Genomic DNA, 144179 nt, shown 5'->3' on the forward strand with positions numbered 1-144179 from the left:
TCTTGTTGGAAGACAAATCTCCGTCCCAGTCTCAGGTCTTTTGCAGACTCCATCAGGTTTTCTTCCAGAATGGTCCTGTATTTGGCTCCATCCATCTTCCCATCAATTTTAACCATCTTCCCTGTCCCTGCTGAAGAAAAGCAGGCCCAAACCATGATGCTGCCACCACCATGTTTGACAGTGGGTAGGGTGTGTTCAGGGTGATGAGCTGTTTTGCTTTTACGCTAAACATAACGTTTTGCATTGTTGCCAAAAAGTTCAATTTTGGTTTCATCTGACCAGAGCACCTTCTTCCACATGTTTGGTGTGTCTCCCAGGTGGCTTGTGGCAAACTTTAAACAACACTTTTTATGGATATCTTTAAGAAATGGCTTTCTTCTTGCCACTCTTCCATAAAGGCCAGATTTGTGCAATATACAACTGATTGTTGTCCTATGGACAGAGTCTCCCACCTCAGCTGTAGATCTCTGCAGTTCATCCAGAGTGATCATGGGCCTCTTGGCTGCATCTCTGATCAGTCTTCTCCTTGTATGAGCTGAAAGTTGAGGGACGGCCAGGTCTTGGTAGATTTGCAGTGGTCTGATACTCCTTCCATTTCAATATTATCGCTTGCACAGTGCACCTTGGGATGTTTAAAGCTTGGGAAATCTTTTTGTATCCAAATCCGGCTTTAAACTTCTTCACAACAGTATCTCGGACCTGCCTGGTGTGTTCCTTGTTCTTCATGATGCTCTCTGCGCTTTTAACGGACCTCTGAGACTATCACAGTGCAGGTGCATTTATACGGAGACTTGATTACACACAGGTGCATTGTATTTATCATCATTAGTCATTTAAGTCAACATTGGATCATTCAGAGATCCTCACTGAACTTCTGGAGAGAGTTTGCTGCACTGAAAGTAAAGGGGCTGAATAATTTTGCACGCCCAATTTTTCAGTTTTTGATTTGTTAAAAAAGTTTGAAATATCCAATAAATGTCGTTCCACTTCATGATTGTGTCCCACTTGTTGTTGATTCTTCACAAAAAAATACAGTTTTATATCTTTTTGTTTGAAGCCTGAAATGTGGCAAAAGGTCGCAAAGTTCAAGGGGGCCGAATACTTTCGCAAGGCACTGTAAATGTGTCGACAAGTGCGGTGATAATGAATGATCAAAGACATATTCTATCAATGTAAAGACCTTTACACTGTCTGTCTTATCTGTTTTATTATCTGCAGAGGAACATTGAGTCTTTTCAATCTACCATAATAATGTAATTGATAATAGCTATCTGTTCAAGGACTTATAGAGATGGCCTTGAGCCTTGTGATCATCAGTAGGTTTTACCAATCAGAGCAATTCCACGTTTTTGGCCTTAATCCGGACAGGGTCAACAATATTATCTCTGTGTTGCTGCGAGGTAATAGTTATTGTGATAATGGTGATAGTCACTGAAATAATCGATAACGGAGGACTCTAAAGGATATTACCACTGGGTTCTTTATCTTTGCTTACCAAGAACAACCTCACTTGCATTACAATACCAAAGCCATTCTTATGCAGTGATTTTGTTCTTAGATATTGTACGTGATTCCCGGTAGATCCTGTACAGTGATATAAAAGCTCATATTGACTGCTGTAATGGGGTAGAAAGGTATCCTCTCAAGCATTACTTACACAACCACTGCAAGAGCACCAAAACTACATAGTCAAATCATTATTATCATCATCATCGGCGATCACTCGAGTCGAGTATGACTGTCCTCAATGAGGTCTTCTATTTGTGGGTCTTCAGGTGGCTGTAGAGGCCGATCCGGCAGCCACATATGTTGGTGCAGTGTGGGTAGTGGTGAGTGGTGGTTGGGCCTTTTTGGTGTTGTCTCTCCTTGCGTAGCTGCCCCTTGTCCTTTGTGGCACGTTGGAGATCTGTTTTGTGTTGACCAGCTCCCTCTTGAATGTTTTTTCTCTAGTTGTATCTGTTTAGTGCAGTGTCCTTCACTTTACTTTTTGAATCACTATACAATAAGCACTGTACACCAAAAGTAATGGGGCGGAAGCAGCAGCAGAGGACTCTTATATTGTAAGAGTACTAGACCAATGGGCATGGGGCCACTCACTGTAGCACTGGCTACTTTATTGGGGGCAATTATCCTGCAGGGAGGTTTAAGACGTAGCAAGGGGCTGCAGATCACACCACTGGAGGAGGAACCTGTCAAGGTAACACAGCTTCTTTACATCAACCTATGTGTATAACATGTTCTATTACTGTTAGTTCTGTGCTGAATACTAATATCAGGATTTACTGTATTGTGCATCTGCTTCATGGAACATAAAACAATCAATGCCATTTCAAATGTTGGATTTGTTTACTAAGCTGGAGAGGCAGTTTTTTTGTGATATCAGAAGCCAATTCTCTTTAGTAAATAATAGGCAAGACCTACAAATGAGCATCTTAATGTATTCAGTCCATCAGCAATATACTGAAGTATATTCAATGAAGTGTTTGAAATACTGTAGATGGGGGAACGCATGGATATTTATATGGAAATGCCAGCAACAAGGAACACTGAGCATTTTCCAGATTGAAGGTGGTAAATGTTAAAAAAGCACAGGGTAGCACTCTGCTAATGTCATCTGAGATAGGTAAACTGATGTGACTGTGGTGTGTGTGTGTGTGTGTGTGTGTGTGTGTGTGTGTGTGTGTGTGTGTGTGTGTGTGTGTGTGTGTGTGTGTGTGTGTGTGTGTGTGTGTGTGTGTGTGTGTGTGTGTGTGTGTGTGTGTGTGTGTGTGTACACTTGTTGCTAGATGAGGCTGACTTTCCTGGTCATCCTGGCAGTGCTGCAGCTCTGCAGCCCAGTCTTCCTCTCTGACCCCCTGCTCTACACCTCTCAGCTGGAGGAGGGGCAGGATGCACCAAGCAGTGAGTCTGATTATATTACACCAGAGGCGGCTGGGGGGAGGAGCTATAAGAGGACAGGCTCAGTTTAATGGCTGGAATGGAATAAGTGGAACCGTATCAAACATTTGGAAACTACACATGTTAGACTCTGTTCCATTAATTCCATTCCAGCCATTACAATGAGCTCATCCTACCAGAGCTCCTCCCACCACTCTCCCCTGTATTACAGCTTATTACACAAACACGTTGATCAAAAACCTTCAATTGGGTCTCAGAGTGTAAACATTTTGTCTGAATATTCTCTACCAATGTCACGTTCTGACCTTTATTCCCGTTGTTTTGTCATTATTTAATATGGTCAGGGCGTGAGTTGGGGTGGGCAGTCTATGTTTATTTTTCTATGATTTTGGGATTTGTATGTTTCGGCCTAGTATGGTTCTCAATCAGAGGCAGGTGTCATTAGTTGTCTCTGATTGAGAATCATACTTAGGTAGCCTGGGTTTCACTGTTTGTTTGTGGGTGATTGTCTATGTTGATTGCTTGTGTCAGCACAGTTCTCATTAACTTCACGGTCGTTATTTTGTTTACTGTTTTTGTATAGTGTGTTTCAGTGTTCAGTGTTTTCTTTATTAAATATCAAGATGAACACAAACCACGCCGCATTTTGGTCCTCCGATCCTTCTCGCCTCTTCTCTTCAGATGAAGAGGAGGAAGACCGTGACAACCAATCTAAAGAATTGTATTTATTTGATTTATTTCACCTTTATTTTATTAGGGAGTCATACTGAGACCAAGGTCTATTTTACAGATGAGCTCTGAATTACAGAAATTACAGAAAATTCACACATCAATATAAATACAAAATGCATCAATATAAATACAAAATATAAATACAAAAGAGGCACCAAAACATCAAATTTAAGAACATGTTGAAGATTGTACCACAAATTAGCTGCAAGAAAACTTGTAGCTGATTTATCTAACTCAGTGGAGACCAAAGACATTTCCAGAGTTAACCATCCCGGCTGTGGTAACTCGTATGTCTAAAGTTTAGTAAAGATGTTCTGTAGAGTGGGACTTTTTGTAAAAGGGCTTTATAAATGAAAACATAGCAATGTATCAACCTACGTGACATCAAAGAGGACCAACCAACTTTCTGGTAGAGAATACAGTAATGACTACTAAAATTGCCACTCGTAATAAAGCTCAGTGGTCTATGCTAAACTGCATCTAATGGCTTTAATGAAGTGGCAGTTGCGCTCAAAAAGATAATGTTGCCATAGTCTAGGACCGATTGGAATGTTGACTGAATAATCTGCTTTCTACTATTCAGCGAGAGGCAGGACCTTTTTCTCTAGAAGCCCCATTTTTATTCTCAGCTTCTTAACTAACTCATCAATAATGAGTGAATGAATCCAAATACGTTAGATTTTAACTACACAAAAGATACTCCATTGCAACCTATGACCTTTGCTTTCTGTACCTCATCACAGAGCCCTGGCTCAACCCTCTGCTGGAAGATGTGGTCCCTGATCTGGACATCCACAGTCCATCCACACTGACAGAGACCTCAGATCTAGAGCCCCAGTTCCCCGATTCCCTGTTTATGTATGGGGAGAACGCCAACCTTAAATGGGTTAACTGGGAAGGGTCCCTCCCTAATGGTGCTGTGGGCATCTACAACGGTTACACCGAACGACATGACTACATCTGCAAAGTCAACTGCGAAGCAGGCTTCTATACCGCAAGCAAAGGCAGTTTCTGCCAGTACCCCTACGCTGACAAGGAGCATTCATCCTCCAAATTCGAAGTCCTGGTCAATGTGGACAACTTTGAGTTTGTGGAGTGGATCGAAGAGGAATACGGTGCTGTCCCCCAACATGCTGTCAAGACCTGCCAAGGTGTTGAGATATACGTCGGCAAGAACAAATACGGTCTGGGAAAGGTTGTAACCCAACATAATGCCTTCTTCCTGCCTTGGGAGGGCGATGAGTACTGGTACAAGAGATACCAGGTCCTGGCCATCAACAGGGACACCTACAGCCAGCACATCTCTCACGTGGAGTACGCCATCGACCAGATCGAGTTGTTCAACCACCCTCCTGAGGCCATGCAGTTTGTCAGAGTCACCAACCTGGAGTGCAGCAGTGTGGAGAAGAAGGTCTTGCTGGAGAAGACCAGCAGTGTGGAGAAGACCTGGGACATCGGCAGGGAGAGCCGCAACAGCTCCACCACCATGACGGCCAAGGTGCCCATTATCAGCCCAGGCACCGTGGACTTCACCAAGGAGCAGACGGTGAGCTTCTCAGAGGGAACCACCATGGTGGAGTCTATCAGCCACTCCATCTCTGTGGTGCTGCTGGTCCCTCCCAACCACTCCTGTGCCGTGCAGATGGAGGGCAGAAAGATGACCGCCGACATCCCCTTCACGGGTAGGCTGAGCCGCACCTACCATAACGGAGACACCCACTGGACCACCATCACAGGGACTTATGATGGTGTGAAGGTGGGGGAGATCAATGCTGTGGTGGAGAGATGCCAGCCTGTCCCTGATGCCATACCCTGCTACCCCACTGAGACAGACCCCTGAGACAGAAGAACTCTAGATGTGAGAACTCCAATGTGCACGTGGTCTATCCCTCCAGACACAACCTGAACAAATTATAACCCTTGTGTCACAATACATTGTCATCAATAAACTGATGTAACTTCAAATTCAGATAAAAGAGCCAGTCAATTTAGTTTTGTGATCAAGAAAAGCATTTTCCAGACAAAAAATATGATTTTGGTGCAACATTTTGTTGAACTTTTTTTGATTTACCTCATGTAGGCATCATCATCATCATCATCATTTGTTTCAATGGCCTATAAGTGAAATATAATTCCAGTACATAAAATTACACAAGGCTGAAATGTAAAAAAATCACTATTACACTGTGCATTTTCTATGAGCGTGTAGGCGTGTATACGTGCATGTATAAACCTCCTAGCTAGGTGGCGGTACGCTTAAAAAGACCAGACGTTGGTCACAATGAACCCTCTCACTTTTCTGGCCACCAGTCTCTTTGACTAATGTCGAAGTTGCATGGCAGGTCTAGTTCAGTAAAAGATTTACTCTTTTCCAACGTTTCTTATTTTGTTTTCACAATTGTATTGATAAATCCAAAGCTATACACATTTCAAATAGGTTTGTTTATAACTGAAGTGAAATGTCAGGAGTACATAATTTAATCTGAGATGTTGATGGTCACAGACAGTAGGCTATTAACACAACAATGAAGTTATGAAGATTCAAGTGTTTATGACGTTCCCTTTTTTGCACTCATGAGACACGTCACTGTTGCTGGTAAACTTTGGTATTGTGTGTCACAGTTTTTCAAGACGCTGTTGAACTTTGTTACAATGAGACGACTTTTATCGAAACTGATAAACCGAGCGTTGCTGACTGAACCTTTTGCACCAATAGTGGACATTGGAGCAGGAGTCCACACAAATGCTCGTCGGAGGCTGGTAAGTGAAATATTCTGGAAAGACATTGCTGCACAAATGTCTTCTGGTCTAGTGCACTGCAACCACTTCTCTTGCTCACAGAGTTTGATATGTAATAATCGTAGGCCTACTACTAGTTACAATGTTGCTGTTGGCATAGCAGCCCATCACTACAATATAATAATGTGACAATGTAGTACCACAGCGGACAGTGTGTCAGTAGGGCGCATCAGATGCTGTACATTATATTGTTCACATTAGCCTACAGTTTGCAAACATCGCATTATTAACTGTTTATAAATATTTGCTAAAATTATTATTACAATTTATCTAAATGGAAATTAAATGTAGTGGCTTACCTAGTCAAAATATGTACTATTATTTCTTAATCTGATGCAGCACTTCATCACTCTCCTTCTTGGTCAAATAGCCCTTACACAGCCTGGAGGTGGGTTTTGGGTCATTGTCCTGTTGAAAAACAAATGATCGTCCCACTAAGCGCAAACCAGATGGGATGGCATATCACTGCAGAATGCTGTGGTAACCATGCTGGATAAGTGTGCCTTGAAGAGTGGGGGGGGGGGACTGAGTATGGGAAACCCTGCCTTAGCCCACTAGCTATCACCACCTTTATAGTTAACTAGGCAAGTCAGTTAAGAACAAATTCTTATTTACAATGATGGCCTAGGAACAGTGGGTTAACTGCCTTGTTCAGGGGCAGAACGACAGATTTTTACCTTGTCAGCTCGGGGATTCAATCTAGTAACCTTTCGGTTACTGACCCAACACTCTAACCACTAGGCTACCTGTCGCCCCTGTGTGAAAAAGTAATTGCCCCCTTACACTCAATAACTGGTTGTGCCACCTTCAGCTGCAGGTCAGGGCTCTGTGCAGACCAGTCAAGTTCTTCCACACAGATCTCAACAAACCATTTCTGTATGGACCTCGCTTTGTGCACGGGGGCATTGTCATGCTGAAACAGGAAAGGGCCTTCCCCAAACTGTTGCCACAAAGTTGGAGCACAGACTTGTCTAGAATGTCATTCATTGTATGCTGTAGCATTAAGATTTCCCTTCACTGGAACTAAGGGGCCTAGCCCGAACCATGAAAAACAGCCCCAGACCATTATTCCTCCTCCACCAAACTTTACAGTTGGCACTATGCATTGGGGCAGTTAGCATTCTCCTGGCATCCGCCAAACCCAGATTGTTCCGTCAAACTGCTAGATGGTGAAGCGTGATTCATTACTCCAGAGAACGTGTTTTCACTGCTCCAGAGTCCAATGGCTGTGAGCTTTACACCACTCCAGCCGACGCTTGGCATTGCACATTGTGATCTTAGGCTTGTGTGCGGCTGCTTGGCCATGGAAACCCATTTCATGAAGCTCCCGACTAACAGTTCTTATGCTGATGTTGCTTCGAGAGGCAGTTTGGAACTCGGTAGTGAGTGTTGCAACTGAGGACAGACGATTTTTACACACTACATGCTTTAGCACTCGGCAGTCCTGTTCTGTGAGCTTGTGTGGCTACTACTTCACGGCTGAACAGCTGTAGCTCCTACACATTTCCACTTCACAATAACAGCACTTACAGTTGACCGGAGCAGCTCTAGCAGGGCAGAAATTTGTTGAACTGACTAGTTGGAAAGGTGGCATCCTATGACTGTGCCACAATGAGTCACTGAGCTCTTCAGTAAGGCCATTCTATTGCCAATGTTAGTCTATGGTGATTGCATGGCTGTGTGCTCGATTTTATACACCTGTCCACATACCTTTGTATATATAGTGTATTTGACAGCCTCCACTCTTCTGGGAAGGCTTTCCACTAGATGTTGGAACATTGCTGCAGGGACTTGCTTCCATTCAGCCACAAGAGCATTAGCACTGATGTTGGGCAATTAGGCCTGGCTCGCAGTCGGCGTTCAGATCTTGCTACCGCACAGCAATCGGTACTGGAGTACCAAGTCTAGGTCCAAGAGGCTTCTAAACAGCTTCTACCCCCTAGCCATAAGACTCCTGAACAGCTAATCAAATGGTTATTTGCATGCCCCCCCCCCCCACCCCACGCTGCTGCTACTCTATTACTATCTATGCATAGCCACTTTAATAACTCTACCTACATGTACATAATTACCTCGACACCGGTGCCCCCGCACATTGGCACATTGACTCTGTACCGGTATCCCCTGTATATAGCCCCGCTATTGTTATTTGCTGCTGCTCCTTAGTTATTTGTTTTTCTTATCTCTTACTTTAAAAAATATATATTTTCTTAGAACTGCATTGTTGGTTAAGGGCTTGTAAGTAAGCATTTCACTGTAAGGTTCACTTAGACCTGTTGTATTCGGGGGATGTGACAGGATTTTTTATTATTGTTAGTTAATACCCTCATATCAGGTCAAATGTGTGGCTAAATGTACACAAATCAGTCCATTCTTGTGGGAGGAGATCACTGTACTCTCCAGTGGCGTTTAGAGAAATATAATATGCAAAGATGGAAAATAAGTATTTCTTGTCCTTGTGCAGATTGTGGGACTGGGCAACCCTGGAATGAACGGTTCGCGCCACAGTGTGGGCATGGCTGTGCTGGAAGCACTTGCTGCCCGGCTGAGGTTAGCTGAAAGCTGGCATGGCGATAGGCACGTTTCCGGTGAGGTCATCGTATCTGACATCCAGGACACCCAAATTGTGCTTCTCCGACCACGACTACTGATGAACATAAACGGTGTATCTGTGGCCAAAGCAGGTGAGGATTCTTGTGTCTTCTTGATTTCTTTTGACATTTTATGAATTTTCAGTTTTGACTGTCAGAGGAATTATGACAAAAGTGAGCTATTCCAATTGTAAATGAATTGTTCATGATATTGTTTTGTTTTCATGACCTTGGATCAAGCGGTTAAATACAGCATCAAGCCTGAGCACATCCTCCTGGTCCATGACGACTTGGACAAGGCCCTTGGGAAGCTTGCTATGAAACGAGGAGGGAGCGCCAGGTGAGTTGATTCCCTGCCAGTTATCGGCATTACTAATGATGCTATCTGACAACGTGATCCTCCCAACTTTGTGCTCCTTCTATATGTTGTTGATTGACAGGGGTCACAATGGTGTGCGGTCCTGTGTTGAGTGTCTGCAGACAGATGTAAGTAGCTTTCCACACAGACAAATACTCTCCCTTCCCACATTAGGAGGAATTGAGTGATGAGAGATGACGTTTCCCTTTGACAAATTTGGGGAAAGTGTTATACAGTCCAGAGCAATGTCATGTTTGTCAAAGGGAACTGGTGGGGGGGGGGGGTGAGAGCAGGGTAAAAATGCAAATGTATTTCTCAGGGTAAAAATACACATTTATTCCTCAAGATAGAATAGTACTTTTCTATCCTGTGCCCTCCAGGTGATGCCCAGACTCCGTGTTGGGATTGGCAGACCATCGGGTGAAACATTAGTGAACCGGCATGTTCTGGGGCGCTTCTCTCAGGAGGAGCAGAAGATTCTCAGCGGGGTTCTAGAGCAGAGTGTGGACATTCTCCTCTCCCAGCTCACTGACGAGGATGTGCAGTCTCCACTGTTGCCACCAGGAGGCAGACCGGCATTACAGACTGGGAAACGGAGGGTTTGCTCAATTTCTCCAGCAAAGGACACAACCTGCCAGACATGAGACTGACCAGAGACTTTGACAGAGCCAGTGAAGCTATGACGACACTCTGATAGTAGCTTTGCTGCTGCTGCTAAAACAAAGCTGCCTCTTACAGAAACATGAAAGTGTGAACATGTTTTTATCTATTGGGACTTTATTTATTATCTGGTTTGGGATGTATGTGAAATGAATACAAAGTAAGCACACTGCATTTCAAAGACCAAAAGTGTAGATATGCATAAGATAATCATTGCATCTCCTAGAATAGTATGCATTCTTTGTTTTTTTGGCCTAATCTACAATTATGTAAAAGGTCCAAGGAGTGACCAAGACATGATATTAGAATGATTAAACAATAAAACCATCATACCAATAGCATTGAGAAAAAATGTAACTAGTGGTGAATGAACTGAGGTATTACCAGTGGGTTTCCTGATAACAGAACCTGCTCCACTCGTGTTGTAGCCACTCTTGAAAGCTTCCAAGTGCCTCACATCTTTAAAGCTCATTCTCTTTGCTGTATTTACTGGTTCAACATATTGATTCCATCCTTTAATTCTCAGCCTATAACCATGCTTCATCAACGAGTGTTTTTAATGAGAAGTAGCAATTGGTCAAGAAGTGTAGCATTCTCACCACAGTGAATATCGGAGCTCACAAAAACTGAGAGCATACAAAAAGTAGGTAAAGAGACAGTGAGAGAAAGGAAAACCCATAAGTATATGGGCCTAATATATAACGATGCAGGGCGAAAGAAAGGGAGGGAGAGAAAATAATGGGGGACAAACATTGTAGGATAGTGCTGTTTGAAGCTTTCTGTTTGGACTGAGCTCAGAGTCACAACAAAGCATCAGGGCCACACTTGTAGATGTGGGGAATAGGACTCGAAGGGAATCTCTCCACTCATGACAGACCCCCACCTCTCTACCCCGTTCGCTTTCTCTTGTGTGACCCCCCCTTCAGCCAGCCCCTCCCCCACCAGGGCACTTTCCCAGCCCCTCTGAGTGGTCAGCCTGGGAGAGTGCAGTGGTGTCCTCAATAACTTTTCTCTGAAAGGTCAGAGGTCACTCATAAGGCTGGACAGTAGGCAAATTTATTCAGGAATGGTTTCCCCTCCTCAGCAGCTAAAGGTTACGCTTCAATAGCCCAAAGCGCAGTGGGAGGTCTTCCCCTAAGCACACAGATGTGCTAAGACCAGGGATACACAAAAAGGCAGAGAGGGGGGATGGACACACACACACACACAAACTGCATTCTCAACACCAATTGTGGACCCTCAAATATTTCTTTAGGTTGAGGTGAGTTTAAAGTGGATTCGTTATTCACCATGATCCCCAATAGACAGTGATGGGGAGAAGTGAACAACATGTAGTTCATCTAGTAATTGAATTACATGTTGCAGTAGCTTAGTGGTAGTTTAACTCTAGGCAGTGTTTTCTGTAGTTAATAACTTTTTTTTGCCATGTAGTGGTGTAGCTATAAGTACCGGAACTACACACTCATGTTCGTTGAAAAAATAAAATATGGGTGAAGTAGGCAAGAATGTATATTATTTTTTGACATCAGACCAGCATAATTGTCACTTAAAACATTGTTTTTGTTTTTAATAGACTAAATTATACATTCTGTTAAAGCTGAAATCCTTAGTTGTTAGATCCATTTTTGGACTTATAAATTACAAGTTATTATGTATAAATGCCTCATGAGCTTAGTTCAACTGTCAGAACCCCAAATATAAGCTTGTTTTACACCAATGTTTGTAAGCAATGGAAATATAAACAAACACTGTATAGCCACAAAACATGGTTAAAACTATAATTTTGATATCATGGAAGGTCAGTCCTTGCATTCATAGCTCTGTTTATGAATTTGGGAGTCATTACATTTCTCCAGGCCTATCCCTCAGCTTTTGACTATAACAAAGGCGTGGTCAACAGTTTTCTAGCTTCAACGCAAAAGTGATCTGTTCCTGCAATTTGTAGTCTATGACATTTCATATTTACATATGATAGTTCTTCACAGAGTATTTTTTCTTAAGGGTAGCTTTAGTGTAGCTTAACGTCTTCCAGTGTGAAGTAATTGGTAGCTTGGCAAACTATATTTTCAGAGTAGCTTCCCAACACTGACCTGGGAACAATAAGAACCTAATATGGACATAATCAGTACAGGAATCTGGATTAAAGTGACTGCTTGTAAAAGTAAAGAAGAACTTTCTCAACAATGTCCTTTGTAATTATCAAGAAGGATACTGTCTGTCTTCCCACTCCTTGGGATAGGACTGTGAAGCTAAGCCTAATGGTATAGTGCAGGGCATTATATTGAGGATCCTGTTTTGGGATGCCATATGTCACAGCCAGCCAACCTCACCTAGCTTATACCCTCGTCACCTAGCAACTGTGCAGCATTGGCATGCTGTTTTAAGTCCAGAGAGAGGCGAATATGACAAGAGAAGTGAAAACAAGACGATTCCCTAGTTTTACTGACTCACAGAGACACTTGGAGACTAAATGTGTTAACACATTCAACTAATGCCTGAAGGTTTCTCCCTATATCAACAAATTAACACAGTCGGTCACAGAAAATACACTGTAGATGTGATAACTTGATGAGTTAGGCTACACTGAGATGAACAGATCATGGGCCAGGTTTGTACATTATTACAGCATCTGTTGTAGGCCTACAAAACAGGATGAACTTCAGTGAAGGTAAGGGAGCGTAAAGAGAATATATTTCCAATAAAAGGGATGAACGTTTGGGCCTATCCTAAACTTTGAAGGTTTACGAAAATGCTTCCTACAGCCTAAATATTACATTCAGACCTTGAAAAATGGGCTAGGCCTATTCAAATCTGCACTGCACTGGGGAAAGAGTTCCCTTATGTGTGTTCCATGTAGTGGGGACTGGTGGTGACAAACTTGGAAGCATCAGCTATCATTGAAACTTTTGAAATGTCAATGTTGACTACAGGACATTAACAAAAAAAGGTGTGAAAGGAGAGTCAATCTCTTAAACTGGAAATTAATGAAATGAAATTTACCTGCATATTACCATAGGATTCTGTTAATACAGGATAGGTTTTTTGCTGTCACAAATCCCAAGGAGACCAATTTATCAGCTCAAAGAAACGTAGATTTCCATGATGTGCTAAACTACAGCAGAAAACTTGCATGCTTATCTGAGAAATAAAATTATATTTCTTCCCAATGCAGATATTTTTAGTCTATGACTTCCATAAGTGGGTTCATAATGTATTTTCTTTCTCTCCAATGAACTGAATGGGTTGAGTGAATCACAGTGAAGTCCTCACTCGCTTTAACGCGTCCTTTCCCTCTCTTCAGCCATAATCTCCAGTGATCTGCGGCCTCCTGCACTAAATTATTCTGACATGGCGGTGAAAAGGAAGCAGCGGGCAGGCCTTTTAAGAAGCAAATGAGCTTCGAAAGTGAGAAGATGTTCCCAGCAAAGGAAATGTTAACTGATTAAACCAACTGAGGTGCCTTTAAAGGGGAAAGGGGAGCCCAACCCCGAAGGCGGTCACTGTTTAATAATTTATCAGAGGGGTAGCCTATAAACACAAACTATAGGCCTAAAGCATCAGTGTGAAGCGCAAGTAGCATGCCTTTTGGCTTGGTTTACCTACCTCGACAGCATGCGATGGATATTCGAAGGGAAGTGATAAAGAAATCGAACGTATCAAATCATTCTACCCATTCGATCGAATTGCCAGTTGAAAAATATGTTTTATTCGGGAAACTAGAAGAATAGTAGTAGTGAGAATAGTTGCAGATCTTCTGAGCGCCTGGACAGTTTCTGGTAAATTTGTATCATCAGAATGTCACAATTTTAGAACCATAAGCATCTCATCACCCTTGCGATTTGTGGTCTACCTGTCAATCACCTTTGCCATGGAGAAAATTCTAGTCTATGTCTTAAAGATTTTCCCAAGAACTACTTGAGAAATTTGAGAAATTAGGCATAGGCCTAAACTACACAAGCTTTTATTCCCCCGTAGCCTAATTATAGTATTTATCGTATGGTCTGATAAAGGCTCTACTAATTATTATGTAATTATTATTAACAACCAAAACAATTGCCAAAATGCCATTCATTAATAATTTTAAATAAACCAATGAACAAACAAGGTGACTTGTTAGTACCTGGTCAGGCCTCCTAGGCTAAATTGTATGATGAATACCTCTGGTTAGATTTTCTGAAACAAGTGAGGGAGAGGACACGTCATTTCGTCTATTAACAATATACGTTTTGCAAGGATAACAGTGTTTTGATTGTAATTGCCCTGGATAGGCAAAATAGGACTGTTGTATCTTTAAAAGGTTGCTGGTCCTTCATTCGCAGCTGCTGGCTTGTGTGTGCTAGGAGAATCATTACTTATTCAGCACAATGGACATTAATCAACCCGTGGTGTTATTCAAATTCAGTACCAAGCGAAGACCATCCCCACTCCCTCCGCCGTCCATCTCCGTAACACCGTTATTGTTAGTGGAGCACAGGAAAAGCTTTTGGATAACAGAATAGGGAGCGCGCAGTGCCATTCCCATGCAGTCGTCCTATCAAGTAATGGCCAGTTGAAGGAGCGCCACGAGTTAACTCATATAACCTTCTTTTTTTCGCGTCCTATGATTTTTCCAGAAGCTGGAGTATACAAGAAATTATGATTGGGACCGCAGAGGAGCAGGTGCACTCGGGTTTTAACCATTTTCCTTTGGACTTTCTCGCATCAGTAATGTTCTGCGTTGTCACCTTATAACGTTTGCAAAATAATAATATAACCACCATATTTGTATGATTGGAAGATTTTGAATTCTAGTTCAATTGCCTGTGTTCTGCTCTATAACGATATGGAAACTATATGTGTAAGAAGATGCGTCTTACAGGTACAGATATGGCGAAACGCAGGCGGAATGGAGTTTAAAGAACGCCTCGTTCCAAAGTGTGCGTTTCTTCTGATGCTGATGCTTAGAACAAACACCAAATAATCAACCATCTTTTCATGTCGGCTTATTATGACATTGAATTAAGAAAAGTTATTTCAGTGTTGTGGATGCTTTTGAATGGGAAATTGAATCATCTTTTGAGGGCCTTCGTCGACTTAACATCTTCGGGTAATTGGTAGCCAGCAATTGGTAGCTATCAAATATCAGAGTATAGAAAATAACATATATTTTTTTTATATGAAATGTGCATGTTACTAGACCTGCTGGGTTATAATAACATGTTTTAAGTAGAATAACACAAGTTTTGCTACATAAGTAAATAGGCCTACTAATTGTTCAACTTTATTAGTTTAATTTACAAATATCGAGATTAACTTAATTAATGAAGTTCCTGTAGCCTGCAACTGATTATATTTTACCCCCCCAAAAGATGATCCTTGGTGAGTCAGGTGCATGATTGGAATGACAGTCAATGGTAGTGTCTCCATGTTTTCTATAGGCCTATATGTTTTACAGATTCAAAGACAATTTATATAATCAATGCAAATGGTTGAATTAAGAACTGTTTTGAACAATGAGAGCTATGAGTTTGGAGAGACATACTTTGAGCCCTCGCGGTTGATTGTCCAAACGCAATTCTTGTGAAATTTTAAACTACCCGAGAATTGTATCTGGACATCTGTTGCTGGAGGTTCCTTTCACATCAGTGTCGTAAATAAAAGTTCTTAGTCTTGTCACAATAGTCATATTTCTTTTTGGGAAATCTGCATTAAAGTATTGATTATTATATGTATTCATTATCCCACCAATTAGGCTATCCAAAACGACTAACGATTATGTTAAATTGAACGTAATTTTATAGGCTGCAGTAGCCTACAAATGTGTAGCCTACATGAATTAACATTTAATCAATAATGCTTTAATTAGCCCTAAGCCTACATAACCTTTGGAGGAGCAAGCTGTTTGCCATATAGTAGCCTAAAAACGTTCAGAATTTGTTTCAGAAGAATTTGTTCAAATGACACAACTAGGCCTACAGTTTATTTTCAATAATCCCAATCCCACGAAGAGAAGATTTCAACGTTGTCGATGTTTTTCTTCTTTTTCTTCTTCCTGCTTTCGATTGCCCTTAAGCAACGATTGGTTTATTGTCGCTCCACTGGTGTGCTTTTTTTTGCGGCTCTTAGTGCTGCTTTATGATATAATTTGCATAATTCTTAAGGAATGTATCATTTACATTTAGTTTAACAACGAACCGTGGCCTTTTAAACATTATGCTTTGAAAACACCTTTACAAGCCAATAAAGAGGGAATTTGTTTGTCATTTTTATTTCAAGGTATATAGGTTTAGATAATTAATAATACAATTACTATCAGGTTTATAATATTTTGTTTGTGTTTTTGTTTATCTTTTTGGAAATATCATTGTTTATTTTTTATATTTTTTATACTGCATGTATCTACTTGAGTTGCACATTTGTGATTTTGAAATATGATTTTTAAAGAACAAATAAATTAATGACAAATTCAACCAACAAAATTAGCTATGTATTTTTTCCCATTTATGTTTATGTATGATCAAAATTGATAGTGATATTACAAGGCTTTATTTTTATTTTCAGATATTTTATTTCAAGGCTCTATTGAATCTGTATTACTGAAGCGTGCAATATAAATGTAAAGGTACTTTCTGATTGAGCCGACATATGCAGCGTTTATGCAGTCTCTGCTAACGCGGGAACATTGCCTTTAAATTTCAATCACGCTGTAATGCTGAACTTCCGCAAACTGATTGAATAGAGCCCTAAATTGCAATTTTATCTTTGCTTAGACCAGTCGTTGGTTTTGACCTTTTAAATGTTTTTGTCACAGGAGCCCTTCAAATAACTTCTGATCGAAATCATTCCAATATGTCTTTATGAATAGAATAGGCCTATTTATACTCATTTGTTTTCGTCATTTCAACTCATCAACTCATATCCTCCCATCATTGATATTCAAGTTTCTAAAGGTGTAGATTGGTCAGGGGCAGAGTGGTCAGTGCTTTGTAAAACATTATTTACATTTTTTTTCCCATTCTTCTTTGGACATTCCATCTCAACCATTCAGCTTTATAACATCTTCAAACTTTCACGATGAGACCTAGGAAGTTACTGCATAACTGCATTATTAGTATGAACAGAAATATAATGCTTCAAACTAAAACCAAGAAAGAATTTATATAGTTGCTCTAATCAGAGATGTCAGTATGGAATTGCTTCCAAGTCTCCAGTGTGGGATAACCAACCATGGTTTTTACTCCCTAGCAGCAGCTTGGGGATCTATTCGGGTTCTTTTTACATCACATGATCATCTCAGTTCTGATAGGCACTGCTCTCAGTAATTCCTTCACCAGACTCTTCTCTAATTCCTCTTGGTTAGCATGGAGAGCAAATGTGAGGATATATTTATTAATCTGTGTCACTGGTAAATGGGTGTGATTCAGCAAATATATTTCTTTATTCCATTTACACATGACATAATAGAAAAGTAAAGACCAACTTGTGGTCCTCTCACTCCCACCGAACAAGCAGCTCTAAAAAGCTCCCACCAACAGCCTCAAGTCTGAATCTTTCAGATTTAAATCTTTCACAGTAGAGAGGATAAAATAAACATAAAAGGGCATATTTTGACACATTTAATTCTATTGAACAAGCATTCTTAGTGATCAGTGTGTATTGATAAGAAATTGGGTAAAAATTATATATTGAAGAGGCCATCTAATGACTGGGATTATGATCTGATATCCATCCATTACTGTATATTGCCTCCTGTCTATTGATGTAATTTATTTGATCTACAGATCAACAGCAGTGTGTTTGTGAGGTCTGAACCCAGCCTTGTAACTCCTCCGTTAAACCCGCCATTGTAATGAGATAGACACAGTCCAACATAAAATAGCCGCCAACTGCTTTGGTTAAACTAGGTATTTATCAATATCCAACTAGGTAGGAGTTACTACTGTATGGCAGAGAGAAGCAGTGATTTGACTTTTTATTCCAGTAGCTGGTAGTATGTTTATAGGATGATGTATGGACAGGGAGTGCATGATTGACTGATTGTGGAGGAAAATAAGATAAAAGATGTGTTAGATGTATTGTTTATCTAATCACTGTTCTACTGCTTTAAACAGTGACCTCCATTGCTGGATCATCAGGTTCCATATACATTCAATACACACAGCTGATACTATAGCAGCCTTCGTTCTGATCCGGGTCAGTCGTTTCCTTCCTTATGTCCCTTTGACAGCCCAGTCACGTGACAAGGCTTCTGTAACATTGCTATGGGTGACAACACCACTGTGTAAGAGCAGGGTATGGCGGAGAGGCGTGAGAGCATCACAGGGCTTCTGAGCTGACATTACATTATCCACTGTCTGGTCACATGGACTCTGCTAGGCATGGTACGCCACGAACAACCTGAAACCCCAAGGCTTTTCTTAGAATCCTCACTTATACAACACATAGATTGTGACACAATAACGTATCTCGAGAAATAGCGAGCGAGGGAGAGAGACCACCAGGTAATAACACTGTGTGTGTACAAGCCTGTTGTCTTCATATTACCCCTTGCGTTCTTACGTAGTCTTGAGATGCATACCACCACAGCAGCATAGTGATGACAGAGCTGAAGGAGGCAGGGACTGCAGATATCCATATGATGATATACCCCGCCTCTGCCACCATCCGGAAATGTCATCACTATCTGATATGCTGGATCGAGCCAGTTTGCTCTGTGGTGGTACGCTCTGACGAGATGGACAAACACAAAAAAAATAAGAGAACAGCCTTTAGTAAGCTTGTCCTGTATGAGGTGTTTAATATGCAGCTATTCTATACGTGTGCCTGTGTCCATCCGCATACATGTCATAGCAGCACGGCTGCACCGCACAATCAGGCTAGCACCACTAGCCCTCTCCTAGTTCTGTCAGTGGCAGCGGGCAGGCGTGTGACCGGTGACTGAGTGAGAGATGTCTGAGATGTCCGGAGCCATCGCTGAAGCACGCTGACCACTCACAGAGCCGGAGCATCCACAGCGCCCCCTCCATCCCCACCACCATCACAACCTTCTGGTACCAGAGGAACCCTGCTCTGTTGTCTCTGAGAACAGTGACTATCTACTATTCCTCTCCACACTGCATCATTGTTCCACCTCTCCATGGAGTCACAGTTACAGACATACACTGTTTATAGCCCAGCTCTGACTGAGGGATGACATAGTTGATTGGCTCTAATGACAGCCATTATGCTCTTTGTTTTTTTGAGCGACACCAATTCAGGGAGAGATTTTATATTGAGGGATAGAAAGAGAAGCAATCTATTTTTATTACCTGTGTTATTAACATCCAATGTTCAGAATTGTTAATAATACACAATTAATACACCGTAATGTATCACAGGAGGTTGGTGGCACCTTAATTGGGGAGAACGGGCCCGTGGTAATGACGAACAGAATAAATAGAATAGTATCAAATACATCAAACATGGTTTCCAGGTGTTTGATGCCATTCCATTTGCGCCGTTCAGGTCATTATTATGTTCCGTCCTCCCCTCAGCGGCCTCCTGTGATGTCGATGTCCTTTAATCAACATGTCTAGAAACTAACAAGCAGAAACAGAAAGGATTTAAAACCTAAAGTGGGATGCAGCTGTTTCTACTTTGAGCAGCATTAGTCCACAAACATGGCAGTTCAAAAGTTTCACGTTCCTTTGCATAATCATCAGCATTACCATAACGCGTAGGTGGGAATAGTCATTCATCAATCAACATTGTTGGGAAAGTGACCATGTCAAAGTGTTTGAGCAGCAGTAGGCCTATAGAGGTCAGATGGAGTTGTGTGTACACACAGTGGGGTTTGGGAAGGGGGATGTGTATGGAGAGAGAGAGAGAGGGGTTAGTGTTGTCATTAATCATTCTATTTGGAAGAGAATGAGAGGTGTCATGATATTATTCCTCCTCTTCCCTAAACCCACCAGGCCAGTGGCTCTCGCACTCCATCTGACCACATAAAGGCCAAGGTCACCTCACCCCCCTTCCTACCTCTAACCGTCACCCCACCACTCCCCCCTTTGTCCACCTGTCGTCGTGGAGACTAATGCCACAGAGACAACCTTTTTGTGTGCAAAGGTTTTTGTTGAGGTCAGACTGGAAGCTAAAATAACAGAATCCCACACTACACCGACCAAGCCATGACACCATGGTGGCTGTTCCACCTCCCTCCTTACCTGCACTCACCTGCAACATGCACCCACACAGGGAGAATCTGCCAGACACGTTCTATCACTCACCCTCTAACAATTTGAGCAGGTTATTTCAACACTAAGTATCACACTCAAATTATATGTATAAATAGAAAAATAACTGTAGCTATATCATGATTGAATAGCAAATTTAGTAATTGATAGGAAACGACAATAGTAGATTCACAATGATTTCAAATAAGACCAATGAGATCACGCTACACTCATACTCCATCGGTCGTAATGCTAGTGACATAGCAAGTGTCCATGACAACCAAAGTCTTGTCCTGTGGCTTCTCTCTGCTGCCTCTGCAATGTCTTGCAGCAAGAGTTTGGTTAGCCAACAGTCCCAAATGATTGCACACAAAAAAAGGATTTAACTCTTTGTTGCAATTGTCCCTCCACTCTAGCCCACCCTACTCCCCCCATCCTCTCCAACCCCTACCTCTCCTCTGACCCCAGCCATGTGGATAAAAGACCCATCAGCAGTATCGCTGGCCACATTTACAAGTGAAAGAAAGCCAATAATGGAGCGGTTAGAGAAAGAATAAGGAAACAGAGGGGCACTCACAGATGTGGAGGGGGGAGGAGAGGGGTTGGGGTGGCCCATTGTTTCCCAAGGAATGGGGGAGTGAGGGAGGTGGTGCAGTGCCTTTTTAAACCCGATTTGTGACGGAGGAGCGAGGGGGGGAGAGATGGCCATACAGAGGGTCTGGCTGGAGGCCGGGGCCCAGGCTGGTCCAGCTGTCCTAGGGGAGCGTGTGAAAGCAGGCCCCAACAGGCCCAGGTCAGGCCAGGAGTGTTGGAGGGGGACGGGACGGTCAGGAATGGCGATACAGAAAACCCTGTCCTTTACTTCAGCTTGGGTGAAGAGGCCACTCAGAACAGTGACCCTTTAGGCCTCTAATCTTCCTCACTGACAGAGAGTGGAGAGGGGGGTGGGGGGTAATGAAGTCATCACAGTAGGCCTGGATGGAGAGAAGTGGCATATATGTGAGGAAGTCTGAAAAGTCTTAAGACAAGGGTCTCGAAATGTTGCGAGTACACAAGTTGTTGGTCTTAGTGGAGAAGAGTTGTGCTCGACAAGACAAACTATAGGTAAGTCTAGTGGCAGTGCTTATATCTCTTCTATGGCATCTCTCACACAGCCATGAACGCACACACAACACAAACACCAACAGAACCTCTGACACCTGTTCATCTCCTGTGGAGAAACTATTAAGAAACAGATGCCTCAAGTCCTCAACTGGCAGCTTCATTAAATAGTACCCACAAAACACCAGTCTCAACATCAACAGTGAAGAGGCGACTCCAAGATGCTGGCCTTCTAGGCAGTTGCAAAGAAAAAGACTGGTAAAAGAATACAGAGACTGGATGGACAAAAGAACACAGACACTGGACAGAGGAACTCTGCTTAGAAAGCCAGCATCCCGGAGTCGCCTCTTCACTGTTGACTTTGAGGCTGGTGTTTTGTGGGCACTATTTAATGAAGCTGCTAGTTGAGGACTTGTAAGGTGTCTGTTTCTCAAACGAGACACTCTAATGTACTTGTCCTCTTGCTCAGTTGTGCACCGGGGCATCCCACTCTTTCTATTCTGGTTAGAGCCAGTTTGCGCTATTCTGTGAAGGGAGTAGTAAAACATTGAAGGTACTCCACAATACTAACCCAAATGACAGTGTGAAAAGGAAGACTAAAGAATAAAAAATGTTTCCAAAACATGCATCCTGTTTGCAGTAAATTAGTTCTCTAATGCATAGGTGCTCTTTTATTTATGAAAAAGCAGACACGTTTTGACCACAAATCGGTCTTTGTCAACGCTTGCCTTCTGGTCTGCCTTTTCACACTTCTGGACGTGTTTAGTTTCAGTCAGGAGCACATTGTCCACTGTAGGATTAGACAAACAGCATCTTTATCAAAAACATGTTTGACACAAATATCCAGATACGGACAAACGTGGGTTAGTCACCACCTAACTACTTAAATCTGTTGGTGGTGAAAAAAAAACTTTCTCTGGAGGCATTAAGAAGGGACAACACTATATAGATTTCTATAAAACTTGATGAAAGTTTCAATTGCCTTAAAGCAAAATGGTAAAATAACTGAAAGAAACCAAGCCTATTAACTTTGATAACTGATTTTGGTGGAACCTTAAAACAAACGAAAACATTTTTTTTAAACAATTACATTTCCTAATAAATATACAGACAAGCGAAGGTAATAAGATATTTTCTGTTCTGTTCTTAATAGTGCAAATTATATAAACATTAGTTCAAGTATAAAGTAGGCAACCCTTTGATTATCCCACTTCCACCAGCAAACAATTATTGACAACCTACACAGCCTGCTGTTCAGAGATTACTATGAAAGAACAGGCTCCCTCTGTCCAAAACTAGTCTGTAAAGTAAGTAACACATATTTAGATTTACAGTTTGTCATCATGTATCAGTAAAATTAAAAGCATATGCATTTTTCAACAGCATATGAAGCATATCAAAATGCATCAAACAAAAATGTAAAAAGTAAACATTGTTTTTCTGTATGTCCAAATTCAAAGAATGCCTAAGTATTCTAAATATTATTCAGGCTATTTCATCGTAAATTGAACTTCTAGGGCATCATCCATACAATATATATATTATAATTTCAAACCAACATCTCAATTATTCTTTGTTTCTCTTTTCATCAACAAATAATTTGACAAAGATTCTTAAAAACAGTGATTAAAAGAATAATCTTCAATGAAAAACTCTTGAGATGGTTCAAGTCGGTCTCGTTGGCTATCAAAAGAGCCTTTACTGCCACTTAGTGGCAAGAGGAGCACACTTGCTCTGCTCCGAGTTGCCTGGTCATCCCACCATGATAACGCTTGATCATTCAACTTTCAAGTAATGACAGATTGTTTCAATTTAACAAAACCAGGTATACAAGGATATATGACACAATGCAATGCTAACATATCCACAAATTCATCTGACTGTAGATAATGGGCCTGATTACCAAAATCCCAAACTACCCCTTAACATTACCTCTTACTTTCCCCTTAGAATATGGCCTGCCGTTTGGTCAGCGTTATACTTCCCTGGAAGAGTCTATTCCTATTGGAGGAAGAACACATCCCTGAATGAAGTCACAGATCACTGGTTCATTTCGACAACATTTAGTGACCCGTCTCCTTTCAACCAGGGTTAGCTAGTAGCAATAATGAACATTGAAACCATGATGCATTCCCCTACGGCCACACTACACTCAGAACTTCAATGATGCATATTTCTGTTTAAAGGAAAGGTTGTTGGATTGGAGGTAGAGCCTGGCTCTGGGTTCCAGACACTGCAGAATATCTCTCCTACGGTGTCTGAACTGAATCCGGGCAGGGGGATACATCACTAGAGATTCACAGTAAAAATGTGATCAATGCTACTGTTTCTGCCTTTGCAGCTCTGACCTTGTGTGTGCAGACCACCTCAAACGTCTACATGCCTCTTTGAATACAATCAATCTTCTCCTGTTTGTAGTGTGGATTTATAGATGATCTTCATTGAGAAACAGTTCAGTTCACCGTCTGATAAAATCCACCCTAATCAGTTTGAGGCTCTGGGAACAATTCTAACAATTAAAAATGGCTTTCACCTTAACTCATAGGAAGAGGTTGACTTTGGCCGGCACAGATTTACAGCCCTTGCTGGAGAAGTGTTGTCCCTGCTCGGGCATGTAGACAACAGCTCCCCCTACTGCCTCCACCACATCAGTGCGCTGGCACTCACCCCGTTGGCAGAGCTCTCTGCGGGCACAGCGCTCCACATGGCGTCTGCCCAGGGGCAGGAAGGGCACAAAGCTGGTCAACAGCTTCTCCTGGATGATGCTGGAATGGAAGAATCCACCTGGGGGGAGAAAGACAGGGCTGTTCAGAACTGTTAGAACATAATAACAAACTTTAGGACAGTTGTATTCTAAATGAATGGGGATGTTGATTGATAAGTCAATTAGGCTCTTACTTCTGCTGTTATTGAACACTGCCTGTGAGATTGCGTCCTCCAGATCCACCAGCCTGATCTCCTCTCTCTCCTTGCCAGCCTGCCGGGTCTCCAGGGCCATTCGGTTAATCACCTCCTCCCCAATGGTGCTTCAGCCACAAAATACAGCCAGTCAGTCAAACTTTCATCACAATACAAACAGACAAATTGCTTAGCGGTATCCACCGGCAAATAGCAAGCAAGTCCTGATGGATGGGGCAAGTGACCCGGATGAGGTGAGACACACACACATTGAAGTCCAGCTTATAAGCACTTCCATTTCAGAAACAAATGACAATGAACGCTAACTCATAACAGTGGCTTTGTGATACAAATTATTTCTACAACCTACATGATATGCTCCTGTTGTTAGAGCAATAACCAGACCTCTCACAGAATCAGGGCACTAAATGAACACTTCTAGACTGAACTGCAGTAGTATTGTCAAATTCCCTGGACAATGGCTAGGAATACAGGAACTCTACAGGGGATCGATCTACTAAAAAGCACAATGATAGTTCAACATCCAAACCTTCAAATGTAGGATATTTACAGTAACCGTGAGATAGACATTCAGTCAACTACCACAAGGCCATCTACATCAGCCTACTTCTACCTGATGAAGATGTAGATGGCCTTGCGGTAGTTGGTGCCGAACACCGTGTGTGAGGGCCCGAGGAAGGGCTTCAGGACGTCGATGACCCCCGGGGGCATGTTCTCCATCTCATCAAAGATGAATATAGAGCGGGCACAGGCCGTCAAATTCCCCTGCACCCAGTCCTTCAGCTCCAGCTAAGGGACAATAGGGACGAAAGAGTGGGGGTCAGAACCACTTAGCAATGCATGAAAATAATGTTGTTTCACAAGGTAATGAATGGCTCAGACATACAAAATGCAGGAAAGGTTGTGGTTACAACATAAAGCTGTGACTTGACAAGTGCACATCAAGCTGATTGTAGGGGAATAGTACTGTCTCAAACGGTAGGCATTGCAAAGGTGTGTATGTGTGAGCACTAAGCAGTACATGATACTCTGTGGTCCAAGTTGGGAGAGATGCGCTACCCTGTACTGTTGGACGCGGTCAGGCGAGGGGAAGTGTAGTGTTGGCACAAACTGATGGATGTACGGGCTGCCCATAGCCGTGCCATACAGGTGTCTCCCCAACATGGAGCTGACCAGAGTCTTGCCCGTCCCTGACCCCCCATGGAAGGACAGGACGAGGGGTCGGTCTGGACTCTCCTTCTGAAGGAAGTTTGCCACCTCCTCTGACACCGTGTCCTGGGCCAGATGCTGTCCGTAGAGATTCTTATACAGATCCCATTCCAAGCCTGGGAAGATAGATTTGCAGAGATCAAGGTGTTGGACGAACAAAATGTAGTTAGATCAAGACCAACAAACTTGCCATGATTTCAGTATGGGCTACAAAACAAAACACTTGGCATGCACAGATATGTGAGGGAACAGTCAACCGAAGATAATAACCCCTTTGAAAGGTTTCCTTCCCCTTTCATCTGTGAGTGTAGTCTGTTTGTAAGCTAGCTAGCTAACAAGAAACATCTAAGACAGCTGGCAAGCTAGCTTGCTCTGATCCATCGCACAACAATAACGGGTTGCCTCTGCGCTCTCACTTGCCAAGTAATCTTTCATAGCTAGAGGATTTGTTTCCCCAATTTTGTTTAGTGGCTGGCATCAATATAGTTTCGGAACTTACCAAAAATGTTTTATTTTACCTTTATTTAACTAGGCAAGTCAGTTAAGAACAAATTCTTATTTTCAATGACGGCCTAGGAACAGTGGGTTAACTGCCTGTCCAGGGGCAGAACTACAGATTTGTACCTTGTCAGCTCGGAGATTTGAACTTGCAACCTTTTGGTTACTTGTCCAACGCTCAAACCACTAGGCTACCCTGTCGCCCCAAAAATTATACACTTAAAGTGACACAGCGCAGAAGAAACTTGTTGTTGTCGCGCGATGAACCAACGCTAACTAGCCTATGCTGATCAGACCAGACACGTCACGTGCTTTGCAAAATACATTTATAAATCCATGTTATTCAATTATTGCGCCAATGAGTGTCTGCGTTGCCAAGGGCTAAAATAGAAGTCCTTTCTATTTCTGACGCAGATTGCACTGCAAGTCCTGCCTCTCCCATCTCCTCATTAGTTTATAGAAGCAGATACCCACGTGCCATCTCCTCATTGGTTATACCCACGTGGGTGATTGAAAGACAAACTGTTTTGCCAGTCGTCGTGGTAATACTATGAAAGTTTAGATGCCAATCACCATATAAGTTCAAAGATGAAAAAGCCTGGAAGGAGGAGATGACTAGAAATTATTCGGTTGACCGTCTTCTGTGTGGATTAGTTGTCGGAGTAGAGGACCTTGTGCATTTCAGGTAAAATAACAACTCAATGTTCATATCCCAGGACAAATTAGATAGCAACAGCAAGCTAGTTAAATAGGCCAAATTTGCTAGCATGTGCAAGCTAGCTAGCTAAACTGCCATACATGTTTAATTCCTTTCGACCTGTCCCCAAATTAATGTAATTGGTTCAGAGTTTGTTTTGATATTTTAACCTGCGTGTCGTGATCATGTTAGATGTGGGGGGACAAAATACATTTCTGCACGATGGCGCACTCGGTTTGGGTTCCGTGTAACAGTCTAATATAATTAGCGAGTTAGCTAATGTTATTATAAAGATTCAAAACTTGTTAACTATACTGAACAAAAATATAAATGCAACATATAAAGTGTTGGTCCCATTTTTCATGAGCTGAAATTAAATATCCCAGTCATTTTCCATATGCACAAAAAACTCATCGCAGGCGGCGTGTATGGCGTCATGTGGGCGAGTGTTTTTTTCTGATGTCAACACTGTGAACAGAGTGCCCCACGGTGGTGGTGGGGTTATGGTATGGGCAGGCATAAACTGCAGACAATGAACATAATTGCATTATGAGATACTGTGACGAGATCCTGAGGCCAATTGTCGTGCCATTCATCCGCCACCATCATCTCATAATGTACAGCTCATGTCACAAGGATCTGTACACAATTCCTGGAAGCTTAAAAATGTCCCAGTTCCTCCATGGCCTGCATACTCACCAGACATGTTACCCATTGATCATGTTTGGGATGCTCTGGATTGTCATGTTCCAGTTCCTGCAAATATCCAGCAACTTTGCACAGCCATTGAAAAGGAGTGGGACAACATTCCACAGGTCCCAATCAACCCTACGCAAAGATGTATTACGCTGCATAAGGCAAAATGCATATCTGTATTCCCAGTCATGTGAAATCCATAGATCAGGGCCTAAATCATGTATTTCAATTGACTGATTTCCTTATATGAACGTTAACTCTGTAAAATCATTGAAATTGTTGCATGTTGGGTTTACAATTTTGCTCAGTGAAGCTAATCATTTGCAGAACATTTAATATCACTACGTTCGTTCGCTAGTTAACTCTAGCCATGGGGTCTTCTTACGAACAATAAACTGGAGCAGCTCACCAGCTGGTTAGCTATCTAGTCATAGCTTCCGTTTTCTTACCTCGTATATTTGGTTTAAAATCACAATTGCAGTCAGAAGATATGGTACAGGTGATGCGTTCAAAAAAACATTGGACACCGGGGGAAAAATAAAGTAAAACCATCAGAACCAGCTGTATAGCAGCCCTTCTGACAGCCATCTTGCTGGTTATGTGTCTGACCGCCGAGAATCTGTTGCCACGCAATCAAAATGTTCAAGTGTCACCGCTAGGGGTCGTTGTTTGTAGTTTTATTTTCTTCCAAATTAATTTAAACAAACCACCGCTATGCTTAACATGAACAGCAACTCCCACAATACATCTGAATAAACGAAGTCCGGAGTGGTGAGTTCTGTCAAGGCGAGGGATTTCCGACTGTTTTGAAAGCGATCAGTCGTTGATAAAATATCAAACTTTACTCGGTATTGCGGCGGTTCGGCACGTCTGTGCTGTGATTGGGTTAGAGATGGTAGGAGACAGTGATAGAGAAGAAAGTGGGGCAGGTATGGAGCATAGTGCTACAAATAAAGGAGGAAGTAAGAAAGGGAGTATGGTTAGAAAGGAAGCAAGAGGCAGAGAGGAGCCAGAAAAATACGAGAGCAACATAGTTTCCAACGCAGCGGCATTTCGGAGGTAGAAAGTGCGGAGGGAGGGCAAGAAAGACGCTAGGGGAGCATGTGGTTGAGGAGGAGCATAAAGTGATTCTGAAGTTTAGGGAGGAAGGGGACGATGAGTCCGATAAGGTTGACGGCTGTGATAAAAGAGTTAAGAGATGGGAACGTGTTGGTGTTCTGTACGGACATGGCGCAGAGAGCTCTCAGAGTGAAGCAAATAGGGAAGTGTAAGGTGGTGTTGAGCAGCTGGAATGATAAAGGGGCACTAAAGATGCAAGGGAAAATTTGAGAGGAGGCGTTCTAGTGGATGATCAAAGATTGCAAGCAACAAGGGGTGGGGGTTAGGTTAGATAGCCCATCTTCTGTTACACTTCAAGGACCAGGTACTGCCAAATATAGGAACCATAGGATATATGAGTTATTATGTGAGGGCTTATGTACCAAAGCCTTTAAAATGTTATAACTGCCAGAGGTTTGGGCGTGTGGCAACAGCCTGTAAAGAGAGACATTGGTGTGCCAGGTGTGGAGGGGAGCATGAGTATGGGAAGTGTGGGGATGGTGTACAACTGAAGTGCTGCACCTGTGGGGGTGCTCATAGTGTGGCATATAGTGGGTGTGAGGCTATGAAGCAGGCAGTGGAGGTGCAACAAGTGAGAGAGGAGTGTCATATGCTGAGGTAGTGAGTGTGGTCCAGGGAGATACAGGTTCAAGGGAGAGATGTGTAGGAGCATCTAGACCAGGGATTACGGGGCAGGTGGGAGGCGATATGGTATACATAGAAAAGAGAAAGCTGGTGACGTTCACAGCAGGAGGTATCAATAGCACTGCTGAAGTAGAGTCTAAAACAGAGAGGATTCAGCTAATAGTTAAAGCTGCTGGGAGACATCTGAGTATGACAGGGTTGACATGGGAAGAGGTTTGAGACGACCTCAATCAGCCGAGGCTGGAGTCATGTATTACTGGATCTTAGTTATGGTGGTAGTACTACAAAGGAATGCTCGAAGCCTGTTGGCTTATGGGCAGGAGTACAAGCAGTTCATTGTAGATATGCCAGCTAAGCCTGATGTGATTTATTTGTGTGCAGGGAACATGGCTCAAACCGAATGTGGAGTTTATCATACAGGGATATGTAGTGGTTTGTAGGGACAGAGATCTAGGGGGAGGGGGATGTGTCACCTTCATAAAGAAAGTACTTTCCAACAGGATGCTAGGCAGAGGTATTGAACAGGAATATGTGGTTGAGAGGAGAGGTGATAGTGGTAGTGAACTACTATAAAGTCAGATATTGGACCTGGAAGTGCTGGAGAGGGTTGAGGGCCAGGATAGAAGTAAGGTAATGTGGTATGGGGATTTTAATGCCCATGACACGCTCTGGGTGGGAAATGGATGGATGGAAATGGCCAAGTGATGAAAGATCTGGTGTGCCTGAATGATGGCAGAGAGACCAGGATTGATTTAGCCACAGGGAAGTAGTCTGCCTTGGACCTCACTCTGGTATCTAGTGCGATGGCAGGAATCTGTAAATGGAAGGAGTCAACAGTAGGGAGTGATCATTATCCCATAGCATGCACAGTAGCCCGGGGGGAGGAGATGTCAGTGGATGGAGTAGGCAGGTGGGTGTTTGGAAGGGCAAAGTGGGATCAGTTTCAGGAGCTGAGTGAGCAGGTGATGTCTTAGGTGGATATGCGAGTGGATGTGGATAGTATGAATAACTGGCTGAGAACAGCATTAGTTGGGGCAGCTACTGAGTCTATACCTAAGAGTTCAGGGAGGAGGAGGAAAGCAGTCCTATGGTGGACGGAGAAGTGACGGGCAATGTTTAGTAGTAGGAACAGGGCATTTAGAATACTGAAATGGACGCATAACTAATTTTTATTTTATTTAACTAGGCAAGTCACTTAAGAACGACAGATTTTGTACCTTGTCAGCTCGGGGGTTTGAACTCTCAACCTTCCGGTTACTAGTCCAGCGCTCTAACCACTAGGCTACAATGATGGCCTACCAGAAGGCAAAAGTCCTCCTGCAGGGACAGGGGCTGTGATTTTAAAAAATGTAATAAAATAAATATAGGAGAAACCACATATCACGACAAGAGAGACACCACAACACTACATGAAGAGAGACCTAAGACAACAACATAGCATGGTAGCAACACAACATGGCAGCGGCACAAAACATGGTACAAACATTATTGGGCACAAACAACAGCACAAAGGGCAAGAAGGTAGCGACAACAATACATCACGTGAAGAAGCAACAACTGTCCGTAAGAGTGTCCATGATTGAGTCTTTAACTAAAGAGATAAAAATGGTCCAGCTTGAGTGTTTTTTGCAGCTCGTTCCAGTCGCTAGGTGCAGAGAACTGAAAAGACCCAGGGATGTGTGTGCTTTGGGGACCTTTAACAGATTGTGACTGTCAGAACGGGTGTTGTATGTGGAGGATGAGGTCTGCAGTAGGTATCTCCGATAGGGGGGAGTGCGGCCTAAGAGGCATTTATAAATAAGCATCAACCAGTGGGTCTTGCGATGGGTATACAGAGATGACCAGTTTACAGAGGAGTATAGAGTGCAGTGATGTGTCCTATAAGGAGCATTGGTGGCATTTCTGATGGCCAAATAGTAAACATCAAGCTGCTTGAGAGTACCCTTACCTGCCGATCTATAAATTACGTCTCCATAATCTAGCATGGGTAGGATGGTCATCTGAATCAGGGTTAGTTTGGCAGCTGTGGTGAAAGAGGAGAGATTGCAATAGAGGAAACCAAGTCTAGATTTAACCTTAGTCTGCAGCTTTGATATGTGCTGAGAGAAGGACAGTGTACCATCTAGCCATACTCCCAAGTATTTGTATGAGGTGACTATCTCAAGCTCTAGACCCTAAGAGGTAGTAATAACACCGGTGGGGAGAGGGCACTCTTACCAAACCACATGACCTTTTGTTTTGGAGGTGTTCAGAACAAGGTTAAGGGCAGAGAAAGCTTGTTGGACGCTAAGAAAGCTTTATTTGTAGAGCGTTTAACACAAAATCCGGGGAGGGGCCAGCTGAGTATAAGACTATTATCTGCATATAAATGGATGAGAGCGCTTCCTACTGCTTGAGCTATGTTGTTGATGTAAATTGAGAAGAGCGTGGAGCTTAGGATTGAGCCTTGGGGTACTCCCTTGGTGACAGGCAGTGGCTGAGACAGCCTGCACTCTTTGAGAGAGGTAGTTAGCAAACCAGGCCAAAGACCCCTCAGAGACACCAATAATCCTTAGCCAGCCCACAAGAATGGAAATGTCTACCGTATCAAAAGCTTCTGCCAAGTCAATAAAAATAGCAGCACTACATTGCTTAGAATCAAGGGCAATGTTGACATCATTTAGTAGCTTTAAAGTTTCAGTGACACATCCATAACCTGAGCGGAACCACATTGCATACCCAAGAAAATACTATAGACATCAAGAAAGCCAGTCAGTTGATTATTGGCAAGTTTTTCCAACACTTTTGATTAACAGAGCAAAATAGAAATGGATCTATAACAGTTAGGATCAGCTTGATCTCCCCTTTAAATAAAGGACGCCCCATGGCTGCCTTCCAAGCAATGGGAACCTCCCCAGTGAGGAGAGAGGTAAAAAATGTCAGAGAGAGGCTTGGCAATGATAGGGGCAGCAACCTTAAAGAAGAAAGGCTCTAAACCATCTGAACCAGATGTTTTTTGTGGGTCAAGTTTAAGGAGCTCCTTTAGCACCTCGGACTGAGTGATCGCCTGCAGGGATACACTTTGAAGCAGGGTAGGGGAAAAAGAGGGAGGAGCATCGGGGATAGTCACATTAGAAGGGGTGGGAGATGAAATGTTGGATGGGCAAGGAGGCATGGCAGAGTCAAATAAGAATGCTGACCTAATGAAGTGGTGATTAAAGAGCTCAGCCATGTGCTCCTTGTCAGTAATAAACACATCATCAAAATTAAGGGATATGGGCAGCTGTGAGGAGGAGGGTTTATTCTCCAGGTCTTTAACGTTTCCAGAACTAATCGGGGTTAGACCCACAGAGAGAGAGTTGCTCCATAAAGTAACTAACTTTGGCCTTCCGGATAGCCTGAGTGGACTTATTTCTAATTTGCCTGAACAAGAGCCAGAAAGCCTGGAATTTTTGAGGTGGAGTAACTGCCAGATCACAGTCGAACCAAGGGCTGAACCTGTTTTTAATTCTCATTTTCTTTATGGACGCGTATTTGTTAACAATACCACTGAAAATATAAAAAAAGAAGGTCCAAGCATCTTCGACAGGGATCAAGCTGATTCTATACCAATTTACAGAGGCCAGATCATGAAGGCTCATTAAAGTTTTTTAGCAAGTGTCTATGACAAGTCAGGGCAGGTCGTTTCACTAAGCAGCCATTACGAACACAGGCTGTAAAACATTGATCACTAAGGTCATTACAGAAAACACCAGACTGATACCTATCAGGATTATTTGTAAAGATAACATCAAGGAGGGTAGCCTTTTCTGGATGTTTGTATGTCCCATTTGGAACAATGACAAGTAAAGAGCATAAAAATGGGTGTGATCACAAGCATTGTAACCTAACCACAGCAGCTTCACCCAGAAGATTCATCATTTTCTTGCCACCACATTTTGAACCGCAGAAGATTGAAGCTTCTGAATGGTTTAGCAGGGTCTGGGACCAAGACGATTGGATGCACGTTTTGTAAAAACACAAAAAAAACTATTACAATGGAGCAGGCAGCCACGGCAGACTAGAAAGGCAAGTTCAGATTTTTTCACCGGAAAAACCATGGTCGACAAACTCAACTCCCTTCCCAAAATGGCTGACCCTTTATACTGTTTTAAGTAGGTTCATCTTCATTCTAGTATTCTAATTCCTAATTCTTTGGGCAGACCATAAAGAATGATAGAGGTCTATAATGGCCAAAAGACAATTTTAGCATGGACTGTGCCATTGCCGGGCTTCAAACATTTTATTGTAGTCAACTGGGTGGGACTTCCAACTTCATTGGCTGTTCCTTCCTGGTGACCATTGGAGTCATGCCCAACCGGGTCATAAGGAGAGATCAGCCAATCATGAAGAAGAAAATTGACTACTTCAAATTGGAGATTGCTTCAATGGCGTTGCCCATGCTGTCACAGAGGCTGTAATGGCACAGATACAAAGATGAGTCCTCTGTCTATCTCTATAGGGCAGACTGACAATTTATTTTTAACTTTCAAATTGTACAAAAATATACGGAAGTTGAATTATACATTCAAAACGCATATTTAGCAAAGTACATAACCAAGCACACAGGTTTAAGAATTTTTAAAATACTTTATGTAAAATAAATTACAAACGTCAGAGGCTTCATACTGTACATTCAATTATATATCAGCTTGTATGTAAATCATGTAACTCCACCCAGAAAGTGGTAGCATGATCACAGCAAAGAAAATATGTTCAGTTTCAATGTCATTCCCACAAAATGTACAGTCATTACTGTGGCGGATGAATCAGAATTAGTTGGGTAACATAGATAATTAAGACGTCTTATCTGTCCTGTTACCAGGGTAGACGAGAAGCCCCTGACTGCAGTGCGCATTTCGGGGCCGGGCTCAATGTGGGCGGAGTCAAGCGCGTTTAACCTGAACCCTTCCCATCTCCAAGGTCACCCAAGTTGAGGTTCACGTCAAAAGTATTAACGTCAACGAAAGCGAATCTTAATCGAGCCTAACCTACATGGATAAAAATATAAACCATGGAAGTGAGACTGTCATTATGCATAATGTACTTTTGTAATATTAATGTTATACCAGTGCAGTGGTATATTTTTATATAACCAACTACCGCACCGATGTTAGCATAGCGTTTAATTAGCACCCATTTGCACTTGAGCTAGCTCAGTAGCAATTAGCACCCTTTTGCATGTGAGCTAGCTAATTGCTTACAATGAGGGAATCTTATTTGGACAAATTTGCCTACTTGAGCAGTAAGCCTAGGTTTACATGTACAGTTATGTAATCGATTTGATTGTTGATTTTCTGCGTTTCAATGTATGCCTTGTTGTGTTTGGCTGGCTCTAAATGTGTATCTTTGATGCCGACGGCCATTCCCTTAGTTACACCTAGAGAGTCTACACAGCCTACACATAGTATATACAATAATGAAATCACCTGGTCCCAACATGCATGGCAAGTCAAGAAAAGTAATTGTAACTTGTCCACACTGCAAACTGAAGTTAAATAAGAAAAACTTAAAAACACATTTACGAAGAAAGCATACACATTGCTTTGAAACAGTATCCAATGAAATATTTTTGTCATGTGAGTGCATTGATGTGAGAAATGGTGTGTTTGCAGTCAAAAATACATTTTCTGGTCCAGCAACACACATAAATGTTGTTTAAAATAGTTTGGCTAATTCAGTTCCAACTGTGTTGAAAACTGTTATGCATGCTGGAGTATTAAAAAGCTGTTGAATTGTACTTTTTCTTTACTTTCACTGTGTTCACGGAAACATTGCTCTGATCTTGTCCCCTGGACCCTGGAGGACTTTTGGTGTGGATGATGTTCAGGTTGGATATTCCTTTAAATGATTCCACTGAACTGTACCATTTGATTGTCATTCCTGTATTGAAAATGGTACCTTGTTCACACCACAGGATCTACCAAAGCAAGGTTTCTCAAACAACTGTGGGGTGTTTGTTGTGATGGTAAGATGCTATTCAGTATATTATATTAGTCCTATTTTCTGTTATAACATATGAAAAGTTATTAATATTTCTGTGCTTTCAGCAAGCAAAGCACACTATTGTTATTGCTCATACTTTTTCTTGTTTATTATTCCTGACACTTTTTGGGACCTATTTCCTACACTTTTTACACTACATACACAATTCATACATCAAACTCCTGCAGAGCTGGATGCTGATGTGATATGCTGTGACTTCTTGGGGGGGATGTCTTCTACATCCTGAAATATATTTAGGGGGGGGGGGGTTATCATTATTGTTGTTATCAAACTTAACAACCTACTTAACTTACAGTACACTCTGTACATTGCAATGGAAGCACAGTGTGATTTCACTGAGGTATGTATAAATTATGAAATTCTCATCACTAGTGGATATAATGTTTTTTTGGTAAACCCATTCAATTGTGTGATTTTCTTTTTCGAAGGAAAATACGCAGCAAATTAGGCGATGGTGGTGCCTAGTTCTGCAGAATGTTCCCATGCCGTAAGTCTTGAACATTAAAAAAACGGTTCATTTGCATCCTTAAAATCACTTGTTTCACTGTAGCCAGACTGACCTGAATATATTGAATGTATGTAATGTATGTCATTCACTCACCAAGGTCTGAAGAAGAGAGGTTAAAAGATCAAAAAAGGGGGCAAAAACAAAACGCTCTACAGGTAGGAGGTGTCATGATGAGTGGTATAGTCTTAAACCAATGTTTAAAGAATTCAACCCCCTCTCAAATGATGAGTGGTATAGTCTTAAACCAATGTTTAAAGACTTCAACCCCGACCCTCTCCAATATATTTCAGGATGATGTAGAAGATGTCCCCCCCCCCAAGAAGTCACAGCATGTCACATCAGTATACAGCTCTGCAGGATCAGGTACTAGGTAATAAGGCTATTAGCTAAATTAAGGTGCATTCTTGTACACACATCCCAAGAGGTTCCCTTACATTTGGCCGCCTTTCGTTCCAGTACTCTGCTGCCTGTGACTGGAACGAATTGCAAAAATCCCTGAAGTTGGAGACTTTTATCTCCCTCACCAACTTCAAACATGTGCTATCTGAGCAGCTAACCGATCGCTGCAGCTGTACATAGTCTATTGGTAAATAGCCCACCCATTTTCACCTACCTCATCCCCACACTGTTTTTATTTATTTACTTTTCTGCTCTTTTGCACACCAGTATCTCTACCTGTACATGACCATCTGATCATTTATCACTCCAGTGCTAATCTGCAAAATTGTAATTATTCGCCTACCTCCTCATGCCTTTTGCACACAATGTATATAGACTCCCCTTTTTTTCCTACTGTGTTATTGACTTGTTAATTGTTTACTCCATTTATATAATAATAATAATATAATTTACATTTCAACTCTGTGTTGTCTGTTCACACTGCTATGCTTTATCTTGGCCAACTCTGTGTTGTCTGTTCACACTGCTATGCTTTATCTTGCAAATGAGAACTTGTTCTCAACTAGCCTACCTGGTTAAATAAAGGTGAAATAAAAAAAATAAAAAAATTACTTAATGACCACAATCTGTTTTCTTTCTAGACGATACTGAAAACAAAATGCACGGCGAACTGGGAGCTGTAAACTGGGTATGTAGTCTACTGTGTTTAAGGCTGAAGGCATGATGCATGGCAAGATATAATAGTTGTGATAACTTGTTGAGTAGTTATAGATAAAACCCCTTTAGTAATAGGGGCTTTTGTTTGCATGGTGGTATTGTGAAAGTGGGGTGTAATTTGACTTGACCACCCAATGAGGCTCTACTCATATTTATTCTTCCTTTTTCTTCAAGGAAGCAGATGTTCTTCAAATTGACACCCTAGAGGCAGCAAGGTGGTGCGAACGACAAAACATTTAAAGCCACCGTTTACCTCCCAGGTGTAATTGGGATGGACGGGGAAGACCGCATTACAACCCTTAAAGAACTACGGTTGTATGATGGTCTGGATGAAGAGGAACGTATTATCCTCTAGGAACCATTCATGTTCCAGCTACAGAGAGATGATGAGATGTTATATGTGGAGGCAGTTGATGTTCTATGTGGAGGCAGTTGACAACAAGAAAATGACTGTCTGCCTCTTTTGAGGAGCAGGAGTGAAGCCATTTTTGAGGAGTGGTCAAACCGGGTTTTTGTCTGCTGTGTTAATTGTTTCAATTGTTAATTGTGTTGTTTAGTAAAGATGACGTAGAAGTCACCCAAGTCTCTGATCTCTGTACTGGAGCTGGTATAACTTCATGTACAAAGCACATTCAGGTTGTCAGTATGGTATATTCTGTCACCATTCTCATGTGGAGTAAATAGCAATATAAAGTAAATAGCAATATAAATCAGGATGGGTAGTAACTGTGTGTATATATATACTCAATTAAATAATATAATTACAAAGTTATGACATTTATCAGCACAATTTCAACAGTACATGACAAGTCTGTTGTTCCCTGCAACAATATCAGTAGCTGGCCTCAAATATAGGATGAAGCAAAAAGCGTTACAACACATATGTTGGTACCACTTTATATAATATTTCTTATGATCTTCAAAAATTAAATACGTTTGTATTCAGTGTGGGACTGTCAAAACTCAGACCGACCAACAAAAAAGTGGGCGGGGTCAAACGTCGAGCCCGGCCCCGAACTGCACGCTGCAGTCAGGGATACTTGGCGCAGACAAACATTCCAATTCAACGGGTCAGCACCTGACGTCATTCTCTTGGTAACAACGTGTGTTGTGGTTGCCGAGTTGTCATTTCATTTCATTGCAAATATGCCAAAAAAGAATGGAAAGAAAAGCGGAGATAAATCAACCAAAAAAGAGATCATTGGATTTGGAGACAAAACGTGTTTTGACGACGCATTGTCTGAAGGTGGAAAAGATTTCTACCGGTCGCAGATACGAGACTTGGAGGAACAATTGGAAAAGTGAGAGTTTTCATTGGGTGGTCCGCACAGATAATTTCTATTCATATTTAGGCTAATCTCTGATCCTCTGAATAAGAAATAATGTTGCGAGTCAACACGCACTGACACCATCAGATTATTGTTGGAACAATATAACCACATAATGACAAAATAGAACCCATTGCCGTTATGAAAACTGCGGTGCATGTGCGTAAAATTGGCAATCAAACACGAATCAGTTAGGACTAATGCAAATCATAAAAATATGTGTTATTTATAAAATACTGCACATTAACGGTTAAAACAAAATACACCATAATAATATGAAACTAAAGCACGAATATGAAACTAAACATTCCAATCAAGTTTCCATGACTGAATCCCACCATCATCCTATTTTCTCACCTCATATTTGCAGATATCAGCACAAATGTGATGAGTTGGAGGTGCAACAGAAGGACTTCTCCTCTCAGTATTTCACCGTTGAGAAGGAGAAGAAAGACATTGTGCTCTACCTGAAGCGCTCGCTGGCCCAGAAGGAGGATGAACTCACAGACTTGTTGGAGAGACTGGTGGGACTGCAGCAGGCCAAGGATGCTGAGAAGGACTCCTTTGAGCTGCAGCTCAGTCAACTTCGCCAAGAGTTCCAGGAGAACAAGGACAAGCTCACCTCGGAGAACATGGTCCTTGGTAAGATACTAAGAACCTCGACACCATAACATTCCATCCACATGATCCACCACCAGACTTTTATTTAAAACCAGCTCTAAAATATCTGATCAAACTTTGATCATTTACAGTTGAAGTTGGACGTTTACATACACCTTAGCCAAATACATTTAAACTCAGTTTTTCACAATTCCTGACATTTAATCCTAGTAAAAAATCCCTGTCCTAGGTAAATTAGGATCACCAATTTATTTTAAGAATGTGAAATGTCAGAATAATAGTAGAGAGAATGATTTATTTAATCTTTTATTTCTTTCATCACATTCCCACATTCCCACATTCCAAGTTTACATACACTCAATTAGTATTTGGTAGCATTGCCTTTAAATTGTTTAACTTGGGTCAAACGTTTCGGGTAGCTTCCCACAATAAGTTGGGTGAATTTTGGCCCATTCCTCCTGACAGAGCTGGTGTAACAGAATCAGGTTTGTAGGCCTCCTTGCTCACACACACTTTTTCAGTTCTGCCCACACATTTTCTATAGGATTGAGGTCAGGGCTTTGTGATGGCCACTCCAATACCTTGACTTTGTTGTCCTTAAGCCATTTTTCCACAACTTTGGAAGTATGCTTGGGGTCATTGTCCATTTGGAAGACCCATTTGCGACCAAGCTTTAACTTCCTGACTGATGTCTTGAGATGTTGCTACAATATATCCACATCATTTTCCATCCCTCATGATGCCATCTATTTTGTGAAGTGCACCAGTCTCTCCTGCAGCAAAGCACCCCCACAACATGATGCTGCCACCCCCGTGCTTCACGGTTGGGATGTTGTTCTTCGGCTTGCAAGCATCCCCCTTTTCCCTCCAAACATAACGATGGTCATTATGGCCAAACAGTTCTATTTTTGTTTCATTAGACCAGAGGACATTTCTCCAAAAAGTACAATCTTTGTCCCCATGTCCAGTTACAAACTGTAGTCTGGCTTTTTTATGGCGGTTTTGGAGCAGTGGCTTCTTCCTTGCTGAGTGGTCTTTCAGGCTATGTCGATATAGGACTCATTTTATTGTGGATATAGATACTTTTGTACCTGTTTCCTCCATCATCTTCACATGGTCCTTTGCTGTTGTTCTGGGATGGATTTGCACTTTTCGCACCAAAGTACGTTCATCTCTAGGAGACAGAAACCGTCTTCTTCCTGAGCGGTATGATGGCTGCGTGGTCCCATGGTGTTTATACTTGCGTACTATTGTTTGTACAGATGAACGTGGTACCTTCAGGTGTTTGGAAATTGCTCCCAAGGATGAACCAGACTTGTGGAGGTCTACCATTTTCTTTTTTTTGATTTTCCCATGATGTCAAGCAAAGAGGCAATGAGTTTGAAGGTAGGCCTTAAAATACATCCACAGGTACACCTCCAATTGACTCAAATTATGTCAATTAGCCTATCATACGTTTCTAAAGCCGTGACATCATTTTCTGGAATTTTCCAAGCTATTCAAAGACACAGTCAACTTAGTGGATGTAAACTTCTGACCCACTGGAATTGTGATACAGTTAATTATAAGTGAAATAATCTGTCCGTAAACAATTGTTGGAACAATTACTTGTATCATGCACAAAGTAGATGTCCTAACCGACTTGCCAAAACTGTAGTTTGTTAACAAGCAAATTTGTGGAGTGGATTGAAAAACAAGTTTTAATGACTCCAACCTAAGTGTATGTAAACTTCCGACTTCAACTGTAATTGTATTACTCCTATCTCCATCCCCATGCAGCGGGTAAGCTAGCAGCTCTCGAGGAGTTCCGTGTGCAAAAGGAGGAGCTGATGGCCCACTTGGAAGGCCTGGAGGAGCAGCTTGGGAAGCAGAGACAGGAGCACCACACAGTCATCTACAGCCTGGAGAGGAAGGCTGTGCTGGACAATGACAGGTCAATGCCATTATGTTAAGAAGCCATTTGTACACTGTATGATCTGGTCATGAGCTCCTGCTCATGCTGTCCTCCCTCCCTGCCCCCTCTAGACTAAAGAAGGAGATGCAGCAGCATGTGGCGGCGGTGGCAGCCGAGTTTCGGCGCGTGTCGGACAGGAAGATGCCAGAGACAACCATGAGGGCCATCCACGAGAATGTGTCTGTGACGGCCCAGCTTAGTCAGCTGTCAGACAAGAGCAAGCAGCTGCTGGAGGAGAACGAGGATCTGAGGGATAAAGAGAAGCATATCCGCAGAGAGATGGAGGTCCTGGAGCCCTTGTTCAACAAGATGACCCGTAAGAGCCTCAGCAACCAGAAGGTACTGTGGAGGGATAAGGGGTGAGAGCGATGATTGTCATGATTGTCAGCTTGTATGATTTTGGTGTATCAACACCTCCACATGTTAATGACAGGACCTGTCTGAAGCCTGATTTGATTGCTGACAGGTTATCCTGCTCTTCCTCTCTGCTCCTCTTCTCTTTTCATCAGGTGATCCATCAGCTCACAGAGAAGTGTAAGCAGATGCAGGCTGAGCTGGAGGAGTATGCTAGGGCTCAAGAGGAGCATCAACAACTGCAGAAGGATCATGTTGTACTGCTGGCAGAGATGCATGCCCTAAGGTCTGATGTTTCCATTCAGAATTCAAAACTACTCCAGAGTTCCTGTTTTGTACATCAGGGGTCCACAATTCTGGTCCTGGTAAACCGCAGTGTCTGCTGGTTTTGTTCCTTGTCATTCAGTAACTGTTCTCTGAGCAGTCCGTGTAATTTACTGATTATTGCCTTGGAGAAACCAAAACCAGCAGGACTGCGGCCCTGTACATGATTTAATTAGTATTTTGCCTGGCTAACTGACATTAATGTGTAACAATGATACAGTATATCTTATTCATGTCAGACAAAGAAATAATAATTCATTCAGCCTGTGACTGTGACATTTAAATGTCAGGTGCTCCCCTAGTCAGTTTATTGTTACACGAAGGCCTCAAATGCCAGCGACGAGTGAGAGATATGTTCAATTAACAGTCAAACTAATTTTCACAAAATCTATTGAATTTCAATGGAACTGCATGCATGGAACTTCCTGAAAAGTATGATTCCTGTCTTTTGTTTTTAACCCAATTGATATTGAAGAACTGAATTAGTAATTAACTCCAACCTTCTGGTTTGTTCCTACAGGCAGGTGCAGGCCTCTCTGTTGGAGGAGACAGGGAGGAACTGTGCTGAGGCAAACAGGCTGGGGAGAGCGCTGGAGGAGGAGAGGGACGTGAGAGGACAACTGGAGGCCATCCTACAGGCGGCTGCATTCGCCCTGAAACAGGCCCTCATGGTAAAGAAGTGCTAGGAATCAAAATCATAGCAGTGTAAACCAAAGGCGGTCGGTGCCATTTAACACGAGCCTCCTATGTTTTGTATTGAAGTCAATGTACCCAGAGGAGGACTGAAACTAGGTGTTCTCCGGCTTCACCATGGTGCTGTCCTACAGAGTGCTGCTGAGGCTACTATAGACCTTCATTACAAAACAGTGTGTTTTAATCAATTATTTGGTGTCATGTGTGACAAGATGGCGGCAGAGAACAAGGCTGACGTTTTACGTATTCCTAACCAGTTGTGTTTTTTTGTTTGTTTCTTAGCGTTGTTTGTAACTTATTTTGTACATAATGTTGCTGCTACCATCTCTTATGACCGAAAATAACTTCTGGACATCAGAACTGTGATTACTCACCACGGACTGGCAGAATCCTTTAATTAATTTAACAAGTCCGAGGAGCCCGACGTGAATGATATACTGCTTTCCCGGGAACAGGCCCAGATCCCTGTCATTTGCGTGAAGAGAAGGCGGAGAAAAAGGGGCCAGAGGCCAGGCTGCCTTCTGAGAAGTGGTAGGCGATCGAATAAACCCCCACTTCCTTCCATTCTGCTAGCAAATGTGCAATCTTTGGAAAATAAAATTTGATGACCTACGCAGAAGATTAAACTATCAATGGGACATTCAAAACTGTGATATCTTATGCTTCACGGAGTCGTGGCTGAACAACGACATTATCAACATACAGCTGGCTAGTTATGCGCTGTATCGGCAGGACAGAACAGCGGCGTCTGGTAAGACAAGGGGCATCGGACTATGTCTTTTTGTAAATAACAGCTGGTGTACGATATCTAAGGAAGTGTTGAAGTAGAGTATCTCATGATAAGCTGTAGACCACACTATCTAACTAGAGAGTTTTCATTTGTATTTTTTGTAGCTGTCTACATACCACCACAGACTGATGCTAGCACTAAGACTGCACCGAATGAGCTGTATTCCGCCAAGCAAACAGGAAAACACTCACCCAGAGGCGGCACACCTAGTAGCCGGGGGCTTTAATGCAGGGAAACTTAAATCTGTCTTACCAAATTTCTATCAGCATGTTAAATGGGCAACCAGAGGGAAAACAACTCTGGACCACTTTTACTCCACACACAGAGATGCATACAAAGCTCTCCCTCACCCTCCATTTGGTTTATCTGACCATATTCTATCCTCCTGATTCTTGCTTACAAGCAAAAATTAAAGCAGGAAGCACCAGTGACTCAATCAATAAAAAAGTGGTCAGATGAAGCAGATTAAAGCTACAGGACTGTTTTGCTAGGATAGACTGGAATATGTTCTGGGATTCCTCCAATGGCATTGAGGAGTACACCACATCAGTCATTTGCTTCATCAATAAGTGCATCGATGACGTCGTCCCCACAGTGACCGTACCCCCAACCAGAAGCCATGGATTACAGGCAACATCCGCACTGAGCTTAAGGCTAGAGCTGCCGCTTTCAAGGAGCGGGACTCTAACCCGGAAGCTGATAAGAAATCCCGCTATCCCTTCCAACGAACCATCAAACAAGCAAAGTGTCAATACAGGACTAAGATCAAACCTTACTACACTGGCTCTGACGCTTGTTGGATGTGTCAGGGCTTGCAAACTATTACAGACTACAAAGGGAAGCACAGCCGAGAGCTGCCCAGTGACACCAGCCTACCAGATGAGCTAAACTACTTCTATGCTCGATTCGAGGCAAATAACACTGAAACGTGCATGAGAGCACCAGCTGTTCCAGAAGACTGTGTGATCACGCCCCCCTGCCCCAGCCGATGTAAACCTTTAAACAGGTCAACATTCACAAGGCCGCAGGGCTAGACGGATTACCAGGACGTGTACTGTGCGAGCATGCGCTGTCCAACTGGCAAGTGTCTTCACTGACAATTTCAACCTCTCCCTGTCCGGGTCTGTAATACCAACATGTTTTAAGCAGACCAGCATAGTCCCTGTGCCCAAGAACACTATGGTAACCTGCTAAATGACTACCGATCCGTAGCACTCAAGTCTGTAGCCATGAAGTGCTTTGAAAGGCTGGTCATTGCTCACATCAACACCATTATCTCAGAAACTCTAGACCCACTCTAATTTGCATACCATCCTGACAGGTCCACAGATTATGCAATCTCTATTTCACTCCACACTGCCCTTTCCCATTTGGACAAAAGGAACATCTATGATCAAGACAAAGGAGATGATTGTGGACTACAGGAAAAAGAAGACCGAGCACAGCCCCATTCTCATCGACGGGGCTGTAGTGGAGCAGGTTGAGAGCTTGAAGGTCCTTGGTGTCCACATCACCAACAAACTAACATGGTCCAAGCACACCAAGACAGTCATGAGGAGGGCATGACAAAACCTATTCCCCCTCAGGAGACTGAAATGATTTGGCATGGGTCCTCAGATCCTCAAAAGGTTTTACAGCTGCACCATCAAGAGCATCCTGACTAGCTGCATCACTGCCTGGCATAGAAACTGCTCGGCCTCCGACCGCAATGCACGACAGAGGATAGTGCGTACGGCCCAGTACATCACTGGGGCCAAGCTTCCTGCCATCCAGGACCTCTATACCAGGCGGTGTCAGAGGAAGGCCCTAAAAATTGTCAGACTCCAGCCACCCTAGTCATAGACTGTTCTCTCTGCTACTGCATAGCAAGCGGTACCGGAGCGCCAAGTCTAGGTCCAAGAGGCTTCTAAACAGCTTCATCTGATCATCTGGTCATCTGTTCATCTGATCAAATGGCTACCCAGACTATTTGCATTGCCCCTCCCCCTTTTACACCGCTGATACTCTCTGTTGTTATCATCTATGCATAATCCATTTAATAACTCTACCTACATGTACATATTACCTCAACTAACCGGTGCCCCCGCACATTGACTCTGTACCGGTACCCCCCTCTGTATATAGTCTCGCTATTGTTATTTTACTGCTGCTCTTTAATTACTTGTTACTTTTATTTCTTATTCTTATTCATATTTTTTTAAACTGTATTGTTGGTTAGGGGCTCGTAAGTAAGCATTTCCCTGTAAGGTCTACACCTGTTGTATTTGGCGCATGGGACTAATACGATTTGATCTAAAAAGGACTTAACTTATTTTTTCAATTGAGATTTTTTTTAAATTCACTGAGGATGGTTCTCTCCTTCCTCCACTGGTGTAAACATTGCATGCGTGTAGATAGTCTTCTATGTATTATAAACTGTTTCCTGAAGCAATTATTACATTGTAGTTATGAGTCAGAATTTTGTTACTTTAGTTATAAACACGTGTGTAAAATGTTTCCACATTGAGATGAGTAATTAACACTTGTGGTTAGATTTACCTCGCATTTGCTCAACAGTTGGAAATGTCACATTGCGATTAGTAGCACTAACGTAACTCCTTCGCCTATCCTAACAGGAGGTGCCTAAAGAGGAGGACTCTGAGGTGAAGACTCTGGTCCGGAGGAACCAAATGATGCAGAAGCTGTTGGCTGTGTTGGACAGTGCTGCTCGGTTGGGGAAAGGGCCTGCCATGAAGGACTTTATCCCAGAGGGAGACTCCCTCCACGAGCCCAAGACCGGCCCTGGCCCAGGAAGGTACTGGAGGCTGCCTACATACTGCCTTCCTCTCATCTAATGCTAGTGTAGCAGATGTGAGCTAGTGCACTAGTAACCATTGTGCAGGTTTACTCTGTACATTAGCACAGTCTTGGAGAAAGCTGTCAATACAGAACTACGGCAACATAATTATTCCATAACAATTACTGTTTATTTTTTATGTTGCAAGAGTTAGTACATTGTTGCCATATGGTATGATTATCAAGAAGCTCAAGATTCACTACATGGTCAACATCATCCAACATCTCATTCCAAAATAATGGCCATTAATATGGAGTTGGTCCCCACTTTGCTACTACAACAGCCTCCACTCTTCTGGGAAGGCTTTCCACTAGATGTTGGAACATTGCTGCGGGGACTTGCTTCCATTCAGCCACAAGAACATTAGTGAGGTTGGGCACAGATGTTAGGCTCGCAGTCGGAACTCCAATTCATCCCTAAGGTGTTCGATTCGATGGGGTTTAGGTCAGGACTCTGTGCAGGCCAGTCAAGTTTTTGCACACCGATCTCGACAAACCATTTCTGTATGGAGCCCGCTTGTCCACTGGGGCATTGTCATGATGAAATAGGAAAGGGCCTTCCTCAAACTATTGCCACAAAGCACAGAATAGTCTAGAATGTCATTGTATGATGGCGTTAAGATTTCCCTTCAATGGAACTAAAGGTCCCAAACCATGAAAATCAACCCATTATTCCTCCTCCCCCAATCTTTACATTTGGCATTATGCATTCGGGTAGGTAGTGTTCTCCTGGCATCTGCCAAACCCAGATTTGTCCATCGGTCTGCCAGATGGTGAAGCGCGATTCATCACTCCAGAGAATGCGTTTCCACTGCTCCAGAATCCATTGTCGGCATGCTTTACACCACTCCAGCCGATGTTTGTCATTGCACATGGTGATCGTAGGCTTGTGTCCAGCTGCTCGGCTATGGAAACCCATTTCATGAAGCTCCCGACGAACAGTTCTTGTGCTGGTGTTGCTTCCAGAGGCAGTTTGGAACTCGGTAGTGAGTGTTGCAACCGAGTACAGACAATTTTAAGCGGTCCGCGCTTCAGCAGTCCTGTTCTGTGAGCTTATGTGGCCTACCACTTCGCGACTGAGCTATTGTTGTGCCTAGACATTTCCACTTCACAGTAACAGCAGTTAGTGTTGACCAGGGCAGCTCTAGCAGGGCAGAAATTTGTTGAACTGACTTGTTGGAAAGATGGCATCCTATGACGGTACCACATTGAAAGTCACTGAGCTCTTCAGTAAGGCCATGCAACTGCCAATTTTTGTCTATGGAGATTGCATGGCATGTGCTTGATTTTATACACCTGTCAGCAACGGTTGTGGCTAAAATAGCCAAATCCACCAATTTTGAAAAAGTGTCCACATACTTTTGTATATATAGTGTATTTCTCTAGCTCACTATGTTTCTTAAATGACATGCATACTTGTCTCCTACACCCTCCTCCAGATCATCAGGGCTTCTTGGTCCTCTTCTCAAGGACACCACCCAGCTGTCTCACTTCAAGACAGGAGACCTGGGCCTCGTACCGCGACGGACACACAACTACAACAACATCCTGTCCAAGATGGGACCCCTCTCCAAGAGCACCCGCCTTCAACTGCACAGGTGATTGAGCTGCATTTTATGCTTGCCAAAAATACTCTTAGATTAGGAAATGCAATGTCATCAGTGTATATATTAATATATATTGTAACTTAGTTACAGTAGATAATGTTTTTATTGTGGGGAATGTTTTTATTTAATTCAATGATCAGAGGGATGTTTTATGTTAAGTGGATTTTTATTTGTGTCAATGTATTGGTGACCGTAGCGCCTCTGTTTGTCAGGAAAGTCTCACCACCCCAGAAGAGGACCAGCCCATCCAAACCCTCTGGTCCAGAGAGCTTGGCTCCTCCACTCAGGGACCCTCCCAGAGGGAGCCTGCTTTCCCCCCACAGGCCCTCTCCAACCAGGGGCAGCGCCGCTGAACCCATCCTCAGATAGGCAGGACTGGGACTGGGATTTAAACCCCTTTCAATGGGACATTTCAACAAAAAATAAATGTTGCTACATGGTTATGCTCACTTTTTGGAATGACATGACTAATTCTGTTTCTTTTCCAGCCACTAGGTGGCAGGAGCAACTCTTAGAATATGTTGTACTGAAGCAGACAAAGACCAGACACTATAATTTTATCTCTAGAAATCTAATAAAGGCTCTGTTATTTTGTGTTATGATTTAGGTCAAATTTATTTGGAGACTAAAATCAAACAATAAACATTAGACATGTATACTCAAAATAATAAATGTGATACTGTAACAAAGCCAATTGTCCATCTACTAAATCCAGTATGTAGTTCATGAAGTAATAAACAGAGGAAAATACTTGTAAAATGCTGATCTTTATAAGGCTGATTTTACAAGGTTCATTGGTTGTTATGAGGACAGAATGTGGGCTGTTGTACTGTACATCTTTTACATGAAGTGAAGTCTGGTGTTTGACATTGTCAAAGTCTCTATAATGCAAATCAACACAAAGTCTATGAGGACATCTGGTTTATCAAATTAAAATGGGCCCATCACTGCATTACCATCTGCCTTGTGAGATGTAAGCTTGTTAATTTATTAGGGTTACATTTTCACTTGTTCAGACGAATAAAAGCTGTCATTGCACACCATGTACACTATACCTATCAAATCATTTTTAGACCTTCACAAGTTCCAAGGGTGTTAGAAACATGTGATCATAGAGAGGATATTCCCCATGGAATATATATTTTAATAATGAGACAATGGCAATCTCACAGACCTTTATTGTAGAGCTGACATGACGTCTTGATTTTATGCATTGACGTATTGATTAAATCCTGATGTTCTTGTTCTCTAAACTCTTTGTCTTTGTATCCCTTTCTGATGGAGGCAACATTTTTTTAAGTGACTCTATGGGACCCCAGGCACAATGGTGCTTGTGTTTCAACAGCAGCAATGTTTACATCTTTGTCATATGAAAGCTCTGTGACTAGATGCATGTGAATAAGGGAATGTGGATGAGGACATTTCTTAGATATCTTTTTGTGAGCTCATTGCAAACATTTTGGGACTACTACCCTGTAAATGTTCAGCTGTATCGTATCTATTTTTCATAATTCAACGTGCTTTCATGATGTCTTTACCTGTCAAAGCTAGTTAAAAATATCTCTCCCTAAATGAATCAGTGTCTCATTTGTAGGGACATATAATTTGATGGGTCATGAGAAGACATCACAGGCAGTAGCTCTTTTTAATTGGTGTGATTTATCACCTTCCTCTGCAGTAATTCCCAGGTGAACATACCTGTCTTCTCAGCCCTGATAAAATGATTTATTTCTTGGGCCAGTGAGGTTTTGAGAATGTAGATCTTTCCTTGCTAGATCCACACAATGTTTTGTCCCAGGCCGGGCTATTAAAATGGTTCCTGTCTCATTTTGCTGCTTGGAACCACCTCGGTGCAGCTAGAGCTTAAAGGAAAACAAAAGGTTTGTATGAGTTGACCAATGTCCTCTTTTATTTCCCTTCAACAGCAGACAGATGGACCTCTCAGTTCCTTTTCAAAGGCAGTCCGGCTGCATCTGAAATGGCATCCTATTCCCTATGTAGTGCACCACTTTTGTGCACATAGGGAATAGGTTGTGGGCCTTGGTCAAATGTAGTGCATTAAAAAAGGTAACAGGGTTCCATTTCAGACTCAGAGCTATCAGAAGCTGTTATCACATCACGTTTTGAAGTGTTGCTGCCTTATTTTTAAAACAGATTGGTAAGCTACACCAAACTACACCAAACCAAGCTCAAAACACCAAACTACACCAAACTACACCAAGCTACACCAAACTACACCAAACCAAGCTCAAAACACCAAACTACACCAAGCTACACCAAACTACACCAAACTACACCAAGCTACACCAAACTACACCAAACTACACCAAGCTACACCAAACTACACCAAACTACACCAAACTACACCAAGCTACACCAAGCTACACCAAGCTACACCAAACTACACCAAGCTACACCAAGCTACACCAAACTACACCAAACTACACCAAGCTACACCAAGCTACACCAAGCTACACCAAACTCGAAGTCTTCCTGATTACAGTCTGGAAAGGCTCCTTTATGCTGTAGGCACAATGCATTGATAATGAAGGGAGCTGTGTTTTTTCTGATTGAGCGAGAAAGACAGGAGAACCAAACACCCACATGGACAGCCACACAGCCCCTGAGTGCCGCCCCCTTCCAAAACAACTGTTGAATTTTCAAATCTAAACAATGAGATGTCTCAACCCCAGGAAAAAAAAAACGTTGAGAGAACCAATCAAAGCTCAAGACAATTTCTGTGTGAATATTGCACCAACAATGCTCTCCTGTCCATACCAGTGTGTAACAGCACTCCCTTGCTGTGTACCATGTGAGTCGCATCAGCCAGGCTAACCCAGTGTAGGATGCACTCAGAAAAAGGCTTACAAACGGGTTCTTCGACTGTTCCCAATAGGAGGACGATTTGGGTTTCATGTAGAACCCTCTGTAGAAAGGGTTCTTCAAAGGGTTATCCCATGGGGACAGCCGAAGAACCTTTTTAGGTTCTAGATAGCACCTTTTTTTCTTAGTGTGGGCATCTATACTAGTTGCATGAGTGGCAACTGAACTGCAGTCTACTGAGACTGAGGCATTGGCATAGCAATCAAGTGCATGGTTATTTTTATACAGTGCTCTCCTGCCATGCTTCAATTATGTATGTGTTCAGTATCGATGATACTTCAATTATGTATGTGTTCAGTATCGATGATACTTCAATGATGCATGAGTTCAGTACAGGTTTTGATTGAATGGATCAGGGATCTCTCATAGTCTTCACTCCTCATTCATACATTTTTCAATGGCTAGTGCGTTAGGTCAGTGCAAGGTGTTTGTAGCATCAGGGTTGTGAGTTCAAAGCTCTCATTGGCCACTTATGCTGAATATATGTGTCACTGTCAGTGTTGACAGTACTGTAATTTGCTTTGGATAAAAGTGTCCATAATGATATTATTATCATATTATTGTCAGCTGAACAGCAGTGAGGTGTGTTAGCCATCCATCCTCTTTCTCTCCCTATAGCTGCAGTCATTTCCTCTTGACCTTGAATGCCCATGAATCAGCAGAGTAGTTGTGAACATGCAGCAGCCCATCAATTATTTATACCCAGATCTAATTCAGGACTTCATGTGGTTTTCCTTTGCTTTGGGGCCAGGATCCATCTCTCTTGGGGTTGAGTAAAGTAAAAAGAAACAAATCTGTATGACTGCTCCAGCTTGCTTCAGAGTAAACATGGAGGAAAAAGGGATTTTTTTGGAGGAATGTATTTTATTAGATTTGTTTTTTATCTCCAATTCACATACAAATCTGTTTTAAATACTCAAGTTAATTCGAAACACTGAGATGACCTCAATATACTGGGAACCGCGATATCATTCCCATCCCCTCCCTTCCACATCAACATGCTTCCTCCTTCTGTATCACATATTACAGCTCTTAATGTTACATGTAATGTGCTCACTGGCCTGGTAGCAGCCCCCCCCCCTCTCCCAATGCAGTTGATGCCCTGTCACCACTCCAGTAGCAATCCCCTGTTGATTTAGCAGACTGATCTGCTTTGTTCCCTCTCTCTGTCCTGATCCCCTGATAGGAACTCACAGCAGAGGTGAAAGGTCAAGCTGCTGTGCAGGTATCTGGGAAGGAAAGACCAGGAGAAATTCTACAGTGGGTTGGATTGAAAAATAATTAAATAGGATGACAGTGAAGATGACACTGATAAAGAGAGAATGAGCGAAATGTTTGTGTCAGAGAGAAAAAACAGAATGGGGGTAGAGAGAGGGAGAGATGGAGAGGAAGAGAGCGAGGCAGCAAGAAAGAGAGGCAGCGAGAGAGAGAGGAAGAGAGAGAGAGAGAGAGAGGGAGAGAGGCAGAGGGAGGAATAAAGCTAGGCTAATCTCTAACATCTGGATGGGCTGTTCAGTGTTGTTGTTATTAGATGTGTCACAGAGTTTCTAAACCCAGAGGCGCAACATTGCGAGACATCCGGGATCGCTTGCGAAGCAGACCAAACAGCAGGCCGGGGTTTGGGGTTTGAGAAGTCAATGAGAGAAGTGACGTCTAGTTCAACGTCTAGTTTTGATTTACATTTGGTTGAGTTGTCAACTAATGTGAATTCAATGTTAAATCAACAAAACATTTCAGCATGTCATTGGATTTAGGTTTATGGATGACGTTTTTAAAATCCAATCACTTTTCCACGTAGATTCAATGAAATGAAGTGGAAACAATGTTGATTCATCCAGTTTTTGCAGTCATTTTTCTCAAAATCTAAAAGCACAACCAAGATTCAAATCAATGTATTAAGTACAGAGTAAAAATAACTTGATGCTGGATAATGAACAATGCCGAAATAGCCAAAACAAACTTCCAGAAGTAGTCACTCTCATGTACTGAATATTCTTCTTTCTTCAGTTTTAAAGCTAATTTTCTTGCAATTCTATACATTTTGCAATGTCTAATGTGTATTCATGTGATATTTGAGTGACTCAAACATGGGTCTATGGGCTAAAAAACCTACCTAAAAAATGCTAGCTGACGAGCTAGTTGATCTGGACATTTCTGACAAGTTATGAATAGCTCTCTAAGGTGTGGAACGACTGACATGAAAAGACAAAAACTGATGATGCACTACCCAATTTCGAAATTGCACTTTGTGCATTCTACTCTTACAACTTTCAAGAGTAAGTTGAAAGCCGTTATGAGTTCCCTCCTGCCGACCCAAACACCCCCTAGCCCCTAGTGCAGGCGACTGCCGACTGACTGTTCTACAAATCACCTTGCATCATAAATAGCTCCTCAATAATATTTGTAAATCAGTCAATTTACCCATGATACATCACCCTTTTGATGATCTCGAACACGGCCAATGACATCACATGATTAGTTGGACTAGACACACGTTTCATACCTGTTTATACCTGAGTTTTCATTTATCTTTTGATAGAGGAATATGTCATGTAAATGAACTACATACAGACAATAATTTTAAGAGCTTGGAGATACTGCTGCTATTGACTTCAACAGAAATCTTGACAGCTACGATAAAGCCACACAGTATCAGCCAGGTATGTCTGCAGAAACACTCGGTGCTGGTGTGTGAAATCACACACTACAGGATAAGATGAAACACATTGCACTTCTATATACTTTCTTTTTCAACTCATTTTGTAAGTGTTGAAAATAGCTGTTCCTTGTCTACTATCCTACAGAACACTCAGATGGTCGTATACGGTTCCTATAATTGCAGTGTTTAGCATTGAAAGATTCAATCATAGGAGTTATTATTTTTCGGACATCGTTGTATACACGCCACATTCCATAACCTGTAGATATGAAGGTGTAATGTTACTTGATTAATACCAGAGAAACAACTACCTGTGTATCTAAGCACTGCAGTGTGTCCTGTCTATACGCATTGTCAAACCCCTGCATGTTTGCTGATCTTGTTCTGCAGTGCAATGGCTGTCTCACCTTGAGGTACACCTGCTGCTGTCTGACGCAGGTTGAGAACACGTCATACTGCCTCCAGCCGAGCCTTCTGCTGATGGAGCTGTACCACAAGCAATCTCACAGCACTGAAACGAGACCGTTCTATAGCACAGTACAGTACTATCATATGAAACAAGATACTATTGTAATATGACAATTGAAAACCATAACGTCAAGCACAGTGAATCAAACAGTCATGGGCATTCAGTGTATGAATGATCCGACACGGGAGATCAAGCAAAGAGCAAACTATTGATCTTGATGATATTGCAGGCTAATAGTCAACATCACCAATGTGTGTGTGTGTGTGTGTGTGTGTGTGTGTGTGTGTGTGTGTGTGTGTGTGTGTGTGTGTGTGTGTCTGTGTGTTTGGAGGTGATGCACACAGGGCTTAAATTATCAGCTGTCAGAGTGAGGCCAATAACTCATTCTCATAATCAGAGTGTATGTGAAAGGAGTGTGCAAGAGACTCTCAGCTGAAACTATATACTAATGGATGTTATTTAACAAACTGTGTAATTATGCATGTAACATGTCTATTATATCCACCCCTGACATTTTCCTACCATTGAGGTTTGACATTATGTCCTGGTCTTTTTGTGCAGGGGTGGATGTAATTATTGTGCTGATTGACTTTGTTTTTAAGTAACACTGGTTAATTCCATGCCGTTTCTGTAGGCCTAGCCTATGTTTTATTGGCTTGTTCGAGGTTGTGAATAATTCCCACTGTGAAATGTTGGGACAAAAAGCAAGCACCCACTACTTATTTTCAGTCATATTCATTCTCACACAATCATATAGGCCTAGTCCAATTCTCCAAGGCATAATTTGCTTACCAAATGCAGTCATATGTCTTGCGTTTTAGCGCTGAACAACCATAACGCGCGTGCGCAACTATTCCGCTCTTCGTTGCTGCCACGGTCAGTGAGTGCGCTTGACACGGTTGTGACCAAGAAACAAGCGTGTGCTGTCGGGTGCTGAATCCACGCTGTCCCAAACCGAGATGAAAACGGAGTTGGTTGCGCAAACACGAAGTCCTAGCAGTAAAAAGCTACCATTGAAATATTTGGGATGTGTTGCCTTGGTTTGGTTCAAGAACTGTAACTATGTAAGTATTTACTCAATGCCAAATTTTGCTTGAAATAGCGCCGGCAAGGATGCATATCCTGCTGCACTGTTGGTCAGCGGTGCTGCTAGCAATTTAACAAGGCAGCATGCAAATTCCGAACGTTTTCTGAACATGATAGGTGGCTTCTTGTTATTTCCCCCTTTATATGACATGCACTCTTCTGGATGTTTTTATTTTCCAGTGACTTTCAGTGATCTAATCATTGATGTCTGTCAAGGTAGGAAGCCATGCCATTTGGCTAGCTAGTTAACGTAATATCACAATTCAAAAGGATTGTCAGAAACAAATTGAAAAGAGGACGAAATTAACTTTTATGTTGGTTCGAGTTTTGTATATTTATATTTTCACTTGCGGTTGTTTGATGTATAAGTACACCTGTCATATCATGCAACTTATCTCAATTTACTCCAGAAAGTTGTAATAGTAGAATGCACAAGGTACACTTTCGAAATTGGGTAGTGCATCATAAGTTTCCTTGTCATTGCAGACCTTAGAGAGCTATTTATAACTTGTCATTAATGTACAGATCAACTTGCCCATGTCTGCAAAATAAACGTTGCTCTGTTTTTTGTCGTCCATAGATGTTGCTGTAATGTTTGTCCCTCAAATAACACATGAACACACATAAGACATGGCAAAACTGCAACATTTTATCTGCACCCCATGACAAAATGTGTAGAATTGCATGAATTGAGCTTTAAACCTGCAAAATGTTCTCTCTGCCAACAAGATGAGTGTGAACCGTTTTTGTCATGAACAGTGCTTGTGCCCATTGAAATAGTGGTGTGTGTGTGTGTGTGTGTGTGTGTGTGTGTGTGTGTGTGTGTGTGTGTGTGTGCGCGCGCAAAAGGGAGGGGGTGCGGAGCGGAATGTTCCCCAATGCTGGAAGGGGGCCCTGAGTGAAAAAGTTTGGGAACCCCTGCTGTACAAGACTGTAGACTTGGGCGATATGGATTCATTTTTATTTTTAAATGACCCTTTTAAACCACTGCTACTACAAGTTTGATTGTAGCCATTAACAATCACCATTATTAGTAAACCTAAGGAACGATATCAGCAAAATGCTTGCGATAAGTGTTCGTTATGGTCGGTGTCGATAATGTTTGTTTTATCATAGAGTGCACAGACTTTACTGGTCCTTGCCTATAGAAGAGTAACTGGAGCCTAATTTCCTCAGGCTCCCTGGCCCAGTCAAGTAAACGGGCATAGAGTGCACAGACTGTAGCAGGTACTGGTCCTTGCCTATAGAAGAATGGGCCTAAAGGCTCCCTGGCCCAGTAACGGGCATAGAGTGCACAGACTAAGGTTTCCTGCCAGGCTCCCTGGCCCAGTCAAGCTAAACTAAACGGGCATAGAGTGCACAGACTGTAGCAGGTACTGGTCCTTGCCCGGTAACTGGAACCTAATTTCCTCAGGCTCCCTGGCCCAGTCAAGCTAAACTAAACGGGCATAGAGTGCACAGACTGTAAAGGCTCCCTGGCCCAGTCAAGCTAAACTAAACGGGCGGGCTATAGAATGGAAACGGTGGAGTAAACGGGCATAGAGTGCACAGACTGTAGCAGGTACTGGTCCTTGCCTATAGAATGGAAACGGTAACTGGAGCCTAATTTCCTCAGGCTCCCTGGCCCAGTCAAGCTAAACTAAACGGGCATAGAGTGCACAGACTGTAGCAGGTACTGGTCCTTGCCTATAGAATGGAAACGGTAACGGAACCTAAAGGCTCCCTGGCCCAGTCAAGCTAAACTAAACGGGCATAGAGTGCACAGACTGTAGCAGGTTTGGAAACGGTAACTGGAGCCTAATTTCCTCAGGCTCCCTGGCCCAGTCAAGCTAAACTAAACGGGCATAGAGTGCACAGACTGTAGCAGGTACTGGTCCTTGCCTATAGAATGGAAACGGTAACTGGAGCCTAATTTCCTCAGGCTCCCTGGCCCAGTCAAGCTAAACTAAACGGGCATAGAGTGCACAGACTGTAGCAGGTACTGGTCCTTGCCTATAGAATGGAAACGGTAACTGGAGCCTAATTTCCTCAGGCTCCCTGGCCCAGTCAAGCTAAACTAAACGGGCATAGAGTGCACAGACTGTAGCAGGTACTGGTCCTTGCCTATAGAATGGAAACGGTAACTGGAGCCTAATTTCCTCAGGCTCCCTGGCCCAGTCAAGCTAAACTAAACGGGCATAGAGTGTACAGACTGTAGCAGGGACTGGTCCTTGGTAACTGGGAATTTCCTCAGGCTCCCTGGCCCAGTCAAGCTAAACTAAACGGGCATAGAGTGCACAGACTGTAGCAGGTACTGGTCCTTGCCTATAGAATGGAAACGGTAACCGGAACCTAATTTCCTCAGGCTCCCTGGCCCAGTCAAGCTAAACTAAACGGGCATAGAGTGCACGGCTTGTAAATGAGAAGTGTGTGAGTGACATTTTGTTTTGCAATTAGTGTTATGCGTCTTGTTTATACAGAGTACACCACTGTTTTCTCAACCACACGTCTAACAGTGAGGCTACTGTCAACAGTGCCGAGGTGGTGATGCAGTTTTTGCTTGTCAGTCTTTTTGGGTGTTACTTTTTCAGTAATAGGAGAAGCCATACTATAACCAGCAGATATGTCATAGGTTGAAAGGAAGAGTCCAGTAATGGACACCTCGGAATCATAATATGACCCCTTTGAAATTGATTAATTGCATTCCATTGATCAATGGTACATCTATAATGACCACTAAACCATCTCAATGATCCTGTTTTATCTTCAATCCTTTTCGTAATACATGATGGGTTGTCTGTTTGTGGGTGTGCAGAGTTATACATTTTGAAAGCACCCAATTTCCCTGCTATCAACATATTCCAGTGTTCCATGCCCAAGGCTCCGCTGCTCAGAAGGGGATGTTTTGGAATTCAGTCGCTTCATAGCCTAACTGTTAAACTGAAACCATATCTGCCTCAACTAAGTGTTGGCAGTCATCAAGGCCTAATGGATGGAATGTTCTCTCTCTGACTTGATGGGTAAGATGTCTTAAGATATTATTACTGAATTGCTGTTTTTTTATCTCCTCTTACACACGTGTGCGCACACACAATCTTTGAAGATTATTGTTGGCTTATTGTTGGGTGGCTGAATCCCAGACATCAAAGACAGTATCCCATAATGACTAATAAAATGCTGATCATTTGGTGTGCTCTTAGACATGACGCCCCCCCCCCCTTTCTACTCCACACACAGGGAGGAGGATGCCTGAAACAAGTGTATATGGTGTGGAATAGCGAAGTCTTACTGAGAACACTCATTTGGCCTTGTCTGAAATATGTGCTTTACCCAGAGAGACGGCAGAATTGATTTGATTCTTCCTTCCTCAACTATTTAATGTGCTATGAAAAATGAAAACAGTTTGAGCGTGTGTGGGCAGATTATTCTCTACTGCACCTGTAAGAGGTTTACAATGCATTATCATGCTCAGTTTGTAGCTACACTACTAGCCAGTAGCCACATTGTTGACCAAATTCCCAAATTAAGTTCCGTATAAAGGCTAGAACTCGATTTGCCTCTTGTTACTGTCACAATGGTAGGCCTGGTTTGGAGCAGGTGTGTGAATAAATAGGCCTACCTGAGGGGATGTCAAACCTCAGATAAACACCAGCTAGTTTCGCCTCGACAGACTCTTTCCTTTGTTTTCCTCACATCTTCTTCAGGACTGTAATGTACTGCTCATGAAGTCTGCCTCTAACTGTTTTCAGCATCCCTGATATAGGACCTTCAGAGCCAAAGAGGCTTTTTTACCGACTGTTTTACTGGCACTGAAATATTCATGCCAGAGTTTTTGAACAGGCACAAGATTCTCCTCTTTCACTGTGTTTTGAACAAGCACCGAGAGGCTCTCCTCTTTCTGACACATTTAGCTCTCCCTTCAGCTCTTCCATGGAGGACTTTCTAGGTCCCTTGGGGTAGTCACTGACTCGCTGGTTGCTGCAGGCTAGTTAGTTGAAGGTTTGGTAGTGGTGGTGACAGTGTTTGAGTCTTTTACCTCGGCACCAGTTAAGTGGTGAAGCTATGTGAGCATTGTTTTAAACTTTAGACACGCACACGTAATCCAGAGTTGTTGTAAAGATATCCCCCCCAAGGTTGGCCTGCTGCTTGTCCAATGGACTTGGTGGATAATAGTCTCACGGATGGTAAATCTGAATCAGAAGCCAATTCAAAGCTTCAATCTCAAGGTCTACAAGCCTATATGTAAGCTGTCCTGATTGTGTCCACTTGATCTGCATGAAAGTTGCGTTTTGGGCACAGATTCATCTATGGTAGTCTCTCCGCCTTGTCCATGTTGGCCTCCTTGCACCGTTTGCTGCCTGTTTGCTCTCTGTCCCCCCCAGTACCGTCATCAGAGCCAATGTGGCTCTGTCTGATTTAGGTGTATTGGATGGGACTGTGATTGCTGCTGTTCAGTGCTCACTCATGCATGGGAACATGATGTTTCCATTACCTGGGAAATAGACAATGATCGCTCTCAGGTCAGGACTGGGGTACTCTGCTGCAGCTCCTATAGACTCATAAACCCAACCTTAACATTCAGATTTCTTACTGGTGTGTGTGTGAATAGGAAATCAGCTAGGCCTGAAACGAGGACACGAGCGCGCGCACACAACATGCATACACATGCCCTTTCTGAGCTGCTTTAAGGAACAGACTTTGGCAAGAGCATTGTACGTATGCTGTATGCCTACAGCACATTGCACTGTTTTCTCATAGATCCATTAATGTATTAACGAAGGCATAATCCTAAATATAAAATGTGTTTTCCTTTTAAGCCGGACATTTCATAACAGATACAGTTGTTTGTGCAGTCCCCATCAGGGATGTGTTGCCCAGTCTGACACAGCGGGACTCTATAAATACGCTTTTGAGAACAGATGAAACATTTTAGGGAACCACAACATCTTCTAGGCCAGTTGTTTCATTCAAATGAACATTGCAAGTTAAGTTACATTACTATAAGAATAGACAAAACTGTCCTCATGTAGCCTGTAAGTGAGTGGACTGGAGAGTCCTTGGGCAGATGGTTTGGCCTTTTGAGAAGGAGACCTCCTCCCTCACTATCAAGACACTTTAGACTACTTTATCAATCCCGTTGAATAAGAGCAGTTGTTAGCGAACCAAATGGAGAGCTCTATGCCTTGCCCGCTGCTCAAATTGTGTACCACTTAGCCTAATCTGTTTTTTTTAAAGCAGTCAGCTGTGCCTCTGTTACATAAGGGCCAATTTCGCAGACAGATTAAAGCTTCCCCTCTGGACTAAATTGCACTAAGTTACTTTAAAATTGTTGGTTTCATGAACATGGATTAGGACTTTGTACTCTTAAGTCCCGGAATTTGACTCGTCTACTAGTGCATATTTGACACTTAAATATATATATTTTTTGTCCAGTTATTTACGATTTGACTCCAGGACTGTGTGATCCAAGGTTAGTTATGGAATTGGCGTAAGTCATAACTTTGAAATCATGTTAACAATGTGATTTACTAAGTGAGAAATTGACATCGTCATACATCAAATGTTGAGCGACGCACCATTTGAAGTAGATAGCTGTAGGCTAAATAGGCCTTATTCAGTGAGCGCTCATCTGTCCTGGCCAGTAACATGGTGCAGACAGAATGTCATTTGGAAGAAGTCCTCTGCCAACATAAAATCCCAGCTCATAAAGTCTACTGCAGTGAAAATGACCTAAATAAACACAACCCCAAAATAAACCTCCCTGGGTTCACATAACCTTCTCCAAATAGAGGACAGGAAGGGGAAGTGCAGACAAACCACTTCTCTAAAAGTTGGAAATGAGGCTACCTGAGCAGTGCCATCCTGGGTTTTAGATTTCAAGATCCTACACCGTTTGCTACCCTGGACGATTTGTAAAACGCAAACACATTCTAACTGTTCTGATTGGTCCCAGAAACCGATGGATTGAGCCAGAGCCAGAGCCAGAACACACGTGGGTAAAGAGCCGTTTTGAAAATTCGGCATTGGGTAGAGATTATCTAATCGCTAATTACTTTTTTTTGTACAATACTCCTCATTTTGACATCACAACAACTAACTTCAGTGATTGCAGTCTCAGACTGAAGTATGTAGCGAACGACAGAGCAGCGGAAGAATTCCATTTGTCGTCAGGCAATACAGTGTGCTGAATGCCTATCATTGTATCCCACAGCTTTTTCCACAGCTGTGCTGATTTACCTGAATCTCTGCCACATGGGACATGAGCTAGCTGAAGGGTCAGAGTTGACTGCATGAGGAGGCAGAGTTAAGGGAACCTGGTCCTGACCTGGACCCCAACCAGTCACACTTCTAGACCAGAGGTCTGTGGTCCTCTCCTCTAGAGATGGTGAGTGTTCTGTCTGTGTGTGTGTGTCTGAGGCTGGTGGGAGGAGCTATAGGAGGACAACTCATAATGGCTGGAATGGATTCAATGGAATGGTCCCAAACACATGGAAACAACATTGAATCCATTCCAGCCATTACAATATGTCCGTCCTCCTATAGCACCTCCCATCAGCCTCTGGTGTGCCTGTCTGTCTCTGAGTGTGAGGATGTCTGTCTGAGGTGGCTGTCTTTGTCTGTGGCAATAATGTATTTTGGGTCTGTGTGTATGTTTCTGTTTGTCAGTTCTTACATAAAGACCGGTTGTTTGAGAGGAGAGAGAAAGAGTCAGAGGTGATGTGTAATGTATTTGTTTTGGTTGTTGATGTGCACCCCTCTCTCTGATGTAGAGGTGTGATTTTCCCTGCAGTGTTAATTTCACTTTAATGAAATTTAATGAAATGATAATTCCACATGAGACTAATGGACATTCAAGTAGACATGAAACTCTGATCTGTTTTGTCCAATCATAAGCAGGCATCCCTGGGCAGAATATATTATGCAATCCTCTCATTGACTGATAACATCTTTCTGTTTCATAGGATTTTTGCGTTGATCTGGCTCTCCCACACGCACACAGCTCCCAGACACTTCGGTCTCTTTTGAACTGATTTGTTTGAATTGCCTGCACAGTCAGGACAGTTCAATTGTAACAAACTAACCTCAATTAGAAACAATCATTTATTTGAATGTCTTTGCTTTCATATATACCACTTTTGCTCTGATCACATCGAAGCTCTATTTTGCCATGTGCGCTGTCATTTATCTGCATGTTGCAGTTGCCTTTTCTGATTGGAAAAACAAATGCTTTTTGCTGAAATACTAGGAGTATAGTAATACTTCTGGCTTTGTTGGAAGGCTCATATTCTCCCCTTTAAAAGGAAATCAATGTTATTTACCCCCTCCGACGGTTATTATGTAGAGAAAATCAGAGCTAAATCCTATAGCCTGTGGTTAATGTTGGCTGCCATTGGTTACAATGTTGTCAGTTAAGGAATATGAGGCAATAATAGGCTGAGTGCACATGATGCAAGTAAGAGGTAAATCTAAATGATTTAATGGAAGAGAAAAAATGCACTGACTAAAACTAGATGGTAAATAACTAAAACCAAAGAATGAAATTACTAAAGTGACTAAGACCAAAGTATATTTTAAGACTTAAACTAAGAATAAAACTGAATCTAAAATAGCTGCTAAAAGTAGCCCTTTACACCTTTGAAAATTGGAGATTTGGGTACTGATAAGAGCCTCAATAGTAACGCATTCACTGTACCGGAATATTATATAGATGACGTCAGCGCTCAGGCTGTGCTCTTCACATCGCTCTATGGGTTTTGAGTGACAGCCGTTCTGAAATTGAGCACCGCACACGTTAAGAAGTTGCCCCCATCTCTCCCGCTAATTCGGCAACTTTTGCAAAACAAATTGTCTGAGTGAGGAAAATGCTGTAAATTTAAGAGGACTTGATATATTTTGAAAGATGATACGTTGAGGATTATAATAAATACCTGCTTTGATGTCATACAGTGCCTTCAGAAAGTTTTCATATCCCTTGACCTATTCCACATTTTGTTATAGCCTGAATTCAAAATGAATTATATGTATTTTTCTTCTTACCAATCTACACTCAATACCCCATAACAACAAAATGGAATGTATTAAATGAAATACAGAAACATCTCATTTATATAAGTATTCACACCCCTGAGTCACTACATGTTAGAATCAATCTCTCTTAGTAAGTCTCTAATAGCTTTCCACACCTGCATTGTGCAACCATTGCCCATTTGATTATTTTCAAAATTCTTCAATCTCTCTCATTTGGTTGTTGATCATTGCTAGATAACCCTGCTCCATCCCCAGTCCTTTACGATTACAAGCAAACCCATAACATGACAGTCACCACTACGGTTGAAAATATGAGGAGTGGTACTTAGTAATGTGTTGTATTGGAATTACTCCAAACATTACACCTTTGTATTCAGGACAAAAAAGTTAATTGCTTTGCCACACGTTTTGCACGTTTTACTTTAGTGCCTTGATGCATGTTTTGGAATATATGTTTTATTCTGTACGTGTTTCCTTTTCACTCTGTCAATTAGGTTAGTATTGTGGAGTAACTACAATGTTGATCCATTCTCAGTTTTTTTCTATCACAGCTATTTAAACTTTAACTGTTTTAAAGTCCCCATTGGCCTCATGGTGAAATAAATCTCTGATCGGTTTCCTTCCTCTCCGGCAACTCAGCAACTGAGTTAGGAAGGAAGCCTGTATCTTTGTATTGATACAGGATCCATAGTGTAATTAATTACTTCACCATGCTCTGAGGTATTCAATGTCAGCTTGTCAATTTTTACCCGTCTACCAATAGGTGCCCTTTGCGAGGCATTGGAAAACCTCAGTTTTTTTGTGGTTGAATCTGTGTTTGAAATTCAGTGGTTGATTGAGGGACCTTACAGATAGATAATTGTATGTGTGGGTTACAGAGATGATGTAGTAATTCAACAATCATGCCAAATATTATTATTGCACACACAGTGAGTCCATTCAACTTATTATTTGACTTGTTAAGCACATTTTTTCTCCTGAACTTTAGGCTTGCCATAACAAACGGTTGAATACTTATTGACTCAAGACTTTTCAGCTTTCCATTTTTTATTAATTTGCAAAAATTTCGCAAAATGGAATTCCTCAAACATTATAGTGTATTGTGTGTATGTAGGCCGTTGATATAAAAAAGAAGCAATTTATTCCATTTTAAATTCAGGCTGTAACACAACAAAATGTGGAAAATGTCAAGGGGTGTGAATACTTTCTGAATCAAGCCAGAGAGTCCAAATGTGCACTTCAGATTTCCTTATAAAACTCATGTCATATACAGTGTCAACGTTTATGTTCACTAGGTTTGATGTACAGTTATAAGATGACATGGCGCCATACCTTGGGTTGTTCTGAACACAATGTTTGGTCTATTGTGAAGAAACCTTGCCACAGAAAACACACCAGAAACCTTGCACCAGAATTACCATCTGTTAGTCAGAATTGCCTTGTTAAAGTCTAAAGTCAGCAATATTTCTTCTGTTTTTTGTCCCCCCACTTTGGTTCTGAATTTACTAGCACCCACTAATTAACTTGTCATTTTTGCAGATTAAGTGTTTGGGATAGTAATGTATCCATTTTTATTGTTTACAAATTAGCTATGACATAGCCATTGAAAAATATATATACACACAGTGCATTTGGAAAGCATTTCCACATTTTGTTACGTTACAGCCTTATTCTAAAATGGATAGTGTTTTAAAGTCTTCATAAATATACACACTACCCCATAATGACAAAGCTAAAACAGGTTTTTAGAAAATGTTGCAAATGTTAAAATGTATTTAAAAAAAAAACGGATACCTTATTTACATAAGTATTCAGACACTTTGCTATGAGACTCGAAATTGAGCTCAGGTGCATCCTGTTTCCATTGATCATCCTTGATCTTTCAACAACTTGATTGGACTCCACCTGTGGTAAATTCAATTGATTGGACATGATTTGGAAAGGAGCACACACCTGTCTATATAAGGTGTCACAGTTGACAGTGCATGTCAGAGCAAAAACCAAGCCATGAGGTCGAATGAATTGTCCGTAGAGCTCCAAGACAGGATTGTGTTGAGGCACAGATCTGGGGAAGGGTACAAAAAATGTCTGCAGCATTGAAGGTCCCCAAAAACAGTAGCTTCTATCCTTCTTAAATGGAAGAACTTTGGAAGCACCAAGACTCTTTCTAGAGCTGGCCGCCCTGCCAAACTGAGCAATTGGTAGATAAGGGCCTTAGTCAATGGAGGTGACCAAGAACCCGATGGCCACTCTGACAGAGCTCCAGAGTTCCTCTGTGGAGATGGTTGTCTTTCTGGAAGGTTCTCCCATCTCTGCAGCACTCCACAATCAGGCCTTTATGGTTTAATACATGGATCCTGGACTTCCTGATGGGCTGCCCCCAAGTGGTAAGGGCAGGTAACAACACGGGGGCCCCTCGATGTGTGCTCAGTCCCCTTCTGTACTTCCTGTTCACGCATGACTGCACGGCCAGGCACGACTCCAACACCATTAAGTTTGCTGATTACAACAGTGGTAGGCCTGATCACCGATAACGATGGGACAGCCTATAGGGAGGAGGTCAGAGACCTGACCTTGTGGTGCAAGTGTAACAGTAGAACTTTAGACCGTCCCCTCGCCCATACCCGGGCGCGAACCAGGGACCCTCTGCACACATCAACAACAGTCACCCTCGAAGCATCGTTACCCATCGCTCCACAAAAGCCGCGGCCCTTGCAGAGCAAGGGGAACTACTACTTCAAGGTCTCAGAGCAAGTGACATCACCAATTGAAACGCTATTTAGCGCGCACCGCTAACTAAGCTAGCCATTTCACATCCGTTACACAAGGACAATAACCTCTCCCTCAACGTCATCAAGACAAAGGAGATGATTGTGGACTACAGAAAAAGGAGGACCGAGCACACCCCCATTCTCATCGACAGGGCTGGAGTGGAGCAGGTTGAAAGCTTCAAGTTCCTTCGTGTCCACAACATCAACAAACTATCATGGTCCAAATACACCAAGACATTTGTGAAGAGGGCATGACAAAGCCTATTTCCCCTCAGGAGACTGAAAAGATTTGGCTTGGGTCCTCAGATACTCAATGTTTTAAAGCTGCACCATCGAGAATCCTGACGGGTTGCATCACTACCTGGTATGGAAACTGCTCGGCCTCCGACCGCAAGGCACTACAGAGGGTAGAGCGCACGGCCCATTACATCACCGGGCCCAAGCTTCCTACCATCCAGGACCTCTATACCAGGCGGTGTCTGAGGAAGGCCCTAAAAATTGCCAGCGATGCAGATGTACAAGATCAGGAACAGGCCACCTACCTCACATGGGTCAGGAAGCAGGGCGCATTTGAACTAGGCTACAAATATTCCCTGGGGTGGTTCGGCATGAAAAATGATTTGTAGATCAATCACTGTCAACACAGCACAACATTGAAGGAGAAGTCTTGTCACGTGAACTATTGTCCTCAAATATGGTCTAATAATTGTCCCATCATCACCAAACTCTTCCCTTTCAATTGCTACCATGATTATGCTTATGCTTTTCATATTTGTTCTGTAATACAGACATTTCTCTATAAGCCAATTCTCATGAGTGTAAAGCGTTAACACTGATGCAGACAGGCAGTGCAATGTATGTTTCCCATGCCACTAAAGCCCATTAACATTGAATAGAGAGGGGGAGAGGAATAGAGAGACTGACCTTGGGCTCAAAGTTCCACATGGTGCTCTCTCTACTGTGTACAGTTAGGCTTGCAAATCGGCACACATTAGCTGATGCAGCTTATTTCTAGGCAAGCACGCTATCCCTACGAATATCTCGTAATGTTAATATTGTATAGGGCAACATTGGCTTTGTAAGTAGGACAAATGGAAATATGCTGCAGCACCTGTTGCTCGGAGGTGATACTGTCAAGTATATGCAGTGTAAGATGGCTTGTCTGGCTCAGCAAACAAACACCTAACTGTAATTGGCAAAGTCATTTGGAGTTTTTCTTCAGACGTTTTTACAAAGGATCATGTTCTCAAATACTTTGTTCTTTCTTCCTCTCAGAGGTCCATCCGATTGTTTGCCAATGACGACCGCCACGTCATGGCAAAGCACGCCAACATCTACCCTTCGCCAGAGGAGCTGGAGGCTGTCCAGAAGCTGGTGTCCACCGTGGAATGTGCCCTCAAGCAGGTATCAGACTGGATGGACAACCTCAACACCTCCCAAAGCAAGGTCCCGACCCCCACCACCAGCGACCCCAAGGATGTTGAAGACTCTACCGGCAGCCGCAGCACCACAAAGTGAGTCTTCTTCTCCCATGTTGCAAAAGCTTGAGACGCTCTACATGGTAGGTTTTTACAAGGCACTTATACAGTTACTGCCACTTATGTTCTGGTGAAAATGTGTGGGCTACATCAATTTAATTTTGAGCGTCTGAAAGCAAAACATTTTTTGTAAAAAATGACATCCTTAGAAACTAGTGTTATGTGGCTGATTTACTGCTCTGCTCTATCCTCACCAGGCCCCAGAATGCTTCGATCCTATGTGGGGTTATGCGTGTTGGTCTTGTGGCTAAAGGCCTCCTGGTTAAAGGAGACATGGACTTGGAGCTGGTCCTGATGTGCAGAGACAAACCCACCAAACTACTGCTGTACACTATCAGCACCAACCTGCCAGTGCAACTACTGGTCTGTTTCCACTCAAGCATTTTACATGAGCAAACTAACTGTAACATTTTAAAATGGATGGGATGGCACATTATCCTAAGAATGTACAATTTTCCAATATGAGTTTCGAATACCAGTACTTTAGGTCGGGCAGTGCAGATCTGAGCCTACCACCATTGCTTTCTGTAATATAGTGCAGACCTAACAACATCCACAACTGCAGTCTCTAGTGCATTGCAGAGCTGACTACTGTACTGTACATGGTCTCCTCGTCAGCCAGTTAAATACCGCTCCAGCCTGCTGTGAAGGTTATCATCAAGGGACGATTCCATTAGCACCTAGCTTCACAGCACAGGGGGTGGAGAGAGGTTGTCACAGAAGTAGAGCGACGATGCATTCTTCAAAGGAACTAGCAGGAACTAGACTAGATAATATACCTGAATCTTTCTCCCTTTGAACATAATCACTACAAAAATAAGATGCCATGCATAGAAATTTGAATTGGAAGTTTCTTAGTATGTTGCCTGTAAAGTTGAAACTTTAGTAATATAATTGTGTGTGTGATGTTGGACGTACCACAGCTGGCTTATGATCTGCCTCAACCCTGGTTGGTTGCCCTTTCAGACGCTGACCGAGGACAAGTATGAGGTGCGGCCGAGTGTGTCGGAGTCAGCCATCCAGGTGGTCAACACCAACAACCCCAAATTCACCCTGAAGATTACCCTGTCCTCTCTGGCCATGAGAGAAAAACACACTGCCACAGAGGAAGGTATTTACCCCTTCTGTTTGTTCTTGCCATGAGATGTTTTTTCTCTTATTTAACCTTTTAATAGAGTTTAAAAGTAATTATGTTGTCTCCAGCTGAAACAGTTTTATGTTTTAATTGTCTGATAAAATCATACATTCATATCTTGAATTCCTTAAAGATGTACACAGTAAAACCTTAACCCTTATTTCCGTTGTGGTCTTCTCCTTAAATGAGCGAGGCAGAGTTGAGGGAGGGAGAGGAGGGGGAGCAAAGGAAAGAGGAGGGAGACCGCAGGAATGAGGGTAGTACAAAGCAGAGGTGGAATGGGGTGTGGAGAAAAGAGATAAGGGAGGCTGATTGAGGAGCGTTAAAAGGGGACAGGAGGGGGTTGGAGGTGGTCAGGAGAAAGGGGAGGGACGGGAGGGACATGAATCTGTTAAGTGTCTCAATAGTAAGATCTGGAAGCGTATCTTCTTTGGGATACAGCCAGGTGTAAAAAGAGCCATCTCAGGTTTCTCCCACAGCGTTCTGTCTCATCATTCTTGTCTATCAGAGAGTCAGGATGCTGATTTCCTTGCCCAACATCCAGTTAGTGAGAAACTGGAGAGTGAGAGGAGTGCTTGTGCTGTGGTTTTTAAAAAGGGAATGAATGAAAGGTGAGTCAGACATGAAGAGCAGCCATTATGTAACACCTATTGTTGTGTCAACCCCACTGGGGGAGACTGAAAAAGGTTTTCAGCATTCTGTACAAAAGGTCGTTGCAGCATAAATATTGCATTGAGTGCTAAGTGTAATACTGGAGCAGATAAATTCTAGGAGAGAGAGATTTTGTCCTGAGCCTCCAAATAATCCAAACAGCACAAGCAAAGAAGTAACCAATACAATATGCCAGCACAAGTCCCCCGGTAACCTCTAGTTTTGGGGAATAACCCGAGCGGAACATTGACTGACTATTCTATCCATAGAATTTAAATTAGGATTACATTTACACAGTTCCATCTGGCCTCGCAACTAGTTGTGGTACTTTACCGTAGCATCCTCAACCCTGAGGAAGGCACATTGCCCTGAAACAGTTCTCTCCATTGAATGTTTGGGAGTATATGTGCAAATGTCTGTATTTTACCACAGCACTCCAGCCCAGCGTCTGTGGATTATTAAACCTGGGAGCTCCGGGCTGGGAGCCCGCCTAGCAACGAGGCCCAGCGCAGGATGCCCGGGTACAAGGGGATCCCACTTAAACCACTCTGTCTAGCCCTAGACATGGCGCCCCCCCCTTCTGTTCACTGTACTTCTCTTCACTGGTTTACTGTATACCATGACATTTTGGTCCATGTCCATTTCAGAGCTGACCAAAGACAGACAAACTGGTATCAAACTGCCTTCTTGACTCCTGATATTCATCATATTTTGTCATTTGTGGAAGACTGGTGGTCTATGCCCATTGATAATTGAGGCCTCTCTAACGTTGCAGTTGATTTGCTCAGAATGACATCCCATAAATTCATGTTGTAAAGTCAGTGGTATTAATTTTCTTTGGTTTTTGGTCACTAATCAAAATCTAAGTTGATGACGTGTGGGAGAGCTCATTGGTGTTATTGGAATGTGGTACTTATGATTGATGGCTTCTTCATGACCTGCCGCTGGTGGAGAGCATAGGAAGGGCTCATGAGGTTCCATTTGCCTGGTTTCTTGGACAATCTCATTTCCGCAGAAAATATCACAAAATCCCTGAGAAATCCTGAAAGGACAGAGATTTAGTGTGTATTCAGTACCTCTGTTGTCCTATTTATGTCCTTGCAGTCTCTGGGCCAAGATCCTTATCAGATGCCTGTATTTTATTTCCCAGATCTCCCCTGGCTCAGACCATGAAGGCCCTCAGTCTAATATTAGGAGGTGGGACATGGAATGACCCTGTGTTGTGATACGGGTTGACCCTGGCCTGTGTCACTCATTGGCTTGTCTGTTTGTCCTCCACCTCTTCCAACCTGTTCAGCTTTCACAATGGACTCTACAGCAAAGATCTGCAAAACCACACGCACAGTGCTCTTACAAACCCTTCCGTAAATACAGTATACTACCGCACATGGCTACTAGCCATGCATCTGAAATGGCCAGTGTGGCCACTAAATTAAAAAGCCAATGATCTTAGAACAAGAATTCGCCATTTTAAAGAAATCAGAAAAGCAATTTGATTTCCAGCTTCCTCTATTCTCCACAGCTCAATAAACCAAGCAAGGAATTAACATTTAAAACCTAAAAATAAGTGGCTCTTACTGTCCAATTTCACTAGTCTTATTGATATAAATATTTGCAGGAAAATATGTCCCAACGGTTGGAGTCAATTATCCATCAAAAAGTACAATTACTAATTCTAAAATAAGAGGTACGACCTAATATAATTACTGCCGAAAAGGCATTTGATTGTGAGGAGTGGGGGCTAAGTTTTTGTACCTTTTTGAAATAGCCAGTGTCATTTGTGGTTCCAGCTGTAGGCCAATATACAGTAGATGTAATTGAATGTGAATTCCATTGCCAATTTGCCATGTAATTATTTGGGGGGAGATGGAGAGGTTCTCTTACTAAGCTCGGAGTTCTTTAGTGTGGTGTGCAGTATGTTTGCTCGGCCCAGAGTAATCACTAGCTAGTTGCTCCCGAGAAAAAGAGCTTTCACTTTCTTTCCAGGGTGGCGTCCTCACTCTGATGTTTATGTTCTGCCGTCGCTTTTTATTTTCTCCCACGGCTCCGTTCCAGCCACGACACGGTTGATCCCACAGGAAGCCAGTGTGGAAACTTTTTAATAAACATAAACATCTGATCAACCTGCAAGACAGAAAATACTAGCATGGCATCCTACTACAATACATGACAAATTAATTGAATTATGACTAAATTCAATTTTTACAATTTCAATTCCAAGGCTTTCCAACTACTTCTCTAAACAGCCTATGGTTACAGAACTAATCTCCAGACATGATCCCCTTACATTCTTCTCATCTAAAAGTCTGTCGTGTGTCCTGAGATGTGGCCATGCTCTCATTTTCGTTGTCCTGCACTGAACCGACAACACACTATTCTGGTGGCGAAGCCATCTCAGTGCCACTGATCTGCATCCAGACTTCAGCGTCCATCCGGCAGAGCCACAGCAGAAGCATGCACTCACATTTACTTATGTTACAGCTCTGTAACACTTCTGTCAGCTTCTGTGCAGGAGGGGGAAAAAAATCTAACTTTCAAACTTCAAAATTTCCCCTCAACTCATTCTATCAGATCAGTGGGATGCTATTTATAGCCGGCCACCCTACTTGCCTGTGTGTCGGTCCTAAATGATAGCCTATTCCCTAAACGTGCATGTGTGTCGGTCCTAAATGATAGCCTATTCCCTAAACGTGCCTGTGTGTCTGTGGATACATCCTAAATGGCAGCCTATTCCCTAAAGTGCTCTACTTTTGACCAGCGCCCACATGGGTAATAGGGTACCATTTCAGATGCAGCCCGTGTCTGTGTGGCAGTCTTTCTGAAGGTCCCCTCGGCCAACACAATGTGTGTCCTCATCATGTCCCTCTCTCCAGAGGAAGGCGTGGGGGACCTTGAGGTGCTGGACGAGCGGCAGTGCCAGGCCGCACTGGCAAAACTCAGACACACCAAATGGTTCCAGGTGGGACATCTGTTCTGATTTCATGGTTTGATATTCAATTCATATCTCATTCAGATATAACCGTTTGCTAGGGAACGTTAAATGGCTGAGGGGAGAGTGGGCTATGTTTAGAAATGCTTTGTCAAGGGATTCTTTCTAACAAATATACACTGCTCAAAAAAAAAGGAAACACTTAAAATAACACATCCTAGATGTGATTGAATGAAATATTCTTATTAAATACATTTTTCTTTACATAGTTGAATGTGCTGACAACAAAAGTGGAAAACCACACCACAGGCAGATCCAACTTTGATGTAATGTCCTTAAAACAAGTCAAAATGAGGCTCAGTAGTGTGTTTGTGTGGCCTCCACGTGCCTGTATGACCTCCCTACAACGCCTGTACATGCTCCTGATGAGGTGGCGGATGGTCTCCTGAGGGATCTCCTCCCAGACCTGGACTAAAGCATCCGCCAACTCCTGGACAGTCTGTGGTGCAACGTGGCGTTGGTGGATGGAGCGAGACATAATGTCCCAGATGTGCTCAATTGGATTCAGGTCTGGGGAACGGGCAGGCCAGTCCATAGCATCAATGCCTTCCTCTTGCAGGAACTGCTGACACACTCCAGCCACATGAGGTCTCGCATTGTCTTGCATTAGGAGGAACCCAGGGCCAACCGCACCAGCATATGGTCTCACAAGGGGTCTGAGGATCTCATCTCGGTACCTAATGGCAGTCAGGGTACCTCTGGTGAGCACATGGAGGGCTGTGCGGCCCCCCAAAGAAATGCCACCCCACCCCATGACTGACCCACCACCAAATCGGTCATGCTGGAGGATGATGCAGGCAGCAGAAAGTTCTCCACGGCGTCTCCAGACTCTGTCACATCTGTCACATGTGCTCAGTGTGAACCTGCTTTCATCTGTGAAGAGCACAGGGCGCCAGTGGCGAATTTGCCAATCTTGGTGTTCTCTGGCAAATGCCAAACGTCCTGCACAGTGTTGGGCTGTAAGCACAACCCCCACCTGTGGACGTTGGGCCCTCATACCACCCTCATGGAGTCTTTTTCTGACCGTTTGAGCAGACACATGCACATTTGTGGCCTGCTGGAGGTCATTTTGCAGGGCTCTGGCAGTGCTCCTCCTGCTCCTCCTGGCACAAAGGCAGAGGTAGCGGTCCTGCTGCTGGGTTGTTGCCCTCCTTACGGCCTCCTCCACGTCTCCTGATGTACTGGCCTGTCTCCTGGTAGCGCCTCCATGCTCTGGACACTACGCTGACAGACACAGCAAACCTTCTTGCCTCAGCTCGCATCGATGTGCCATCCTGGATGAGCTGCACTACCTGAGCCACTTGTGTGGGTTGTAGACTCCGTCTCATGCTACCACTAGAATGACAGCACCGCCAGCATTCAAAAGTGACCAAAACATCAGCCAGGAAGCATAGGAACTGAGAAGTGGTCTGTGGTCCCCACCTGCAGAACCACTCCTTTATTGAGGGTGTCTTGCTAATTTCCACCTGTTGTCTTCCATTTGCACAACAGCATGTGAAATTTATTGTCAATCAGTGTTGTTTCCTAAGTGGACAGTTTGATTTCACAGAAGTGTGATTGACTTGGAGTTACATTGTGCTGCTTAAGTGTTCCCTTTATTTTTTGAGCAGTGTATATATTTGCATATATTTTAGGATGTTTGTATCCCTGGAAATAATCAGAATGAATGTAAACATTATAGTTTGTAAAACATGCTTGTCCAAAAAGTGGTCTCTAGGCACCACTTACCCCAGATATGGGGAAAGTTTAAACCACCTACAAATTTCTGTGCTGAGTGAAATATTAATGTTACCTTTTTACAACCATGTCCATCTTTATTTCCCAAACACAATTCAACACAGTCACAATTGCATTTTTGTCAATTTTAATAATTGTAAGACTTAACACTTACACTTAACATAGGCCAGGCCCTGTTATTACCTCATATCCCAGTGATGTGGCAAAAAAAGTTTACGCCTCGGAAGAAAACACTTCAATTTGCCATTTGCTCAACTTTTACCCCAAGGCAAACATTTATACTATAGGGAAAGGAAAGTTGTCCAACTGAATGTATTCAACTGAAATGTGTCTTCCGCATTTGAACCCAACCCCTCTGAATCAGAGAGGTGTGTGAGGCTGCCTTAATCGACATCCATTTCTTCAGCGCCCGGGGAACAGTGCTCAGGAGCAGAACCACAGATTTGTACCTTTTTACCTTCGGCCCAACGCTCTAACCACTAGGCTACCTGCTGCCCTTGTATATTAGCCCACACAGCTACAAGAATGCACTTTTTATTGTAGCTTATAGCGATCAATCTACACTGAACAAGAATATAAATGCAATTTTGAAGATGCAAGCATCATGAAAACGCTAACACAATTTAATTTGACTTGGTGAAAATAATTATTGGGAATCTAACTTGCTTAACCAAACTAGGTTTTTCCATGCGTACTCTTCCTTCTCACTCCATGAAATGATGACCTCTTCTTAAATATTTGGTCAGATTACTAATTTTCTGTATGGTTTCCTACAAACAAGACTGGCTCAATTTACCCCTTTGGCTCAACTTACCCCACTCTCCCCTAATATCCATTGTATGACTGAAGGATTGAGTAATTCTTTTGGTAGACTGTACATGTTGTTTTTAGCATCACTGGACTTTGAAGGTATATAGAGTTTGTTTACATTGTCTTGTCTGTCCCCCATGTAGTCCAGAGTGACAGATCTGAAGTCGTGTGTCATCGTCATGCGTATTCTCAGAGACATGTGCAACAGACTAATTGTGTGGGAGCCTCTCAAAGGATGGGTAAGTGGTCCAGGGAGGTGTGTGTGTGACAGAGTACATCATGTATCTTTGGTCCCACCACCACAGCCCATGGAGCTGATCTGTTCTCTCACCCCCCCCACCACAGCCCATGGAGCTGATCTGTGAGAAAGCCATTGCCACCTGTAACCGGCCCCTGGGGCCCGGAGAGGCCCTGTGCAGGGTCATGGAGTGCATTGCCTCAGGGATCCTCCTCCCAGGTTAGCCACAGGGAATAGGTTTTATATCCAGGCCTTCCTAGGAAAGAGGTCTGCATTTAACTGGGACTTTCCGGTTAAATAAAAATATTACATGCCTGTTCACTAGCCCAGTAAGCCCATACAATGTAAGAAGCTTTTTGAATGTTGATTTTGACTGCTGTTCCAGATGGGCCGGGAGTTCACGACCCCTGTGAGAGAGAGCCAACAGACACCTTGTCAGTGATCACTGGCCAACAGGCTGAGGCTATCACTCAAAACGCCCAGGTGAGACCCTAACAATACATCTACAATACTGTAAAGTCAGAGCTGTATACAGTTGAAGTCGGAAGTTTACATACACTTAGGTTGGAGTCCTTAACTAATTTTTCAACCACCACAAATTTCTTGTTAACAAACCATTGTTTTGGCAAGTCTGTTAGGTCATCTACTTTGTGCATGACACAAGTAATATTTCCAGCAGTTGTTTACAGACAGATTATTTCACTTATAATTAACTGTATCACAATTCCAGTGGGTCAGAAGTTTACATACACTAAGTTGACTGCCTTTAAACAGCTTGGAAAATATCAGAAAATTATGTCATGGCTTTTAGAAGCTTCTGATAGGCTAATTGACATCATTTCAGTCAATTGGAGGTGTACCTGTGGATGTATTTCAAGGCCTCCCTTCAAACTCAGTGCGTCTTTGCTTGACATGATGGGAAAATCAAAAGAAATCAGCCAAGACCTTGGGAAAAAATTGTAGACATCCACAAGTCTGGTTCATCCTTGGGAGCAATTTCCAAATGCCTGAAGGTACCACGTTCATCTGTACAAACAATAGTACGCATGTATAAACACCATGGGGCCACTCCGCCGTCATACCGCTCAGGAAGTAGACGCGTTCTGTCTCCTAGAGATGAACGTACTTTGTTGCGAAAAGTGCAAATCCATCCCAGAACAACAGTGAAGGACATTGTGAAGATGCTGGAGGAAATGGGTACAAAAGTATATATATCCACATTAAAAAAAGAGTCCTATATCGACACAATCTGAAAGGCCGCTCAGCAAGGAAGAAGCCACTGCTCCAAAACCGCAATAAAAAGAACTGAGTTTAAATGTATTTGGCTAATGTGTATGTTAACTTCTGACTTCAACTGTACATCAGGAAATAAATGACACTGCTCTCCTCATTGTTACCTTCCCCCTAGCGTTGATTGGATGATGAGGTTAATTTAAAGCCTGCTACGGCCACTCCAGAGGCCCAGTCCAGGTCTATAGTTAGATCAGTGCTGCTGCAGTACTTCAGACTCGACCTCAACAGCCATTTGGAGCTGAGGAGACTGACGATTAGTCCACTAATGAGCGTGGGAAAGCACTCCCAGCACGCCAGCAGTGCTTTGTGCTGCTTACTACATGAAACACTTCTAGACTGCCCTGAGCAGAATGCAATGTGATGGTATAGGGAGGTGAGGATCTCTCCATTTCTCACTCCAGGCAGGAGGAAATCTGTTCGTCCTTGCACTATGCAGTAAGTCGAGGTTTTTGTGAGTGTGAATCTGCTCCCAATGTAAAGATTCTATCCAATGCCCAAAAATCACTTAAGGACATTGACCTTAATAAAAATCCCCCCCTCTGTGTAAAGGTGAGACACCCACAGGCCTCACGACTCGCCTGAAGGTCCCTGGTACCAGTTCAAAATTTATTGAAGTACTGTGTATACAGTTGAAGTTGGAAGTTTACATACACCTTAGCCAAAAACATTTAAACTCAGTTTTTCACAATTCCTGATATTTAATCCTTGTAAAAATTCCCTGTCCTAGGTCAGGATCACCACTTTATTTTAAGAATGTGAAATGTCAGAATAATAGTAGAGAAAGATTTTCAGCTTTTCTTTCATCACATTCCCAGTGGGTCAGAAGTTTGCATACACTCAATTAGTATTTGGTAGAATTGCCTTTTTAAATTGTTTAACTTGGGTCAAATGTTTCAGGTGGCCTTCCACAAGCTTCCCACAATAAGTTGGGTGAATTTTGGCCCGTTCCTTCTGACAGAGCTGGTGTAACTGAGTCAGGTTTGTAGGCCTCCTTGCTCGCACATGCTTTTTCAGTCCTGTCCACAAATGTTCTATAGGATTGAGGTCAGGGCTTTGTGATGGCCACTCCAATACCTTGACTTTGTTGTCCTTAAACCATTTTGAAACAACTTTGGAAGGATGCTTGGGGTCATTGTCCATTTGGAAGATCCATTTGCGACCAAGCTTTAACATCCTGACTGATGTGGATATATTGAAGCAACATCTCAAGACATTTTCTTTCCTCATGATGCCATCTATTTTGTGAAGTGCACCAGTCCCTCCTGCAGCAAAGCACCCTCACAACATGTTGCTGCCACCCCCTGTGCTTCACGGTCTGGATGGCGTTCTTCGGCTTGTAAGCCTCCCCCTTTTTCCTCCAAACATAATGATGGTCATTATTGCCAAACAATTATATTTTTGTTTCATCAGACCAGAGGACATTTCTCCAAAAAGTACAATCTTTGTCCCAATGTGCAGTTAAACTGTAGTCTGGCTTTTTTATGGCAGTTTTGGAGCAGTGGTTTCTTCCTTGCTGAGCGGCCTTTCAGGTTATGTCGATATAGGACTCTTTTTACTGTGGATATAGAATGTGTCTCCTTCCTGAGCGGTATGGTGGCGGCGTGGTCCCATGGTGTTTATACTTGCATACTATTGTTTGTACAGATGAATGTGGTACCTTCAGGTGTTTTGGATGAACCAAACTTGTGGAAGTCTCAATTTTTTTTTCCTGAGGTCTTGGCTGATTTTTCGTTTGATTTTCCCATCTTGTCAATCAGAGGCAATGAGTTTGAAGGTAGGCCTTGAAATACATCCACAGGTACACCTCCAATTGACATCAATTAGCCTATCAGAAGCTTCTAAAGCTATGGCATCTTTTTATCTAATTTTCTAAGCTGTTTAAAGGCACAGTCAACTTGGTATATGTAAACTTCTGACCCACTGGAATTGTGATACAGTGAAATAATCTGTCTGTAAACAATTGTTGGATAAATGACTTGTCATGCACGAAGTAGATGTCCTAACCAACTTGCCAAAACTATAGTTTTGTTAACAAGAAATTTGTGGAGTGGTTGAAAAACAAGTTTTAACTTCTTGCGTCGAGCAATCCCGGATCCGGGATTCTATTAATAGCCTCAAGCTCATTAGCATAACGCAACGTTAACTATTCATGAAAATCGCAAATGAAATGAAATGAATGTGCTAGCTCTCAAGCTTAGCCTTTTCTTAACAACACTGTCATCTCAGATTTTCAAAATATGCTTTTGAACCATAGCAAATCAAGCATTTGTGTAAGAGTATTGCAAGCTAGCTTAGCATTTTGCGTAGCATTTAGCACGCAACATTTTCACAAAAACCAGAACCAAATAAATAAAATCATTTACCTTTGAAGAACTTCGGATGTTTTCAATGAGGAGACTCTCAGTTATATAGCAAATGTTCAGTTTTTCCTGAAAGAATCTTTGTGTAGGAGAAATCGCTCCGTTTTGTACATCACATTTGGCTACCGAAACGAACCGAAAATTCAGTCACCAAAACGTCAAACTTTTTCCAAATTAACTCCATAATATCGACCGAAACATGGCAAACGTTGTTTAGAATCAATCCTCAAGGTGTCTTTTCACATATCTCTTCATTGATATGCCGTTCGTGGAAGCCTGCTTTCCCCTCAGAATCCCATGGAAAAATACCAGCAGCTGAAAATGACGCATCAATTTCGACGGAGGACACTGGGCGGACACCTGGAAAATGTAGTCTCTTATGGTCAATCTTCCAATGATATGCCTACAAATACGTCACAATGCTGCAGACACCTTGGGGAAACGATAGATAGGGCAGGCTCATTCCTGTCGCATTGACAGCCATATAAGGAGACAATGGAAAACAGAGCCTCAAAAATCCTGCTCATTTCCTGGTTGCCGTTTCATCTTGGTTTTGCCTGTAGCTCCTGTTCTAGGGCACTCACAGACAATATCTTTGCAGTTCTGGAAAATTCAGAGTGTTTTCTTTCCAAAGCTATCAATTATATGCATAGTTGAGCATCTTTTTGTGACAAAATATCTTGTTTAAAACGGGAACGTTTTTCATCCAAAAATGAAATGGCGCCCCCAGAGTTTCAAGAGGTTAATGACTCCACCCTACCGGTAAGTGCATGCTGACTTCTACTGTATATTGAGACTGTTCAGTGACCACAAATTGAAAGCAGACCACTACCTGAAATCTACTTCACAAAATTTAAATAATCCATCCAAATTTTGGGAAGTAGTGAAGGGTTTGGAGTGCAAAAACAATACATAGCTTCCCAAACAATTGTTGGTCCATACACAGATTGTAACTGAGAGAACCTCCATTCTGAAAGCCTTGAATCAGCATTTTTTAGATGCAGGCAGTTTATTTGAGAAGGTCAAAGGACACCCCTGTGCACTCCTTCACCAGGTTCTCCTTTCCATTATTTTCTGTTTCAGAAGTGTGTAAAGCCCTGAAAGAAATTGATTTTAAAAAATCCCCTGGTCCTGATGAACTAGACCCCGCCTCCTACACTGAGCTGCAGACATCATTGCCTCCCCGCTTAACATGTATTTTTAACTTCATGCTTGATGTTAAGGAAATCCCCAAGTTATGGAAATCTGCTTTTGTACTGGCTCTCCTGAAAGGTGGACATCCTTCGCTACTTGACAACTATCAACCCATACATATTAAAATTGTCTGTACTGTCAAAGGTACTAGAGTCCTTAGTTCGTAGGCAGCTTAAGGTCTACTTCCAAGAAAACAATATCTTAAATGGAATGCATTCAGGTTTTACGTTTGGCCACAGCACTGTTTCAGCAACATTGAAGGTTTTAAATGACATCCACTGTGCTCTTGATAAGAAGTTATATTGTGTGTCTGTTTTTATTGATTTGTCGAAGGCTTTTGACACCGTGGACCATGCTGTGTTAGTGCAAAGGTTGAAATGTTGTGGAATTACTGGTCATTCTCTAGATTGGTTTATAAATTACCTATCAAATCGTACACAATGTGTAATGGCGGATGGTTGTAAATCTGAGCCCATAGAGGTGTGCTCAGGTGTTCCGCAAGGTTCTATTTTGGGCCCACTGTTGTTAATTTTGTATATCAACAACATTGGGGATCTTATTGAAACAGTGGATGTTCATTTTTATGCAGATGATACTGTTCTTTATTCAAGTGGAAGTAGTTTCTTTAGCTTTTGAAAATGCCCAAAGAGCATTTAACATCATACAACAGAATCTGTATGATTTAAAGCTGATTCTAAATTCGGGTTAAAACAAAATGCATGGTATTTTCAAATGCCAGTCATGTCACAAATCATGTCATTGCTACATTGACTGGACATACTATAGAGCAAGTTAAAGTGTACAAATATTTTGGTGTGTGGGTTGATGATGAGCTGAGCTTCAATGTGCATGGAGAGAATTTGATATATTTTCAAGCTGAAAATAGTATTTTATTACCGGCATAAGGCTGTTTTTTCTTTTGAGGCCACAAAGGAGCTGGTACGATGTACATTACTGTCGGTTTTAGATTTGAGTGACTATTTTTATATATATATACACTGCCTGGCCATGAGGAGAGAGTCTCCTCTGGGTATATATACAGTGCCTTGCAAAAGTATTCGGCCCCCTTGAACTTTGCGACCTTTTGCCACATTTCAGGCTTCAAACATAAAGATATAAAACTGTATTTTTTTGTGAAGAATCAACAAGTGGGACACAATCATGAAGTGGAATGACATTTATTGGATATTTCAAACTTTTTTAACAAATCAAAAACTGAAAAATTGGGCGTGCAAAATTATTTAGCCCCCTTAAGTTAATACTTTGTAGCGCCACCTTTTGCTGCGATTACAGCTGTAAGTCGCTTGGGGTATGTCTATCAGTTTTGCACATCGAGAGACTGAACTTTTTCCCATTCCTCCTTGCAAAACAGCTCGAGCTCAGTGAGGTTGGATGGAGAGCATTTGTGAACAGCAGTTTTCAGTTCTTTCCACAGATTCTCGATTGGATTCAGGTCTGGACTTTGACTTGGCCATTCTAACACCTGGATATGTTTATTTTTTAACCATTCCATTGTCGATTTTGCTTTATGTTTTGGATCATTGTCTTGTTGGAAGACAAATCTCCGTCCCAGTCTCAGGTCTTTTGCAGACTCCATCAGGTTTTCTTCCAGAATGGTCCTGTATTTTGCTCCATCCATCTTCCCATCAATTTTAACCACCTTCCCTGTCCCTGCTGAAGAAAAGCAGGCCCAAACCATGATGCTGCCACCACCATGTTTGACAGTGGGGATGGTGTGCTCAGGGTGATGAGCTGTGTTGCTTTTACGCCAAACATAACATTTTGCATTGTTGCCAAAACGTTCAATTTTGGTTTCATCTGACCAGAGCACCTTCTTCCACATGTTTGGTGTGTCTCCCAGGTGGCTTGTGGCAAACTTTAAACGACACTTTTTATGGATATTTTTAAGAAATGGCTTTCTTCTTGCCACTCTTCCATAAAGGCCAGATTTGTGCAATATACGACTGATTGTTGTCCTATGGACAGAGTCTCCCACCTCAGCTGTAGATCTCTGCAGTTCATCCAGAGTGATCATGGGCCTCTTGGCTGCATCTCTGATCAGTCTTCTCCTTGTATGAGCTGAAAGTTTAGAGGGACGGCCAGGTCTTGGTAGATTTGCAGTGGTCTGATACTCCTTCCATTTCAATATTATCGCTTGCACAGTGCTCTTTGGGATGTTTAAAGCTTGGGAAATCTTTTTGTATCCAAATCCGGCTTTAAACTTCACAACAGTATCTCGGACCTGCCTGGTGTGTTCCTTGTTCTTCATGATGCTCTCTGCGCTTTTAACAGACCTCTGAGACTATCACAGTGCAGGTGCATTTATACGGAGACTTGATTACACACAGGTTGATTGTATTTATCATCATTTATCATTTAGGTCAACATTGCATCATTCAGAGATCCTCACTGAACTTCTGGAGAGTTTGCTGCACTGAAAGTAAAGGGGCTGAATAATTTTGCACGCCCAATTTTTCAGTTTTTGATTTGTTAAAAAGTTTTAAATATCCAATAAATGTCGTTCCACTTCATGATTGTGTCCCACTTGTTGTTGATTCTTCACAAAAAAATACAGTTTTATATCTTTGTTTGAAGCCTGAAATGTCGCAAAAGGTCGCAAAGTTCAAGGGGGCCGAATACTTTCGCAAGGCACTGTTATATATATCAGGAATGTCTAACGCATCATTGTGATCTCTACAGTGCTGTTGGCTGGTCGTCATTGACCTTGCGTAGGCTTAAACACTGGTATACACTGATTTATAAGGCAATATTGGGTAAAATGCTGGCTTAGATGGGGGGGGGTGTACTACTTAGACTTAGACTCTTATGGGTTAAATACACACTATTGATATTTACATTTAATTGATCAGTTGATTACATCCTCGTAGGTATTTCTAGCATTACTCTTTCCTAGAGGAGTTGTGGGTGTGTTTGACTCGTTTTGTGCCCTCATTCTATGTGGTTTCATACTGTGTTTCTGCTGTGTGTTTCAGCATGCCTTACGTCTCCTGGCCTTCGGACAGCTTTATAAGGTTCTGAATATGAATCCTCTCCCTCCAACCAAACCCTCACACAGACTCTCAGGGTCAGACAAAAAAGGTGTGTGTGTGTGTTCACCCTTGAGTGTATGTGCTAGTGCGTAAACTCAGAGATCTCAGGTCGTCTCTGCCCTCCTGAAGGTAAATCCATACTTTGTTCCACAGGAACCTGCCGGAAAAGGCAGCATGAAGATGAACACACTAACGACAGACAACTCTTCAAGAAGATGAAATGCAACCTGATGGGAGGTCAGATTCACTGTTGCTCTCGCTCAACATTTCTGAATCCTTTTCCTCTCTACTCAGCCTGGAGAACAACTTGAAGTAATGTAGATGCATAGTCTTTCTAAAGATCAGCCTATGCCTGTCGACCATACAGGAACTCTAGAATAGAATGCTGGTACATTCCAGAATGTCATTACTCAAAAACAGCATTTTTAGTGGGGTATTCATCCCATACCATCTCTCACTCACCCCTCATGGCTAGTACGGATGTAATTAAATCCCCCCCTCACTGACACCAATCCCACAGGGCTTTAATCTCCCACAGTTCAAAGCAGGGAGTTGAAATGTGTTAGGGATTAAGCCCACCCCCAGGAAGTCTCACACACAATTATCTCTCTCTCTCAGGAAACCCTACCTACATTACAGGACACCCGACCTACAGTGCACTCAAAGTATTCACACCCCTTGACTATTTTCCAAATTTTGTTACATTAGTCTTATTCTAAAATGTATACAAATATTTGTTTCTTCATCAATCTACACACAATACCCCACGATGACAAAGTGAACTGTTTTTTAGACCTTTTTGCACATTTATTATTTTTTAACAGAAATACCTTATAACTATTCAGACCCTTTGCTATGAGACTTGAAGTTGAGCTCAGGTACATCCTGTTTCCATTGAACATCCTTTAGATGTTTCTACAACTTGATTGGAGTCCACCTGTGGTAAATTGAATTGATTGGACATGATTTGGAAAGGCACACACCTGTCTATATAAGGTCCCACAGTTGGCAGTGCATGTCAGAGTAAAAGCCAAGACATGAGGTCGAAGGAATTGTCTGTAGAGCTCCGAGACAGGATGCTGTTGAGGCACAGATCTGGGGAAGGGTACCAAAAAATGTCTGCAGCAATGAAGGTCCCCAAGAACACAGTGGCCTCCATCATTATTAAATGGAAGAAGTTAGGAACCACCAAGACTCTTCCTAGAGCTGGCCACTGGCCAAACTGAGCAATCAGGGGAGAAGATTCTTGGTCATGGAGGTGACCGATGGTCACTGACAGCGCTCCAAAGTTCCTCTGTGGAGATGGGAAAACCTTCCATAAGGTCAACCATCTCTGCAGCACTCCACAAATCAGGCCTTTGGAAGCCACTCCTCAGTAGAAGGCACATGACAGCTCGCTTGGAGTTTGCCTAAAGACTCTCAGACCATGAGAAACAAGATTCTGGTCTGACGAAAAGAAGATTGAAGTCTTTGGCCTGAATGCCAAGTGTCACGTCTGGAAGAAACCTGGCACTATCCCTACGGAGAAAAATGGTGGTGGCAGCATCATGCTGAGGGGATGTTTTTCAGCAGCAGGGACTGGGAGGCTCGTCAGGATCAAGGGAAAGATGAACGGAGCAAAGTACAGAGTTCCTTGATGAAAACCTGCTTCAGCTCTTTCAGGACCTCGGACTGGGGCAAAGGTTCACCTTCCAACAGGACCACGACCCTAAGCATACAGCCAAGACAACCAAGAATGGCTTTGGACAAGTCTCAATGTCCTTGAGTGGCCCAACCAGAGCTCGGACTTGAACCCGATCTAACATCTCTGGAGAGACCTGAAAATAACTGTGCAATGACACTCCCCATTCAATCTGACAGAGCTTAAGAGGATCTGCAGAGAAGAATAGGAAAAACTCCCCAAATGCAGGTGTGCCAAGCTTGTATTTTTATTAGACTTTTTTTATTTAGCTAGGCAAGTCAGTTAAGAACAATTTCTTATTTACATTAACGGCCTACCCCGGCCAAACGCTAACCCGGATGACGCTGGGCCAATTGTGCACCGCCCTATGAGACTCCCAATCACAGCCGGTTGTGATACAGCCTGGAATCAAACCAGGGTCTACAATGACGCCGCAAGCACTGAGATGCAGTGCCTTAGACCGCTGCGCCATACCCAAGAAGACTCAATGCTGTAATTGCTGCCAAAGGTGCTTGAACAAAGTATTGAGTAGAGGGTCTGAATACTTATGTAAATGTGATATTTACATTTTTTTTTTTTTACCTGTTTTGGCTTTGTCATTATGGAGTATTGTGTGTAGATTGACGAGGGGAAAATAAGGCTGTAACTTAACGGAATTAGGGGGGAAAGTCAAGGCGTCTGAATATTTTCCGAATGCGTTTCTTTTTTTACAGGACACCTTACTCACAGGGACACCCTACCTACATTACAGCACAATCCATGTATTACCACCACCACCTCCCACTGACACACCTGTTCCCTCCCTCACTATCACTCCTCGTTGGCCTGGGCATTTAGATTAGAACACACCTTGAACACCTGCCGTGCTGATCTAGTACAGAATCAGAATCCTCTGTATAGAATTAGACCTAGAAAGTACTGTACAGAATGAAACTATTCAGTTGTTCAGAATCACAATGTACCACATACAGTTGAAGTTGTAAGTTTACATTCACTTACGTTGGAGTCATTTAAAACTTGTTTTTCAATCACTTAACACATTTCTTGTTAAACTATAGTTTTGGCAAGTCGGTTAGGACATCTACTTTGTGCATGACACAAGTAATTTTATAACTATTTTTTACAGACAGAAGCGTATAATAGGCTAATTGACATCATTTGAGTCAATTGGAGGTGTACTTGTGGATGTATTTCAAGGCCTACCTTCAAACCCAGTGCCTCTTTGCTTGATATCATGGGAAAATCAAAATAAATCAGCCAAGACCTCAGAAACAAAATTGTAGAGCTCCACAAGTCTGGTTCATCCTTGAGAGCAATTTCCAAACGCCTGAAGGTATCACGTTTATCTGTACAAACAATAGTACGCAAGTATAAACACCATGGGACCACGCAGCTGTCATACCGCTCAGGAAGGGGATGCGTTCTGTGTCCTAGAGATGAACGTACTTTTGTGCGAAAAGTGCAAATCAATCCCAGATCAACAGCGAAGGACATTGTGAAGATGCTGGAGGAAACAGGTACAAAAGTATATATATCCACAGTAAAACGAGTCCTATATCGACATAACCTGAAAAGCCGCTCAGCAAGGAAGAAGCCACTGCTCCAAAACCGCCATAAAAAGCCAGACTACAGTTTGTAACTGCACATGGACAAAGATTGTACTTTTCGGAGAAATATCCTCTGGTTTGATGCAACAAAAATGGAACTGTTTGACCATAATAACCACCGTTATGTTTGGAGGAAAAAGGGGGAGGCTTGCCAGCCAAAGAACACCATCCCAACTGTGAAGCACAGGGGTGGCAGCATCATGTTGTGGGGGTGCTTTGCTGCAGGAGGGACTGGTGCACTTCACAAAATAGATGGCATCATGAGGGATGGAAAATTGTGGATATATTGAAGCAACATTTCAAGACATCAGTCAGGAAGTTAAAGCTTGGTTGCAAATGGATCTTCCAAATGGACAATGACCCCAAGCATACTTCCAAAGTTGTCTCAAAACAGCTTAAGGACAACAAAGTCAAGGTATTGGAGTGGCCATCACAAAGCCCTGATCTCAATCCTATAGAAAATCTGTGGACAGAACTGAAAAAGCGTGTGCGAGCAAGGAGGCCTACAAACCTGATTTGCTTACACCAGCTCTGTCAAAAGGAATGGGCCAAAATCCACCCAACTTATTGTGGGAAGCTTGTGGAAGGTTACCCGGAACGTTTGACCCAAGTTAAACAATTTAAAGGCAATGCCACCAAGTACTAATTGAGTGTATATAAAATTCTGACCCACTGGGGAATGTGATGAAAGAAATAAAAGCTGAAATAAGTCATTCTCCCTACTATTATTCTGACATTTCACGTTCTTAAAATAAAGTGGTGATCCTAACTGACCTAAGATCATTTTTACTAGGATTAAATGTCAGGAATTGTGAAAAACTGAGTTTAAATGTATTTGGCTAAGGTGTATGTAAACTTCTGACTTCAACGGCATACTTTTGATTGATGTTATTGAATGCCTGTATGGTCTCCATGTTTCCTCCTCCTAGTTCTGGACAGTAAGATGATGGACCCCAACCACCCCATGAATGCCCTGATGAGACTGAACCAGGTCCACCCGGGGCTGCATTATAAGCTGTTGTCCCAGTCTGGCCCGGTCCACACTCCAGTCTTTACCATGTCTGTGGACGTACAGGGCACTGTCCATGAGGCCTCTGGCTCTTCCAAGAAGACTGCCAAACTCAAAGTAGCACTTAAGGTAACAAACCTATGTCTGTAAATGTCACAGGATAAACAAATGGAGTAACTTGAGGTTGGTGGAACCTTTAATTTGGGAGAGAACGGGCTTGTGGTAATGGCTGGAGCAGAATCAGTGGAATGGAATATGATGCCATTCCATTAGCTCCGTTCTGGACATTATTATGAGCTGTTCCCCTCAGCAGCCTCCTGTGAATGGGATACATGTTACGAGAGGATGAAGATTAACAGTTAGGACAGGCAGAGGACAGAAGTGGATTTTGAACAAAAACGTAGAATCATCTGTATCTGTACTGTGACACGGACAGTATTACATGGACTCTTGGCAGATATGACAACTTTGGGGTGCTCTCTATCATGATAACACACTGTGTCCAAGTAAGTGCTGCTCCTCTAGATCTTACAGTGCATATTATTTGACCACACCTTTGTTCCTCTTGCTCATGGTCTCCAGGTCCTACAGGCTCTTGGTTACCCAGCTGGCTTCGAAGTGGACCTGGACTCCCTGAGTGCTGATGAGAGGTCTGACGGTGAGGGACGCAACCACAGAAGTGAGAGAAATGACAGAATGTCCACCAGCTCCAGAAGCAACTCTGTCACCTCCACAGACACATGCGAGGTAACCACACAACCGTCACACCAACAACACGAGGTAACCTCACAACCGTCACACTTGGGCTGGGCGGTATACCGTATTTTACTATATACCGGAAGTGATGCACGGACCGGTTTGGGTTTTTACTTTACCCTCTATAACGTTATTTGAATGTTTGGTTTGTTAAATGTGATATGCGGTGTGTAACTTCCCTTTTTATAGTTTACTCCGCTACTTGAGTCATCCCTCTCTCTCTCTCCACTCCGCTTTCCACGCAGACCTACTAGTCCCACCCCGTCACTCAAGGAGTGCATTTGTTGTTGCTTGACCACAAGACACTTTTGTTCAGTCTGCATGGTCAATGCAGCACATGCAACAATGTTGTTTCCAATTTGATCTTAATATAAATCCACAAGCATTCTATAAATACAATATTAGTTTGTGTTTCTTTAATCTGCTAACAGCTAGTTTGTATTTTCTTATTAAGTTAAGCTAAACCGTGTCAGCCACTAATGATAATTGCTAATAAAAGTACTGAGTCAGAGCAAACGAAGCTACCTGATAAAGCCTGATACCAGTGCTGGTGGAGGCCTAAATCAGCATGTTATTTGTGCAACAGTATCTTCTAAATCAAAGAGTAATAGGCGAAGCATGAATATGTTGGCTATATGAATAAAGATTTAATGTAGCCAAAGATTATAGGGTCCCCTAGGAAACACGGAACATCACTTTGGTTCCCACCCTGTCACAATAACTCGTCCATGGCATTTTAATTCGTTGTCTTGTCAAACAACACTGTATTCAAAGTGCCCACTATTATTTATATTCTAATTAGAGTTATAAGAAACATTTTATATTTCCATGATTCCAGAAGTTCACCCAAGTGTTTCGATGCAAGTCGCAATTTCAACATTTGGTTAAAAATAAGGCCTAGTATTTTTGCCCGTATTGGGGCAGTGTGAAAATTCTCAAATGAGTGCAGGAAATGCAGGAAATTATTTTAGGTTGAATTGAACTGTATAAAACAATCAGAATGGAGAAAGACCCATTAAAATAATTTAGAATAGATGTGTTGCCACCCAAGGGTCACACACTTCTCATAAAGCAAGTGTATTACTTTTATTAATCAAAACATAAAATACCGTAAAAAAATGGAAAAATACCATGATATTTTTTGGCCATCTCGCATAGCCCTATATCACACTAACCGCACGAGCTAACCGCACAACCGTCACACTAACCGCGCGAGCTAACCACACAACCGTCACACTAACCGCACAACCGTCACACTAACCGCGCGAGCTAACCACACAACCGTCACACTAACCGCGCGAGCGTCACACTAACATGACAACCTGTTCTGTCATAGCAGCATTTGAAAGCTCATTATTCAGGTCCAGATTGTCTGACTTTCATTGTGTTTGCTTATAGGTGAGAATGATGTTAGAAGGGTGTACATCCCGGATTAATGTTTTGTGTGGTTCACCGACTGGACTCATCCCTAACATTGCTCAGTTCAACTATACGGGGGTCGTGATTTCCCCCCATATTATCATCCCTAGTCCCGCATCCCAGGCCCTCTCCTCACGCCAGGGGGCAAGAACCCAGTGATGGAGCTGAACGAGAAGCGCAGAGGCCTGAAGTATGAACTCTTATCAGAGACTGGCGGCAGCTACGACAAACGCTTCATCATTGAGGTCTTTATCCACACACACACACACACACACCACAGCCTTGCACCTGCTTGACCTTTCACTTTACATAATTTATCTGACTTATCTAAAAACAAAAAAATGAATCTAGAGCGTTGCTATTTCACTGGGCTGTGAAATGGCCATAGTGTAGTTCTGAATGATTGACAGGGTGTGGTGTGTACTGTAGGTGGAAGTTGATAAACAGAAGTTCAGAGGCTCTGGGCCCAATAAGAAAGCAGCGAAGGCTAGTGCTGCCCTCGCTGCTCTGAAGAGACTCTTCTCTGACTCAAAAGACCCCCACAACAAGACGAGGGGGCCCAGGACACCGGTGGGTGGACAAACATCACTGTCAGCACATCCATAGAATTCATATTAGTCGTGCAGCATACGTCCAAATGTATGGAAAGGTGACGCCATAACCGTAATGAATGTGTGTGTTTGCAGGTGAAGAGAACTGTGTCGTCAACCGTGTCTATCCCAGTCCATGCCCACAGCAGGCCTAGAACCAGGCCAGTGATGCACAGAGCACCTTATATCAGCGCTCCACCTACCCATGGGTACCTCCCACCAGGTAAGACCCGGGGCATGGTGTGTAAGTGCGTGGTCCGTCAGGTTTGGGGTCAAATTAATTTAAATTCCAATCAATTCAGGAACAACACTGAAATTTAATTTCTCTTCAATGCTTTAAAAATGGGACGTTTTGGAATTTGGTGAATTTTCTGAATTGACTGGAATTTAAATGGGATTGACAACAATCCTGTTGTCTGTTAGGTTGTTGCTATACACTGAGTATATAAAACATTAAGAACACCTGCTCTTTCCATGACATAGACTGACCAGGTGAAAGCTATGATCCCTTATTGATGTCACTTGTTAAAGCCACTTCAAACACTGTAGATGAAGTGGAGGAGACCATTTTAAAGAAGGATTTTTAAGCCTTGAGACATTGTGTATGTGTGCCATTGATGGTGAGTGGGCAAGACAAAATATTTAAGTGCCTTTCAATGGGGTATGGTAGTAGGTGCCAGGCACACTGGTTTGTGTCAAGAACTGCAACGCTGCTGGGTTTTTCATGCTGAACAGTTTCATGTGTATCAAGAATGGTCCACCACCCAAAGGACATCCAGCGAACTTGACACAACTATTACAAGCATTGGAGTCAACATGAGCCAGAATCCCTGTGTAACGCTTTTGACGCCTTGTAGAGTCCATGCGCTGACAAACTGAGGCTGGTCTGAGTACAAAAGGGAAGGGGGGCGCAACTCAATATTAGGAAGCTGTTCCTAATGTTTGGTAAACTCGGTGTAGAAGTACTACTCCTGTAACTCAAGTTCCTTGACCTCTGTTTTCAGGCTATGGAGCTCCATTTGGCTATGGTCCTGCAGCTGCCTTCCCTGCCTATGGTCCTGCAGCTCCCTTCCCTGCCTATGGTAAGCAGGGGCCAGCAGCTACTAGACCGTGTCATGCATGTGCTTGTTGTTCCACCTCACCTTTCCATTTCCTGATTTCTTAATGAGGGTGGTCAGACAAAGAACAGTCAAATGTGAGATCAGTATTATATCTGCACTTTTCCATTTTTGATCTCTTGACTGGTTCAGTCCACTTGACTGATACACAGGACTAGACTATGTTCTAAGTTTAATTTTAATGGATAGACTACATTTAAAAAATATAAAAAATATTTGTATGTTTTTGCTTGTGAATGCCCTCTGTAATGTTCCCTGTTCTACAATTGTCCCGTCTTCCGTCTCGCACCACGACTGAGTTAGGACGGCTGTTCACCCCATGTGTACAACTTAGACAGAGACTTTAAAAAATAGGATTGTTTTTATTTTATGTTTTGTATAGTTTTTGAATGATATATTTTTAAGGGTACAAAAATACTCGCTTGGATGCACTGTAAAATCGATCTTGTTCCATGGATATTGATTGTCCATACATTTTTGTTATTAATACGTCTTTTGTTCCTAATCTATACATTTAATTGGTTACTTGAGTTGTTTGAGACGTATTTTGAGAAATAATATTCATTTATTTTTTTCAATTGTATATCATTACTTCTTGCCTAGTGTTCTGAAATTCACAGCAAGACCCAAGTCACCACTTTTTTGTTTTAAAATATCCATTGCAATCCTCTCATTCTTTACCTAATCCAACACAGCAAATCCTGACCAAAAATGGCGTCATGTCTACTAGTGTGTAACACTGATTCCTACAGGCCACGGTCGTAACTAAAGTCTCTCTGCTCCCTTCCCTTCTTTCTCCCTCTCTCTGTAGGTGGTTTGTACATTGACAGTGCCTTTTACCAGCCACAAACAATTGCCACTCCTATTATAATTCACCTGGGTCCTCAGGATTTCTTCTGATCTCGCAGCCAGTGGGGGATGACTTGACATTTTGAAACTTCCCGTTTCCTGTCTGACCAGGCTTTATCTACCCTACTAAAGGCTGTCCAAATTCTCCACCCTTTTCACGTATTGTGCAAGTGCACACAAGGGTGGAGAATCGGGACCCATCTCTCTGAGCAGACATCAATCCAAGAAGGAGAAGAAGCACAACATTGTTAGGGTTGGAACTTTCCAGTGTGTTGCAATACTTGACACTCTTTTATATCTACTTGAAATAGTGGAAATGTGCTGTTTTGGAATGGACGTTGCATAACACTGCAATATTTGTGTGATATAAACTCAGCAAAAAAAAGAAACGTCCTCTCATTATCAACTGTGTTTATTTTCAGCAAACTTAACATGTGTAAATATTTGTATGAACATAAGTTTTAACAACTGACACATAAAATGAACAAGTTCCTCAGACATGTGACTAACATAAATTGAATAATGTGTCCCTGAACAAAGCAGGGGAGGGGGGTCAAAATCAAAAGTAAGTCCGTATCTGGTGTTGCCACCAGCTGCATTAAGTACTGCAGTGCATCTCCTCATGGACTGCACCAGATTTGTCAGTTCTTGCTGTGAGACTCTTCCACCAAGGCACCTGCAAGTTCCCTGACATTTCTGGGGGGAATGGTCCTAGCCCTCACCCTCAGGTCCAACAGGTCCCAGTTGTGCTCAATTGGTATTGAGATCCGGGCACTTCGCTGGCCATGGCAGAACACTGACATTCCTGTCTTGCAGGAAATCACACACAGAACGAGCAGTATGGCTGGTGGCATTGGCATGCTGGAGGGTCACGTCAGGATGAGCCTGCAGGAAGGGTACCACATGAGGGAGGAGGATGTCTTTCCTGTAACGCACAGTGTTGAGGCCTGCAATGACGACAAGCTCAGTCCGATGATGCTGTGACACACCGCCCCAGGCCATGATGGACCCTCCACCTCCAAATCGATCCAGAGTACAGGCCTCGGTGTAACGCTCATTCCTTCGATGATAAACATGAATCCGACCATCACCTTTGAGACAAAACCATGACTCGTCAGTGAAGAGCACTTTTGCCAGTCCTGTCTGGTCCAGCGACGGTGGGTTTGTGCCTCCAGGCGACATTGTTGCCGATGATGTCTGGTGAGGACCTGCCTTACAACAGGCCTACAAGCACTCAGTCCAGCCTCTCTCAGCCTACTGAGGACAGTCTGAGCACTGATGGAGTGATTGTGTGTTCCTGGTGTAACTCGGGCAGTTGTTACTTCTATCCTGTACCTGTCCCGCAGGTGTGATGTTCAGATGTACCGATCCCGTGCAGGTGTTGTTACACGTGGTCTGCCACTGCAAGGATGACCAGCTGTCCGTCCTGTCTCGCTGTAGTGCTGTCTTAGGCGTCCCACAGTACGGACATTGCAATTTATTGCCCTGGCCACATCTGCAGTCCTCATGCCTCCTTGCAGCATGCCTAAGGCACGTTCACGAAGATGAGCAGGGATCCTGGGCATCTTTCTTTTGGTGTTTTTCAGAGTCCGTAGAAAGGCCTCTTTTAGTGTCCTTCGTTTTCATAACTGTGACCTTAATTGCCAACCGTCTGTAAGCTGTTAGTGTCTTAACGACCGTTCCACAGGTGCATGTTCATCAATTGTCTGGTTTATTGAACAAGCATGGGAAACCGTGTTTAAACCCTTTACAATGAAGATAAGTGAAGTTATTTGGATTTTTATGAATTATCTTTGAAAGACAGGGTCCTGAAAAAGGGCTGTTTCTTTTTTGCTGAGTTTTATTTGTATATATATCACACACACACACACGGTACCAGTCAAGTTTGGGCACAGCTACTCATTCAAGTTTTATTTATTTATAACTTTTTTCTACATTGTAAAATAATAGTGATGACTTAAACTATGAAATAACACATGGAATCATGTAGTAACCAAAAAAGGGTCAAACAAATCCAAATATATTTGAGATTCTTAAATAGCCACGTTATGCCTCAACCAGCTTCACCTGGAATGCTTTTCCAACAGTCTTGAAGGAGTTCCCATATGCTGAACACTTTATGGCTGCTTTTCCTTCACTCTGCGGTCCAACTCATCCCATACCAATTGGGTTGAGGTCAGGTGATTGTGGAGGCCAGGTCATCTGATGCAGTACTCCATCACTCTCCTTCTTGGTCAAATGGCCCTTACACAGCCTGGAGGTGTGTTGGGTCATTGTCCTGTTGAAAAACAAATGATAGTCCCACTAAGCGCAAACCAGATGGGATGCCGTACCGCTGCAGAATGCTGTGGTATCGTGCCTTGAATTCTACATTTTTCACTGACAGTGTTACCAGCAAAGCACCCTCACGACACCTCCATGCTTCATGGTGGGAACCACACATGTTGATATCATCCATTCACCTACTCTGCGTCTCACAAAGACGTAGCGGTTGGAACCAAAAATCTCAAATTTGGACTCATCAGACCAAAGGACAGATTTCCACTGGTCTAATGTCCATTACTCATGTTTCTTGGCCCAAGCAAGTCTCTTATTCTTATTGGTGTCCTTTTAGTAGTGGTTTCTTTGCAGCAATTTGACCATGAAGGCCTGATTCACGTAGACTCCTCTGAACAGTTGATGTTGAGTTGTGTCTGTTACTTGAACTCTGTGAAGCTTTTACTTGTGCTGTAATTTCTGAGGCTGGTAATTCTAATGAACTTATTGTCTGCAGCAGAGGTAACTCTGTGTCTTTCTTTCCTATGGCGGGCCTCATGAGAGCCATTTTTATAGCGCTTGATGATTTTTTGCGACTGCGTATGAAGAAACATTCAAAGTTCTTGACATTTTCCGGATTGACTGACCTTCATGTCTTAAAGTAATGGACTGTCGTTTCTCTTTGCTTATTTGAGCTGCTCTTGCCATAGGCCTATTTAGTATATACTTGGGGTTTTACCATCTTCTGTATACCACCCTTGTCACAACAAAACTGGTTGGCTCAAATGCATTAAGAAGGAGGCAAATTAACCTTTTTAACAAGGCACACCTGTTAATTGAAATGCATTCCAGGTGACTACCTCGTGAAGCTGGTTGATAGCTTTGCACACTCTTAGCATTCTATCATCAGGGAAAAGAGTGGTTACTTTGAAGAATCTCAAATATATTTTGATTTAACATTTTGGTAGCATGATTCCATATGTGTTCTTTTATAGTTTTGACGTCTTCACTATTATTCTACAATGTAGGAAGGTGTACAAATAAAGAAACCATTGAATGAGTTGGTGTGTCCAAACTTTTGACTGGTACTTTGTGTGTGTATGTATGTTACGAGTTTAATTTGTAAGTACTGTAAAAACAATTTCCACATTTTAAGTGTTAGCAGAGCTTAGACTAATACTAGTCCATTTAAAAAAATGTCAAAGTAGCAGTTAATAGCATAACTCTACTATGGCCAGCACATTTACATATTGAATGATATCTACAACCAGGAATTAGTAACTCTCAATTTCTGTCTCCATCTCTCACACATGCACCTAATCCTGTAACAGTGGGCAAGACATGCATGTATTTTTCAAGTTTTCTCTGTAATTGATGTATCTGTCTTCAGGAAGTCTTATATCCTGTTTGTTGTGGTTTAATGGCTTTGCCTGCACTTGATCAAATGCTGCTGGTATTGAATGTCCTCTAAAGTTAGTGCACACGTCTATGTCGTGTGCTCATGGTATTACGTCTATGTTGTGTGCTCATGGTATTACGTCTATGTCGTGTGCTCATGGTATTACGTGTTCTATCCATTATTTTCTCAGAACAATATTCAGATGGACTTGTGATTTGATTTGTTTAAAAAAAAAAATTCTCAATGAGAATGATTTCTTTGTAAAAACACAACACAACTTTATGAAACCTGAGCGCTCCTTCAGTGGCAGCTTTGTTATACCCTCCAGTTCAATTATTTGTTGTTTTCTGGACATTTTCTTTTATCTTTTTGTGAATGTACTGTCTCATTGCCCTCAACTATTTCTACAGTCTTATGAGTGTCTCAATCCTAGAATAAAGGGCTGACTATACCTGTTATTAGTGATTTACTGCTCTTGGACCCATTCATCCATACGTTTCGTCTTGAGCTGTTACTGCTTGCCACAGGATTCTGTTTTGTATGAGCATGCAGTGGGGAGTATCTCTGTACAGTACAAATTGAATTTAGCATTAAACAAACCTTTTAAAGAGAGTCTTGGACATGTGAGTTAGTTATAGGCCTTGCCACCTGGAGTCAAGCTCTCCATGGTAGCCACTAGAGCCCCTTGCTTCCAGCCTTGCCCACATAGCAGCTTGTCCTGACGTTGGCCCCGAATGGGACCCAAAATAAGCTCTAGTTGCATCTTCACACACTGGGCAGGCTAGCAACTGCCTGACACAGAGGAATGGTGAAGTCATTTGATCCTAGACACACATGATCATATCGGATGGATCTGCAGAGACGCTGGTATTTTTAGCAGTGTGAGCCAAGCAGGAGGTGGCGTACGATTACGCAACGCTGGCACTTGCGTTAGTGGTGGTAGCTTTGCTGCGGTCTGTCATCCTATCTTTCCACTGACTGTCCCAATAAAACTTGTAAATATATATTCATCTCCTTTTGGTCTGTAACCACTGATAGATGAAAGTACATTTTGTTGCACCATTTGAGTAAAATTTTATAGGATTTTTCTTACTTTACAGTGCTGTATAGTCCTTTTGAGATCAATGGTCATGAAGTAGTCAGACCAGAACTATATATATGTATATATCACAGGTTGGTAGCACCTTTTTTAGTTGGGCTCCCGAGTGACGCAGCGTTCTAAGGCACTGCATCTCAGTGCTAGAGGTGTCACTACAGAAACCCTGTTTCGGTCCCAGGCTGTATCACAATCGGCCATGATTGGGAGTCCAATAGGACGGCACACAATTTGCCCAGCGTCGTCCGGGTTAGGGTTTGGTCGTCATTGCAAAGAAGAATTTGTTCTTAACTGACCTGCATAGTTAATTAAAGGTTAAATATATAAAATAAAAAAAGATGCTGGGCTGTCAGTTTTTCAGGGCCTCCATCTCAATCCTCCTGCCCCTATCGGGTGGCAGGCTGTGTTTGAAGACATGGGTTTAAGAACAAGATAATTTATTAATTATTAGCATGTGGAGGGTGCATTCTAGCACTTCCAAGCCAAAGCCTATGGCAATGTTTTGTAAATATAGACTCTGCTTCAAACCATTGACAACTGAAGGGCCCAGTTTGATTGTTTGGGACAGATCCTCATGAGTTGTGGCACAAATTCGTCTCCGCCCCCTTTATAAATCCTCTGGTCACGTAATTACTTTTTAGGTTTGTCATTTTTTCAATGACTTCAAATGCAATATGTAATATGGTTCCATTTCAGAGCAGCAGTGATCTCCATCACTTTACAGCTCTCTTGCCAATCATTTTCCTCATTTTTAGTCAGGGTTTAATTAGTAATTACAAACATTAGCTTTCAACCTCTACTTAGTAAAAGTAGCACACCAACACCTGATTCAACTAATGTCAACTTCTCAAAGGCTTGATTATTATAATTTTTTTTTTGTTGAATCAGTCGCTGCTCTGGAACCAAAACCTGCACATCTGGGAAAAGCATGTGGAGTGTGGCAGCAGCACCCTCTACTGGCCTTTAGCCTCTACTCGATCAGGGTCGTCAGTGGAGGTATCAGTTTCGGTTTCTCTCCAAATTGACTCCACTTTCAAAAATACTGAACAGAAATATAAACGCAAAATATTAAGTGTTGGCCCCATGTATCATGAGCTGAAATAAAAGATCCCAGAAACGTTCCATATGCACAAAAATGCTTATTGTCTAGAATTTGGTGCACAAATTTGTGTACATCCCTGTTGTGGGCATTTCTCTTCTTCCAAGATAATCCATCCACCTGACAGGTGTGGCATATCAAGAAGTTGATTAAACAGCATGATCATTACACAGGTGCACCTTATGCTAGGGACAATAAAAGTCCACTTTAAAATGTGCAGTTTTGTGTCACAACATGTGACAGATCCCTCAAGTTGAGGGAGCATGTAAATGGCATGATGACTGCAGAATTTAATGTTAATTTCGCTACCATAATCCATCTCCAACATTGTTTTAGAGATTTGGCAGTACGTCCAACCAGCCTCACAACCGCAGACCACGTGTAACAGCGTCAACCCAGGACCTCCACATCCGACTTCACCTGCGGGATCGTCTGAGACCAGTCACACAGACAGCTGATGAAATAAAGCTTCATTCTGATTGGCTAAATCAGGCTCCCAAGTTGGTGGGTCTATGCCCTCCCAGAACCACCAATGGCTGCACTCCTGCCCAGTCGTGAAATCCATAGATTTGGCCCTAATTCATTTATTTCAATTGACTGATTTCCTTATATGAACTGTAACTCATTGAAATTGTTGCATGTTGCATTAATATTTTTGTTCAGTATAGATCCATTTGGAAGTCAGAAGTTTACATACACCTTAGCCAAATACATTTAAACTCAGTTCTTCAAAATTCCTGACATTTAATCCTGGTATAAATTCCCTGTCTTGGGTCAGTTAGGATCACCACTTTATTTTAATAATGTGAAATGTCAGAATAATAGTAGACTGATTTATTTCAGCTTTTATTTATTTTATCACAGTCCGAGTGGGTCAGAATTGTACATACACTCAATTAGTATTTAGTAGCATTGCCTTTAAATTGTTTAACTTGGGTCAAACGTTTCGGGTAGCCTTCCACAAGCTGGGTGAAAGTTGGTCCATTCCTCCTGACAGAGCTGGTGTAACTGAGTAAGGTTAGTAGGCCTCCTTGCTGGCAGACGCTTTTTCAGTTCTGCCCACAAATTTTCAATAGGATTGAGGTCAGGGCTTTGTGATGGCCACATCAATACCTTGACTTTGTTGTCCTTAAACCATTTTGAAACAACTTGGAAGACCCATTTGCGACCAAACTTTAACTTCCTGACTGATGTCTTGAGATGTTGCTTCAATATATTCACATAAATTCCATTTCTCATGATGCCATCTATTTTGTGAAGTGCACCAGTCCCTCCTGCAGCAAAGCACCCCGACAACATGATGTTGCCACCCCTGTGCTTCACAGTTGGGATGGTGTTCTTCACCTTGCAAGCCTCCCCCTTTTTCCTCCAAACATAACAATGGTCATTATGGCCAAACATAATTATTTTTGTTTCATCTGACCAGAGGACCTTTCTCCAAAAAGTACAATCTTTGTCCCCAATGTGTAGTTGCAAACCGTAGTCTGGCTTTTTTATGGCGGTTTTGGAGCAGTGGCTTCTTTCTTGCTGAGTGGCCTTTCAAGTTATGTTGATATAGGACTTGTTTTACTGTGGATATAGATACTTTTTGTACTTTTGTGTTTCCTCCAGCATCTTCACAAGGTCCTTTGCTGCTGTTCTGAATGCATCAAAGTACATTCATCTCTAGGACACAGAACACGTCTCCTTCCTGAGCGGTATGACGGCTGTGTGGTCCCATGGTGTTTATACTTGCGTACTATTAATTGTACAGATGAACGTGGTACCTTCATGCATTTGGAAATTGCTCCCAAGGATGAACCAGACGTGTTGAAGTCTGTATTTTGTTTCTGAGGTCTTGGCTGATTTCTTTTGATTTTCCTATGATGTCAAGCAAAGAGACACTGAGTTTGAAGGTAGACCTTGAAATACACCCACAGGTACACCTCCAATTGACTCAAATGATGTCAATTAGCCTATTAGAAGCTTTTAAAGCCATGACATTATTTTCTGGAATTTTCCAAGCTGTTTAAAGGTACAGTCAACTTCTGACCTACTGGAATTGTGGTACAGTGAATAAGTGAAATAATCTGTCTGTAAACAATCCTGTCCTGTCTGAAATTTGTGGAGTGGTTGAAAAATGAGTTTTAATGACTCCAACCTAAGTGTATGTCAACTTCTGACTTCAACTGTCGGTAGGCAGTATCCTCCTCCTTGTCACCCTAAGGTAAAAGTACAAAGTTTGGTTTAGTATTGGTTACGGTCCAAGAAAGGGGGTGGCGGTGTAGCCTAGTGGTTAGAGTGTTGGATGAGTAACCGAAAGGTTGCAAGTTCAAATCCTCGAGCTGACAAGGTCCAAATTTGTCGTTCTGCCCCTGAACAGGCAGTTAACCCACTGTTCATAGGCCATCATTGAAAATAAGAATGTGTTCTTAACTGACTTGCCTAGTTAATTAAGGTAAAAGAAATGGGAGGATATTATATTACTGGAGGTGGGCTGTGTACCAAAGCACATACTGTACAATAGTGCAAACTGTAAACATGCATAATGTGTGAGAACATGCTCCGTTTTCTTATGGTATCTAGTAGAAAAACGTTGGAACAAATACAGTGGCTTGCGAAAGTATTCACCCCTCTTGGCATTTTTCCTATTTTGTTGCCTTACAACCTGGAATGAAAATAGATTTTTGGGGAGTTTGTATCATTTGATTTACACAACATGCCTACCACTTTGAAGATGCAAAATAAGTTTTACTGTGAAACAAACACACTTTAAGTCATACCACAGATTCTCAATTGGATTGAGGTCTGGGCTTTGACTAGGCCATTCCAAGACATTTAAATGTTTCCCCTTAAATCACTCGAGTGTTGCTTCTGCAGTATGCTTCGGGTCATTGTCCTGCTGAAAGGTGAACCTCTGTCCCAGTCTCAAATCTCTGGAAGACAAACAGGTTTCCCTCAAGAATTTCCCTGTATTTAGCGCCATCCATCATTCCTTCAATTCTGACAAGTTTCCTAGTCCCTGCCGATGAAAAACATCCCCACAACATGATGCTGCCAGCACCATGCTTCACTGTGGATGGTATTCTCTGGTTGATGGGAGGTGTTGTGTTTGCTCCAGACATAGTGTTTTCCCTGATGGCCAAAAAGCTACATTTTTGTCTCATCTGACCAGAGTACCTTCTTCCATATGTTTGGGGAGTCTCTCACACGCCTTTTGTCAAACACCAAACATTTTGGCTTATTTTTTTTATGCCCAGCTCTGTGGAGTGTACTGCTTTAAGTGGTGCTATGGACAGATACCCCATTCTCCACTGTGGAGCTTTGCAGCTTCTTCAGGGTTATCTTTGGTGCCTCTCTGATTAATGCCCTCCTTGCCTGGTCCATGAGTCTTGGTGGGCGGCCCTCTCTTGGCAGGTTTGTTGTGGTGTCATATTCTTTCCTTTTTCAATAATGGTTTTAATGGTGCTCCGTGGGGTGATCAAAGTTTCGGATATTTTTTTATAACCCAACCCTGATCTGTACTTCTCCACAACTTTGTCCCTGACCTGTTTGGAGAGCTCCTTGGTCTTCATGGTGCTGCTTGCTTGGTGGTACCCCTTGCTTAGTGGAGTTGCAGACTCTGGGGTCTTTCAGAACAGCTTTATATATACTGAGATCATGTGACAGATCATGTGACACTTAGATTGCACAAAGGTGGACTTTATTTAACTAATTATGTAACTTATGAAGGTAATTGGTTGCGCCAGATCTTTTTTAGGGGCTTCATAGTGGGCTTCATAGCAAAGGGGGTGAATATTTTTGCAAGGCACTGTAGAACTCACCTCATTGTATCCTGAACATGTTTAGGAGGCTAATCGTGGGTTCATTGCACAGTAATAAGTCATGTCCACTAGATGGCTCTGGATTTCCTCAGTTTTTATTGACTGTTTGATAACAATGTAAACCTCTGTGCTTTCTTTTTATATAACCTATACAATCCACAGTACAATACATGATCTCATCATCCCCTTTCAATGGATAGCATACAAAGTCTATTCAAATCTTACGCTGACAATTGTAGTAACATGAAGTCAGCAGCAAGGGAATATGCTGCTTTGTTTATGCACTATAAATCACTAGCACTGTGTTGTGTTTATAAGAAGTCATTTTAAGCCAGAAAGAGATACAGTATGATGTTTGCACTTGAAATTTATGAGACTGGACTCAAGACCGGACACAAGAAACCCCAACACCATTAGGACAATGATTCCATTATCTATCAATGAAGCAGAAGACCAGAAAAGCCTGTTAAATCTTCCCACGGTAGTTTTTCTGTTATAACGTCAACATCAATTAGTTGAATGAGCTGCTTTGTTTTGCTCTCTAAATTCTGTAGTGTTTCTGGTGCTTCTAATTTACTGCACCTAGAGATCATGAGGCTTACTGGATAGATAAAGGAGAGAAATAGCATCATCAACAGCCGCTCTCTGTCACGTCATTAACACTGGTCACTGTTGTGTGGTGTAAGGGGGCCGCTGGACAGTCTGGGCAGCTAGGAAGCCTCAGGCAAATTGATTTGGTCTGGAGTCAAAGTCTTCATGGCTCCATCTACTGCCTCCTCTACCTCAGGGGGTGTAAAAAGAAGGGCAGTGGGGAAGAACCTGCAGCTCTGTCTTCTTAGCGGCCCAGTTCCCAGGGTTGCCTGGGCAGAGCCTGCCGCCTTCTAAGAGATGTGGAACTATTGAGCTGTAGAATCTCATGATGTAAAGAGATAGCATGTCAGGTATCAGGACTTAACTGGCTCAGGGATCGGATCAAGCTATAGGTCCGAGATTGGTTGATTAAAGCGGAAGAATGAAACCCAGTGATGCTATGGGACCATGAGGGCCCGAATTGTAATACTTTTGCTAGGTAGGGTTGTTACAGTATAAAAATATGAAAATGTGAAACTTAGCCGTGGTGACTGAAGTAGGGAGATTCATGCTGTAAATGGCATTGTTGAGTTGGGGGCATCATGTATTACTTTTCCCTTCGCTTATCTGAGTCCCTCCCATTAGATCTTACCTTTATGTACAGTGGCTTCAGAAAATATTCATACCCCTTTGACGTATTCCACATTTTGTTTTGTTACAGCCTGAATTCAAAATGGATGAAATTGCTTTTTTTCTACCACCCATCTACACACAATAAATACCCCATAAAGACAAAGTAAAAACATGTTTTTAGACATTTTTAGCAAATATATTGAACATTTTATACAGAAATATCTAATTTACCTTGTAGATGCACCTTTGGCAGTGATTACAGCTGTAAGTGTTTCAGGGTAAGTCTCGAAGAGCTTTCCACAACTAGATTGTGCAACATTTGACCATTATTCTTTCAAAAATGTTCAATCTGTATCCAATTGGTTGTTGATCATGGCTAGACAGCCGTTTTCAGGTTTTACCATAGATTTTTAATTAGTGTAACGGTAACTTGGCTACTCAGGAACATTCACTCTCCTCTTGGTAGGCAACTCCAGTTTAGATTTGGCCTTATGTTTTAGGTTATTGTCCTGCTGGTTGGTGAATTCGTCTCCCAGTGTCTGGTGGAAAGCAGGCTGAATTTTGATTGAATTTAGATTTAATTTATTAGGATCCCCATTAGCCTGGTTTTCCTCTAGCATTTTGCCTGTGCCTATAGCTCCATTCCAGTTCTGTTTATCCTGAAAAACTCCCCGGTTCATAACAATTACAAGCATAATGTGTTGTATTGGATTTGCCCCAAACATAACACTTTGTATTCAGGACACAAAATGTATTGCTTTGACACATTTCTTGCAGTATTACTTTAGTGCCTTGTTGCAAACAGGATGCATCTTTTGGAATATTGGTATTATGTACAGGCTTCCTTCTTTTCAATCTGTCAATTAAGTTAGTATTGTGGAGTAACTAAAATGCTACTGATCTATCTTCAGTTTTCTCCTATCACAGCCATTAAACTCTGTAACTGTTGAAATCTCTGAGTGGTTTCCTTCCTCTTCGGCAATTGAGTTAAGAAGGACGCCTGTATCTTTGTAGTGACTGGATGTATTGATACACCATCCAAAGTTTAATAACTTCATCATGCTCAAATAAATATTCAATGACTGCTTTAAATGTTTTACTCATCTGCCAATTGGGAATGTATATGCTAATGCTAAAACAAAGGAAGGAGGTAGGCAGGTAGATAACTAAGTGTGTCATTGTAGTATTTATAAATGAAAAATCTGATCTCTTAAAAGTTTTATTCATTTTTGTTCTATTATCTATTTTACACAATAGGTCATAATCCAACTTTCAAGGAGCTTTCCATTTTGATTTGGTTATTTTGCCTAAAAACCTTTAGGCCTACCTATAGAAGAAAAAAACCATCTGCATCCATGCCCAGCCTGGCAAGTGTGGCCAAAACGGTGTTGAGCATCCCCAGTGGCTCTGCTGGCACAGTGTTTCTAAAAATGAATTAAGAGGCAATGTAGACTGAGCCTAATAAGGCACTTTTTGTTAAATGTATATTTAATTCTAAGTAATTCACAGCAAAAATTTGCAATTTAAAGACTTTAATGATTTAATACAGCTAAATGTTGTTTAAATGCTGAACGCTTAATGTCCCTGACTCCCTACCAGTCTAGTGTGTTGCACTTGCAAATGCTTCACAATTTAATTCTTTGTAGGCTATAGCCTTGAAATAATATAGCCTAAATAATTAGGCTCCCTGTCTGGCTCCTGACCTTTAGAGTGGTCCTGACCTTTAGAGTGTTTATAGTGTTTATATGTGTTTATATGCTGTTTAATATGGCATGTTTTTATTTTTATTTATTTCACTTTTATTTAACCAGGTAGGCAAGTTGAGAACAAGTCCTCATTTACAATTGCGAACTGGCCAAGATCAAGCAAAGCAGTTCGAAAAATACAACAACACAGAGTTACACATGGAGTAAAACAAACATACAGTCAATAATACAGTAGAAAGAAGTCAATATAAGATGTGAGCAAATGAGGTGAGATAAGGGAGGTAAAGGCAAAAAAAAGGCCATGGTGGCAAAGTAAATACAATATAGCAAGTAAAACACTAGAATGGTAGATCTGCAGTGGAAGAATGTGCAAAGTAGAAATAAAAATAATAGGGTGCAAAGGAGCAAAATAAATAAATAATATACATACAGTAGGGAAAGAGGTAGTTGTTTGGGCTAAATTATAGATGGGCTATGTACAGGTGCAGTAATCTGTGAGCTGCTCTGACAGCTGGTGTTTAAAGCTAGTGAGGGAGATAAGTGTTTCCAGTTTCAGAGATTTTTGTAGTTCGTTCCAGTCATTGGCAGCAGAGAACTGGAAGGAGAGGCGGCCAAAGAAAGGTGTATGTAGCCTATTTGAAATTATGAGCGCTTCTTACATTCACCCTTTTTAGTGTTTAATATAATACTTTTCATTCAAATCATATGGTTTAGTTTAAATACTTCAAAACCAAATGGTAGGTGGAGATAGTCCAAAAAAATGGATGAATGTTGTGGTTAAATTGTGATTTTAATGAATGGAGCGAATTTGGAGCAGCAGTTTTTTTCTGTGAGAGAGGAGTGTTTTTTAGTGGAGCAGAAGGATGTGGAGCGCTGGAGCGGTGTTCAAACACCTTTCCATGAGTGATGAGCTGGATTTCCGACCACTCAACTCTTCTCACATGCTCTGGTGTAGGCCAGTGACAGAAAATAACATTTAATACATTTTAAATTCATGGTATAACAACAACATTTTGAAAAAGTAAAGCAGTGTGGATACTATCTGAAGGGGCTGTACACTAGTTCTCTCTTTCTCCTACCTTCAAACTCATGCACACTGAATTATTTATCAACCCAGGCCTGTATTAATGTGGATGCATGGGCATACAGCACCTTCAGAAAGTATTCAGATCCCTTGACTTTTTCCATATTTTGTTATGTTACAGCCTTATTCTATATTAAAATATAATAATCCTCAGCAATCTACACACAATAGCCCATCATGACAAAGCGAAAGCAAGTTTTTTGAAAAACCTTACTAACTTATTAATTAAACATAAGTATTCAGACTCTTTGCGATGAGACTTGAAATTGAGCTCAGGTACATCCTGTTTCCATTGATCATCCTTGAGATGTTTCTACAACTTGGAGTCCACCTGTGGTAAATTCAATTGATTGGACATGATTTGGAAGGCACACAACCTGTGTTGCGGTCCCACAGTTGAAAGTGCCTGTCAGAGCAAAAACCAAGCCATGAGGTCGAAGGAATTGTCCGTAGAGCTCCGAGACAGGATTGTGGCAAGGCACAGATCTGGGGAAGGGTACCAAAAAATGTCTGCAGCATTGAAGGTCCCCAAGAACACAATGGCCTCCATTATTCTTAAATGGAAGAAGTTTGGAACCACCAAGACTCTTCCTAGAGGTAGCCACCCGACCAAACTCGGGGGAGAAGGGCCTTGGTCAGGGAGGTGACCAAGAACCCGATGGTCACTCTGACAGAGCTCTAGAGGTCCTCTGTGGAGATGGGAGGGAGAAACTTTCAGAAGGACAACCATCTCTGCAGCACTCCACCAATCAGGCTTTTATGGTAGAGTGGCCAGATGGAAGCCACTCCGCAGTAAAAGGCACATGACAGCCCGCTTGGAGATCGCCAAAAGGCACCTAAAGACTCTCAGACCATGAGAAACAAGATTCTCTGGTCGGATGAAACCAAGACTGAACTCTTTGCCCTGAATGACAAGACGGCCTACAGGGAGGAGGTGAGGGCCCTCGGAGTGTGGTGTCAGGAAAATAACCTCACACTCAACATCAACAAAACTAAGGAGATGATTGTGGACTTCAGGAAACAGCAGAGGGAACACCCCCCTATCCACATCGATGGAACAGTAGTGGAGAGGGTAGTAAGTTTTAAGTTCCTCGGCATACACATCACAGACAAACTGAATTGGTCCACCCACACAGACAGCATCGTGAAGAAGGCGCAGCAGCGCCTCTTCAACCTCAGGAGGCTGAAGAAATTCGGCTTGTCACCAAAAGCACTCACAAACTTCTATAGATGCACAATCGAGAGCATCCTGGCGGGCTGTATCACCGCCTGGTATGGCAACTGCTCCGCCCACAACCGTAAGGCTCTCCAGAGGGTAGTGAGGTCTGCACAACGCATCACCGGGGGCAAACTATCTGCCCTCCAGGACACCTACACCACCCGATGTTACAGGAAGGCCATAAAGATCATCAAGGACAACAACCACCCGAGCCACTGCCTGTTCACCCCGCTATCATCCAGAAGGCGAGGTCAGTACAGGTGCATCAAAGCTGGGACCGAGAGACTGAAAAACAGCTTCTATCTCAAGGCCATCAGACTGTTAAACAGCAACCACTAACATTGAGTGGCTGCTGCCAACACACTGACTCAACTCCAGCCACTTTAATAATGGGAATTGATGGGAAATGATGTAAAATATATCACTAGCCACTTTAAACAATGCTACCTAATATAATGTTACATACCCTACATTATTCATCTCATATGTATACGTATATACTGTACTCTATATCATCTACTGCATCTTTATGTAATACATGTATCACTAGCCACTTTAACTATGCCACTTTGTTTACATACTCATCTCATATGTATATACTGTACTCGATACCATCTACTGTATCTTGCCTATGCTGCTCTGTACCATCACTCATTCATATATCTTTATGTACATATTCTTTATCCCCTTACACTTGTGTATAAGACAGTAGTTTTGGAATTGTTAGTTAGATTACTTGTTGGTTATTACTGCATTGTCGGAACTAGAAGCACAAGCATTTCGCTACACTCGCATTAACATCTGCTAACCATGTGTATATGACAAATAAAATTTGATTTGATTTGGGATTTGATTTGATGCCAAGCGTCACTTCTGGAGGAAACCTGGCACCATCCCTACGGTGAGGAATGGTGGTGGCAGTATCATTCTGTGGGAATGTTTTTCAGTGTCAGGGAGACTAGTCAGGATCTAGGCAAAGATGAACGGAGCAAAGTACAGAGAGATCCTTGATGAAAACTTGCTCTAGAGCGCTCAGGACCTGACTGAGGCGAAGGTTCACCTTCCAACAGGACAACAACCCTAAGCACAAATTCAAGACAATGCAGGAGTGACTTCGTGACAAGTCTCTGAATGTCCTTGAATGGCCCAGCCAGAGCCCGTACTTGAACCCGATCGAACATCTCTGGAGAGACCTGAAAATAGCTGTGCAGCAACACTCCCCATCCAACCTGACAGAGCTTGAGAAACTCCCAGAATACAGGTGTGCCAAGATTGTAGAGTCATATCCAAGAAGATTCAAGGCTGTAATTGCTGCCAAAGGTGCTTCAACAAAGCACTGAGTAAAGGGTCTGAATACTTATGTAAATGGAATGGTAACTGTGTAGCAGTTACCATTCCACATTGGGATTCGATACCACTACTACTATACACTTATCAACCAGTTTATTATTATTAGGTACATCACACGTTCACTTCTACAGACAGAGAGTCATGTGACCATGGCTTGCTATAGTATATAAAACAGGCATCGAAGCATTCAGTTACTGTTTGATTGAAAGTTAGAATGGGCAAAACGAGTGACCTAAGCAGCTTTGAGTGGGTTATGATCGTCGATGGCAGGCACGCTGTATCCAGTATCTCAGAAACGGCCTCCTGGGCTTTTCACGCATAACAGTGTCTAGGGTTTCCCAAGAATGGTGTGTCAAAAGATAATCCAGTCAGCGGCAGTCCTGTGGGTGAAAACAGCTCATTGAGCTGAGGTAGAAGGAGAATGGCAAACTAATGGGCAGACCAAAAACAGACAAATGACAGCACAGTACAACAGTGGTGTGCAGAACGGCATCTCAGAACACAAAACCCGTCGATTGTTGTCACGGATGGGCTATTGCAGCAGACGACCACACCAGGTTCCACTCATATCAGCTAATAACAAGAAGAAGCTGCTCCAGTGAGCACGCGATCACCAACGTTGCACAATTGAGGAGTGAAAAAACATTGCCTGGTTCGATGCATCCTGCTTCCTGTTGCGTCATGGTGATGGCAGAGTCAGGATTTGGCGTAAGCAGCATGACCTGGTGTCAACGGTACAGGCTGGTGGTGGTGTACCGCTGCCAAATCTGCAGCAACTGCGTGATGGCATGGACCAACATCCCTGTGGAACATGTTCAACTTCTAGAATCCATTCCCCAGATAATTCAGGCTGTTCTGAAGCTAAAGGAGGGTCCAACCCGGTACTAGATGGGTGTAGCTAATAAACTGGCCAGTGAGCGTATTTAATCTACTGTTCACTGAGAGTGAGTTCCCCTTTACAGCATGTCTACATGTTTACTGCGAGAGATCCATGTCCTCATCTCACTGTGCTCCATTGAGTTACAGGACCAAGTCTTCAGAAGAACTGCATTGCCATAGGTTCTGGTATAGTCTGCATTAAATGATGAAGTCTGGAATAGTGCCATTTCACATTTCCAAAGGCAAAGGGAGATGAGCTGTTGCAAGGATTACAGTATACTACAGGGCCTGTCGGCTGGCGCCCAGACCCAGGCATCCAACCATGTACAGAGTGCCACATAGATTACAATCCTGCTCTTTTCAATGATTAATTACCTGTAGCTCAATTATTCATGCTATGTTTATGTGGACCAGAAAAGCCTCTATGAATAATAGATTGGGGCTGGCTCCATCATGTTCACCAGCTCTGGGTTGATTGAGGAAATCAGAGAGGAGAAGGGGAGAGAGGATCCAGAGTGTTGTCTCAAGCTCAACACCTCTCAGCTCATCTCTCATCCTACTCTGACTTCACTTGATATATTTACTGTATAGTTTAAGGAGGGATTCTTTCTTGCCATGTTTTTATTTTAAATTATGTGACTGTTTGCGAGATAAAACAGTGTTGGGTGGTAGGGTTTCCTGAAACTGCTGAGGAAGTGGATGAGAGCTACCAGACCGGGCTGAGAGCTAGGTTACAGTACAGTACTGTTATTCTACTGGCCCATTCATTTCCATTTCATCTCAAATGGAAATCTTCACACAATAATCAACCACCTACCATGAACTTTACTTGCTTGTTTGTTTGCCATATCAAGTGTCTTGTACAAAAAGTAATGTGATTTAGACAAATCATTCTACAGTACATTAATAAGTGTATAGTGGTTAGCCTGCGGTGGTAGGGTTATTGTAACTGTGGTATGTAGTGGTAGGGTTATTGTAACTGTGGTACACTCGCTACACTCGCAGTAACATCTGCTAACCATGTGTATGTGACAAATACAATTTGATTTGGTTTGTAGTGGTAGGGCTATTGTAACTGTGGTTTGTAGTGGTAGGGCTATTGTAACTGTGGTTTGTAGTGGTAGGGCTATTGTAACTGTGGTTTGTAGTGGTAGGGCTATTGTAACTGGGGTTTGTAGTGGTAGGGCTATTGTAACTGGGGTTTGTAGTGGTAGGGCTATTGTAACTGTGGTTTGTAGTGGTCGGGCTATTGTAACTGGGGTTTGTAGTGGTAGGGCTATTGTAACTGTGGTTTGTAGTGGTCGGGCTATTGTAACTGGTTTGTAGTGGTAGGGTTATTGTAACTGTGGTTTGTAGTCATGTGCCCTCCGGCAGAATGTACTGTACATTTGCTACAGCAAAGCTTGTCTGACTGCAGCAGCTTCACATCAGAGATTAAGTTGCTGTTGGCTATTTCTGTGTACTGAGGGAACATCCACATTAATTGGGCATAAACAACAAACTTACCTAAGATTGTTCTCGCTCTCACGCTCTCTCAGCTATCAGAACCCCAGTTCCCATTTAGATTAGAAAAAAGGGTAAAACCAACAAGAAAGAAAGCAAGGAAGAAAGGGTAATAAACAAAGAACTTCCAGTAGGCAGGAGGGATATCGCAGGTTCCACATCGGAGGTTCCCACCGACGACAGCCGCCATCCCGTCCATGGGCGGTGACTCAGACCTGGATCAGGTTGGCAGCATCCAGCGATCCAGCCAGCCTTGTCACGATAAACATCAATGCTCGTATTCCCTCTATTTCTGGCTTGACATACACTCCGACATGGTTACCTCACAGCCATTGCAGCACCACAGCACCACTACATCAACACACCTTGTGTGTGAGGGAGAGAAACACTACAGAGGTGTGTGTGTGTGTGTGTGTATGTGTGTGTGCGTGCGTGCGTGCGTGTATTTGTTTGTATGTGTGTGGACAGATGAGCCTGAAAAACAGAGGGTAGAGTCCGTGCCCTGTCAATTTGAGGAAACATTTTCTCATTGCCCACATGCTAAAGCAAAAACGCACACAACATAAAAGAAATTGGCCAAAAAGTGCTCCAGCAGGTAAAGTCACATTTAGTTGTTGGTTGCAGGCTACAATCAGAATCACAATGGTCATCAGTAATTGTCATAAAATACATACAGTACGTATCATCACGTCAGGTACAGTCACCAACACGTGAGGTACAGAACATTTGTTGAAGAGCTTGCTTTTTACATTGGAAAACCAGCATTGTTCCACCTTATATTTTAGTTAAAATGTGCAATAAAACATCACTTGTGGAGTTTGTAATGGTGGCAGCAAAGCAAAAGTCTCTTTCCTGTTCAGTATGTATAAAAAACTAGTTGTTCAGTTACACGTTAATTAAAAACACAACACCAGGAAACATTTTATATTTCATGAAGTTTGGCCATTATCTCTCTGTATTCCTCAGAATTAATGATAATTCATTCCTTATCAGAATTCATAGGAGAGTTGAGATGGTGGTCGCGGTTCCAATCTAAATACATTACAACTCCCCATCCCAAACCTGCCCTCATTTCAATGTTTCTGGAAGTTTCACTTCCTTTCACAATAAGGTACAGATATGAAGTGAAACTTCCAAAAGCTTTCAAATGAGGGCCAGGTTGTCAGGATGGGTAGTGTACTATACAAGTACACATTAGTTACAAGTAAGTACCACTCAAGATACACTTCATTATAACTAGCTAAATCCTGTGTAACACCTAATAATTACATTGTACTTAGGCAAACATTCCATGTACTACAGTATGCTTGAAATAGTGTGTTTTTCCTCATCTGGGATGACCAAGTTAACCCAGATGGTACACTTTATTTTGGTGGCAAGTGCTAGCAATAACATTGAGTGGAGATATATTTTCAACAGTGCACATTCATGGGTAAGTAATTACATTCATGGGTAAGTAATTATATTCATGGGTAAGTAATTATATTAATGGGTAAGTAATTATATTAATGTGTAAGTAATTACACATGTAATTGCACTGTAATAAGAACCCCTTAAAATGAAGTGTAACCTAAAGTACATTGAGTACTGTACTTTCCCATTGAAGAGCATTCATGTGAGCTCAGTATAAAACAAACGCTCACGTTTCTAGTCATTTGAGCGCAATAGAACACACACTACATGCTCCCATTCTAGAACAGTCATGTGAGCCAGATAATGCAGAACTACTCTCCAATCAGATACAGATAGATATCAAATATCACATGCGCATAATGCAGTTTACCAACAAGCTTGTGTTAGATATCCAAGAAGAGCCCTTTTGTGGCAGGCCCCGGCAGTCATTGTAAATAAGAATTGGTTATAAATGGACCTGCCTGGAAAAAATGTAAATAAATAAAAGTAATACCACTACTGATATGTTTTTACTGTCTTGAGAAGAGTTGGGAGACGACAGAGACTTGTATTGCACAGACCCCCACTGCACAAACAGACAAACAGAGACAGCAGCATGGGGAGAAGGAAGCCCTACAGATGGCCCCTGAGGAAAAACAGACATCTTTCCAAATATTCTAATTAAATACAGACTCTTTTCTGACATGGCCTTTTTCCTGTGTAAATCTGATCTTTTGGAATCTCATCTTTTGAGTTCAGATTTATACCACATCCATATGTGGATCTCAATTCTGATACAGTTCTGATGCTCCATATGCAACCTCAGTCTGGACGCACAGATCAGATTTTTTTGCTCTGAAGTGCCGTTACCAAGACGACTACCCAAAAATGTTAAGGAACACTGACAGGAAAGGAGCATTGAATCTATGTGCCACTTCAGATAGAATGCTCAAATCTGATATGGGTCACATATAAAACTGAGTGTGGACAGTCAGGAAAAAAATCTGAATTGGGTTCTTAGTGTGGCTGTGTAAACACAGCCATAAAGACCCATACAAAAATAAATCTGTTTTCTTGAACTACAAAGGTCGTTCCCGGAAAGGTGACGTTTCTGAAAACTAGACGACCTAAAGGAAATACTGTATAATATGCTATTTAAAAACCATCATAAATTGTTGTGTAGGCTATAGCCGGAAAAAGTCATTTCCATAGCATTTATTTGAAAAAAATCTAGGATTATCCTATATTAACTGTCATAACTCCACAGTGACACACTATTCTTACAACAGATATCCAAAAACATACAGAACAGTTCATTTTTGAAACATAACAGATGTTGTATACAAGCTTTGCATATACGCTATAGTAAAAAGATGCCTGCATGCTGTCCTTGTGGTTCTTGAAATTCCTAGAATGGAATGCAATCTTTCCTGGGGATAAGAATACAGAGTGCTGCACTGCAGACACATCTTAAAATGCTCTTTGCTTAACTGCCACGGTAGGTTGGCCCTAGCTTGCTCTACTGTGCGTGTGAGGTTGTCTACACCTGGGTACCCATGGGTTCGTCATATAAGAAGAGTCCCGCACATACAAAACAATCACCGTTGCACCTTTTATTGTATTGTTTCAATGAAGTTTACACTGACCAAAGTCTGCTCTCCTATCCTACATATCAGATCTAACTTAGTTCACATAGAAACCTATAAGCAATTCACAAATCTACTGTCCATTACAAGCCTTCGAGACCCACTGGAGTTCCACCTAAACCTACTTCACATGAAACCCTTAGAAACACATTGTCTCCATGACCCTTCTGCCTTCTAGAAGGACAGTCTAGACCTCTGATTAATGTGCTACTCCTCCACTCAGTTCATCTGTACAGATATCAGAAGCCAAGGAGCACAGAGGGAGAGAATAGCTCGACTGTAAGTAGTCAGCATGCACACGGTAATGAGTGCGTCTCTCTTTGTATTTTGTTGTGCATCTGGATCGGTAGCATGCCTAACATGATGCAATTCCAATCTATAAGAACATCTTGACTATGTTATTGCTGCCATATTAAAATGTGGAGCATGTCATGCATTTACAATTTCAAGACCAGTCTAAAGGCATCAGCAATTAAGGGTGAACAAACAACTGATGTTCAACCTGAGGGAATATGGACAGAATATACAATTCTCAAATAAATCTACTTGTCTCCTTGTTGAGAATGCAGAATGAAGACATAGCTCCATGATAAACCAGAATGCCGGTGGGCATAGAGTCGGCCATCTTACCAAAATTGGCAATTTTATACATCAACATTCCCGCCTAGAAGAATGCTTTTGATAAAATACACAAAATACGCTTCTGAACAAACTAAATTATTTTCTTGGAAACGGACTGTTACTGGTAACTAGTATCCTTTCTGTATGTAATACTGTAATGTCGTGCACAGCATCATTAATTAACAGATCATTTGACACTCAAATATTTGAATTTTTCAATAACTGCTACAAAATGGAAACTGTCTGTTGCAGTTTCTAAGAGAAGAAATACAGTCTTTTTAGTAGTTTTGTTTCGAAATACTTGTTTTGATTCACTATTGTCTACCCTGAAAGAACACAATGTAACAGTTTTGCATCAATGTTGAAATAACGTTTTTCACTGCAGTGGTTTACACAATACAAGTCGTGTTGTGCTGATATTGTCCTTTTTTTTGCATTTGGAAGATATTTGGTAGGCTAAAGATTCACAGGCGCCAAACATGGCACCAGAGCTATACGACTGGAGTTGCTACTTTTTTCCTCAGATCCATTCTGATGTTCATCTAAACTACCTTACACCTTCTCCTCCATGCACAGTGGTGATCCACACAGCCAAAAACAGACAGCCCACGCTTGGGAGAACACTGCAGAAAAAGACTGGAGAAAACCCCACCCCTCTGTAAACTACCCCTCTGAAATGAAGGGCATAGACATGGGCACCTCTCTGGCCTGGCCTCAGGGGTCTATGCACTACCATTGTAGCGAGACACCCTGTGACATGCAATGTAGTAATACACTGCACTCACCAGGAGCTAAAGCCGAGGCCTTAGCTTTCTGTAGCTAACCAACCAGACAGTGTCTGTAGGAGACTGTCACACCTAGCAGACCTGGGCTGGGCGCTGGCTGGATGGAGCAGGACCCTTCCTCCCCTCGGTGCAGCAGTCCAGTTCCAGACAGGGGGAGAAAAGTGACGTGAACAGGCGGCCCAGGCCCTTCCGGAACATGCTGTTGGAGAGACTATAGATGAGGCAGTTGCAGAAGCTGTTGCTGATGGCTAGCCATGTGGTGAGGAAGGAGACCACCAGGTGGCAATAGAGGCCGGCGCTCTCCAGCAGGAAGTAGACGATGTAGGGCATCCAGAGCACGTAGAACACGCTGGTAATACGGAACAACACCATGGCGTAGCGCTTATCCAGGCACCCTTCACCACGCTCGCCCCTCTCGTTCCCCTGGGGGCCGAAGCGTGTGAGGCGTTGGGTGATCTTGCGGGTGTGCTGACGGCAGATGAGGAAGATACTCCCATAGGTGAAACACACAGTGAGGGTGGCTGGAGCATACAGCACAGCCACGATGAATGAGCTGAAGCCTGGATCGGTCTGCCACGAGGTCGCACACCAGCGAAATATATCTCCGTGGTAGCCAGGCTTCCCCCACCCGAAGAGGGAGGGCAGGAAGATGAGGGCGGAGTAGAGCCAGATGAGGCCGATACAGACCCGCAGGCGACATGGTGTGACCAGCGTAGCATAGGAGAACGGCCGTGTGATAGCGATGTAGCGGTCAACACTAATACACGCCAGAGACGCCATGGACACACTCTTCAGCACAGACACCACGTAGACAAACACCTTACAGGTGAGCTCCTCGTCCAGCCCCTTGAGGTAGTGGAGCAGGGACAGGGAGGGCACCAGACAACTCACCCCCACCAGGAGGTCTGCGTAGGCCATGGTCTGGATGAAGTGGCTGGTGGTGTGGTGGTGAAGCAGTGGAGCACAGTGGAACACAAAGATCACCACCAGGTTGCCGCTGATGATGAGGATGGTGAGGAAGAGAATGACGGACACCTCCAGCACACAGGTGTTGAGGTTGTAGGAGTAGCCCAGGCCCAGCAGGCAGAAAGGAGAGCTGCTTTGGTTCACATCAGAGGAGGAAGAGTTCATGTTGGAGCTGCGGGAAACAGACCGGTCAGTTCAGTTCTGCTCTCATCTCTTATTACGGCGTTTATCACTTTCTTTAACCAGATGGTCAGTTACTCTCTCTTTAACCAGATGGTCAGTTTCTCTCTCTTTAACCAGATGGTCAGTTACTCTCTCTTTAACCAGATGGTCAGTTACTCTCTCTTTAACCAGATGGTCAGTTACTCTCTCTTTAACCAGATGGTCAGTTTCTCTCTCTTTAACCAGATGGTCAGTTACTCTCTCTTCAACCAGATGGAGAGTTTCTCTCTCTTTAACCAGATGGTCAGTTTCTCTCTCTTTAACCAGATGGTCAGTTACTCTCTCTTTAACCAAATGGTCAGTTTCTCTCTCTTCAACCAGATGGAGAGTTTCTCTCTCTTTAACCAGATGGTCAGTTACTCTCTCTTTAACCAGATGGTCAGTTTCTCTCTCTTTAACCAGATTGTCAGTTCCTCTCTCTTCAACCAGATAGTCAGTTTCTCTCTCTTTAACCAGATGGTCAGTTTCTCTCTCTTTAACCAGATGGTCAGTTTCTCTCTCTTCAACCAGATGGAGAGTTTCTCTCTCTTTAACCAGATGGAGAGTTTCTCTCTCTTTAACCAGATGGTCAGTTTCTCTCTCTTTAACCAGACGGTCAGTTCATCAATCCGTGCTCCTCTCCCTTGCACTTTAGTTCCCCCTGGAGGTAAGCCGCTACTCAATGGTTGTTTCTTCCCCTCCTCTTCTCTGCTGCTCCTCTCCTTCTAGTCTCTTTTTTCACTTTTCTGGCCTCAGAGTGCAATGCAGTCTTACAGTAGCAAACGTTGTCCTCTGTTGCGCACTGAGAACAGCAGAGAATGTTGCTGTGTATGAGTGTTTGTCTCTGGGTGTGTGTATGTAATTGAGTCGTGTGCCAGTATCAGCCAGCCTTCTGGTGGGCTAACCTAGCACATGCAGGCTCTGGTGTGTACAGTACACATGGCTGCAGTAGTCTGTCTACCCACTAGTTTCGGTTCCACCTCTAGTCCTCTCTCCTTCCCACTGAGCTGCAGAGGTGCATACAAACACAATCTCTGGATGTCAACTTCTGTGCATGCCCTATACAATACCCGCAGGTGGAGTTCAAGGAGTCCCGGAGGTCATCTAAAAGTCTGGATCTATAATTCCTCGGCGAAATTATAACCAGTGTAGAGAGAGATTTAACGGACAAAAACAGTCATCAGAAGCCAGAAACACATTCCAACCAAAACAGTGCCGTAAATGTCTAGAAGTAGCAGCAGCAGAAGTGCTTTGCAGGAGAGAAGCAAAGAAATAGAAATCCAGAATACCACAGCATCCACAGAGAGTAGGAGGATAGGAGGAGTATAGTAGAGCATCCAGCGGTGCAAGGAGCTCCAGTCTCTGATTCCAAACCTCTTTTGAACCAGTGAGTGTTTAGAGGAAAAATAATAAGGAGGAAACGATAGCCCTTTACTGCTCCATTCTGCTGTGGCACTGATGCAGCAATGGTACTGCCCTCTCCTCCCCCTTACTCTCGCTCTCTCTCTGTCTCGTTCTCTCTCTCTCTGTTTCCTTTGCTATGCCTGCAGCAGCAACAGCCTGAGAGGAAGAGCTCCTCCCTCTCTGCAGGCTCAGCCAGTGAGTATAGCTGGGTAGAACTCTCTCCACACAGACTGTGCACACCCACCAACGTATACACAGAAGACTCTGAAGGCTCCCCCATCACATACTGTACACATGTGTGCAAGTGTCCCTTCACACACAAATACAGATACAGACACACATGCATATACACACACAGAGAGATATGGTTATGCATTCATGTACACACATGCATGGACACGCACACACATTCACACACAAACTCACTGACACACGCAGGTTAAAGAAAGAGGAGCCATGGAACCATCATTTTTGATAATGCATAACAGAACTCACTGTGGGATTTAAACAAGATACTTGGTGAAGATGAATTTCAGACGGAATTTTCAGACGGATTTCTGCTGGGGTGGAACGGCCAAGAGTCCAGAGGGTTGAAGTGTAGGGTTTGAACCTGAAGTTAGGGAGGGGCAGTTCCCCTTGCGTCTGCATAGGCAAGCACCAGGGTCTAGAAGTAGGTGCGAGCTTCGACTGGGAGCCAGTGGAGAGCGTGAAGGAGCGGGTTGACATGGGAGAACTTGGGAAGGTTGAACACCAGACGGGCTGCAGTGTTCTGGATGAGTTACAGGGGTCTGATGGCACAAGTGGGGAGCCCAGCCAGCAGAGAGTTGAAGTAGTCTACGTGGGAGATGACAAGTGCCCAGATTAGAACCTGTGACGCTTCATGGGTGAGGAAGGGTCGTACTCTATTGATGTTGTAGAGCGTGAACCAGCAAGAGTACTGCTTTGATGTTTTCAGAGAACGACAGGATGTTGTCCAGGGTCAAGCAGAGGTTCTTTGCACTCTGGGATGGGGACACCGTAGAGTTGTCAACTGTGATGGAGAGGTCTTGGAGTAGGCAGGCCTTCCCTGGGAGGAAGAGCAGCTCCTTTTTGTTGAGGTTGAGCTTGAGGTGGTGGGCCTTTATCCAAGCTGAGATGTCTGCCAGGCACGCAGAGATGAGTGTCGCCACCTAGGTACCAGAAGGGGTGAAGGACAAAAGTAGTTGAATGTCATCTGCATAGCAATGATAGTAGAGACCATGTGAGGATATGACGAAGCCAAGTGACTTGGTGTATAGAGAAAAGAGGAGAGGGCCAAGAACCGAGCCATGGTGGACACCAGTAGTGAGAACAGGTGGTGCTGACACATCAGCTGGTAGGATCAATCTGACAGGTAGGATGCAATCCGAGAAACGCCCAGCCCAGTCTGCAGTGTGTGCGAGTTTGTGGAGAGGAACAGAGCAGGCATTGAGAGGTGGTTTGTTATTCTTCACCATATGGAGGGGGTGTCAGTCATTGATCGTGTTTACCACTGGGTCAAGGGTCAATTCATGCACATCTGCCGCCATTATGGGACCAAAGTCGGCCTGGACCCGCTGAACAAGTGCTGAGTTGTTCCGTGGCCTTCACCCTGCAGAGTAGGTAAACATCTACCCACATGTCTCACCCCAATATTACCACAGGAAATAGTAAACCAGTAAATAGTAAACACTGTTCTCTGAGAGAAGGGGGTGGTTGAAGGTGGGGCTGTGACTAATTTCCCTTAGTTTCTTCAGGTATTATCAGCTTCACAGAAAGGTGAAGCTGCAGTGTGTGTGATGGGTATATACAGTGCCTTGCGAAAGTATTCAGCCCCCTTGAACTTTGCGACCTTTTGCCACATTTCAGGCTTCAAACATAAAGATATAAAACTGTATTTTTTGTGAAGAATCAACAACAAGTGGGACACAATCATGAAGTGGAACGACATTTATTGGATATTTCAAACTTTTTTAACAAATCAAAAACTGAAAAATTGGGCGCGCAAAATTATTCAGCCCCCTTAAGTTAATACTTTGTTGCGCCACCTTTTGCTGCGATTACAGCTGTAAGTCGCTTGGGGTATGTCTCTATCAGTTTTGCACATCGAGAGACTGAATTTTTTTCCCATTCCTCCTTGCAAAACAGCTCGAGCTCAGTGAGGTTGGATGGAGAGCATTTGTGAACAGCAGTTTTCAGTTCTTTCCACAGATTCTCGATTGGATTCAGGTCTGGACTTTGACTTGGCCATTCTAACACCTGGATATGTTTATTTTTTAACCATTCCATTGTAGATTTTGCTTTATGTTTAGGATCATTGTCTTGTTGGAAGACAAATCTCCGTCCCAGTCTCAGGTCTTTTGCAGACTCCATCAGGTTTTCTTCCAGAATGGTCCTGTATTTGGCTCCATCCATCTTCCCATCAATTTTAACCATCTTCCCTGTCCCTGCTGAAGAAAAGCAGGCCCAAACCATGATGCTGCCACCACCATGTTTGACAGTGGGGATGGTGTGTTCAGGGTGATGAGCTGTGTTGCTTTTACGCCAAACATAACGTTTTGCATTGTTGCCAAAAAGTTCAATTTTGGTTTCATCTGACCAGAGCACCTTCTTCCACATGTTTGTGTCTCCCAGGTGGCTTGTGGCAAACTTTAAACAACACTTTTTATGGATATCTTTAAGAAATGGCTTTCTTCTTGCCACTCTTCCATAAAGGCCAGATTTGTGCAATATACGACTGATTGTTGTCCTATGGACAGAGTCTCCCACCTCAGCTGTAGATCTCTGCAGTTCATCCAGAGTGATCATGGGCCTCTTGGCTGCATCTCTGATCAGTCGTCTCCTTGTATGAGCTGAAAGTTTAGAGGGACGGCCAGGTCTTGGTAGATTTGCAGTGGTCTGATACTCCTTCCATTTCAATATTATCGCTTGCACAGTGCTCCTTGGGATGTTTAAAGCTTGGGAAATCTTTTTGTATCCAAATCCGGCTTTAAACTACTTCACAACAGTATCTCGGACCTGCCTGGTGTGTTCCTTGTTCTTCATGATGCTCTCTGCTCTTTTAACGGACCTCTGAGACTATCACAGTGCAGGTGCATTTATACGGAGACTTGATTACACACAGGTGGATTGTATTTATCATCATTAGTCATTTAGGTCAACATTGGATCATTCAGAGATCCTCACTGAACTTCTGGAGAGAGTTTGCTGCACTGAAAGTAAAGGGGCTGAATAATTTTGCACGCCAAATTTTTCAGTTTTTGATTTGTTAAAAAAGTTTGAAATATCCAATAAATGTCGTTCCACTTCATGATTGTGTCCCACTTGTTGTTGATTCTTCACAAAAAATACAGTTTTATATCTTTATGTTTGAAGCCTGAAATGTGGCAAAAGGTCGCAAAGTTCAAGGGGGCCGAATACTTTCGCAAGGCACTGTATACAGCTATATTGAGAGAGTAAATAGTACCTGTAGTAGAAGTAATTGCTTATACAGTGGAACTGGAAATATGATATAGCCAGTATTTCTGTAAGAAGATGTATATCCGAGTACAGAACATAGAGCAATACCTTCACTCAAAACTACACACATGTGCTGTGCATCACTGTAGTGTATCCATTTACCTATTATAACTAACTCCTACTCGTAAAGACAGTCTCTTTTCCGCCACACTCCTTCTGGCCAAATTGAGTTAGACACTGGCACTTGCTCGATTACTGGTGCCAGAGACAATTTCTATAATTTCTGCAGGACGAGTCCACTGTCTAGTTTGGCATCATCCTCAAGGGACGGACTACAGACAACCTGATGGACAGTGGAGAATGAGCCTATTTTGATTGTGTTGTCATCTGCCTCTGTGATCTTGTTGTTGTCAGTTGATCTCGTTGTTGTTTGCATATGTTGATTGTCTTTGAACTAAAGAGCTGATGATGCAAGACAAATTCCTGAATAAGGCCAATAAAGTGAACTGAGTCTGTCGGTCATTATTTCATGACTCAATAAATCGGGTGGGATGACATTCACCCCTCACATCAAAACAACAGCAAAAAACAGTGATAAAAAACAGCAATTTCATCACATGAACATTATCCATTCCAGCGTGAGCCGGTGGGGATGCATCATCACCTAAATGTCATAGGTCAGATGTACTACTTAAGTGATAAGACCAGAGAGAGGCGGTGGCATTTTACTTTTCACCTCCATGACAACCAACCAGTCCTGACACATCATGTTGTTCCTTGATAATGGCCATGATCAACACAGTTAAGCCAGTCAGTTATAGGTGCTGAAGTGTACATTACTCTCTTTGACCCACACTTCTATAAACTGTACACGTCTGTGTACTGTACTTTACCTTGCCCAGGTATAGTGCATGTTGTTGTATTCTACATTGTAAAATAGGCTTACACCATCAGACACACATCCAGGTCTCTTTATAGGCTACCAGTACACTGTATTGCAATACTTTCCTGTAGCTAGATTCAGACCTGATACAGCTGCCAGACCTGCCTATCTGTTGTCAGTCTGTCTGAGTCAAAACACTGTTTATCTAGTGACACTAAGAGCATGTAAGTGTGACTACACATTCATCAGAGTTATGAACGATGTGATTAGTCAGTCAAACAAACTCACTAAAGCGCAAATAAAGCATTTACAATTGTATTCTATTATCTTTTTTTATTTATGTAAGTCTTAAAAATACATACTGTAAAGCCGAAGAGTGATGGGATACGTTTGTACACTGACATACCGTAGAAAGCGACTTTCATACTGCAATTGTAACATTATCCCTAAACAATCACTTCTTTGACATGTTCTACTGCGCTGCTGGGCACATCAAACAGAGGCAGGATGCAAACATACACTATAGATACAAAAGTTTGTGGACACCCCTCCAAATCAGTGGATTCGGCTATATCAGCCACACCCGTTGCTGACAGGTGTATGAAATCAAGCACACAGTCATGCAGTCTCCATAGACAAACATTGGCCGTAGAATGGCCTTATTGAAGAGCTCAGTGACTTTCAACGTAGCACCGTCATAGGTTGCCCCCTTTCCAACAAGTCAGTTCGTCAAATTTCTTCCCTGCTAGAGCTGCCCCAGTAAAACGTAAGTGCTGTTATTGTGAAGTTGAAACGTCTTGGAGCAACAACAGCTCAGCTGCAAAGTAGTAGGCCACACAAGCTCACAGAACGGGACCACCGAGTGCTGAAGAGCGTAGGGTGTAAAGATTGTGAGTTGCAACACTCACTACAGAGTTGCAAACTGCCTCTGGAAGCCATGTAAGCACAATAACTGTTTGTCAGAAGCTTAATGAAATTTAGTTCCATGGCAGAGCAGCCACACACAAGCCGAAGATCACAATGCGCAATGCCAAGCGTCAGCTGGAGTGGTGTAAAGCTCGCTGCCATTAGAGTTTGGAGCAGTGGAAACGTGTTCTCTGGAGTGATGAATCACACCACACCCTCTGGCAGTCTGACGGGCGAATCTGGGTTTGGCAGATGCCAGGAGAACGCTACTTGCCTGAATGCATAGCGCCAACTGTAAAGTTTGGTGGTGTAGGAGGAATGGGGCTGTTTTTCATGGTTTGGGTTAGGCCCCTTAGTTCCAGTGAAGGGAAATCTTAACTCTACAGCATATAATGACATTCTAGACGATTCTGTGCTTTCAACTTTGTGGCAACAGTTTGGGGATGTTTCAGCATGACAATGCCCCCATGCACAAAGCGAGGTCCATAAAGAAATGGTTTGTCGAGATCGTGTGGAAGAACTTGACTGGCCTGCACAGAGCTCTGACCTTAACCCTATCAAAAACCGTTGGGATGAATTGGAACGCCTACTGTGACGTGAGTGCTACTGGTCGGTAGTCATTTTGGCAGGTTACCTTAGTGTTCTTAGGCACAGGGACTATGGTGGTCTGCTTGAAACATGAAGGCATGAGAGGCTCGGCCAGGGACAGGTTGAAAATGTCAGTGAAGACACTTGCCAGTTGGTCAGTGCATGCTCAGAATACATGCCCTGGTAATCCTTCTCCGCTATGCAATCTGGTTTCCGAGCCGGTCGCGGGTGCACCTCAGCCACACTCAAGGTACTAAACGACATCATAACCGCCATCGATAAAAGACAGTACTGTGCAGCCGTCTTCATCGACCTTGCCAAGGCTTTCGACTCTGTCAATCACCATATTCTTATCGGCAGACTCAGTACCCTCAGTTTTTCGGATGACTGCCTTGCCTGGTTCACCAATTACTTTGCAGACAGAGTTCAGTGTGTCAAATCGGAGGGCATGCTGTCCGGTCCTCTGGCAGTCTCTATGGGGGTGCCACAGGGTTCAATTCTCGGGCCGACTCTTTTCTCTGTATATATCAATGATGTTGCTCTTGCTGCGGGCGATTCCCTGATCCACCTCTACGCAGACGACACCATTCTATATACCTTCGGCCCGTCATTGGACACTGTGCTATCTAACCTCCAAACGAGCTTCAATGCCATACAACACTCCTTCCGTGGCCTCCAACTGCTCTTAAACGCTAGTAAAACCAAATGCATGCTTTTCAACCGATCGCTGCCTGCATGCCCGACTAGCATCACCACACTGGATGATTCCGACCTTGAATATGTGGACACCTATAAGTACCTAGGTGTCTGGCTAGACTGCAAACTCTCCTTCCAGACCCATATCAAACATCTCCAATCGAAAATCAAATCAAGAGTCGGCTTTCTATTCCGTAACAAAGCCTCCTTCACTCACGCTGCCAAGCTTACCCTAGTAAAACTGACTATCCTACCGATCCTCGACTTCGGCGACGTCATCTACAAAATTGCTTCCAACACTCTTCTCAGCAAACTGGATGCAGTTTATCACAGTGCCATCCGTTTTGTCACTAAAGCACCTTATACTACCCACCACTGCGACTTGTATGCTCTAGTCGGCTGGCCGTCGCTACATATTCGTCGCAAGACCCACTGGCTCCAGGTCATCTACAAGGCCATGCTAGGTAAAGCTCCGCCTTATCTCAGTTCACTGGTCACGATGGCAACACCCATCCGTAGCACGCGCACCAGCAGGTGTATCTCACTGATCATCCCTAAAGCCAACACCTCATTCGGCCGCCTTTCATTCCAGTACTCTGCTGCCTGTGACTGGAACGAATTGCAAAAATCGCTGAAGTTGGAGACTTATCTCCCTCACCAGCTATCTGAGCAGCTAACCGATCGCTGCAGCTGTACATAATCTATTGGTAAATAGCCCACCCATTTTCACCTAACTCATCCCCACAGTTTTTATTTATTTACTTTTCTGCTCTTTTGCACACCAATATCTCTACCTGTACATGATCATTTATCACTCCAGTGTTAATCTGCAATATTGTAATTATTCGCCTACCTCCTCATGCCTTTTGCACACATTGTATATAGACTCCCTTTTTTTCTTTTTTCTACTGTGTTATTGACTTGTCAATTGTTTACTCCATGTGTAACTCTGTGTTGTCTGTTCACACTGCTATGCTTTATCTTGGCCAGGTCGCAGTTGCAAATGAGAACTTGTTCTCAACTAGCCTACCTGGTTAAATAAAGGTGAAATAAAAAATAAAATAAAAAAAATCTGTCTGGGCCTGAGGCCTTGTGTATGTTGACCTGTTTAAAGGTCTTACTCACATCGGCTACGGTGAGCATGATCACACAGTCATCTGGAACAGCTGGTGCTCACATGCATGCTTCAGTGTAGCTTGCCTCCAAGCGCGCATAGAAGTCATTTAACTCGCCTGGTAGGCTTGTGTCACTGGGAAGCTCTTGGCTGGGCTTCCCTTTGTAGTCCGTAATAGTTTGCAAGCCCTGTCACATCCGATGAGCATCGGATGCGGCGTAGTAGGATTCAATCTTAGTCCTGTATTTATGCTTCGCGTGTTTGATGGTTTATCTGCAGCTCTACCCTTTATCTCAGTGAGGATGCTGCCTGTATTCCATGGCTTCTGGTTGGGGTTTGTAGGTACGGTCACTGTGTGGACAACATCATCGATGCACTTATTGATGAAGCAGGTGACTGATGTGGTATACTCCTCAACGCTATTGGATGAGTCCCAGAACGTATTCCAGTCTGTGCTCGCAAAACAGTCTTGTAGCTTAGCATCTGCGTCATCTGACCACTTCCGTATTGAGCGAGTCACTGGTACTTCCTGTTTTAGTTTTTATTTGTGAGCAGGAATCAGGAGGATAGAATTATGGTCAGATTTTCCAAATGGAGGGCGAGGGAGAGCTTTGTACCCGTATCTGTGTGTGGAGTAAAGGTGGTCTAGAGTTTTTTTCCCTCTGGTTGCACATGTAACATGCTGGTAAAAATGAAGTAAAACAGACTTCAGTTTCCCTGAATTAAAGTCCCCAGCCACTAGGTGCGCCGCCTCTGGATGAGCATTTTCTTGTTTGCTATGGCTTTATACAGCTCGTTGAGTGCAGTCTTAGTGCCAGCATCGGTTTGTGGTGGTAAATAGACAGCTACGAAAAATATAGATAAAAACTCTTGGTAAATAGGGTGTTCTACAGCTTATCATGAGATACTCTACCTCAGACGAGCAAAACCTAGAGACTTCCTTAATATTTGATTTTGCGCACAAGCTATTATTGACAAATAGACACAGACCTCCACCCCTTTTCTTACTGGAGGATGCTGTCCTTTCTTGCCGATGCACGGAAAAACCAGCCAACTGTATATTACCCATGTCGTTGTTCAGCCACGACTTTGTGAAACATAAGATATTACCGTTTTTAATGTCCCATTGGTAGGATAGTCTTGAACGGAGCTCATCCAGTTTATTCTCCAATGATTGCACGTTGTCCAATAGGACGGATGGTAGAGGCGGCTTACCCATTCGCCGATAAATTCTCACAAGGCACCCCGACCTGTGTCCCCTGTATTGGTGTCTTCTCTTCATGAGAATTACGTGTGTGTGACTGAATGGAAGCAAGTCCCTGCAGCAATGTTCAAACATCTAGTGGAAGTCTTTCCCAGAAGAGTGGAGGCTGTTTACAGTAAAGGTGGGACCAACTCCATGTTAATGCCCATGATTTTAGAATGAGATGTTCGACGAGCAGGTGTCCACATACTTTTGGTCAAGTAGAGTATGTGAACGTACATACTGTACACACACGCACACATACACACACGCGCACACACAGTCTTGTACACATAACCTTATGGGGACACACAATTCAGTCCCATTCAAAATCCTATTTTCCTTAACCCTTATCCCTAAACCGAACCCTAACCCTAACCTGAACCCAAAATCTAACCGTAACCTTAACCCAAACCCTAAACCTTAGCTCCTAACCCTAAAATTAACCATAGTTCTTCACTCTAACCCTTAACGTAATTCTAAACCTGACACTAACACTAACACTAATTCTAACCTTAACCCTAAACCCCCTAGAAAAAGCATTTGACCTCGTGGGGACTAACAAAATGTCCCCAGTTGTTAAACTTTTGGTTTGTTCACTATTACCTCCAGAAGTCCCCACAAGAATAGTAAAACACGTCCACACGCACGCACGCACCCACACCCACACACACACACACACACACAGTGGCAGGAAACCCCCAGCAGTAAGCTTCACTAATTGCCACAGCTGGACTATGTTTTATTCATCTCAAGGTTCTGATTAAGAACAATGAGTGAGAGTAATAAGACTGAGAAATGGAAGTGGGATTTTAGCAGAGCTCCCAGCCTCTGCACCCTCAGCTTTGCCTGAGGACTGATAAGTAATTAGTAAGATTAGTTAAAATATCTAATTTCCCCATGAATGGTTTTTAATTAGTAGAATGTATGTGTGTGAACAGGCGAAAGACAAAGAGAGATGAATGAAAAGAAATACAGTGAGAAAGAGACAGTGAGGGTGTAACGGCTTTCTTCTGTTGAAGGAGGAGCGGACCAAAATGCAGCGTGATGGTTACTCATGTTTATTGAATAAAAGTAGACTAGACGTGAAATAACTGAACATGTACAAAAACAACAGACGGAAACGTGAAAAAACTATACAGCCTGTCTGGTGAAACTAAACACAGAGACAGGAACAATCACCCACGAAAACACTCAAAGAATATAGCTGCCTAAATATGATTCCAAATCAGAGAAAACGATAATCACCTGACTCTGATTGAGAACCGCCTCAGGCAGGCATAGACTATACTATACGCCCCACAAAAACCCCAAGACAAAAACACACCACAATAACCCATGTCACACCCTGGCCTGACCAAATAAATGAAGATAAATATAATATATTTCGACCAGGGCGTGACAGAGGGACTGTGTGTATGGAAGAATATGTCCCAAGGCTGGTAGGCTACTGTGTGTAAAGCAATGACAATCTGAAGTTTAAATACAGTAACTGCGAGCTAATTAAGGACAATTGCACAAATTCAACATCCTTTTGAAGATGAAAACTACATTTGGGGAAACAGCGCCACAGTTTCCCCAGCGCCTTTCTTATTGTTATTGTTTTGTTGATGAAACCGAGAAGATGAGGGATCTAGATAATTGCATGGTTAAAAAATGGCAGAGTTTGTTGTTTGCAGTAACTTCCTTGTTGTTGTAATATCCTAAACGGATATGGCAGTTTCACCAATTAAGGATTCTAATTTTAAAGTGAAGAGCATACAATTTACCGCAGGATTTTGAAAGTCAGCATGACTGACAGTGCTGTTTCAGCTTCTCCCCAGGGCAATCAGTTAGATTTCATTCCACTTCACTGGATTTCAGTACTGCTCAATCACTCAAAGTAAATATCTACACTGATTTCATACTGTAGATGTATTAATATGATCCCTCTCACACCAGGCAGCTTGATATGTTTAAAACAGTAATCTTGGTCTTAACACCAGAGGAAAGCAGCAGCAATTTGGACAAAGTTGACACACACACACACACACACACACACACACACGCACACACGCACACACACACACACACACACACACACTTTTGTCAGAAATCAATATCACATATCAGCGATTTCTCATGTAGCCTATGATTAATTTATAGTTTGGATGAAGAACGGTAGCTCTGTATATTATTAAATCATTATATTTTTTAGCCAGAGAGACAGGAACGAGGACATGTAATCTTGTTTTACTTTCTGGTAGCTGTCCTTTTGTTGATGTGGACACATCACAGCTGCTCCTCAGGACCTTGATAAGGAAGGTTGGTTACAGTAGCGTTGGAGCAAGCGCCTGCACATCCAATAGCAATCCAGGGCAGGGGAGGACTGGGACAAAAATGAGGCTCTAGTGTTTAATTCACACCACCCCACGTCACTACACGCTCCGCTAACTCACGCTCCACACACACACCCCATCCCCAAGCATACACCCTACACCCTGACACAACCATGCTGACACATAACATTTACATCTTTATGTGCACTAACTAATATCATAAGCTAATTGGAGTTCAACACCTGAGGAAGTGGAAACTCAAAACACATTAACTAGATCGCTAACTGTAAATAACACCCACTGCTGGTTAGCGGCGTTACGATACCAGTATCACGATACTCGTTAGTGTCGGGGAAAGGAAACAAAACACAAAATGGATTAAACTTCTTTAGGAAAACGGCCCTAATGTTGGAAACAAACATCATTATGTTGTCATCCAGAGTCACATTTATTTATTTTCCAAGCTACAGGACAGAATATTTTACATACAGCAGGTTTTTAAAGGACCAAAGAGTTTAATCTGCTTCGCCATGGAAAAAAAATATGGCAATGCTGGTATCATCCCGGCCGTACTGCTGGTAGTAGCCCTCACAATGGCCGGTGAGCACTTCACGCCAATCCATATCTCAAAGCCATGTCAAATATCTTGGTTGTAAAATAGTTGCTATTGATAGTTGAGAAATAACTACACTTACAGCAGGCCCCAGCTAAACAGGCACAGGGGCAGGGCACAAACTTTCATTACAGGAATCATGAGGATAATACACTTTACTGTAATGAAAGTGTAAAACAAATCTTAACAGGTTCATGGGCCACCGGCCATGTCACCTTTTTCATTTATTTTATAAAAAATATTTTTAAAAGATGTGTGTCAATTTTGACCAGCCCACCCAAATAAAAAATGGTCCAGCTCATCTGTTATTTGCCAAAATTGCCAGATGGCCAATCTGCCCCTGCTCCAGGACATATCTACTGAAGTGGATACTACCGTGGATATATACTGTACTACGGTATTATGCACTCCACTTGACAATATAATGTCCTCAGTACAGAAAACACCCGGAGTCAGACAGGGACAGGACCAGTTCTAAAAACATTGTATTTCTTCTCAGTATAATTGAATTAATGTTCTTGACATCCAGCCCCTTAAGACAGACATATTCTGTGAGACAAGCAGCCACTTAAAACATCTTAAAATGTCCAGTGGAGAACAAAAGGATCTCTGAGGGCTTCACTGGGTGACTAATATTTGATATTCTGCACTAAAACAAAACATTTGAAGCTATTTCTAGACAAGACTTGTTTAACAAAGGGATCCATATTTCTACCCAAATGTCCCATTTGTAAAAACAATGACCACAGTCTGGAGGCCTGACCATGCAAAAGACAAGTCCCAGAGTGGTAATACATGTCTAATATTCTGAGGTGCACATGGCTTCTTGGAAAAGATCTTTCATCATCAATCGTTGCGGACATGGCTGGTTGATAACTTTCCGTATCACTGTTGTTTTGTGGATTCAGTTGAATAATAACAGCATATTAGGGCAAGTGGCCACAGACAGTTCTCTGGGCATTGTGTCTGCAGACTCCAAAACAGAACATCAACAAAACTCACACTTCTATGGCATTGTATGTTTTTGTCATAGAGTGTATTAAATTGACAATTATCACTTTTAGGCTAAGAGCTCCTGCCCACAATTAGCAAAACATTTGAGAAACTCAAATGAAATTCACGTGAACACAGAGCATTTTTGCCAAATTATCAAATCAAATTAGTTATTTCAGTTGACATAATTAAGCAATTCGAGGATTAACGCTATGTTGCTCTTGTAGCTGTTGCTTAATGGATTCATACACACACACACACAGGTGGTTTAATAGGGGCCACATATACAAAACAGGCAATATCTGTACCAACAGAACATAGACAGTTACAACGTCTAAATGACATATTCCACGAAACAATTGTACCATAGACACAGAAAGTCAGGAAGCAGGTGCAGTTAGCGAGTTTAATGATAACGAACATGGAATGATACAAAACAAGAGAAGCGTCTCACACAAACAATACTACCTGATGACTGACAAAACAGTGCTAGATAAATAGTAAGTAATGAAGGTAGTGATGAAGTCCAGGTGTGACTGTGCAGGTGTGCGTAATGATGGTTGCCAGGTGTGCGTAATGATGGTTGCCAGGTGTGCGTAAAGATGAAGTGCCAGAACCGGTGGATAGTAGACCGGTGACGTTGAGCGCCGGAGCAGGAGGAGACTTAACAACAATGAGCAAACCCAGTTAGCCATGTGAGCTGACCACAGTAATTGTGAGTGAGCCAAGAGTCAGGATTGTGACTGGCTGCACAGCGGAGCTGCAGAGTTTCAGCCAAGCAGATCCTGTCTGCCTGAGTGATTGGGCTCGGCGCAGGAAGACATGCCAGCTGCACCACAGACCATGCACCACCACACCTGCACACACACAGAGGGAGTATTCCAGATTTACAGACATACTCTGTGCAGGCCTGCTCAGATTTGTAGATATTTGTAATCCCTGGTGATGTGTTTACCTTCTCAGAAATGCCATCAATATGATACAGTATAATGATCTTGTAATCTGCGCAGGCTAGACTGCACTCAATATGCATATAGAACTGTCTGTAGGTTACTTGTAACCAGTCAAGTAGTCAATCAACTGATGTGGCCCCTTAATTTGATATCTATGTAAATAAAACAGAGATCAGTGTGACAGTGAATACATCTATTCATAAGGCATGGTATGAAGTACAATAGTATATTGATATCTAAATGGAGCAGATAAAAAGACTAGTGTAAACATTAATTTACTATATCATAATAACCCTGATGCTGTGGCATGGGGAATGGTCATCAATGTAAATCCTCTTACAATCTTGAATTACAGTACTGTAACATCAGTAATACAACCACAACAATGGGTAACTTATATGTAGTGTTCTCAGAGAATACAAAAGACAGCGCATCATGTTGTGAGATTACATGGTGTACAATGGCTCCATCTGCTGTAGGAAGCATAGTAATGCTTTTGGGTTTACAGGCTGACTACAGTAACTTGTTTGGTTCCATTGTGCTGAAAAAAATATATATACTAGTTTTACATGGTGGTTACATTGATATGTACAGTGTAATTACAGTGTAGATACACATTGTTGCATAGTACTTACATTGTTGCACAGCTAACCATAGCTGTTTGGACTTTGTAGGCTATCAATTAAATTTGCAAATAAATTCTAATTGACAGTTGGGCCCAAACTACCCGTACTACGTATCAATGTGTACACACACTGTAATTAACCTGTACCTACCAATCTAATAACATTGCAAATAGATCAGTTTTTAGGGTCACTTAAAGTAATGTAATTGTTTTCCTGTTGGGTGTCTGCTCCTCTGATATGGTAGAAACACAACATCCTCATCATTCTCACCCACGTCACATCCTCATACAAGATACAAGCATTTATTGTCTACCCATTTCCAAAACAGGCTTAATCGACAATAATAACATATGATGTTTTAAAGACACACTATCATCACTTTGGTCCTACTGTGGGCTACCTTAGCCAAAACAATCCTCCTGAGGACTTATCATGTCAGTAATATTTTTGGCACTCATTTCACTTAAGAACACTTGTTGTGACTTAACAGAAATGTCAGCATTACACATTTTTAAAGCTTGCTATTTTAATCTGATAAAAAAATCTAACAGATTCACATTCTGTTGTCTATTCATAAATAAAATATGCATTTACATGTATTACAAAAATGACACCACACAATCAGGGCAGCTTTTTAAATATCATGTTAACTCATTCACTAAATTAACATTGTTATAAAATATGAACACATACTGTATACATGTCTACAGTAACTTTTATTCTAATATTCAGTGTTGTACCTTCAAGTACCGTACAATACGGTTTACAATTCAGCTAACACTACTACGCATCTATTCATTTATGACTCAGCAGAAATGAAATGTGATACAGCACTAAAGAGAGTCATCCATAACAACAGGCTTATTGTCCATGCTATTGTCCATGCTACAGTCCTGCAGACGCCCATACTCAAAATCAAGAACCCCGTCATGTAGTAGACTCCGCTCGTTGGCGTTGTCAAAGCTGTTCTTGCCGTGGATTTGTTTGAGATGTTTGCGGAGCACGGGCTTGTGTGCGAACACCATGTCGCAGTAGTTACAGCGATGGGGCTTGTCTCCACTGTGTAAATTCTGGTGGTCCAGGAGAGAGCATTTCTGAGTGAAGGTCTTGCCACATATGTTGCATTGAAAGGGCTTGATGCCAGCGTGGACCCGCATGTGCCGGTGCAGGTTACCCTTCTGGGTGAACGTCTTTCCACACAGCAGGCACATGAACAGCTTGTGCATCTTGAGGTGGTTGGCGTAGTTCTCTAGCTGGCGGAACACACGGGCACACTTTGGGCACTGGTGGTACCACTGAAGAGATTTGTCTGAGTTTCGTAGGTGCCCCCCCAGATTAGGTCTCCCTGTGGCTGAGGTGGGTAGTGGGGGGGGGCTGAGCGGGTATCCTGGCATATGTGGTATGGTCATCTCACCAGCCCGGGTGTCCACGGTGGAGTTGATTAGGGAGTGCTGGGGCTCAGGGGAGTGTAATGACGATGGGGGGCTGGTGTGGAAGCACCCTGCAATGGAAGCAGAGGAGCGTTCAGACATCTCCGACACCCGCTCACAAATGGCCTCCACCTTTACGATGGTGATGGGGCTCTCCTCGCCCTCACCCCTGTCTCGCCTCTGGGTAGAGGTCATCGGCTGAATTATCACATCATCATCTTCATCATCATCCTCCTCACGATTTATTACCTGGGCATGGGGCAGCTCCTGTATTTTCTGGATGGGAGAGGCTCTGAGAGTCTCTCCATCTCCTTCCTCCTCCTGAGGCTGCTGTTTCACTTGGCAGTGTCGTGGCTGGATGAACTTCTTTAGAGCCTGGGTGCACTGCTCCACCACGTGGCCCATCTGGAGGAAGCTGGCCACGGTTAGGTAGTTGACCAGCTCCAGCTCAGGCAGCTCCAGGGTGCCTGTGTAGCAGGACAGCAGCAGCCGCTGGCCCACCTCTGCCTCCTGGGTCATGGAGATCTGGACCTCCCTCGTGGACGAGTCCTGAAGAAAGAACTGGTCCCGGAGGAAGGGAGAACCGGCAGCCAACACCACCTTGTGTCCGGGGACCTAATAATATTTATAAATAATGTAATAAAATGTATAGCACAATTCATACAGAGACTGCACCTCATGGTGATGTGCCTAATAAAATAATGATAAAAAGAAGATATTAAAGATATAAAAACTTGGTAAACAGAAAATGTTTATAATATAAGCAGCAGAGAATGCTTATAATATGTGCAAAAACACAGGTGGCTGATAGATGTGTACCTCCAGGTCATTGATGCGCACAGTGACATCACAGAAGCGGGTCTGGCGGCGAAGCAGGTTCATCTTCTGCAGCATAGAGTCTCCGAAGGTTCCGAAGCGGAACTGGAGGATCACCTGGTTCTGCTGCTGGGCCATGGACATTGTGGCTTCCTGCAGCTGCCTGCAGGCCTGGTGGGAGGGAGAAAACACAGTGGCAATGCATTTGATAACAGGTATATGGAATATCATGTGGTTAAAATGCATTTTAATTATTTTTATAAGAATATGATCCCTTTATGAGGTAGTATTAACAGAATCATCCTGATTTAATAACAGCCAGCTTGAGGCAGTTGAAAATGTCCTAGATAGTCATTATAAAGGCTTAAGACATCAAAACGGCTCAAACTACATTATAAGGGTCAAGCATGATGATAAGAGAGTGCAACATTAATTTATGTTTCTGAGCAATGACTATCAGTGTAATGTGAAGTGTACCATACCCAAATAGAAAATCATGACATAATATTTTCGTTATTATCAAATAAATCTTTGAACAATCAATAATGCTGATATTATAAGAGATCATTATGAAAACTGAAACATATCAAGACGTAAAACAATCTCAATTGATAATATAGTAGGATTATTATTATTATTAGGCCTATTATGCTGCTGTGCGGAGACATGGTTGATAGCAGACGCGGAGCCTAATCGTCAGAAGACAAACTGATGTTTGATAAATACTCAGAAAAAATGATGTCACTCCATTTGGATCAAACAGAAACACAGCTTGGCGTCATTCATTGTTTTAGTGAAACGATCAAGCAAACGCATATTATGTCTACTCGGCGTTCTTTCTCTTCATCACGGGAATCTAGATGCGGCTCTAAAACAGTGGCCATATTTTACCAGTGTCCCGAATGTAAAGACAACAACATTACTACATTTCAGCGCTAGAGAAAACATTCACCTATCGTCTATTGTCAATAGGAAAATCACGCCTCGAAAACTGTCTCGGTAAAATCACTTTACATGAATCTACTTTTCAATCTAGAATCGTCTTGAAAAAGATTGCAGTTTGCCTACAGTGCGGAAGTGCTAGTAAGGAGGTTCGTCACTAGATCCCACAGCCATAAAGTCATAAACCCCGCCTATTTCTACCGTTTATTTTCCGAAAATTCGTTTTTAAAGCTAACCCTAACCCTAACCTTAACCACACTGCTAACCTTATGCCAATCCCTAACCTTAAATTACGACCAAGAAGCACATTTTTATTTTCACACATTTATACGATAATAGCCAAATTTCACTTTGTTGCTGTGGTAACTAGTGGAAACCAGTGAGGAGGGGCAGCGCCACAGAGTTTCTAAACTGAGACACCCGACATCGCGAGACTTCCGGGAATGCTTGCGAAGCAGACTCGGCAGACCGGGGTTAAAGAGGTCAATGGGCGCATTCGAGAGAATCACTTCTGTCAAATTGATGTACATCGTTGGTCACTGCCTTTAAACAAATCACGTGATCAAAGGTCATGAAGTTTTGATAGCAGTAGGTAGCAAGTTATGTTTAGTTTATTTGTACTAATAGCACAAACTCTGAGAACATCGAGTTATAGGATTCAGAAGGGGCGTGGCATTGATGGAGTTCGATGTGCCATGAGTTTGCGCTATTAGTACATAAAGACATTGTGCTAATTTGTACATAAAGTACATAATGAATGAGAGACTGGGTTGCATATAAAATAAAATAGATTTCCGGAGACACCTGAAACCCCACCTCTTCAAGGAATACCTAGGATAGGATAAGTAATCCTTCTCACCCCCCCCCTTAATGATTTAGATGCACTATTGTAAAGTGGCTGTTCCACTGGATGTCAGAAGGTGAATTCACCAATTTGTAAGTCGCTCTGGATAAGAGCGTCTGCTAAATGACTTAAATGTAAATGTAATGAAAATGAAAACATTTGTCACTTTCACCAGTTTGTAATAATGACATGTTCAGCTAATAAAATAACTGCTTTGAATCTAGGTTGTACTATTAGAAATCAATCAAAAAATCACTTCTGTCATTGAGCAAGTTTCAGTGGTAAGTCGAACTCATTATCGAATCAATCTGTGAGCGAGAGACTCAAATATCACATGAATATTCCTCCATTGTACATGAATCGCAGCAAATCAGTTGCTGTTTCAGTCATGTCTTTGGTCACCTTCGCATGGGTCAAACAAAAACACCCTTATGAGTGGCAGACAATAGATACTCACACAATACAGTCGATGGATGCAGGATGAAGTCGGTAACCATAGCTAGCTAGCTATTTTAAAGTGAATTTAAAAATTTCTTATCTGATAAGAAATTACCAATACATTTGTAGTTTCTGTATTTCGGCCCGCATAATTCTGGACTATTATTATATTTTAATCAGTTATGTGTATTGCTTTATCATCTTGATTACCAACGACGAGACAGCCCACAGGGAGGTGGTGAGGGCACTCAGAGTGTGAAGAAGGCGCAACAGTTCCTCTTCAACCTCAGGAGGCTGAAGAAATTTGGCTTGTCACCCAAACCCTCATAAACTTTTACAGATGCACAGCATCCTGTCGGGCTATATCACCGCCTGGTACAGTAAATGCACCGCCTACAACCGCAAGGCCCTCCAGAGGGTGGTGTGGTCTGCACAATGCATCACCAAGGGCAAACTACCCTCCCTCCAGGACACTTACAGCACCCAATGTCACAGGAAGGCCCAAAAAATCATCAAGGACAACAACCACCCGAGCCACTGCCTTTTCACACTTGTGAAAATATGCTTGGCCTATCATGAGGGTGTCTGTGTATGTTAAAAGCAACATTTTGCAACATATGGTGTGACTAGCGGAAAGGCTGTGGCTGGTCTTGGGTGTAGGCAGCTATCATGAATTGTTGGGGGTACATACAGAACGTAGGGTAGGGAACAAACGGTCTTTTGTTAGATAACAGGAGCCAGGTGTGTGATAACTGTATCAAGTGTATGAGCGCATAGATATTCTACACAACTACAACGACTGACCGCTGAAGCGCCTAGGGGGCTAAGACCAGCTCTGTGTGCCAACAATCAACGATAGGCTGGGGGAGTTTAAATCACGCCAGGTCTCTACTCTGTGACAGGCCGGCTCGGAAGCAGGAACTACTTCTGTCAGAGTATATTATAATATCTTTGTCAGGAACAAGTCAGTTCTCTGTTCTGTCCTGCGTGGTGTTAAAGCGAACCCGTATATACGAAAATGGCATTAACCACTTATTGCTTAGCTAATAAAAAGTACATAGCATACAATCGGTGACTCAATGTCATATTTATCCTGATACCAGATTCGATTGACGCAACCCATAACACACCACTACCATCCAGAAGGTGAGGTCAGTACAGGTGCATCAAAGCTGGGGCCGAGAGACTGGAAAACAGCTTCTATCTCAAGGCCATCAGGCTGTTAAACAGCCATCACTAACACAGAGTGGCTGCTGCCTACATCAGACTTGAAATCATTGGCCACTTTATTGAATGGATTACTAGTCACTTGAATAATGCCACTTGAATAATGCTTACTTAATAATTACTCATGTCGTATGTATATACTGTATTGGGGCGACAGGGTAGCCTAATGGTTAGAGCATTAGGCTAGTAACCGAAAGGTTAACTGACTTGCCTAGTTAAGTGAAGGTATACAAATGTATACAATCTATTGAGTCTTGCCTATGCCGCTCTGTCATTGCTCATCCATATATTTATTTTTATACTCTTATTGTGTGTATTAGGTAGTTGTGTGGAATTGTTAGGCTACGTGTTAGATATTGCTGCACTGTCGGAACTAGAAGCACAAGCATTTTGCTGCACTCACAATAACATCTGCTAATCGTGTGTATGTGACCAATACTATTAGCTTTGATTTGATTTGATTAACTGGAAGTGATCTTTATTCACTCTGGCCAACATTGCTGTTGCAAGGTAACGTTAGCATGTTTGTTCCCGGGAGCGTGTAGGCCTTTTAGCAAGCTGTTTAAAAATCTGCTCGCTGTTATTATCATTTATGTAAAAAGACAATCAATAATATAAACCGTGTAAGCACATGGAAATACTTTTTAGCGAACTATTTATTTAGACTTAAATGGCGGACTGTGAAACTCAATCTCCCATGATTCCGTAATACTGGAACTGACCAATTAATAAATCAACTTCATGTATTCTACACCAAACTTTAAAAAAAACTATTACTCTGAACATATTACTTTGCATCTAACGTGCAAGATGTCACTGACAGAGATGGTCGCCTCGCCTCACGTTCTTAGGAAACTATGCAGTATTTAGTTTTTTATGTATATTTTTTTACATTGTTACCCCAGGAAATCTTAAGTCTAATTGCATACAGCTGGGAAGAACTATTGGATATAAGAGCAATGTCAACTTACCAACATTATGACCAGGAATACGACTTTCCGAAGCAGATCCTCTCTTCGGACCACCACCCAGGACAATGTATCTAATCTCAGCAATTGACCGAAAACAACGGCCAAGCGGAAGGGGCAGACTGAGCGGTCTTCTGGTCAGGCTTCGTAAACGGTGATAGAGGCATTCTAAATTCCTGTATGTTTTATTGCCAAAACCAATTCGCACTCATTTCTAATTCATTAATGAGTTGTAAATTCATTAATTATGCATGAAGTAGATCGAGACCAGTCTTAAAAGCCAAAGGTAACAGCGTTTATTACAAGAGAGTACTAACCGCATACACATATTTCCACAGGTTATAAACTGAAAATGACGTCAGCGTTTTCTAAACCTTCTATCTATTTCACAAGTAGAGGGGCCCTCTAGCTCTGGAGCCTTCGCGTTATCAGCACGACGTCAAGGCCAGTCAGTATAAATCAACATTCTAGACAGTCTGGAGATGGGCCGTTCCCACCACCTGGAGATTGTACAACTGAATGAACTAAGGAACAGACCTTCATTGTTACTAAACTCCTGACTACATTATATACATTTGGGAATGGGAGCAAGAGAGAAAATTCACATGTACAGTACATTATAGCATTTTGGCTAGTCAGTTCTGATTGGAATGTATACATAATTAGTCATGTCAACCATAATTTCCTCTATCAATCCTCCCTTTGATCAAATATTATACATTCAAATCTACAAAATAAAAATATTAACCTACTCATACTAACTAATCTGATAAACTTAAAGGTTTATCAGATTATCATATGAATATACACATAACCAACATTATTATAAATGTTTATCCGACTCTTCACCCATCATTAATCAAATCTAACCTTAATTTAACCCTTAAACCTACATCAGAATTATAACTCTTCTTAACAGGATTTTTGTTACAATCTTTATTAAAAAACAGTCTAATATTGAAACAAAGTACAATCTAATTCTATCCTCAACACTAGTCTCATCAAACATAAATTCCCCAATGATGAAAGATCCAGATTTGTCCACTTGTCCTGTAGTCAGGCATTCAGTCCCACACCGCATCATCTATTGTCATATATTACTCCAGAGTCCTGGAAATAATAACTTCCATACATACACGCAATCAACCACGTCCGTACAAAACTAACACAGTCACACAGGTGAAGGTAGCCCATAACACAACATTTTTCCATACACACTGTCAACCCAATTTAGTTCAGAGAAGTATCCACCCCAGAGTTTCTGCCAACTCATGAGCCAGGGTGGTCAAACCAGCTGAGGCTTCGGGCACTGATTCGTCCGGAGCTGTGTTACTTGGGATGTAAGCACAAACATGGTCCTGATTATCACACATACTTCTCCCTTTTCAGCCATTAACATATCTAATGCAATTCTATTCTGCCAAGCCTTCCAGCTGGTTGCTTCAGTCTGTTCTACAAAACCTTTAATAACATCTCTGGTATACCTGTTAAAGCGCTGTTGATTATCATAAATATAATGATTCCAGTCCACGTTCTTATGAGAGTAGAGCCCCGGAAATGCTTAACTCTAATCCTGCTAGGATCTGATTTCTTGCTTTGACTCATCTGGCACCTCCCTTGGAACCCCAATGTTATCAGTCAATAAGAGACCCGGATGGAATAGCTCTTTTCTCCCGTTTGGCTATACTTCATGTCTTGGTGTTGAATGAGTGTCAAAGGCATTACAATGGAGCATAATCCTGTCCAATCTGTTGGTAAAACCTCACCCTGACATCATTTCCCAAGAGTACTGTACCGGGCCAAACGGTAATAATCTCCTCCGGTCACTGTAAAGGGAGGAACCTGGGGATTTAAATAGTGCAAATCAATACAACTGTCATTATCTGGCATTCCTGCTTTCGTGAACAGCTTTACCATACCAGCCCAAACTCCTCTACCCTGAACCGTACTAGGGTGTCGACCAAGACCTGGTCATCTCCGTCATACCACAACCCTAGATTCTCCTTCATTACTGTTTAGAGGGTTAGGCTTATCTTTATGCAATGCATCCCTCTCTCCAGATTACAATCAAAAACACTCACCTTCAGTCTACTCTACCTTCTTCCATACTGAGTGAGTGGATTCATATAGCCCTCTCTCTCCACATGAGCTATGACTTGTGTCCACGATCAATATGGGAACCTGCACCGATATCTCTTTTATTTTGGAACAAACTCCTCATCGTCTAAACCATGGGTCAAATTACCACTCTCTGCATACTCGAGTAGGACGTGCTGTATCAGGAATATGTCCCCCACGATAAGACAGCTCAGACGAACAGCTTCCATGTGAAGCCCCACCCTCTCCCCTAGAACACATCGCTTAGCAAGAGCCAGACACATCTTCACTTCTATGAACAACAACAGTGAGGAAAGGACAGGTAAGGTATTTTTCATTCGACAGATGGCCCCCAGAATTCTGTTAATTCCAGTTCTCCTCTCGAACTCTGTTATTGTTCGACAGTGTCAAATGTGCCTTACCCTCCCGCAGTGCGATATGAATCCGGGTAGCTCTTTCAGCTTGCTGTCACCAGGAGTTCTTGGTATGGTCCCCCCGACAGGCCTATGGGACTGGATTGAGTGACTTCACCTGTATTTCACCTGTAGTGCATAAAATCTTGGACATACAGAGGTTAACAAACAGTTTCTCATTTATTAGCTAAAATTTTTTTTTTTAATCAGTTAATTATCCCGTAGGTCACATCCTATTCTAGAACACCATTTACCCATCCCCCCTTTGTTACCTGGCTCTGCCCAGGTAACAACCTTGCCTTATTCTTAAACAATGACTTAGGTAAGATTTAGTATATTATCCTTCTGTTCTGACATTATCATTTAGGAGCGCCCCTTTCATTTTCCACATGTCCAATTCTCGCTTTTGTCTCCACTCAGTAACTGTTATCTACACATTATGTTATCTTTGCTCGTCCTGGCTCCCCTTCTAAAACTTCTCTCTGCTCTCCAACCTTCAAGGTCTCTGCAGTGCGGGGGAGGGCTCTTCTGTCTGCCTTTTCCCCTGTCTGTCTGTAGCTCTGTTTCTCATGATTCCAAATTTGAACTACGTGTCTCACTGTTTGGCTTTATCTAAAATCATTGAGTTTTAGAATATGTGTTGCAAAGTGTGGAATAAAACTTTGGTCATGGAAAACAGAGTAAAGCAGAGCAAAGCATTATTATAAACCATCTGGTCCTCTCAGCTACTCCTATCCTGCACCAGGTGGGCATCATGCCACCCTTCACAACAGGGAGAACAAACATACATGGGTCATACTCAGTCAGTCTCATCCTCCCCTGAAAGCATGCTTCAGTATCAGCATCTCCAACTGGAGCATCAAGCAAAGGCATCATGCCTGAAGCCTTCACCACATCTGTAACAGACTTCTTAAAACACGGTATGATGCAAGCAGCACAACACATCAATAACAAAAATACAAGAATTAGGGTCAGAAATCCAGTAACCACCCTACCAGTGTACTTACCAAACCAGGCTCCCAACCAAGAGAACAGTCCAGACTCCTCCACCCCCGCCATGGTCCTCATCTCAGCAGATAGTGCATCAAGCCCATTAAGGGCCTTAGATATACTACCATCTGGACTGGTGTTATTAGGAATATACGTGCAACATTGTTCACCGAACATCTTGCAGACGCCCCCCTGACTGGCAAGAAGCATATCCAAAGCAAGTCTATTCTGTATAAGACAGCCACAAATTGTCCCTACCATCAAAACCAGTCTCCGTGCCTAATTGATCAGAAAACACACCCATCTTGTCTGTCCCGGTCCTTTGTAGTACGAGGGTGTAAGTGCCTGCATCAGAGAGCTTAATAGTTTTGATGGTTAGTAGGATTTCATCACCTTTACAAAGTTCAACAGGGCTCCCAGGTTTCCCCCGTATCATGGAAAACCAATCCACCTTTGTGGGATCCCCTATGCTATAAGGATATCCTCTTCTCCAATCCCAGAACTGTCTCAAGTTGGTTATCATGTAATCCCCATACGGACACCCTCCCCCATTACACAGGTAATGTCCCCCGTCTTTTGACACTCCTGTACACAGGTGTTAAAACCAAACAAAAATATCTCAATTTCTTCCCTGCCCTGTTGGCTCAAAATATGTTGTTATCTTCCCCTATTTATTCTCAATGATAAATATGACTTTCTCTCTGTTACAATACCAAATAACTAATTGCCCATTCAAAAAACTTCCCAGCTAATGTTATAAGACAGAATCCTGAACCACTTTCTCATTTGCGGTTCAAACAGTAATTCTAACCCCTCAACCAAAACTTCTTCATTTCTAATGAATTTACCTTAAAACTAGTAACTCAATATGACCCCATTCATTATACAAATGACTCTCCCCTGAGGCTGATCAGACCTCAGAAGACAGTCATGATAAGGTCAAAAGGTCATACCATATTAGACATAAAGAACCCTTTATCCTTACAATAGAAATAGTCACCTGTGTAATTAAAACCCATAAAATAACATCTCATAAGGTTCCATATGTGAGCGTGCCTCTTTAAAATACCCTTGCACTAAAACAAATAGTTCTAACAATTGTTTTATGTGTATATATTTGCAGACCTTTTTCAATTTGGTCGTTTATAGCTGCTCTCTCCCCCAGGTTATAATCCCAGGAAACATCTAAAATTGAGACCCTTTAAACATCCATTTTCCCAGAAGAACACAACACTTCTAACTAGCATTCGCTATGCTAATTCCGATTCAGAAACTCAAAAGTGAACTATAAACTAAACCTAATGATGATTCCCCTTTAACTAAAATCATTAATCATAAATTTTAAACACCGTAAATGTATATGTTTACTTAAATGAACATGTTACCCTTAGATACAATTAACCCGATAACATTATTATCCAATGCATTACTTTTTCCCTCTGCCGCAAATGTCGTGCATTTCTCAGTGTAAGGAATCCGTAATTTAATCCCCGATATTTAATAAAAATGCATTCGCATTCTCTCATGGCTCCTTTAATTTATTTATTTTGGGTAACTCCCATCCGTCCCGGAACAAAGAATTCTATCTAAAACCGCCAGAACACACTGTTCAAGTTTAATCAACCCCTAAAATTGACCATAACCAATAAACAAAAAAAACAAAACACTTTTATCTCAACTTCTGAAAGGTTACTCGAAACCCCGATACACACACTAACAGCCATTCATTTTGCTCCGTTATTCCCAGTCCCTAGTGACAAAAGTGTCTCGCTAGTGACGTCATCATCAAGCGCTCAACCTGCCAATTCGTAGCGACTTCAAATGAATTGTAAATAATTCTTGTTCGATTAACCAAACCTAATTTATCACATCTGTTCAAATCCTGAATTATAATTTACCACCCCAATCAACATCTCTAAATTCGCCAATTTTATAAAAGCTTTTCGATGGGCATAAATCATAATTGTCTCTTTGTTATCATTTAGAATCCATTTTCCTCTAAATACCTGTCTCGTCTTTGACTTAGTATTTTAATTACAACTCTATTCCCAATACGTTATTCACTTGTCTAATTACAATCTCAGACCAGCATTAGTGAGTGCTCGCCTTAAAAATGCCTTGTCTCTGGGAACAGGGAAATCCCCTTAACCCAAACATTTACTCCTACAAAAACAAAACCTAATAATTATGATAATTCCCTCACATCGTTTGTTTTAAATCCCTTGAGGTATCATATAACTTATTTTTCTATCTTCGAATTGTCGTCCCACAATATTTTTCCCACTGTCATACACTCAAACCACTGTGATTACCGTGCACTGTCCCTTTAAGATAAGACTTTTCATTTGTTCCCCACAATGAGGACGGAAATCAGATCATTTTTAGAATACGTTACTTTTTGTTCAATTTCACTGGCGTTACCTTAACCAAAAATCAATAATTAGAAAAACAATCGCAACTTCTTACGATTAAACTATTCTCACCTAATTTATAGTCCAAAGCGTTGCACTATATAGCCCCATTGAGTGTCTAGCAATTCCGTTGCTGGCTATAGACACAAATCTGCCCGCCTTTGTAAAATATATATTCCCTATTCAGATTGAGTTCAGTTTTAAATTCTAATCCTCAGAGTAAACCCAACCAAACTTCTCAATTTACTATACCCTAACATTTAACGTACCATGCTATAACGTCCAGATAGCCCGAAATTGTATCGTATCTCTCCGTTATTCCCTACATTTAAATTACAACTGTTGACGATTTTTTCGTGGAGTGTTACACTCCCGGGCGAAATGTCCAATTTTGTTACAATTAAAACATCTTGTATTTTTCTTTTGACCCACCTTATTCATTTTTCTCGACTTTATTT

General features: G+C 42.5%; 7 protein-coding genes and 1 long non-coding RNA gene across 12 annotated transcripts; 5 read left to right on the forward strand and 3 right to left on the reverse strand.

The window, feature by feature from the left end:
- Positions 1 to 2062: 2062 nt before the first annotated feature.
- On the forward strand, positions 2063 to 6000 carry LOC135538507 (natterin-3-like). The gene is made up of 3 exons (XM_064964425.1): positions 2063 to 2197; positions 2787 to 2901; positions 4374 to 6000. The coding sequence occupies exons 1-3, from the start codon at positions 2078 to 2080 to the stop codon at positions 5468 to 5470; spliced, it is 1332 nt and encodes a 443-aa protein (XP_064820497.1). The 5' UTR covers positions 2063 to 2077; the 3' UTR covers positions 5471 to 6000.
- Positions 6001 to 6112: 112 nt separating this feature from the next.
- On the forward strand, positions 6113 to 10379 carry LOC135538594 (probable peptidyl-tRNA hydrolase). Its single transcript, XM_064964506.1, has 5 exons — positions 6113 to 6390; positions 8894 to 9113; positions 9261 to 9360; positions 9461 to 9506; positions 9759 to 10379. The coding sequence occupies exons 1-5, from the start codon at positions 6205 to 6207 to the stop codon at positions 10020 to 10022; spliced, it is 816 nt and encodes a 271-aa protein (XP_064820578.1). The 5' UTR covers positions 6113 to 6204; the 3' UTR covers positions 10023 to 10379.
- An 11563-nt stretch (positions 10380 to 21942) lies between these two features.
- tor2a (torsin family 2, member A) lies at positions 21943 to 27980 on the reverse strand. Its single transcript, XM_064964622.1, has 5 exons — positions 27798 to 27980; positions 25308 to 25573; positions 24862 to 25037; positions 24228 to 24355; positions 21943 to 24113 (listed from the first exon to the last, which is right to left on the reverse strand). Exons 1-5 carry the CDS (start codon positions 27934 to 27936, stop codon positions 23869 to 23871), a joined length of 954 nt encoding a protein of 317 aa, XP_064820694.1. The 5' UTR covers positions 27937 to 27980; the 3' UTR covers positions 21943 to 23868.
- A 6830-nt stretch (positions 27981 to 34810) lies between these two features.
- On the forward strand, positions 34811 to 37417 carry LOC135548378 (uncharacterized). The gene is made up of 4 exons (XR_010456820.1): positions 34811 to 34939; positions 35027 to 35077; positions 36664 to 36710; positions 36914 to 37417. It is a non-coding gene; the product is annotated as an uncharacterized LOC135548378 (long non-coding RNA).
- Positions 37418 to 37885: 468 nt separating this feature from the next.
- Positions 37886 to 48684, forward strand: LOC135548414 (cilia- and flagella-associated protein 157-like). Its single transcript, XM_064978040.1, has 9 exons — positions 37886 to 38040; positions 38438 to 38709; positions 40468 to 40621; positions 40714 to 40981; positions 41152 to 41282; positions 41841 to 41991; positions 45419 to 45597; positions 47078 to 47236; positions 47458 to 48684. The coding sequence occupies exons 1-9, from the start codon at positions 37886 to 37888 to the stop codon at positions 47612 to 47614; spliced, it is 1626 nt and encodes a 541-aa protein (XP_064834112.1). The 3' UTR covers positions 47615 to 48684.
- A 17717-nt stretch (positions 48685 to 66401) lies between these two features.
- Positions 66402 to 95250, forward strand: LOC135538778 (spermatid perinuclear RNA-binding protein-like). Its single transcript, XM_064964727.1, has 16 exons — positions 66402 to 66634; positions 66856 to 67021; positions 67625 to 67769; positions 71318 to 71403; positions 74124 to 74219; positions 74326 to 74437; positions 74604 to 74701; positions 82059 to 82164; positions 82269 to 82352; positions 86333 to 86541; positions 86995 to 87159; positions 88698 to 88832; positions 89017 to 89157; positions 89274 to 89400; positions 90182 to 90259; positions 91107 to 95250. The coding sequence occupies exons 1-16, from the start codon at positions 66435 to 66437 to the stop codon at positions 91193 to 91195; spliced, it is 2037 nt and encodes a 678-aa protein (XP_064820799.1). The 5' UTR covers positions 66402 to 66434; the 3' UTR covers positions 91196 to 95250.
- Positions 95251 to 114257: 19007 nt separating this feature from the next.
- LOC135547745 (probable G-protein coupled receptor 21) lies at positions 114258 to 115437 on the reverse strand. Its single transcript, XM_064977283.1, has one exon. It carries the CDS (start codon positions 115314 to 115316, stop codon positions 114258 to 114260), a length of 1059 nt encoding a protein of 352 aa, XP_064833355.1. The 5' UTR covers positions 115317 to 115437.
- Positions 115438 to 130697: 15260 nt separating this feature from the next.
- LOC135538882 (zinc finger and BTB domain-containing protein 26-like) lies at positions 130698 to 143061 on the reverse strand. 5 transcript variants are annotated; one of them, XM_064964855.1, is made up of 3 exons: positions 137814 to 143061; positions 133395 to 133562; positions 130698 to 133190 (listed from the first exon to the last, which is right to left on the reverse strand). In XM_064964855.1, the coding sequence occupies exons 1-3, from the start codon at positions 137817 to 137819 to the stop codon at positions 131979 to 131981; spliced, it is 1386 nt and encodes a 461-aa protein (XP_064820927.1). In that variant the 5' UTR covers positions 137820 to 143061; the 3' UTR covers positions 130698 to 131978. The 5 variants fall into 5 exon arrangements, with proteins under 5 accessions (XP_064820927.1, XP_064820988.1, XP_064821032.1 ...); XM_064964916.1 differs by lacking the exon at positions 137814 to 143061 and adding an exon at positions 134344 to 134508; XM_064964960.1 differs by lacking the exon at positions 137814 to 143061 and adding an exon at positions 134118 to 134508.
- Positions 143062 to 144179: the final 1118 nt, after the last annotated feature.

Source organism: Oncorhynchus masou, chromosome 1, assembly GCF_036934945.1.
Source record: "Oncorhynchus masou masou isolate Uvic2021 chromosome 1, UVic_Omas_1.1, whole genome shotgun sequence".
In the NCBI taxonomy this organism is placed as follows: domain Eukaryota; kingdom Metazoa; phylum Chordata; class Actinopteri; order Salmoniformes; family Salmonidae; genus Oncorhynchus; species Oncorhynchus masou.

Excerpts from the sequence above, each read along its gene's own strand:
- LOC135538594 (XM_064964506.1), top strand. The coding sequence starts at position 6,205 with ATGAGACACGTCACTGTTGCTGGTAAACTTTGGTATTGTGTGTCACAG. Across the intron at positions 9,114-9,260 it reads TGTATCTGTGGCCAAAGCAG|CGGTTAAATACAGCATCAAG; the intron begins GTGAGGATTCTT and ends CCTTGGATCAAG. Across the intron at positions 9,361-9,460 it reads AAACGAGGAGGGAGCGCCAG|GGGTCACAATGGTGTGCGGT; the intron begins GTGAGTTGATTC and ends GTTGATTGACAG.
- LOC135538882 (XM_064964793.1), bottom strand. The coding sequence starts at position 133,637 with ATGCATTTTAACCACATGATATTCCATATACCTGTTATCAAATGCATT. Across the intron at positions 133,191-133,394 it reads TGCGCATCAATGACCTGGAG|GTCCCCGGACACAAGGTGGT; the intron begins GTACACATCTAT and ends AAATATTATTAG.
- LOC135548414 (XM_064978040.1), top strand. The coding sequence starts at position 37,886 with ATGCCAAAAAAGAATGGAAAGAAAAGCGGAGATAAATCAACCAAAAAA. Across the intron at positions 38,041-38,437 it reads TTGGAGGAACAATTGGAAAA|ATATCAGCACAAATGTGATG; the intron begins GTGAGAGTTTTC and ends TCATATTTGCAG. Across the intron at positions 41,992-45,418 it reads CCCTGAAACAGGCCCTCATG|GAGGTGCCTAAAGAGGAGGA; the intron begins GTAAAGAAGTGC and ends CTATCCTAACAG.
- LOC135547745 (XM_064977283.1), bottom strand. The coding sequence starts at position 115,316 with ATGAACTCTTCCTCCTCTGATGTGAACCAAAGCAGCTCTCCTTTCTGC.
- LOC135538778 (XM_064964727.1), top strand. The coding sequence starts at position 66,435 with ATGGCAAAGCACGCCAACATCTACCCTTCGCCAGAGGAGCTGGAGGCT. Across the intron at positions 66,635-66,855 it reads GGCAGCCGCAGCACCACAAA|GCCCCAGAATGCTTCGATCC; the intron begins GTGAGTCTTCTT and ends TATCCTCACCAG. Across the intron at positions 86,542-86,994 it reads AACTCAAAGTAGCACTTAAG|GTCCTACAGGCTCTTGGTTA; the intron begins GTAACAAACCTA and ends CATGGTCTCCAG.
- tor2a (XM_064964622.1), bottom strand. The coding sequence starts at position 27,936 with ATGGCTGTCAGAAGGGCTGCTATACAGCTGGTTCTGATGGTTTTACTT. Across the intron at positions 25,574-27,797 it reads TTTTAAACCAAATATACGAG|GCTTGGAATGGGATCTGTAT; the intron begins GTAAGAAAACGG and ends CTATCTTCCCAG. Across the intron at positions 24,114-24,227 it reads AGTGTTCAATAACAGCAGAA|GTGGATTCTTCCATTCCAGC; the intron begins GTAAGAGCCTAA and ends TTCTCCCCCCAG.
- LOC135538507 (XM_064964425.1), top strand. The coding sequence starts at position 2,078 with ATGGGCATGGGGCCACTCACTGTAGCACTGGCTACTTTATTGGGGGCA. Across the intron at positions 2,198-2,786 it reads TGGAGGAGGAACCTGTCAAG|ATGAGGCTGACTTTCCTGGT; the intron begins GTAACACAGCTT and ends ACTTGTTGCTAG. Across the intron at positions 2,902-4,373 it reads GGGGCAGGATGCACCAAGCA|AGCCCTGGCTCAACCCTCTG; the intron begins GTGAGTCTGATT and ends ACCTCATCACAG.